At 39.8% G+C, this 132,182-nt stretch overlaps 6 protein-coding genes across 12 annotated transcripts; 3 read left to right on the forward strand and 3 right to left on the reverse strand.

Annotated features, from left to right (window-relative positions):
• The first annotated feature begins 13,255 nt into the window (after positions 1 to 13,255).
• tbl1x (transducin beta like 1 X-linked) lies at positions 13,256 to 45,358 on the forward strand. 2 transcript variants are annotated; one of them, XM_086091677.1, is made up of 15 exons: positions 13,256 to 13,570; positions 34,083 to 34,188; positions 35,785 to 35,930; positions 36,014 to 36,278; positions 37,083 to 37,215; positions 38,739 to 38,880; positions 38,976 to 39,039; positions 39,143 to 39,240; positions 41,040 to 41,100; positions 41,193 to 41,314; positions 41,389 to 41,463; positions 41,543 to 41,670; positions 41,936 to 42,101; positions 42,189 to 42,290; positions 43,740 to 45,358. In XM_086091677.1, exons 2-15 carry the CDS (start codon positions 34,131 to 34,133, stop codon positions 43,764 to 43,766), a joined length of 1,587 nt encoding a protein of 528 aa, XP_085947803.1. In that variant the 5' UTR covers positions 13,256 to 13,570; positions 34,083 to 34,130; the 3' UTR covers positions 43,767 to 45,358. The 2 variants fall into 2 exon arrangements, with proteins under 2 accessions (XP_085947803.1, XP_085947804.1); XM_086091678.1 differs by having other exon boundaries at positions 13,258 to 13,570; positions 36,014 to 36,233.
• On the reverse strand, positions 44,356 to 55,417 carry gpr143 (G protein-coupled receptor 143). Of its 2 annotated transcripts, XM_086091680.1 has the most exons (10): positions 54,997 to 55,417; positions 54,277 to 54,386; positions 54,102 to 54,196; positions 51,804 to 51,896; positions 51,409 to 51,518; positions 51,213 to 51,321; positions 51,001 to 51,118; positions 49,748 to 50,003; positions 46,466 to 46,602; positions 44,356 to 45,291 (listed from the first exon to the last, which is right to left on the reverse strand). In XM_086091680.1, the coding sequence occupies exons 1-9, from the start codon at positions 55,250 to 55,252 to the stop codon at positions 46,499 to 46,501; spliced, it is 1,251 nt and encodes a 416-aa protein (XP_085947806.1). In that variant the 5' UTR covers positions 55,253 to 55,417; the 3' UTR covers positions 44,356 to 45,291; positions 46,466 to 46,498. The 2 variants fall into 2 exon arrangements, with proteins under 2 accessions (XP_085947806.1, XP_085947805.1); XM_086091679.1 differs by lacking the exon at positions 44,356 to 45,291 and having other exon boundaries at positions 46,192 to 46,602; positions 54,997 to 55,416.
• LOC147164581 (ankyrin repeat and SOCS box protein 9-like) lies at positions 54,992 to 62,143 on the forward strand. 3 transcript variants are annotated; one of them, XM_086091682.1, is made up of 8 exons: positions 54,993 to 55,467; positions 57,476 to 57,868; positions 57,935 to 58,014; positions 59,544 to 59,651; positions 59,842 to 59,992; positions 60,052 to 60,186; positions 61,190 to 61,359; positions 61,454 to 61,599. In XM_086091682.1, exons 2-7 carry the CDS (start codon positions 57,706 to 57,708, stop codon positions 61,345 to 61,347), a joined length of 795 nt encoding a protein of 264 aa, XP_085947808.1. In that variant the 5' UTR covers positions 54,993 to 55,467; positions 57,476 to 57,705; the 3' UTR covers positions 61,348 to 61,359; positions 61,454 to 61,599. The 3 variants fall into 3 exon arrangements, with proteins under 3 accessions (XP_085947810.1, XP_085947808.1, XP_085947807.1); XM_086091681.1 differs by having other exon boundaries at positions 54,995 to 55,467; positions 61,168 to 61,359; positions 61,454 to 62,143; XM_086091684.1 differs by having other exon boundaries at positions 54,992 to 55,467; positions 61,190 to 62,143.
• Positions 62,144 to 66,080: 3,937 nt separating this feature from the next.
• mospd2 (motile sperm domain containing 2) lies at positions 66,081 to 81,580 on the reverse strand. Of its 2 annotated transcripts, XM_086091675.1 has the most exons (16): positions 81,191 to 81,580; positions 81,038 to 81,095; positions 80,256 to 80,411; positions 79,469 to 79,555; positions 79,192 to 79,346; positions 78,104 to 78,164; positions 77,972 to 78,010; positions 77,757 to 77,881; positions 77,430 to 77,618; positions 72,751 to 72,845; positions 69,577 to 69,670; positions 69,015 to 69,111; positions 68,653 to 68,773; positions 68,477 to 68,570; positions 67,196 to 67,237; positions 66,081 to 66,478 (listed from the first exon to the last, which is right to left on the reverse strand). In XM_086091675.1, exons 1-16 carry the CDS (start codon positions 81,221 to 81,223, stop codon positions 66,326 to 66,328), a joined length of 1,599 nt encoding a protein of 532 aa, XP_085947801.1. In that variant the 5' UTR covers positions 81,224 to 81,580; the 3' UTR covers positions 66,081 to 66,325. The 2 variants fall into 2 exon arrangements, with proteins under 2 accessions (XP_085947801.1, XP_085947802.1); XM_086091676.1 differs by lacking the exon at positions 67,196 to 67,237 and having other exon boundaries at positions 81,191 to 81,579.
• fancb (FA complementation group B) lies at positions 81,324 to 88,675 on the forward strand. Its single transcript, XM_086091674.1, has 8 exons — positions 81,324 to 82,609; positions 82,859 to 83,014; positions 83,129 to 83,218; positions 83,326 to 83,454; positions 84,973 to 85,145; positions 85,668 to 86,104; positions 87,511 to 87,751; positions 88,051 to 88,675. Exons 1-8 carry the CDS (start codon positions 81,728 to 81,730, stop codon positions 88,448 to 88,450), a joined length of 2,508 nt encoding a protein of 835 aa, XP_085947800.1. The 5' UTR covers positions 81,324 to 81,727; the 3' UTR covers positions 88,451 to 88,675.
• Positions 88,676 to 91,413: 2,738 nt separating this feature from the next.
• On the reverse strand, positions 91,414 to 112,233 carry glra2 (glycine receptor, alpha 2). Of its 2 annotated transcripts, none has more exons than XM_086091495.1 (9): positions 111,965 to 112,233; positions 111,620 to 111,741; positions 105,661 to 105,728; positions 101,902 to 102,095; positions 100,278 to 100,360; positions 100,001 to 100,138; positions 99,702 to 99,916; positions 95,818 to 95,967; positions 91,414 to 94,636 (listed from the first exon to the last, which is right to left on the reverse strand). In XM_086091495.1, the coding sequence occupies exons 1-9, from the start codon at positions 112,042 to 112,044 to the stop codon at positions 94,355 to 94,357; spliced, it is 1,332 nt and encodes a 443-aa protein (XP_085947621.1). In that variant the 5' UTR covers positions 112,045 to 112,233; the 3' UTR covers positions 91,414 to 94,354. The 2 variants fall into 2 exon arrangements, with proteins under 2 accessions (XP_085947621.1, XP_085947620.1); XM_086091494.1 differs by having other exon boundaries at positions 101,902 to 102,125.
• Positions 112,234 to 132,182: the final 19,949 nt, after the last annotated feature.

The following is a 132,182-nucleotide window of genomic DNA, read 5'->3' on the forward strand; positions in this document are numbered from 1 at the left end:
TTACCCTGCTTGAAACCGAGTTGGCCAAACTCTCGCTATAGATGGCCTTGAGTTTATTTGACTTTATTTTGTACCACATTGACGCGTGTGGGGCAAATATCTCAGAATGACGCCATGCAAGTGCAAACTACAACCACACTAATGAACATATAAATAAATTATTACCTCACTGGCAATGTCAATCCTAAATCAGCAATAGTATCTATCATCATGAAATTCAAGGATGAAGCCTCAAGGTAGTCGCATAAAATAAGTCAAACAACCTTCATAAAATAATACTGTAGCTGTTGAGCATGTGCGACTTGACTACACCCGCTTATCTAATCTCCCATCATGCACTTGCAGCGACGCAACAGGCCACCGCTTGCTTGCACACGACTTCAGAGACTTCCACGTCAGTGGTGGGCCAATGCACTCGATACCATCAAGATGATTACGTCTAAAGAGGCTTTTGGCTTCCAATCTTGTGAGTGATAGTAATTGTGAGAAAGACGCTCGGGGACAATCAGCCGTCGATACTAAATTAAAAAGATGTATTTCTGACGTTAATGCCGCCGATAACATCTGCAGCGGCGGAAGATTTCAACTACAAGTTGGCAGTCATGAAGCTTTCATCGCCCGCCAAGTTGAGAAATTTCACATGCAAAACATTGCCGTACGTCTTTGGATTGACTGGTTATTCCCCTATGTGTCAAATTATAAAATAATTACTGTACAACCGCCCTCTTGGCCTCATAAATCGGAATCTGGCCAAACATTTGGGGAAACACACAAAATGCTTAGTGTGCATGTTTGGCCACGCCATGGCATCACTGCAAAGAGTTGAACCTCTAAAGTCAAATGCCGCTTAGCACAACAAATACCTTTCGACGCCACAGCTTGTACCAGTACAGATTATTTCTGCTTCTATTATTTCTTATAAGAAAAAATTTTAACTACACAGTAAATTCTGTAGAGTAAATTGTACTCTAAACTAAGGCTGTGCAATTATCCATCCATCCATCCATCCATTTTCTGTACCGCTTGTCCTCACAAGGGTTGCGGGAATTGCTGGAGCCTATCCCAGCTGGCTTCGGGCAGTAGGCGGGGTACACCCTGTACTGGTTGCCAGCCAATCGCAGGGCACACAGAGACGAACAACCATACTCACAATCACACCTATGGACAATTTGGAGTGTCCAATTCACCTGCCATGCATGTTTTTGGAATGTGGGAGGAAACCGGAGTACCCGGAGAAAACCCACACAAGCACGGGGAGAACATGCAAACTCCACCCAGGAAGGCCGAAGCCCGGACTTGATCTCACAACCTTTGCACTGGGAGGCTGACGTGCTAACCAGTCAGCCACCGTGCCGCGGCTGTGCAATTAATCGAAATTAAATTACAATTTCAATTATTAAACTCCACAATTGCAAAATCTGCATAACCGTAGCAAAACAATTAATACAAATTTTGAGTTGTTTGAGTTTAAATTCATACATTTGCAACTTTTTATTTTATTTTAAAATAACACATTTAATCAAATTTGAACTTGAATACTTTATATTTTATTTGTCTTAATATTTTTTATGCTTAAACATTTTCTTGTTTTGAACCAAAATAATAAATGATCGTCCTAATCGTGATTTTAATTATTACCAGTATAATTGTGATTAATATTTTCTTAATAATCGAGCAGCCATACTTTAACTTTATACTTTAAAATGTATACTTCAGAGTAAAATTTTACTCAAAGTATTTTTACTGTGTACGAGAGAATTGGCCTATCTATCCCATAAGTTTTTTCTCTCAAAAATTCTAAGTAAATTTAAAAAGGGTTTTTTTTGTACATTTTACTTGTTTATTTTAAAAAAAAAGTTACAAAAGGGTTGAGGAAGAAACTCGTGACTTGAGCTATGCCACTCCTACTGTTTGCTAATATCCAAAAGAGGACCAAAAACTAGTCAAATTTAGTCACAATATTTACTCAATTTACTCAGTGAAAAATCTTTAATAGTTTTTTTTCTTTTGTACACACTTTGAGAAAAAAATTACTCTGAATATTCCAAGTGTAAATTGTACTCTTTAGAGTGTGACCAAATAGACTCTGTTTTGAGTGCAATTTACTCCACTGAATTGACTGTGTACGAACAAATCAGGCAGACCTACCATCCTGTCGAAGATCGGGTTTGACCTTAGAAATTCTGCTGTAGAAATGGCACAAGTGTGCGAGCGATCCCTCATTATTATTTATAACATGACTTCAACTGAGAGAATCGCATCATTGAGCAAGCGTCAGACTTGCAAATAGAGCTCCATTCTAAACACATAACTGCTGATTTAGTCCATTTGCTCTCCCTCTTTAGGGCAATTCATGTTTCTGAAGCTGAGCTCTGCTATTCTTTCAGGTGAACCGTGAGTGGCGGGATGTGTCCTGGAATTATCCAAATATTGTGTCTCCTTTTCACAGCTTTAGATAGGCTGTCTGCCCGGACAGCTGCTCTTTTGTCCATTTACCTTCTTTTCTTTTTTTTTTGTCTTGCACACGAGGCTGGAAAAACACACTTGTCATGGAAGAACTCCAGTTGAGGTCTATATCATTTTCTTTCCTTCTTTTTCCATGCAGCATAACAATGCGGCGGCGTGAACCCGTGTGGTCTTCATTAGCTGCTTTTCACATACAAAGAAAAACATCCGCACACGTTAGTGTTAAAGCGACGTTGGGCCTTCGGTTGACACAGTGGCGGTCTACTGGCAGTTCACTATCCCTGAGCGGTTATTATCGAGTCAAACGTTTTGACATACGTTATTTATGATATGAAATATTGACGCTCACATTCACATCTAAGGACAATTTAGAGTCGTCAGTGAACCAAACATGCGTGCTTTCGGATTACAGGAGGAAACCAGAGGACCCCAAAGAAAAGCCATGCAAGCGTGAGGAGTATGTGCAAACTTCACACTGGATGGCCCTCTCAGGGATTCAAACCCATAACCTCAGAACTGTGAGACAGTCGTTGTCCATTACTGCACCGGGCGGTCCATTGCACAATCTATGTTTAGGCAAATCAAGAAGAAAAATAAAAATGAATATAAGGCTTGATGATTTTGTTTTCCGACACAGTTTGTATGATTGCACCTTTTTTTTCACATTTGCTCATGATTACTAAAATGATCAACAATAACTTAAGGTAGGCAACAAACAATACTTTATTCCTAAATCTCTGTTAAAAATCACTTTTTAAAATATTCCTAGGAAAACATAATGCCCCACCACTAGAGAGCTGGCCCGTGGGCTACTCCGGTGGTCCTTGGGGGCTAACTGGTGCCCACGCCATGGTCACCATAATGGTTGACCCCCTGACTTCACATAAAAAAATATACTCCACACATGGGGATTGAGAGGCTTTAAAAAATAGATGCAGTGCAGTAGTACGCCACCAGATGGCACTGTGACCACAGGAAAATAACATTCATGAATCACTCACTCTTGAGCTCTCACGCACGTAAACACACATTTTCCAGGGGATGATCCAGCATTAAAACTCAACAATGGAAATGTAGCAGTGTTTTTTTTCCCTCCCTTCTTCTTTTTAAAGCAAACAATGCATATGGAAAACAGAACATATTTGAATATGGGTATAATCCGGTGTTTTTTAAATTTCCTGTTTTAACACTTTTTTTTTGTTTAACGTATTGTAATCCCTACAGCGTTACCATATTTTTTGAAAGTCCATCAAACCATTTTCTATAGCACTTGTCCTCTATTGCGACACAGGTTCGATGGAACCTACGCCACATGACTTTGCGGGGCACACCCAAGACTGGTTGTCAGCCAAGTGCACATCAAGACAAAACAACCACTCACACTCCCATTCACACCTAAGGACAATTTAAAGCACGGGTGTCAAACTCAAGGCACAAGGGCCCAGATGTGGCCCACCAGATAATTTTATGTGGCCCACTCAATCAAATAAAAGCACGCTTGTTCTTTGTTGTTGTTGTTGTTGCTAAATTAGTTGGCTTTTAATTTTGGCAGAAAATCTATATGTAAATTTCAGTTTATCATGTCTAGCATTCAATTATCGACCAAATCCCTTTTTAATATAAATTGGATATTTGTTGTTAAATATAATGTGTGTAGGTGATTATATATCTATTTTGTTTTAACAGAACGACCCACTAAGGAAAACCATAACTGTGGTGTGGACTGTAAAAATGATATGATGACCCCGATTTAGAGTCTTCAATGAATCTACATGCATGATTTTGGAATGTGGGAGGAGGCCAGCGTAGCCTTCAATGAGTCATAGTGGAGTAATTCTTATGAGACTCATTTTTGTGTATGTGGGTGCCATTTTAAAAATGTAAACATATGTGCTTCATGTCTGTGACAGTACAGTCTAAGAACCAAGCATGGCAGCCATGCTGGCCGGGTTATTGGCGTGACCTTGAGGTCAGTGTTGGGCGAATATGTTTGAGTGACGTGTCACAATGCTGTGCTTGTTGTCTGGCTAAGTGGAGGCCCATTACACAGCATTATGGCGCCCTGACAAAGCAAGGAGGCAGCACTCATACCCATCCCCCAACTATTATTGCCTCCTCTATGTACAGTGTAAAAAAAAAAAAAAGTGGGGGCGGGGTTTTTGGGTGATTCATGTAACATAACCTAGTTTCTGTAGAACCAACTTAGAGCCATTAACAGCCGCACAAAAGAATGATTTGATGTATCAAGATGTCATCATCGGATTCAATTATTCAATGAATACACAGTGAAAGCGTTGCCTTGCCGGAACATGTCGAGGTTATGACTCACACAATGGTCTCCATGGAAACGCGTCTGTGATGATCGATGTAACATGGACCCTTGGGGGAGAGGAATGAGAGATTCTGGCAGGGAATAAATGCCCAAAAACAAACGCGCTGTGAATGAATACCAGTTTTACATTTTAAAAGAAGACCACACGGTATTTAAGCGTAGTTGTCATCAGTGTTCATTAGTGAGCTTAAAAGGTGATACAAGGTGACATTTAAGTCGACGTATCCCGTGTTTTTTTTCATTAAGCCATGCCATGGAGCTCCTGTTCTGTATTTACCTTATGTGTGCTAAATTGGCAGTAATCCTCTCTGGAAGACACGAAGGACATTGCCCGGACATTTTCCCATGATTATGTATTCATCATTTCCTGTAATAATGAACACATAATTATTCCGTTCCGGCTTCAAATTGTTGCCGTCTTAACACATTTAGTAGCCTTACAGCCAGTGTTTGAAGTGCCAGATAGATAGAGAGATAGATAGATAGATAGATAGATAGATAGATAGATAGATAGATAGATAGATAGATAGATAGATAGATAGATAGATAGATAGATAGATAGATAGATAGATAGATAGATAGATAGATAGATAGATAGATAGATAGATAGATAGATAGATAGATAGATAGATAGATAGATAGATAGATAGATAGATGGATGGATAGAACCATCACGCAAATAAGTCAAGTGCAGTGTCATAAAAAATAATAATAATAAAAAGCTACTCACCCATGTCATGTGATGGCGAGGTAAAGTTGAAGGAAATAGAGAAGCGAGCCTTGCCTAACCATCCTGCAAGTATTAAAAAAAACAATCTAAATAAATGCAATTGTTTACTAACCATTAACTCTGACAATGCGTGACAAATGTACCAAAGGATCTATACAGTGTGGGATAATGCGGTGCACATTCTTGTTTTTTTGTTTATTGCTGTTTTCACATTATTGTACTGAGCAGCTAGAACAGGAGCATGTTTGTCGTTTTCACCACTCTACTACCGCTATGTCACAATAAGTTCCATTTCTGGTTCCAGCACACGCAGCACTTTTTTTTCTTTCTTTTTTTCCTTTCTTTTTTTTTTATCACTGGCAACCCTTGTACCCATGGTGTAGCATTGGTCGCCAGTGAAGTTCCTCCACATTACTCATGTAGGCCTATCTTATCCTGACCCACTTTCGTCCATTGATATGTGTTCCACATAGTGTTGTGTTTCATTCTAGATTTAGCATACATTAAATGCTAATTTTGTCAAACCATCTGATGTGTACGATTCACCTGAGGAATCTTCTAATTAATGTTTGAAGTTCTTTGGTAGATATTATAGTAGTTCTCCGTGTGTCACAAAGAAACACAGAAGGACTGATTTTATGTTTGTGTTAAAAATGCAGATTTTGATTGCCTGTTAATCGCAAATTGGTCTCAAGGTTTCTTCTTCCTCTTGTGAACTGTACATGGTTCCATTAAAGCATTTAGTTTTGGCAGTAAGGCCAAGCCAAACGTAAATAAGGACAAGACTGAGGATGAAAATAGCCGCCGCCTCGGGGGGAATTCCGACAGAGCGATTTAAAAGTCACTGTAAGAAGAAAACGTTGTAAAGTCATTGGCTGCCATTGTAGCGCAGGGGGGGAGCAGGGAGGCCCTCGTTTGGCCAGGTCACCAACCCTTGACCTCTGTCCTCGACCCTGGAATCTGTGACATCTGTCAGTTTTTTCCCGCCTTCTTCCACACCCCTCCCCCCTGCGCTGTCAAAGGAATTTGATTACGGCAGGGTTGAGGGGCGGGGGAAGAATGTGACTTCCTAAAGTAACAGAAAAAAAGCAGGGGTGGGGAGCCTTTTTTAAGTCCTCTGAGGGCTGTACTACTACATTTTGTTAAGTTAATAACAGAATTGCCAAGGTCGTTTTTGACTTATTGTTCCGAAATCAATAAAAAAAAAAAATTTGCAATATTTTTTTTCATGTTTTCCAGAAACATTCAAATTTGACGTTGCTATTGGGCCAATGATTTATGATTTTTTTTTTTTTTGCAGGTATGTTCATCCCAAATGTAATGTGTCTGTTAATAAGCTCCATAAGCCGCACTTCCACTCTTATGTAACAGTAGGGCAAATTTACCAAATAACCGCCCCCAAACTGAGCTAGGCTAGATGAAAATCTTGAACATTATAACGCAAAGGCACCATCATCCAGAAACACCCACGTCAATATCATGTCAAAGCCAAAAAGTAAACAGAGCTGCACTGAATTATGTTGGATGCATAGATTAGTGTTGGCTGACAGCATTAGCTTCTGATAAGCGGCATATACTCGATCGCTCACGGAACGGTGGCAGTAGAGGGGGAAATATTTATTTGGTCCATGCGCTACACAAACACATGATATGAAGTGCTTGAAAATGCTTTTATTGTCTTCACGGGCGCTGGCGTTTTGTCCACTCTGGGGTCTGCTCTATAAGTAGAAGCCTCTGTTGTTAAAAGTAGTAGCGGCAGTTGTAGTCTACCCCTGGTTGTCATGGTAACAAAAACCATACTCGCCATTGGCTCGGTAGTACATGAGGTGGGGAGGGGGGGGGGGTGAAGAGATGCTCACTTGTATTAGGCAGGGCCAGCCCCTTCAAACAAAATATTATATATTTGACCAAGCAGCAAATGTGCTAACTTATAAATAGCATGCAGTTGAAAGCATAATGCTATATCACATGGTAGCAACATCATGTGCTTTGTTTTAATCCCTTTGCAGCAGCACAATATACAGCACACCCACTGGAACCCACGAGACATTTCAAAAGGTACGCTTGTACAATTTCATCAGGTCTAATACACCAAATGACTGCTTTTCTATAATAATGCTCATAGAGGTAGTCATTTCTCATATTAATATGGGTTGTTATCTATTATTATTAGTAGTAGTAGTATTAGTAGCAGCAGCTGCAGAGTTGTGCGAAAGTCCTCCGAAAATGACTTTTGCTCCTTTGTCGTTATTATTCTTTGAGCTTTCCCATAGTCAGGTTTTCCACACGTCTGCAAAATTTGGTGAATATTTACAATATGTGCGATACGCCTTGGTAGCACCCACTGGGATTTTTTTCCCAAGCTCCTGAATCCAGTTTCACGTAATAACATGAAATCTGATAGACATGGTTATCATGTGTTAACCCACAAAAACAAAAAACAAAAAGCCTCAAGAATTCATGCCTAGAAGAACAGAACAGGAAATCTGCCATTTTGGTTTGACAGGGCCATTATCGGCTTATTTTGACATATTTTGTGTGCTGTCCAAAAAATGAATTTGGGCACAAGATTTTCTCAGGTCAGTTTACAATGGTGGTCTGTTTCTACAGTGGTGACATAACTTTAACTTTTATGGAATAGTGCTGTTACTAACCTATGCTATTTGTGGGGTATTATGAACAGGGATGTGATTTGACCAAAGTGAAATTATCTGAAAATTTAGCCGGGGGTCTGGGGGCCGCGGGCACTCAGCTAGGTCCAGAGCTCATGGGTTTTCCGTGTTTTTAAGTACTTTCAATGCACTCAGATGACAAAGAAATAGACAAAACAACAGCATAAATTTTCAATGTATATTGAACTATCCCATATAAAATTGCAGTTTTAGTCAACTCAAAATCAGTCACATTCAAAAACATTGGACTGCCTTTCTTTGCTTTTAAAAACTATCACTGAGAATATCATCATATATATTTACCATGCAATAAATCATTTAATCAATCATTCTTAATTTAATACATAATGCACGACAAAAACATAAAATACCTCATGCAGCAAGCTCTGGTAAAAACACAATCATGCATTCGTCGAATGCATGATTGACTAAGATCATCTCTGTAACTGCATACATCAAGACAGTCAACATATTGAAACCTGAAAAGTGCAAACATGCAGCATTCATTTGAGTTTGTGTCAATGATTAACCATGTTAAATATTTATGGCCATTTTTATTACGTTATAATATTTTCGAAAATTTGATTTCGATTAATTTGAAAAGTTTACCACCGACCTCAAAATTCACGACTCTGTCAGCAACTTGTACAGGTTGTTGGGGTGGATCACGTCTCTCTATTACCGCTTCCGATTGTGATGTCAATAAGGGATGGAGGCCGTAAAGTTTTGGAGTTTTCGTTTGGGCACCGAAACTTCCAGCGATGGAATAATTTGTTGTTCTTGACTGGAGTTCTTTCACGTGTTTTTTGCTCTTTGCGTGACTTTCAAGAGCTTTGAAACCTCTCCCACCATAGTCAATGGTATCATGGCACCAAATGCAAAGCGCTTTCCCGGCACGATCGATCTTCCGAATAGAGTCACTGAACAAATTCGTCACAGTCTTCTTTCCAACATTTGTAGATATATCCTTCTCTAACCAGTCCCATCGAAACTTGTTTTTTACGATCTTGTCAATTTCCTTAACTCGCGGAGCATCTTTGAGTTCGATCACGGACATCTTTCTTTAAACACCCGGCAAAAACGTCTGAGAAATGAACAATGGCATACTCCTATGCCTTTATAACAAGCGCGTTTATTGGTCAACAAACAATGGCATACGCCTATGCCTTTATAACAAGCGCGTTTATTGGTCAACACGGAGACTTCAGCCAATCGCAAGATCAGTTTCATTTCAGTTACGGAAACACTAAAATGGAATGCTGTCGAGAGACGAAATCGGATTTTTTTACCACTTAAAAAATTGTAACATTTTATTTTTGGAGATAAAAAAAGCGGAATTCCGCGAATTAGCGGAAAAATCACATCCCTGTATGAATATATGCTTCCAATAGCAAAACAAAACAAAACAACACCAACAATTATAATGACCTATATGTATTCTAATTTTCACTAACAACCAAAAATAAACTCAGCTCTTAAAATGATAGTTTCTCTACTCTATCACCTTTTGCGTGCCAATAGATGGGCACAGAGGCTTAGTTCATTTGAATTTACAACGTCCATCAAGCGCTCCCTTTCGGGCCACATAAGGCCCACGAGCCGTACGATCCTTACTCTTGAACAAAACAATGCGAATGAGCTCCCTTCAAAACAGCTCGTTATGTAAGAGGTACGATTGTTTGCCACAAACCTTTCCTCTTCCTTTGCTATTGTAAAATCATCTGGCTATTTTTTCCCGCACTCGGCTTGGCTTTGTGTGGAAAACGAGCGCGTGTGCGCTATGACATAACAGTGCGCCACAGAAACCATGTCTAGCCGCTGGAGATGGGAGCAGCGGGGGGAGGGGAGCTGTCGTACATTGTGTACACAAAGCTCACTCTCTGCTCACTCTCCAATGACTGTCGTACACGCACACACATGCGCACGCACGCGCGCACACAAACACACTGAATGTCGTACAGGCCCACTCTCATTGCACTCGAAATAGAGGCAACCCAACCCAATGTCAATGGACGCAATGAGGAACAGATATCCCCACACTGGATTTTCCCCATCTCCCCCCACGCCTTCCTGGCCTAATAGCTCCATAACTGCCAAGCGCCTCCCTTCCCCCACCCTTACATATCACCATTGCTCCTCAGCGCTGTCTAGAGAGGTCATGTGACCTTCATCAGCTTCCCCTCGGTGGGGGAGGGGAGGCACATTGAACCTGTTCTTTGTTAAGAGGTCAGCCCAGACTCTGGCAGGAAGTGCTCCAACCGTAAACCACCTAATAGAGGCGCACGCCACATGTTTGTCGGCTGGGGGAGGTGCGTCTCGGCTGATTCTCCAGCAAATGTGTCGATTTGGAGCAGTCATGCATGCAAGTTAAGTCATAAAAGTTTGATCGTTTCATAAAGCGAGTGTCAAAACAAAATTATGATGTAAAATGTCAAGCAAATGATTCATTTACTTTTGGAAAATTGGCATTTTCCAGAGGTCAAAGCACAGCAGAATGTGAATATTTAAATAATGATAATAATAATAAAATTGTCACATCAAGTGCAGCGCGGTGCTAAGAGGATGTCTGCTATGGTTTATGTAAGTGCTGAGCAAGAAATTGAAATAACTATGACTTATTTATTGTAATGAGAATGAAACAAAAAAATATTGTCGACCCCCCCCCCCCCCCCCCCCCAAGAAAATTCCCTTCAGGGAATAAAAAAAAAAGTATCAATTTAATTTAAAAAAAAATATTACATTTAATAAACAAATTAATGGACTGGACCTTTCAGAAAATCATTTCATAGAGCCTATAAATGTACCTAATGAAGTGGCTGTTTTTTATTTATGTTTCCCCCATTGCTGGTGGCCACCAAACTCATCTATTTACTATATTTAGTGAATATTTTTGCTCCACCTAATGGAAAAATACAGGGTGTAACTTTTCAGCAGACATCAGTAAGCTTGTATTCTGGAAACAGGAGGTCACAGAGTGCTGAAACGTGTGTGTGCATTTCCGTTTTAAGCGTGTGTGACACCAAAAGGCTCTTGAGTGAATGCCAGGCGGAATTATTGTAGGTCTTAGGTGGCATTGTCACCATGGTTGCCATCTCGTATTTTGTATAGTGCTGTTGGCCGCAGAACTGCCTGTGGCTTAGTGCAAACAATAGAGAAGAGCTGTAATGTGTTCCACTCCCACTCAAGTTGACATAATGCACCCCCCCCCCCAGTTTTGTCATGTGACAACATTTCAGACTAAAATGACAATCCCCGTAGGATTAAGAAACTGAAGTTGATCTCTGCTTTTTGAGAAGATAGAAGAACGTGTCCTCCAAAGCACACTGCCAGGCCCCTTGCAGTTTGGAGAGTGGACAAGAAGCAACTTTATTGCCAAAGTACTACAATTAACCAGAGAATCAGTAAGCACAAGACAATCTGCATTTAATTAAATACATCGCTGGATAGGATTCATCGACAAACGACATCATTACATAAGATGTAAGACAAGTGTTTTGTCTGTACTCACAGCAGCCATTTTGAAGTTGAAATATCCAATGTCATACACATTAACCACAAAGTAGGAGAAACCATTGAGAACTGGTGGTCAAAATATCATGTCTGACAACCCCCATTCATTCCATTCGAGCTGCTCATCCTTCGAGGGAATTACAATTATGTCATGTGGTATTAAAACATTAGCATTGAGCATTTGTTGTAGAATGACTATAAATAGATCTGTGGATAAAAAAAAATCCATGTTATTGGACTGAAGCATGGGCTAGGAAAATTAACTCCTCATCTGCCTCAAAACTGGCGTGTATTTTGTCCTTAGAATGAGTTGTAATATGTTATGAAATAGCAATGCCATCACACTTTATTAGCATTTGTTGTTGTTGTAAAATGAGTGTGGGGCCTTCAAAAACAGGACCATAATTCAAATTGAGAAATTAATGATGATTCAGATTCTGTTATATGTCAGAAAACAGACAAACTGTTAATAATTGTTTTCCAAAGTAAAAGCAGACATCTGCTAATGTTATTTTTTCATTCAAAACGAAAATAATCAATGTGCTTTTTAATGGACGACAACAGAAATCGGGCAATAGCTACTGATGAAAGGACAATTTAAAATTTTAGTATTAAGTTAACACTTTGTTTTACGTTTAGTTTGGAAGTGTTATTCACTATCTGCCAAACTGCGTTTGTCTCAAATTATCGCTGGACCAAGCAAAACATTAAAATCGTCCTAACAGTGGTTCATATCTTGAAAAACGTATAAGGTTCTCTTGTCTTTCAAGGCACCACTGTATTTACAGCTTATATTTATACAGCAGCCATTTTGATATGATATGGGCAATGTCAAGAAAAACAAGACTTCTCGATGCGACATACAGCGCAAATGGGGCTATCGTGTTGCGCCCGTATTGTCGTAGTTACGGTAACCAAAGGAATGTGTCACACTAGTGTAGAGCCGTAATGATGTCAACTTGTTATTTACTTTCCAAATCTGAATGACTGGGCAAGGCGAAAGGAGAATTAATCAAGCGCCGGGTTGACCAGGCAGGCGAAAAAGAGGAGCCGCGCGCATGGGGGGAGGGGAACTTCGCCTCGCGGCCTGCTAACATGCGCGCTTGTACTGTATAGCCCGTGACACTGTATCATTACAATACACTCAACCCCAAATATAAACGGCAACATTTAACACTTTGGTCTATTTTACGTGTGTGGAGCAGCAAATGCGAATGTCGTTTCGAGCTCACGTACGCACGAGTGTCTTTGTGGCGAAGTAAGCAGCCGCATTGAAATCTTGAGGCTTGTTTCATACAAAACACACAAGACTGCTAAAAATGGCCGCTGTGAGAGATACGAGGTGTAAAATGGCAGACAGACGTAATTAATTAGCCTATTGGCTCCGTATATGCGCGTTCAATATTCAGGTTTAAGGTCAGTTAGAAGCAAGCTCCCATCCCCCAACATCTCTCGCTCTCGCTCCCTCTCTTGTTGTATTCGAAGGTCTCTCTACCACTGGCGTTGAGCGCCTGCTTGCTGCTGTCTCTTTTCGCGCCCCCCCTCCCCCCTGTCCTCAGTGAACGGCGAACTCCTCCGTAGTAGCCCGCAGTGGCGACACGCTAACTCGGCTTTTATTATTATTTTTTCTTTACGCCCCCCTCCCCCCCCACCACCGGGGACGTAGCCGATTTGCCCCCCATCCCCCCCACCCCGAAAAAAAAAAATTACACCAGCGGTCGGAATTTGAAATATGACGCTGAGTAAAATGGGAGGAAAGTCGTCGCTAGCTTGTTGAAGTTGGAGAATCTCCTTGTGGAAGAGGAAGAGGCGGCGGCGGCGGCGGTGGACATCACGAGTTCACTCCCGTAATATCGAAAGGTAGGCTTTCAAGTTGCTATTTAAAATTAAATACAAACTATAACGTGGGGTCACGTTTATTGTTGTTGTGAGGAAGAAACGAGTGCTTATGGCGCTAAACGTGTATGTGTGTGAGAAGGGGGGGGGGGGGCTACCGGCTCATATCCCCATTGACTCCACACGTGTGTTGAAATTCCTGCCTGTCCCCCTTTAATTCCCCTATTTTTCCATCTTCATTAGCCCCGTGTTTCCCCATGTTTATAACTGTTTGCCCGTGGGGATGTTTACACATATTTCTGATCCTCCCTTAAAGCACAAAAACAAGTTTAAAACACTTTTTGGTCAGCTGACAAGAATAAGTACTTATCTTAAAATTAACAACTCTACACCTTCTTTTTACTAGCCAACTGCTACTTTCTTTGTTGTCCTATAATTTTGAAGTATAGTAAATATTTATATTGCGATGCAGACTTGGGAGACAGTTGAGTGGGGGAGGGGAATGCCATTCAACTGTACTATAGGTTGCTTCTCGGTTTTCAAGAAACTGTTCATGTTACTGTACATACATCTAATGTTACTCCTCCCAAATGACTGGGTGTAAAGGCACCAGTGGTTCCAGTTAAAATAAATAAATAAACACATTCTACGTATGAACCCTTAATCGTCTCACTGGAGCCATACAAATCCTCTTATTTAACGTAAAACTGAGTTTATTATAATCTGCATTTCATATTTTTGAGATCAAGTATGTGCAGAAGCAGTCAGTACATTCTGAGGCTCAGTCAATACAGGGTAAGCAATATCACACAATGAAGGCAAATGATTTAAATGTAATGGATAAGTCTGATTGGGCCTTGCAACTATGTTAGCAGTAAAATAGTCACAAACAGTTGCAATAGTCCATCCAACCCAAGCCTTCTACTACCAATCTCACCCAACCCCCACAAAAAACATCGAATCAATTCGAAGGGAAATCGTGTTTACATGCAGTCAATAATCGGGTAAAGGTCAAAATTCCGGTTTCTGAAACAACACCCGTCTAAATGCTTGAGCGGACAGAATAACTCCCGTATACATGGTCATTGTGCACAATTGGAATACCTCGTTCAAAAGCGCGACACACGGACGTCATTGCGCAAAGAGATGTCACTTCCGCAAATATACGTCATTTCCGCTTTTAACTCTCTATGTCCAATAAAAGACATATTTATGTCACTCATCACGCCAAATGAAGTAGCCTTTCCTCCTCGCTCCAAAAGTGTGGTTCTTTGCTGCATCATCTGTGGCATTTTTGCCATAAAAGACAGAAATTAAAATGAAAATGCTCCAGAGAAAGCAATATATTCAAATGATGCTCGTTTAGCGGGTGGGATGGCGCTGCACATACAAGTCGTTCCTGTACTCCGAAGACCAAGATTTCTTGCAAATAGAGCATGTGCAGATGCCCGTTCAATCGAGTTACTCCGAATGTGTTTGTATGAACAAATGCTCCGGTTACAAAAGGGGTTTAAAAAAAACAGAATAAGAGCATAATTGGGGTTTTGCGCGTTTGAAAATTATCGGCTGCATGTAAACGTACTCCGTGTGAATTCAGTATAATCAAACCACTGTCCTACTTTGCCATCTTGTTCACCAGCTTTCTCACCAAAGTAGAGCATTTGCCATGAACCCTCAATTGCGGTCATTTTAAGAAACTGTTTTAGTGCCAGCCGTTAAAAGAACAATAGTGTTTTACGACCAACTTGCCACTACTCTAATGTTCCCATTCACCAATTTTGTTAGTGTGTACATTGAATGTCATTAATGCCTCTCATTGAGGGGTAGATGGGTTGTACATGTTAATGTTGGCGTAGTGTCTTCAGCTTGTGTAATTTCCCCCAAATCTTAGATTTAGAACTGCTTTGTTTGGATGTTTTTTTCCCCCCTGTGGACCCTTACATTTTGTACAGTTACATCAAAGTCTGAGCTGTGTGACGATGATACCGCATATTACAATATACTTTAGTGTAGAAACAAACTGAAGACATCTTCTGATGGAATATAGACGCTTGTCATTTGGCCAAGCCATTCAAATCTAATGGGGGACTATGAGCCAATTCACCTAAGAGACAGAAGCAAATCCATTGGTTCATTTTATAGGACTCCATGTTGAAAACGGCAATATATCCTGTGCAAAAGTAGGGCAAGGAAGTCCCGAGAAAGCCAGTGATGACCCTCTGCTGCTGCAATGCCTGTATCAAGCTGTCCAAATATTTTTGTTGCAATATTTACTTATGATAGGCCATTGGGGGGGGAAGGCGGCGATTCTCTCCCTCCAAAAGGGACATGCAGTGCGCATGGGCCTCCCGCCAACTGGCAGACTCAGCGGTTACTCTGAAATAACGTCCTTACAAGTACTGGTCAGTGGAAGGCTATAATGATTATTTATTTACGCTTAATTTAGATTTAGTGTGGCTGTGTTTATAGTCTTTGACCCGTCTTTTACCTGGAGTAGGTACTGTGTCGATGAAATGCAAATAATAATTTGCCGTATGGAGTAGTTGAGGTTGGTGGAAGAGAGTGAGTGATCCAGGCTTTGCTGTGGAATATCCAGAAGGTTGGAAGCTGGCTTCTGTTTTTGATCTAATGTGCCTCAAAAGTTTGACATTTCCTCAACAGGTTTTAGTTGGTGATCATGTAGATATTGAGCTGTCGAGTGAGAGAAACCTCTTAAGTCCAAATATGGTAATTTTCACATTTTTACACAAATCAATACTAATGGTCCGTCAGTCCCCACAGGCCAATTATTGTTTAAAATTATTTATCAAACTAGAATGTTGAAAACGGCTTGAAGACAAATTTGTTACTTTCTTGAACATTTCAACTGTCAAAGAAATGTTGTATCTTGTAACTGCACATTTCTTTGAGTTCATGGGATTCTTGCAGCATTAAAGCAGCACTAAGGAACTTTCAGTTTATGTTGATTATGGCGGCACCATATGGACAAACGCCATAATGTTATGCCTGAGGGAAGACCACATTTTCCCATGATAAGCATGATCTGTGGGTTGTTGGCGTTAACACTTTGGAGAACAGTTTGGGCATGACTTTTACTCTTTGGCATGTCCTTTGACAGCTTAAGTGTAATATGTAAATGAGGTGATTTGGTAATTTATGTATCGCTGCTGGACATGTTTTAGCGTTAGTTAATGTAAACTTTGCTGGTGAAGCATTACACCACAAACACTCGACTACAGTGGTTAATCAATTAACTTGATTACAAAACAAGTTCAAAAGCAAAGTCTCTACCTCAAAGTTTCGTAGGGGTCGTTTTTCCATGTGGAATAATCTTACCCCAGTCTTACGCACCACCCCATTTAAAAATAAGTTGGTGCAGTTGTGGTGAGTCAGGAGGAAAGAGTCTGTTAAAGACAGAATGTCCAAAGTTTTGACATCCTTTCACACTTAACAAGGAACATAAGTGCAATATGTACCACAACAGTATGTCTACGATTGCCAACAGAATGTAACAATGATCAAATTTAATATAGCTAGTTAAAACATACAGTAATGCCCCTGAAAGAGGCCAAGTATAGACACAGCCACTAGTGCACTGGCAATCACTTTATTGAAGCAACAGCAAGAAAACAAACATAACAAGAACATTCCTGAGCTTCTATGGCCACAACTCACATCTAGTAAGTCAACATGCAGACGAGCCAGTTAACAGCTATCCGACTCACACTCATTTGCTGATGCCCACGTCGCTCACCAGCACATGTGCCGCCTTTTAAAGCCATATACAATCAAAGTCACAGCTACGAGAGAAGAATGTGAGAATGATGACTCCAAGAGGACAAAAATAATACCTGCACCTTGCATGCATATTATTATTTAATAATGCAAAATCAGTTTTTATTGGACTACTTGATTTAGTTATTGGTTTAATTGGTAGAATATTCAAGTCTAAAACTTCAATAGCTGCAGCCAGTTGCCGCCATTATTTTATCTGTGACATACTGGCACATACTCAGACGAACATTCATGCGCAAGGCTCTTTGTTTTCACAGAGCACCGTTTTCAGCTTTTACATGCACACACTCATACTACTACCGTCCAAAACCTTTCACTTTGTGACGCATTTTGAAATGTTTCCATTTGCTGTCTCCTGAAATATGTTCAGTTGTCATGTAACCGCTAAAGCAATGCCAAAACCGACACTGTGGTTAATTTGTTTTCAAATTAAAACAGTGCCAAGAAATCGATAAAAGTAGTAGATTGTAAATAATACAGATTGTTGAGACGTTAACAATGAAGGTCTGGGCACAGTTTGCTTTTAAGACAGCAGTGGAATGATAAAAGAAAGCGATGTGCAGGATATGGAAAAATTGTGGGTTAGGAACAAATTGAGTGATCTGAAGTGTACAGTAACTAGGGCAAAGCTTTGGCATGTGTTTTTTCCCCCCCCAACATGTAATCAACAGGATCTCGTAGTGTATTCTGAGTCTTGTAGAAAAGCCACCGGATGTATTTCTGGGACCTGCATTTCTAACCAACTCTATGACGCTGCCCTAACTTAGCCGTTCGAGGTTGGTTGATGGTTGATGCTGGGATTTAGACCTTGAGAGTAACACTGGCCAATAATCCTACGACATCAATTCTCAGTGTTATGTTTGAATTGTACCTACAGGCAAAACTCCAGTTTCGTTTGTCACTGTCTAAAGAAATTTATGGTAAAGGATAAATAGATATCCAATTTTTGGTTGTGGCTTTACAACCATGGGAGACAAACAAGGCAATACACTTTGCAAAATGGTTATGAAAAGACTTCACTAACTTTCTCAAAATACAAAATCAGATAATTTATTTTAAATGTGTGTGTGTCTGTGTTGTAAAAAGTTGTTCTTGCACGCCACAAATATATATATTTTTAAACGTTATATCACTGGGGGGAACAGCTGCATGACGATGACTGAACTAAAGTCCCAGAGAGAACTGGCCCAAGGGCAGGACCCGTGAAGGACTCCACGGTGGAGAGCTGACTCATGATTACTGAAACAATCACTTAAATATGTATTAGCAAAGTAAGAATTGAACCAGTTATGAGCTGAAGCAGAGATGCCAAGACAGTTATGCAAGCTATTAAGTAAATTGGCATGGTTGATGGCTTGAGAGAGGCAGCAGTTAAATGGAGTGGTAGAATGTAGGGGAGTTGCTGCTAATGGAGAGAAGGCTTGAATGCTGGATGAGGAAATATTTGTGAGTACAGTAATCCCCACTCCACTCCAGGGGTTACGGTCCAGACAAGCCCCCACACCCCACAACCAAAAAGAAGTGAAAATCCGCCAAATATGCATACCCTGTTTAAATACACCCTGGGCATGTTTTTGTAACATTTACAGGGTTGAGTGTCTCTACCATCTTCTTAAAACCCTGGTTTTCAACGACACTGTACATCCGAAAGCCCTTACACATGAACGCGGTCAGAGACTCCAATATGCTCGGCGCGTGAACAGAGCTTGGCGGCAGTTTGCAGGCAAATTTACAGGAGAATCCAAAATGACCCCAAACCGATTTAAAAGTAAAAGGGCGGCACTCGTTTCATTCAAGCTGTTGCTGCTTGCTTTTGTTGTCATGTTGTTGTTTGGTTGAATGTAAATTCTGTCCGTACAACGCGAATTATAAGCAAAGCGTCCCTCACTGGCCAGGAGGCGAATTGATCGAATCGATTCAGAGGTTTTGCTGAATTGTGGGGGGAATTTGCTGAATCAATATTGATTTGTAAGGGTGATGTTCCACAGCCTAGCGTGTTTGAAGATGGGACATCGTAGTCAGGCTCTGGGAAATTAAGCCTTTCTTTGTTTTATTGTTCCCATTTCATTTGTGCTTTTATCGTATTTGTAGATGGACTTGCATGTTTTGCAAGTGACTGTGCTGCTCTTTTGTGTGTGTAAAATATTCCCACACATTTGTAACATACTACAGCCATAGCCCTTCCTAAGTTCATACACAGGTGTTATGACGCCATGCCTGTGTTTATTCTCAGTTATCTAGGCAAAATATCTTGTAAGACAACCAACAGTCCCGTTGCAATCGATTCAGTGGCCTGAGAAAGTTAGCAACACACATCATTGGTTCGTGCATGTTGTGATATGGAAAAACTTGCCATTATTACAAACCTGTTGCTCACGTATTATTGGACATAACATTTTGGCAACGACGATAGAGCTTTAATCGACACCACTACCCCCGTTCCTCACCGCCAATGACGTGGTCCCGCTGGTATGAATATTTTAAGACTAGTGGCAACTGGCAATAGAAAAAAATAGCTGAAACCAGCTATTCTTCTCATCCACAACCATCTTATTTTCGTCGTACTTTTGGACCCGAACAGATGTAGGAAGATTGTGTGGCCTTTTTGGCTGGCTATTTCGCTGCTCCACAGACTTTTGTAGTTCAGCAATGGCAGCTGATTGGCGAGTCGTAATTCTTTTGTAAATTGGCCAATTGGAAGTTGAGATGCCAAAAGCGTGATGAAATAAATCCTGTGCAAAATGTTAAGACAACAATAATATATACTGATTTTAAATAAGTTTTAACGTAAACGTTACATTTATATGCACCTTGATTTCACAATTTAGCTCATTCTCAATGATTAATTTTTTTTTTAATGATGAGTTCATTGAATTAATTTGTTTTATTGTCCAGTCCTACTGTGCAGTTATCAGTCTTTGTCTTGTGGTTCGCGTGGTTGAGTTGATGCTAGTAGCGTGGATTGCTACTCAACGACCTGGTAACAAACAATCCAGGGTGTCATCATCTACAATTCGCTCAAAGACATATTGAACATTATAAAAAAGTATCTAAAATAGATGGCTCTGTTATCAGTTCAAAAATGTACAGTATGACTCGATATTTTCTCTTATGCCTTATTGAAAAATGCTAACTAATTTAAATAAATTATTGTAGTTCCTTTACATGACTGTTTTGTGCTTTTGTTTTTTCATAAGATCCCAAATAAGATGTGATTTTGCAAGGATATTTTAACTGAGACAAGAGTACAGAACATTTTCAGCAGATAACCTCTACATGGAGTTTGACACGTCTTAGATCTTGGATGATCATTCCGTGTGCGATATTTGGTAACTGCTGCTCTAGAGGGAGAGAAGACAGACTGCTGTTAAAAAGTGACATGGAGGATTAATGTTGGTTGATTCCATTTTAGACTCAATTACAGTTCAGTCTTTACCATATGCGATTGTGCCTCAATAATCTCTTCGTATGAATTGTAACATTCACAGGTTTTTCAGTAGCACATAGTCTGTGATTCTTATCTCGCAAACCTTTTCATACCAAAAATGTTCTTGCCGCATGAAGAGGTGACAGAACGTTACTGCTGTTACAATACTGGATCAACAGAGTCCCAGAATAGACTAGAATGGAAGAGGGTAGCTCAAACACAACCTAGGCGGAGCTAACAAAGTTCTTTACAGCATGTTGTAGTAATTAATATACTGGATGACATTATGTTGCCATTGGTACTTTCTGTATAAACAAGCATAACAATGGTAGATATTGCAATATTACACCAAAGTCTCTGAGGCTGAAAATGTCACCCCTTTTTTAAGCCAAAGCTAATTTTCATTTTTGTCCTTGGCTGTCCTAAAAGTATATTTTCTAGATATTTTTTCCCCCTCACACATCCAATCATCGATTGCATTCAAATGAATAGAATGACCATGAGCATATCTCAAAAGAATTGCTTTTTCGCTTATTTTCAAATGAAACCATAGTTCAAAAAGAAATGAAGGCATAACTGTGGAAAATAGTTTTGTGATTTTAGAAAGTTGAACATTTTATTTTTGGGAACAGCTTCTAGTAGTGACTTTTTTTTACTGAATGGGATTACATATCAATGGAAACACCAATTAAAATACCAATACATGATCACTATATAGCACATCATTATCTTTATAGCGATGCACTAAAAATGTGGTCACCGAAGCACCACAGCCGAAAATGCACCTTTCGAAAATTTGTTGACTGAATTTTTTTGTCAAAAGACTTTGTCAGTGACTACGTTCACTTACAGGCAATAACCATTTTAAAACCCGAATATTGGCAATATTCTGGTTTTGTAAGGCCATGTAAACACCCGCAAAACCCCGAATATGCTCTTACTCGAGTTTTTAATAACCCAAATAAGAGCCCTGGGTTACTCCTTTTCATAACCGGAATTCTTGCTCATATAAACGCATTCGGAATGTCTCGAACGATTGGGACAATGTTTTTCCCTATGCGCATGCTCGCTATTTTCTTCTTCGTGTTCTTTTCTTCTTCTTTGCTGATTTGATTCACAAGGAATCTTGGTCTATGTAGTCACAACTTGTATGCACCGCTCCGTCCTACTTGCTAAAGGATACATTGATTTCTTCACTGCGTTTTCACATTATTTTGTGTCTCTACGGCGAAAATGGCACAGTTTGTGTCTGTATACACACGCAGTAAATACAAGTATATAAATCCGTGCTTCTGGCGTGTAACCCACCGGAAATACTCAATCTTCCTTGATATGACTACATAGTGAATATGACCACAAAGGTGGCTATCATAGTGAGACTCTGTAGACAAGGTCGATTAGTCTTTGTCAGAAAACAAATCTGATCAAGCTTACCTCGATGTGTAACAGAATTTCAGATGCAACAGAGGTGAAGTTTTAGTCTAATAGTGGGAAGAGTACAAAGAAGGAAAAGCAAATGTTCTAAAGCACTGGTTCTCAGCCCCGGTCCTCAAGTACTGTACCCCTATCCAGCCTGTTGTCCATGACTCTCCAGCCAACACAGTTGAGGATCGTTATCAGGCTTCATGCAGCGCGTTTGCTGATTAGCTGATCGTTTGAAACACCTGTGTTGCTTGTAGGAGACATGGAAAACAGGCTGGATAGGGGTACTCAAGAACTGAGGTTGAGAACCACTGTTCTAAAGTATACCACAACAGCTGTCAGACATGGTAAACGTTGTGTTGTGAGATGGGTATGTCGAGCTGCCAACAGGCGGACTTGCTCGCCTTATAGTAACGACGTGACAACCGATAAAAGTGCTAAAATGGATTCTGAAGTGTCCTGGGTTTGCTATCTCCTCTGGTTAAGCAAAAGTAGGCAGCGTAGTGCTTCATTGTATGGATGAACAATGTCAAAATCTCAAAATGTACAGGCTAAGCAACCCAAGACCTCCTCGAGAAACAAATTAAATAAATCTTGCTTTTCCTTTTCTGGAGACAAGATCTCAGTTTGCGCCTAGCAGTGCAGTTTGCCAAGCATGTTTTTATAAGATGCCAAAAACCCCCACATCTATACTGCTTTTTGGCACCTGTTCATTGGCGTACAAAGCGCTTTTGATACCGAGCTGCAGTCTGATGATTGGTTGATGGAGAATAACCTCTGTGCGACAATCGAAATGGAATAGGAAGAGAACAACTAACAGAGCTTGCCTTATTCATGTTATAAATAGCCTCTTGCCAAGAGGAAATAACCAAAAATGTTGGATGTCTTCCATTGTTGTCCTCTGTTTACTGTGTCTCTTTTTTTTGGTTGAATTTGTTGGCGGGTTCCACTGTGTTGAGCTGCTGTGATGTCACAATATTTTTGTGTCTTACCCACCCCGCAATGGAAACGCAAGACACATTGGGGTGTACCCTCTAAAGCAGAGGTGGGCAATCTCGGTCCTCGAGGGCCGGAGTCCTGCAGGTTTTGGAGGTTTCTCGCTTCCAACACAAGCTGATTCCAATCAACAGGATCGTTATCAGGCTTATGCAGAGCTTCCTGATGAGCTGATCATATATCAGATGTGTTGGAGAAGGGCAACATGCAAAACCTGCAGGACTGCGGCCCTCGATGCCCACCTCTGCTCTAAAGTGTGCAGTGGCTCGTTGAACTGCAGCACTAAGTGAAAACATGGCTAAAGGAGTCCCTTAATCATCAGCTTCTCAAGGAAGGAAAATACAGCAGTACCTTCACTTACAAGTTTTTGGAGGTACGAGACATAAAAAGTTGAGTTAAGAGAGCCAGATTGTGGCAGGTAACTATACAAAAACAACAGATGGTGAAGTTTTTTTTAAAGGCCAAGTACTTCACACTCTCTATTGCCACTACCAGATGAAGTTTATTGTAAATCTAAACAAAACTTAACTTTGCCTCATAAAAGTCAGCTAGGTTCATGCTAAAACACAATGCAAAATGCCATAGAGGCTATTACAATTGGCATTAATGTTGCAGTAGTTATAAGCCTTTAAGCAATGGGTATTTGAACACAAACAGGGCAGTGTCGCATGTAGACAGACACTATGGCAATACTCACAGGCATATCATCGCCGTCCTGTGAAAAACACTTATGTCCATAAAAAAAAGTTTCATCCCATAAATGTAAATATATAAATATATATTTAAAAAAAGACAAAAACAAAACAAGTGTTTTTCACAGGACAGCGATATGTTCTTTATTCACCACGTACATTATTTTTTGTTGTTGATCTGATCTGAGCCTGTGAGTGGAACAGATGATTAGCATTTCCTTTCATTTCAATTGCTAAAGATGATTTGAGATGAGTTTTGAGTTATGAGCAACCGCTTAAACTCCTAAGTCGAGACGTACTTGTGTGAATTCCTTCTTTTTTTTATCAGCGAATTTACTTTTTTTTTTAATGCATGTTTGTTCATTTACATTTGAGCTTATGAAACTGAGGGCTGTATCTCAAAATGTCTTTGACTTTGAAACAGTGAGCTGTTCTTTTAAGCCTCCTTGACTTTGGCAGAAACACTTATCCCCTATACCCTGGTTTTGTTTGAATTTCATTGAATGCGGAAGATGGAGAAAAGTAGCCCAAATTGTAAAACTGTCCAAATACTTAGTGACCTGACAATATTCCTGTCTGTAGCTTGTAGCAGGCTATATTAAAGTGATAAAATGTATTCTGAGTGGGTAAAACTCAAACGCTCAACCCAAGGAGTAAATAAAGTTTTACAATAGGGCTGCACGATATCGGAAAATCATGTGATATAGTTGCCCAATATAGAGATAACGATATTATTGGGATATTTAACATGTACCAAAAGAAATTACATTTTTAATATCTAATGAAAGAATTACATTATTGTATGCAGCAAAATAAGCAAACTCAATATATTCTTAGTTAATTAATTGTAATAACCTCTCGATAATGTTCAACTATTGGATGGCGGTGCACATTTTAGTTAGCGTCTGACTGGTCAAATTCAGATAGAAACATCAAATTCCATATGAAACTTATTGCATGTCTTTGCGATATGCATATTTTGTGGGCCAATATCGCGATATCGTTATTTTTCGATATATTATGCAGCTCTATTTTACAATGCTTTCATGTTTTGAAAAACTTTGCAAGTCACAGGCGTAGACCGACTTTTTTAGCAGATGTGCTGCTTTTAATGTGACATGATGACGGACGATATATTGTTTTAATATCGCAATATCACGATATTGCCGTTATCGTTACATCCCTAATAACCTGTACAACTCATTTAAAAAATAAACCACTGAGATAACGTGGTTGCACAAGCGTACTCTTGCAACTAGATGTGGTTGCGTTCAGAATTAACCAAATGCATTATAAATGGCACACGCCACGGGGAAGTACAAGGCTTCCTCAGCATCAGAGGGATCTCATTGTTCAAGGTGACAGTGAACAGAAGGGGGTAGTAAAGAATTTACAAATAATTACATATAGCATGGAACACAGTGAAGACGGTCATCAATCATCAAGTGGAGAAAACATGGCACACCAGTGAAATTTCTAAGAACTGGACTTCCGTCCAAAAATGTTGAAAAGACCAAAAAAACTGGTCAGTGAGGTAGGCCAACAGCAACATTGAAAGAGCTACAGGAATTTCTGGGAAATACTGTTTTTTTTTTTTACTACAGTAGTTCTCAACCTACAGCGTCACGACCCACTTTTATGTAAGTCAAGAACAATAAAGAAAGAAAATGTCTTGTTAGAGAATTCCCTTCGAAAATACGATATGTATATCATATTTTAAATTAACATGCTAATACAGTAGTAAAATCATAATTACAGTAAAAACAATCGTTAGGATAAGCGGTTTAGCTGATGGATGGATACTATTTGTATAGAAAAAAAGATGAATATTATAAGCATAGTATATCTTTTTCTCACTGGCATTTGAACATGGGTGCAAAGACTTTTATATCCAGTAACCACTGCAGATGTATTTGATCCCTCAGGAAACTGGTAATATGAGCAAAGATTTGCATAACAATCATAACAAGCACCATTAGTTTATCAACTTACTGGCATGTAGTGAATATTATGGAATGGACATTTACTCAAGACGGTTTTTAATCACAAAGAAGTGCACACCCATCGGTGTTTGTTTGTTTAACATGACAACAGCATTTTGGAGCATGAAAATGCATCTCAAAATCATCATTTTTGAAAACAATATTATTTTTGCTGCTTTTTTCGTTCACAAAGACGAGAAGGCCATTGTTGTATAAAAGTACTGAGATATAAATAATTCATTTTTTAAATGTGCCATCTTCATTAATGATCATATAACGTACTTATTTTCTTTGAAGATTCCATTGGAATCGGTGCATTCATGTGAGGATTCTTACCCCTCCCCACCCCCACCCCCGAGCAGTAATCGGAAAGTTCTGCTGCATTTGTTGCATGCACCAAATGTGAGATTATGTGGGTGTAGTATTAGCATCGCACTGTACGAATACCAGGAAAGGCATGATTGAATGAAGATGAGTATTTCAGTTTGACCTCGATGTCCGATGGAAGTGAAGCTCGAGGAGTGCGGGGGCTGCTTCGGGTGGCATGAGCAGCTGTTGACAGAGAAGCGAGATCTTCCGGTTGCCATAGTAACATTTGTATTGCCCACACGGCCGTGCGTGTCGCCGCGTTTATAGCTTATTTGTGCAGCCCTCGTGATGCCGAGAAAAATAATAATTTCCCGGCCCAAGCTTTTGTGTTGACGACTTGCCACCTCAAGGGCAGTGTTTCTTTCTTTTTGCTTTTTGGGAATATGTGTGTACTAAAAGACATGGCTGCAAGGAAAACCTTGCTTGCAACAGACCCATTTATAACATTTCCTTTTGAAAAAGTGATAGTTTCACTTCCTGTCAGTAGTGAGGTTTGCATCATCACTGTCGGTTCTCTACATACGCTTGCCGTATCACAGATGCGCATTCTTCTTTGGTACATTACACAACATAAAGAACCTGTCATATTGTCTTACGGCAGCCTAGATTTGATGCTTACCTTATGTTTCCTCTACTATCTTGTCCATGTACAAAAAGCAAGTGATGGCTACCGCGTTGAGCTAGAATCTGCTCTCTTCGGCTTGTATTGCGAGGAGTCATTAAGATGGAAGATTATGTATTGTATTATGTATTGCGTTGCACGGAGGCGCTGTCTGTGTCCCGCAATCTCCCCCACACACACCACACGCACAATATATTCATTGCCACCCACCCCCACGCTGTCGTACACACTTGCAGGGCCTCCCTTATCTTACTCCCAACAGCATCCATATCAGGCTGTTTGACTAATAGATAGGATAAGGTTGGGAATGGGGGAGCTGGACAACTCGTGCAATATATTGTTTAAGCTTAGTTTTGTACAGTGGTACCTTGAAGGTTGAACACCCTTAAGGTCGTTTTGAGTTGAACCCAAATTTTCTGGAAAATTACGCTCTTAACGTCATACAAATTTTGGACATTGAACACTCATAATGCGTGACCTCCGCGGATCTCAATCGACTTAATATCAGCCAGAATTAAACGATTAATTTTGCATGTGTTTTGAATTGTTTCAATTTGTGGCATTTTTTTCTTCAGAAAAGAATAGAACAGATCAGAAATGAGCAGAAAGTGATAATGAAAGAAGTTACCGGAGTTACCTTTTGTGTAAGCGGACTCATCTCGAGCAAAAAGACTCAGGCAGTACTTTAGAGATTGTTTCGATGCCATGCCAATCAGAGATTGTTGTGGGTGGTTGACCAAAAGTGTTGTATTTTGTTAAGCATTGTTTAGCGCTGTTACTTGCAGGGCTGGGCATTACCAACATCCTCACAATGCAATACATATCGTGATACAACGGTCGTGATATGATACATATCACGATACTCGTGTATCCCGAAACATGCCCTTCAAGGCGATACGCATCTTGATTTTTTTTCTTTTCTTACTTGACATACATTTTTATGAAAACAGTCATATAAATGATATTTTTATTATGCTGGATGGCAAAGATTTTGTCTTCTTTTATTGCTAGCAGCGTTCCCGGCTTACCACCAGCACCATGCCTGGTGGAAGTGTGTGCACACTGCATTGCAAGGAGCAGCTTTCAGAGACGTGCCGCAAAACTAATGAATAAATGTGCAATATTGATTCTGACACCTCCGTAGCAATACGAGTATTGTCAAAAGGCCCGCAACGACATATACCCCTATGAATATTTTGAGCACACCCGTAGCTACTTGTCTTAGTTTTTCTTTTCTACTTCCTGTTTTTGTTCTCCTTCCTTTTGGCTTTTTGAGAACAAAGGACCTTTGTTTTGCAATTCTTCAGCTACAACTTGGTTTGAATCCTATTTGTTTGACATTGCAAAAGAAGGCACACTTGAGTTGTAATGTAGACTGTAATGTTGGCTAGTGACTGCTCACACTAGCCTTGGAATGGTAAAATGTCATATGCTTGTTGCTTGTGGTTGATTTATTTTTATACCAGCATAACAATGTTTAAAAATGAGATGTGTAAGCACCTTACACATCTTTATTAACCCTCCTCATTTGTCATTAAAATTAATGTGTATAGTGTTCGACCTTTTTGAGGTACTACTGCACTACTACTACTGAGTCAGAGCACTATAACTGAGAACTTGCTGGCGATTAATCCCCCGGGGCCATTTGTTCAATGTCAAAACATTTTTAGGCACCCCCCCCCCCCACACACACACACATTTGAGTGAGAGAAATGGTGTAGGTGTCTGACATGGAAATGAGTCGTTATACTATGAATGTATGTATCTGTAACAGAAGTTTGTCTCTGAAGTCTGGTTTGTAAAAGGAAAAACAGCAATGTCGACATGAGTCAGATTGAAGGCAATTTAAAGTTAGGCACTCTGCAATACGACTGTTGAAATGAGGCAACCATAACGGCTCCTTGCTTGATAGCACTGCACCACACAAAACTAGTCTAGAGCTGCATTGTATGTTAATGTTTTTTTTTTAATTATTAGTATTTTTCAAACAGTGTTCTTTCATATAGACCAGCGTTTCCCACAGAATTGGATTCGCCCATTGGTGACGGCATGGGCTCTTTTTGTGTGACCATACCATATCCTCATTTACAGGCATATCAGTCATCAGAGAAAGCTATCTCATGTTCAAATCTGTCCTACTGTCGCTTCTTTGCAAGCTTGTTTCCGACCAGCGGCATAAGCGAATCACATGATCTTCTGCATTGCTAATCAGGCGTGAGATACTTGGCACATTTAGAGTCATCAATGTGGTCGTTTGGAACACAGATTCCAAGAGGGGTGCTGATTTGTGAATGTAGTCCATAGATCAGGATCCAAGTATGAAGTGAATTGATGAATAGCACCCATGTTTTCAACGCATCAACAATCTTTCTTTCTTTCTTTTTTTTTTGCTTTGAATGTGTCAACAGGCAATCAACTGAACTACCAACTTGTATCCTCTTTAAAATATTCTCGCATGTTAAAAAAAAATACTTCCTTTCCTGTTTCCATCAAGCGTTACAGTTCTGATCAGTACAGTCATGCAGTGAGTGCTCTATGCAATTTTTTTTTCAACATAAATAGTCCTAAGAATGTTCAATTTGTTTGTCGTACGGATGGCAACGCATGCCTGATCAGGGGTTACCTAAACGAACTATAATGTGGCAAACTGTACTGTACAGCTTTGTGTGGCTTTGTATGTTTGGGCTGTGTCTCACTGAATCAGGGAAATGAGAGAACTCATGAGGAGTCTTTGAACAGCACGAGGCTATTGATGTTTGGTTTCTGCAGTGATTATCAAGCAACTCCAGTAAGCAAAGTGGAAGTTTGCTACTCTGCTAAAATGCTCCCATGCGATCGAGCCTTCCGTGATGAATCCTTTCAGCGATCCTCGTTGTTTGTCACCATCCCCCATTAGTTGAGCAGTAAGTACACACATCCATACGCAACAATAGCATTTCCAGTTATTTGTTGAAAGAGAAAGTGTTTGCTTAAGCTTTGTTTTACAGAAGATCTACTGAAAATGGGGCTTTGGATCACTATAACCTGGGTGACAAGCAGCTTGTGATACCGGTGTTAGTGTGGTGATCTATTTCTTAAAGTAGCTCCAGGTTGGGGGCCACTGGGTGGCCTGGGTGGGCGGCCAGGGAAAGATCTGTAGTCTGTAGCTTTGCAACTGATCATCAGCAGGTAATATCATTATCCGTCATGACTTAAAGGAATGTTAACCATTGGGTAATTTGCTGACCTACATTGCTGGCGCTGAGTGACTCAGAGACAGACAGGCACACGTCAGATCAGGAAACACACCACAGAAATTGGCAGTGCCAGTTGTGACTGAAACCAGTTTTGTTTTTTGTTTTCAAATTCATGACCCTGAAATAGTGCAGTGTTTATCCTCCGGTCTTTGGATATAAATTGAGTGGTCCTCAGTGTTATCAGTTTCCACCTGTGTTTTCCTGCCGTATGTCAGATGGGGGAGAAACACACACTATGAAGTGCACAAATTGTTGTTATGATTACCTTTTTTAGGATCATTATTTATCACCCTGCCCCCATTCCACCATTCCTCTCTCGCTTCTGCTTCCCCTCCCCCACACTCCCTAGCCAAGCTTCCCCCTCCCCCGCTCAAGACTGCAGCCTAACCAGAAGCTTCAAAGGCGCGTTTTACTCAGCAGAGCAGTTCAAGAGAAAATGGCTGCTGTATCCAGGTCTCGTTTGCACATCTGTCAGGAGGTGACTGTTCAGGAGAAAATGGGGTCCCTGGTATGCTGGTTTTCAGCGGCATTCTTTTCACAGACCTGCATGTGCTGGAGATGGCTGCTTTTTGTTTTGTACATTTAAATCAACATCCCATTCGTGAAATGACTGATATTTTCCAGTGATTTTAAGTGACACTTGGAGCTGTTTTGTTTTATCTGAGGAGTCATGCGGTTATATACAAGCCTTCATTTTGACAAATGAGAATATGTGAATTAAAATGAATGCTTGACTCCACACAATGTACAGCAATGCATACATTTGGGCCTTAAGCTACCTAATAGCCTATTGTCTATTTTTACACTGCCATAAATGCAGTATTATTGAGGCTCAGTGGCTTTATTGCAAAAGATGTCTTGGCATACAGCTCATTTTCCATAAATGTTAACGTTGTACCATTTTTAACACCTCGCCTTTCCGTACATGATGCATATAATGCCAAAGGGGAAGTGGGGGGGATGGGAAATTGCAGTTATGCTCAAAACTGCACAGAGCGCATCCACATATCACACATTTGTCCAGAGATGTTTTTGGTGGTGGGCAGTTGCGTGCCATGTGTTTATTTTGGGTTGCATATGCAGGATATCCTGTCATTTACGCTATTATGTGTGCATATTGGACCACAAATACTAGACATGAGCATTTGACTAAATTGACGAAATCTCCTGTGTGGATGCTGTGTTTTACGCCCAGTTCACACTGACTGGAATGGAATGGATGCGGAGCGGCATCCGTACGGACGCCGCAAGGAATATGTTTGAATCTGTGTGTCAATTCACACCAGCTGCAGTGCGGTGCGTATGCGGTGCGGATCGGATGCGAAGCTGCGGAAAGTTTCCGCAAGCTTTCTATTTTTTACTGATTCCGCATGCGGATTTTCATGAAGCTGAAGAAATTACACGAGTCGAACAGGAAGTCAGGCGTCTGCATCAAGCTAGATCCGATATATTTCAAAATAAAACCGTTTGACGTTTTTGGGACGGGTGTTGTGCAATTTAAAAGTACGCACAATTCTTTGGTGCATAATATGCTGCAATAACGGTCCTGCGGGTCTTGACAATATAGCAAAAGTATTGGAATTAATTCAGACAAATTGTTATGGAAGTGAATTGCTGTAGGTCCAAGCTCTTTTTTTAGCCTGTCTGTCTGTTTATTCATTAATGTGTTATCTTTAACCACATTTGAAAAAGGCTAACACTTTTCATTGTGATCTAAGGATATCCGATTTCCTTGTATTGCTGCCGTGACCATATCGGAATCGGAAAGAAAAAATAGGAATTGTGTCACTTGAATGTTTTTGATTTGAATAAGTAAAGATCGACATTTAAAAATGGGAAGCATGAGTATGTGCGTGTATGTTGAAGTATAAAAAAAATATCCAGCAGAAGTATCCACATAGACACCGACAAAAGGAATCCAAAAGTGGATAATATGTGTGTACAGTATGTTTTTTTACGTTGTGACATCTACGTCAAACTCTTTCATTTTTTTAAAGGTCATTTTAAAAGGCGATAGTTTTGGTTTTCTAACATTATGTTTTTCTAAAGAAAAATTTCAATAGAATAAATAAAAAAATGTCCTTCCAAATTTTCATCTACACATGAAACAACAACTTCAAGTTGGCGTATTGGAAACGTAGCTGAATGACAGTGAAGATAATGCTTTTGCTTCCTATGTTTACTCATGACACTGATGTTGTTTGGTGTGACTGAGTTTGAATCCAGTATGGGCAGACATTAGCGGTCCCGTGACAACAAGGTTAACAAGTTCTACGCGAGTGAGGAGTTACTTGCATAAAGATAACGTTTATAGGCGGTGGCAGTTTCACGAGCAGTAGTTTGGGTGTACCGTTCACTTTTAAAACACTTTTTTTTTTACCACAAATGAGGTGATTACGGTTAACTAAAAGTCACATTTTGCCCACACCTGCAACACCTTACTCTTGGCCAATTTTAAAAATAGCAACGAGAGAGAGCCACACACAGGACAGTGAAAGAGCTTGATAATAGATTTATAAGCTTCTAACTATCGCTTGAAAGGATTGCTCTTAAACTGGTGGAAACAGATCTGTATCTCTTTTTATTTTTTGCCCCGTAGACTGTTTCCGTCCTTTCTTTTCCTCCTCAAGTTCAAGTGTTACCAGAACTGACAAGCTAAGCAGAGAGCCTTTCATAGTCTACTCATCACTTGAGTGTGGAGAAACCTTCAAGCTTTTTGTCAGATATGGAGGCCCAGGTAGTAATGTAACAGACCATAGCCGGTCTGATTGATGCTGATGCCCTTTCTCCATCTCCAGCGGGGACTAAACCCCTTCAGGCTTCCTGGGAATTAAGTGTGCAGTTTGGTTTGTTGTTGTTGCTGTTGTTGTGACTGCACTTTCATGAGGCTACCCCTCCAAGTGTAAGCTAATGGGTTGTATGGTCAAATCAGGACACAGTAGCTAAGGCTCATGAGTGTTTTTGTTTCCATGCAGTGGAGAGCAGAGACATTTTGGCTTTTTGAATTCATTTGTTCAAGCAAGTGATGAGTCTGTGAGAAGTGAAAGGTGTGGTGATAATACCGTCTTACAAATGCTGCAAGTCTCTTCTGCTTTTCTTCTTTTGTAATTTGCTGGACATTTTTAATCAGCTGCTTCCTTTTAGTAGCTCAGTTTGTCCCACTGGGAGATAGGGAGAACAAAACATTATGCCTGCATGAATTAAGAATGTTAGTTTAATTACAGAACCTCTGCTGTGGTACATTAAGGTGAAGTCCCATAACAAAGATTATAGCAAGGTGAAAGAGTTAATAATCCCCTTTTGAGGAACTCTCACACCCTCTGGCTGTGCGCTCTTTGGTAATTGGGACAACACTGTTGTCTGTATTTTGCTCCATCGCTCTTGTTGCTATGTTACCAAAGGGGAATTGGAGTGGCCAATTCAAGTTGGACAATCATACATGCCTCATACCTGATGCAACATTGATTCCTCTTTGTGAATCCGCTTTGATTTCTCTATTTTGAAGCAAAAATCTAAGCGGGTGTTCCTGACTCATTCCGGGTGCTATGGACTTTGTCTTCCTCACTCTTTAAAAACAAAACAAAAAAACACAACCTACTTGTGTGCTTATATAGTACAGTCAAATTTCACAGCCACTTGACCCACGTTGGTGTCAAGAAATCCAGCAGAAATTGTGTGTTGCTTCATATGAATATTTTAGTTCTTTTTTCGATCTTGTGTTAGTCCGGGCGTTTAGCGCCTTATCACGGCTCTTTTGCCCTCACTGTGTGGCTTGCCAGGCCACGAGGTGCATCACGTGGATTTCTGTGTGGAAAAGCAAACATGTTTATTCCAGCAATGGTAAGAAAATATGAACCGTGTCTGCACATGGTCATCTGGCAGATCGTTAACATTCTTGCTGTTTGTGCGGAAAAGATAAAGAGATGCGTTGCTGCAATAATGTGAGTGCTGAGACGTAATATTAATCCTGCGTCTATTTTTGTGTCTCTCTCCAGGAGTGAGCCGAGCCTTCCAGCAGACCTCCACTGTTTCTTTGGGCTAAAATGAGTATTACCAGTGACGAAGTGAACTTCTTGGTCTACAGATACCTCCAAGAATCAGGTTGGACTGGAAAAGCATGGATTGATACAATTACAAAATGCTGTCCTTACTGAACAGATTTTTTTTTAAATGGTGTAATTTTGTCTCTATCGTTACATTAAAATGGCTCGCCAAACTATAGTTTTGAACACATCACTATCATCTTCTCTTTCAAGTGTCGTCAGGCTGGGGCGCACCATAGCACGGTTGTAGCATGTGCGTTTACTACACCGCCACTGTGCACTGTGGAGTCGCATTCCTTAGATATGAGAAACTCTACACGCACGCTGCAAAGTGATATCGCCAACTACTGGCCCAGCATGTGCATTACAGCCTTTTCATTTATTACGAATCCATGGCAATACTGCTGCCTGCCTTTTTTTAAACAACACAAAAGGTAGTAGTTGTGTAAACCAAGGTAGTACGTAGTACAGGAGGAAAGAGTCCATTAAAGAATATCCAAAGTTTATGATCATTTCATAATGATTAAACAAGATAAGGCGTAATGTGGACCTCAACAGCTTTTCAATGATCAACAAACAATACAGGATAATGACCACAACACATGCTGAGTTGCTCACCACGCAGACTGACTAACGGTTTAGGCTAAACCGTTTAGCCAACCAACTCTGCAATCATTCACTGACACCCATGTCACTCACCTGGCCAGGCCCCACCTTTTAAAGCGATACACACCTACAATCTAGGTCCTACAGTAGAATGTGAGGACGCCAACCCTAAAGGGATGAAAATATCTGCAAATCACTTTCATATCCTAACACTCCACATAATATACTGTGTAGCTTTATGCTATGTGACTTGTGTTGGATCACATAATGACTTTGGAGTGGATTTTATTGAAAGAAAAAATCATTTTGAAATGTCAGTATATGTGTCAATCATGCATAGGATATAGGCATATTATTAAATATTTGTTTTGAAATGTCAGTACACATTTTACTCCTGCATACAATCTGGGCAGATGATTGAAATCTATGCTACTGTGTTTTATTATGAGCTTTTTCTGTAGATTCTGTGGGTAATTTTAGTTAAGTTTAGCAAATCAGTCCATTGGGGATGACATTTGCAGCAACAAAGGTGTCTTTAGACTGTTAACTAAGTTGTGTGGTGAGCATAGTGGGCTGATCCACAGCTGTCATAATAGGAATACTCTGCCGCATAAAATTTCATTCACTTCTGAATAAAATCCCTTTGTTTGTCTGTAATGTAAACAGTTTTATAATGAAAGCAAAAGAGGAAGTGAACATGTCAGCGAGATTTAGTTAGCCTTTAGAGTTTGGCCTCGCTCAGCAGGACATGACTGCAGTGCACTTTAGCACCTCTCCAAATAAGGTTCATCTCTGGTGTAACTTGGTGTGAGAAGTGCCTTTTCAAACTTGAATGCCGTACATAACACAAATTTGCGTGCTTTGGTGTCGTCAAACACAAATGTTAAGAAAAAGCCCTGTTAGCCTTCATGACCGCAGCGGAAAAGAAATCTGTAAATGCTTTAAATAGGTCCATAGAAATTCACATTCTCAATGACTGTGAGATGTCATATGTGTTATGTAACTAGGTCTGAAGGAGGACAGGACTGATATATGATTTTGTTTTCAGGTTTCTCCCACTCAGCATTCACCTTTGGCATCGAGAGCCACATCAGCCAGTCCAACATCAATGGAACGCTAGTGCCCCCTGCAGCTCTCATCTCCATCCTGCAGAAAGGGCTCCAGTATGTGGAGGCAGAGATTAGCATCAATGAGGTGAGGTGATATTTGCTGTAGCTTCCTACTGGAAAGTCATGCAATGAGTCTCGCTCACAACGCTTTGCGGTATTCACTCACAGGATGGAACGGTCTTTGACGGCCGGCCGATCGAGTCGCTTTCGCTCATTGACGCCGTGATGCCCGACGTGGTGCAGACGCGGCAGCAGGCCTTCCGCGACAAGCTGGCCCAGCAACAGGCCGCCTGTACCATGTCGGCATCCACCTCCGGCAACCAGTCCAACGCGCCAAAGAACGGTGATGCCACCGTCAACGGGGAGGAGAACGGCACCCACAACATGAGTATGTTGAAGACCCCCGAAAGCTGTGTTTCTACTCATCAGTTTGGTTGGTTGACAAAGAACGGCTATGACTGTGTCTCGATTGTGCAAAAAATATAATAAGTATGGTGATTTACAGAGATGAATGCACTTTCGTTTGTGTTGCTTATGTATAAATGATGTTGCGTTTTAAACTGTTGGCAAGCGACATGCGGTCATGCTATTTCTGTAGCTGACACAGCTATCAGCCATCTCGATTACACAGCAGAAATACAATCCTTATCAGGTGTACCGTGCAAATGCAACCATGCTGCCTGCTGGAAATATGTCTTTGTTTGCCTTTTAATTGTGCTTTCGTCCTTATTTTAATGGACCGTATACACAAACCTTCCATTCAATCGTGCGCTAAGATAAAAGGAGAATGAGGTTACTGTCCTTATCTATATTTTTGGATGGATGCTGCGTTATCTACCGGCTCACCAGCTCCTCTGCTTCAGAAATACAAGAGTGGCGAATAATAAGATCCTCGCAGAATGTGCTATAGTTGGCGCTTTGCAGCATGATGTGTTAGTGAAACCTGAGAGGTGTGGATCAGGTGCATCGCGAGGGGGAGAGAGGATGTTTGTGTCAACATGGACTCGGGGGATTTAATTTCAAGGTGCAAAGGAAGTTTAGATGTAAGTGAGGCTTTACTGTCTTTGTGTTTTAAGGTTAAATCCTTCATATCGACATGAAATGACAATTCCGTGCTGATGTACCGGTACAAATAATATATATATTTATTTAGTTTTAAAAAGCACGACCTCGCTCCTTTAACCAAAAAATAAATCAATTGTATTTTTACGTTCCATGTGTTGACGTGTGTTCTCAGATAACCATTGTGAGCCGATGGAGATGGATGTGGACGTTGAGATACCCGCCAGCAAAGCCACAGTGCTGCGAGGTCACGAGTCAGAAGTGTTCATCTGTGCCTGGAACCCTGTCAGTGATCTGCTGGCCTCAGGGTAAGCTGTAAGGCCCTTGTGTGACAATGCGTGTGTGTGTCTGTGTGTGACGAAGCTGACCTGAATTTGGCGGGGGGGGGGGGGGGGGGGGTAGCAGATGAATAACACGTATTCACTGTTTACACCAATAGTGTGGAACTTACAGCCTGTGGGCTGCGAGAACATTTGATGTGACTTGCCATGCGTTTCCAAAAACGGTTTAAAAAACACACACTATATATACGGGGTCTTTGGTGTAGAATGCAGTGACATAACCTGAATTTGAACTAAAACCTTGTTTTTTATTGCATCTTAATCTTCTGAATTCTGGAGGGCTTAAGCACGAGGATTCCACGGGTCATTAAAAAGCATTCAAAGTCATTAAATTGTTTTTTTTTAATGGCGTTAAAAGCATTACATACGATGTCCAGAGGCATTACAAGTTTAAGTATAATTGAAACATTGTTGTTTATGCTTTCTGGCCTGGAGTCCACATGTTTCTTTATGTTCCAAATACCAATTGCTCTGAATTTGACAAGAAAAACATACTGTTCCTGTCACCAACATCCAACATGAAACACTAATCCCACCTAGTGGCAAAAAAAAATACCTCAACACAAATGAATGGCTTAATGTTTTACACTCCTTTTAACTCTTTAGTATGATATTTTTAACTTCAAATGACTTAATGATTTACTTACTATAACATTACTGTATCAATGTTTGAACATATACAACCACATTTGTATTTGGTAACCATACTTGTCCACTTATATGTTGTTTAATAAGAGTATGAAAAACTTCAAAACAATACAGTTACAGTTACTCAAGTTATGGCGGAGTTCCGTTCCTACGCTGGCGATGTAACCCGAATTTTGAATTAAGTCGGATTTCCCGATATTTACATTAGAATACTTTGTACAGTAACTTAAAAAAAAAAATGCGCGACCCGGAAGACGCCGGAACCAATATTTCGTGTTTCTGCACGGACATTCATTGTTGACGGACGGCGAAGCGGAAAAAGCTTAAACACAGAAATGTGACGCTCCTGATGGCGAGCCGACCAGCTGATGGACGTCCGTTGCTGGAGATAACAACAGCAACACATTTTTAATAACTTTAAAATGGCGTGATTACTGTGGGAAATTAACGAAAAAGAAAGTACTACGGACGAGGCACGGGTGACGTAAAGTCGAAAAGACGTAGGTTGCGTGCGACGTAGCTTGAGGACGCCCTGTATTTTATTGTACATTTAGAACAGAATATAATGTGTGGTTAGTTTACGATTTATCGCAAATGTGATTCATTATGATTGCAATTTGTAATCAACTGACAACCCTAATATATATATATATATATATAATGTGTGTGTGTGTCTGACGTGGGCATTAAATTAGGTTTAATTTACATTAAAAACAGCATTAAAAGGCATTAAACTTGACTTGCAGGAATTTGCAGAAACCCTGTAGAAAAACAGAAACGCCCCTTGATAGGAAAATGCTGGTTTACATGATGAACCCTTACAGTTTTGTTATTCCGTTCAGTTCGGGGGACTCCACCGCCAGAATCTGGAACCTCAACGAGAACAACAACTCCAACTCCACCCAGCTGGTGCTGCGCCATTGTATCCGAGAAGGTGGGCAGGACGTCCCCAGCAACAAAGACGTCACCTCACTAGACTGGAATGTAGGTTCTTGCTCCTACACACACACACATCTGTCATCCTCTTCGTCTTTCTAAACAGATTTCTGTATTAACCACTTCATCTTTCCATCCGACAGAGCGACGGGACGCTCCTGGCGACGGGCTCGTATGATGGTTTTGCCAGGATATGGACGAAGGACGGTATGTGCGCTACTGCTGGGCCATTAACCCTGCTATTAATTTGCTGGTGGTGTTATTCGGAATGATGTTTCTGAAATAATACAACATTGCCGTCGTCCATTAGGAAATCTGGCGAGCACCTTGGGACAGCACAAGGGGCCCATATTTGCACTCAAGTGGAACAAGAAGGGGAACTCCATTCTCAGTGCTGGCGTAGATAAGGTATTGAATGATGATAATTGGGTTTCACTAGTTCTAAAGCATAAGCATGTTTTATGTAGGGATGCACCTGTACCTCTTTTTAAGTACAAATACTCAGATTAGAATATGCTGCTGATAGTTGATAACGGCATCACATTTTGCATCAGCAATGAAAATGTTTTATTTCAATGATCACCAGCAATTTTTTCTTGAACATGGCGTAGTCCAGTACATGTTTTACTTAAATGAAGCCTGCCTGTATAAGGTTTTTGCAGGTCCTTAAAAAGTCTCAAAAGTCATTGAATCTAAAAACAAGACCTTAATTGGCATTCAAATGTGTTAAATCAATATTTCAAAAATGTTTTTTTTTTAAATAATACATAAGTAGGATTTTATTATTGTAAATAGTTTCACATCTCAAAAATAATTGTAAATTCTTCTTATTATTATTATTTTTACGTTTACATGGTAAGGCTTTGAGGACCATACAGTAGTGTACTTTATAAGTGCACTCCATTTACCACTTAATTCCTCTTGTGGTAACATTGCGCAATCCCAACCGCGGAACCAACAAAACAGTGATGTGGTTTTAGTCAAGACTCTTAAGAGCAAATGCACATTATTTATGTACAGTAGCAACTTTGGATAACATCGGACAGTGGAAAGTTCTTCTTTATTATTATTATTATGTTGTTTTGTTTTTTTAGTCTTACAAAGTCTTAAATTTAACTTGCCTTAAGGTGTAGGAAACCTGCTGTAACACAAGGGCTATGTCCGAATGTCCACCCTCGTCCCCTAAACCCTCATTCACTATATAGCGGCCTACTATATAGTGCCCTCATTGTGTTTGGCGATTCCGACAGCCAGCTCACTGCTTTCTCCCCGTCGCATATCACGTGACCACCGTAACTGTTACGACGCACCGGCGCATAAATCCCCAATTATTTATTGTGAATGAAAATGTTTTAAAACTGTACTTTAGTTCCTTTGTTGTACATATTTTAAACTAAAACAAATCAATTATTTCCGTAGTATATAATGAATCGGTTTGAGTGTCGCGATTGCGCTGTCGCTCGCAAGTGCATTGTGGGTAATTTTGAGTGCCCTAAATTTCGTGACCCCTCAGTATAGGGACTAGGGTGCGCATTCCGACACAGCCAAGGTGTTTATGTGGTGTCAGTCTGACCACTAGGGGCACTATTTGAAGGACTACAGAGAAATTTTTGTGAAATATCAACTGAAGGGTTCGAGCATATTTACTAGGGATGTAACGATAACGGCAATATCGTGATATCGCGATATTAAAACTGTCACAATATATCGTCACGATATTAAAAGCAGCACATCTGTTAAAAAAGTCGGTTTGGATTCCATTTGTGCAATTCTAGCACCCTTTTGGTGGCAAAGTTAAATTTTCACAAGGCATGTTTTGGCCCTTCTATGTTTAAAATCCTCGCTAATTGTCAGATTAACGGGAACGTAATATGCTTGTGAACAGAGTCAATATGTGGAGGAACTCAATGTGTGCTTGCATTAGCAAGTAAGTGCCTCAATATATATATTATATGTATGTATTTTTTATATATATTTATAATATTTTTCATTACTTGTAATGTAGCCTACAAAAGCACAATATTGTGTGTTTTTTGTATGAGCTCTTTTTTTTTCTTTTTTTTTTTTACAATATTGTGATCTTTTTTTGTATCGCCAACTTCCCCACAATATTGTGATAATATCGAATAGTGATATCGTTACATCCCTAATATTTCCACACCGATTTCTGCTGCTTGATTTTGATATGCTTAACTTGCTGTTCCCAGACGACAATCATTTGGGACGCGCACACAGGAGAAGCCAAGCAGCAGTTCCCCTTCCATTCAGGTGACGTGTGTTCAGTCGCGCATGCGGCACAACACGAAAAGACACCAGCAGCACTTTTTAATGAGCATAATGTTGATTGTGACGTCCCGCAGCCCCGGCTCTGGATGTGGACTGGCAGAACAACACCACCTTTGCCTCGTGCAGCACCGACATGTGCATCCACGTGTGTCGCCTCGGCAGCGACCGGCCGCTCAAGACCTTCCAGGGTCACACTGTAAGACTGCTCATATAACATCCTAGGGGCGCCACCATAATGAACGCTGTGGTTTTTTTTGTTTGTTTTTTTAGAATGAAGTTAACGCCATTAAATGGGATCCATCGGGAATGCTGCTCGCCTCCTGCTCAGACGACATGACCTTAAAGGTGATTTGAAGACAAACCACACGCCCGACCGGGGGAGGGCACTTGGTGCTCACATCTCCTCCCTCTGTCCCCGTTCCAGATCTGGAGTATGAAACAGGAGTCGTGCGTCCACGACCTGCAGGCTCACAGTAAAGAGATCTACACCATCAAGTGGAGTCCGACCGGGCCCGGCACGAGCAATCCCAACTCCAACATCATGCTCGCCAGGTGGGAAAGAGCTCCAACACAAACTCGTCTTAACTGTCGATGACCCGCGATGGTGCACACCAAAGGAATGTACTGACAAGTTTATAACTCACACAGGAAATAAAACTGTCATTGTCAGCACTCTGATGCAACTTCCTCATCTCAAGTAAACCAGCCGCACGCGGGGTTAAACGCACCATATAGTTTCGAGTTTATTTGTTTCACTTTTGCTATACCTGGGATAAAAAAACAAAACATTTATGGTGTATTTATTGTTGGCCCGCAGCGCGTCGTTTGACTCGACGGTGCGGCTGTGGGACGTGGAGCGAGGGGTGTGCATCCACACGCTGACCAAGCACCAGGAGCCCGTGTACAGCGTGGCCTTCAGCCCGGACGGCAAGCACCTGGCCAGCGGCTCCTTTGATAAGTGCGTGCACATTTGGAACACCACGGTGAGTCTCGGCCTCGGCCGTAATCTCCTCAAGGCTGACCAGAAAGCATCGTCTCATTCCGAGTTGGCCCTCATTGTGTCCTTTCAGACCGGGGCCTTGGTGCACAGCTACAGAGGTACAGGTGGGATTTTTGAAGTGTGCTGGAATAGCACCGGGGACAAAGTTGGTGCCAGTGCATCAGATGGCTCAGTAAGTGCCCACACAGTCGGAATATCTAGAGTACTTGTTTACAAGTGATAGTGGAGTAACTTATGTAGTTCATTGACAAAAGTATTGGGCGTTCCATCAAGAGGAAGTGAAAATAACAGATGAGTTGCTTCACTCACTCCGTCGTTGCAGCTTGAAAAATTCAACTATTTGATGTTTTTGTGCTCAGTCCAAAACGATAACAGTGTTGCTTTGGCGCCATCTGGCGGCATCTTGGTGCCAAGGAAGTGTGTTGAAGTGAGTCGAGGAGTTTCACTCAATGTTTGCACCATCTTGTAACGCCTATAAGAAGGGCTGAACAATTTAATCACATTTATATTAACATCAAAATGGAGAAGAATGCTGCCGCAATTAATTCAATTCATGTTGGTTGTCTTATTTCATGTATATATTTACATTTTAATTACTTATTAATATAGTGTCTTAATAAGTTCAGTCCTTAACAAAATGCAGTCTACATATCATTAGTTTATGAAACATGAAAAATTTAAATAATAAAACCGCATATATCTTTGTATCATTGTTGTTATATGACTGCCGTTCACACCACACTTTAGTAGAAGACTAAGTTTCTAGTGCTTTAACAACCGTAATGGAAGTAGATAAATAAACTTTTCATATTAATTCATGGTGCATTATAAGACCAAAACATTTATGTATAATAAATCTAATAATGTCGATGATAAAACATATTAATTTATTGCCTTTGTTCGTTAAAAGAACGGTACATGGGAAACAATAATAGCAAATATTAAAGGGATACTTGTCTCATTGAGCCATTTTCAGCAGTAAAAAGTTAATATTTTGTCGAGAATGAATTGGATGACTTTATTATTTTCCATGCACAATTAATATCTTTAAAACTTATTTTTCCACTTGCGGTCAACTGTTGATGACATCACCAGTGCTGAGGAAGTAGGTAACGACCAATCATGGCTCACCTGTTTTCTGGGTTTGGTCAGCTTTAGTCGACAGCAAGTGGAAAAATTAGTTTTGAAAGTATTAATTGTACATGAAAAAATTTAAGTCAAATTAATTCTGGACAAAATATTAACTTTTTACTGCTGAAAATGGCTCATTGAGTCAAGTATCCCTTTAAATCGCAATCATGACATTGAGGGGGGAAATTACAATTCGTTTTTTTTTTTATTCTTTAGCCCTATCTGTAGGCAGTTACAAACCTTTTGGGGTGTCAATTATGTGTATATTTTTTATAATGGGGGGGGGATAGGGGTGTTACTTTACTAGTGTGTTTGTTTAGGTGAGTGATAGGCGTTCTGACTCCTCACCATAGAAACAGAAACCCATCCTAAACAGATGACTCGCTGTACTTCATCAATGTGTGCTTGCATATCAGGCACAAATTTTCAATACGGTTTAAGATGTGGAAGTTTTCATTACACGAGTCAACAATCTTTTTCCCCGCTGCAGGTATGTGTCCTGGACCTGCGGAAATAGCGGAGTTGGCCGGCGAATCGTTGGAATGTGCAGCAGACTGCCTTCTTTAGACATCAGCAAATGCTCCCGTTGCTCCTGGAGGGGGGGCGTGGCACGTCGGCGGAGTTAAATACAAAGCTCACAGCGGCAACAACACCTCAAAGACAAGACAAGGAAGGACCGACCTACCACCCGCGTGGGGGAGTCGGCGCACCTTCAAGCCGCCAGAGTCGGCGCGTGTTGACGGCCAGCCCAGATGGAGGCCAGCAAAGACAACATGGGAGCTACCGCCGACTCCCTGTGCCGTACGGGGTATCTCGTCAGGAAGCGCTGCCATTCGCCCCCCTCCTCCCTCCCTCCCTCCCGCTGCGGGAAGGACGACTTAACTGAGACGCACGCCACTGACGGAAAGAAGGCTTGTAGAATTCCTCCCAGCAACTCAGCGGAGACTCGACGAGGTTCGGCAACCACAGCCAAGCCTGGCTTCCGATGTGGGACGGCTCGTCTGAAGACCCCCGCCGAGATGGACTTGAAAGTTGAAAGTGCGAAAAAGGTGGAGTGTGCTGTTCCTGGATGACAGTCCACCAAGAAAAGAACCTCCCAAACCGGCCCAATTTGCTCAGTAATTGGAAAAAAAAAAAACACGGACAAAAAAAAAGTGTGATAGTGTGCTTTACAAAGAGAATTTTTGCCCTTTTTTGGATGTACATGTAAAGAATGTAAAGATATGTAAATTAGATTAATACACAGACCTATATACTGTGTATATATGTTTATATACAGTCCACCTTATTGACGTCACGTTAGGGGCTCACTAATGGCGAGAGCGGTCTTTGCTGACGGGCCGCGACGAGCGAGCCCGCTTTTTAATTCAAAACCTCTTTTTCCAGTCAAGGCACAAACGGCAACATTTATGGAATCATCATCATCATCGTCTTCATCTTGGGTCGCTCGGTTGCGTCTTTATGTTGTGTGTCGAATGGGCTAAACAAAGCCACACCCACCAAATTATAACTCAGTTACACAAGCGGGTTAGCATTTATACATTTTTTGTTTTGGGGCACTTTGTTTTCCTGAGCTAATTCTGCTGAACCATCCAAATCTGAATTCAGTCCAATATTTTTTTTTTGTGTGGTTCAAACAGCAAATGAAATATTTTCAACTAATCACACCCTGTCTGCCCTTTTGTTCTGTTTCCGTTCCCTTTCGTCAATTTGCACTCAAACAATGTGAAGTGCACTTTTTTTTCCCCCTTATAGTGGCTTCTGCAAATGTTTTGTTTTTTTCATTCCTGGAAGTGAAAGGCAGACAGACATTTTCTTTTTTTTCTTCTCTAAGACCCTCCCCCTTTTTTTCAACATTTTTCAGTCAGATGTCACAATAGGATGTCAACGGGTGGTGGTCCATCGTTTTTCTGACTTTTTCAGAGCCATTATTGTCTGTGTCAGACTGAGAAATTGGGCTGTGGGTTTGGTGGCCAATGTGGATGAAACATTGTGACAGCTACTATTACTCTCTGGCGCACCCTGGTCCAGGGTGTGGTCACCTGTTTCAAAACAAAACATTCAAGTCGTTTAGTGTCTCAAATAAATCACTCTATTTTGATATCAGAACACCTGTGCGTTCACTTGTCATTTTTTTGACTAGTTAAAAAAAAAATCTAATTTTAAAGTGTAAATGTGTCCATTAAGGGGAAAATTCCAGGTATGTTTTGTCTGACAACACTTGCGTGGTTTGTCTAGTTTAGAAGATACTGTACTTATTTTCTCTTAACGGGAACTTCACATCTCATGGATTATTTATTTTTTTACTTCTTACTATTGCAACTTTATATATTTATATTTGTTTGCAAGATTAACACTTCTGAACAACTTCTAAAAAAATAATAATAATAATTAAAGCTTACTAATATTTTATATACCATTCTTGTGACCATTGATGTAAAATACGTTTTTATTCTGGTATGTTTTCATTTTTGGTAAAGTATTTTTTCTTTTTCTTTGTTTTATTCTCACTATTCACATAGTTTTTGTTACTCTTTACATGATCAGGATTTTTCGGCCAATCACTATATATAATAATAATAATAATTATTATTATTAACAGTCGCCCACCACCTAATGTCTTATTTTGTGGAGCCAATCAATGACGTCATTGATTGATCAGGCAAATAAAGACATTACAGTCGATCTCCCATTTTGTATAGAATGCTAAATATCGCCCAATCCAGCCAATCAGATGGGTGTAATTTTGTAATACAGTATCACAGTTCATAGTTTAAGATGGCCTCATGACATTACAACTTTAATATCGTAAATATTATAGTTACTAGTTATGATTTCAAAATGGTGTTCTTGAAAAAATCTGAATATTCTTCATTCATACATATTAAATCGTGACCGTGCCTTTGCACAACATACTTCAGAGTCACCACTTGAACAAGTACTAAATGGGTTTGATATTTAATAAGAATAAAAGTGTAAAAACACCAGAATTAGCAGGAGGCAATACAGTCATGTACCTAAAAAAATAATAATTAAAAAAATACCCTACATAAGCATAAAAGCCCTCCAACTCTTAGCTGTGAGTCACCATGGAGAACAACATGTTTGTCATGTTCTCAAGGTTACGGTAAGTTGCCACACAAGGGAATTAGAAAACGAGTCGTGACACAGATACTAAAGAGATCTACTGATTCTTGTCATTATTATTTTTTTTACCAGCAAGAGTAGTTTAGAGCGATGTGACGTTGGCTAGTGCTTTCCTGACGTCCCCAAGGATTCCTCATCAGCATCTATGTCGCCATAGTCGGGTAGCTCGCTGGATATGTGGATTTCAATTGTGCTAGATTCTGAACCTAGCGAGACAAAACAGGGGAGGGGGGCACTGTATTACTTATTTGCTTTACATGTATTTATTCCTCTATTGCAAATGCATACTGGGAAATAGTGTGGGAGTTCGTGGCATTTTCTTTGAATGCATTGTCGATGCATCCGGCTCACAAAATGTCACGATATTTCCCGTCTACGCTACGAAAAGGGGAGAAAAACTAAACACAAATTTAACGCAAAATAGTAAAAATGGTTAATGCCACACATAACTTGAGACATTTGCATCACAAGGTCATATTAAGTGTCAAGTCTTTATTTGTGGTCATACATTTGAAATACATCATCATGTGCGGACAATTTGAAAGCTTACAGACATGAGTGAAGAAGACAGCAGATCGTGTCAGTAAAAGAACTGCAAGGTAAAGTGAGGCAAAAGGCGAGTTGAAAACACGAAATATTGCATACATGTAGTATGTTGTAAGAAACAAAAGAATAAGCAAAGCAAAAGTGCAGCGTTCAAGTCCAATGACAATTCCAAAGAGAAATTGCAAAGAATTACTGTCACTAAAGAAGAAATAAGGCAGTCATTTTTACTTCTTATAGCTGTTAAAAGGGGACGTTTGTAATGTTAATCAAAAAATAAATAAATAAATCACTTTTTTCCCTTCTTTTTTTTTGTTGCCACATTTACCATATATGTTTTGCATGACTTATTAGGTGTCAATCATTCGTTTTTGCAAAATCACTCACATTTCATACAAATACCATTTCACACTTAATGAGGCTTTTTCTGGACTAACAAGGTGTGCACAAAACAACAGACGTGTCTAGCTCACTTTTGGGGGTGATTCAGTGCCCCTAAAGTAAATCCAAGCACTCCCAACATTTGAGAGATTTTAAGATTTTATTTACTGTAGCCTACGTCCTTTAAAAAAAAAACAAGCTAGAGAAGTGTTAAACCCATACTGTACTTGACAGAAATGTAGTATTTTATCAACAAAAATACAGTACCCCTCTTTTGAGTGAGTGAATCTGCGGCACTCCCCTCTTGCAGATTCCTATTCGTGGATTCCCCCTGCCCAGCATGTGTATACAGTATATTCTTTTATTTTTTTGTAGAATACACAGTGTTTTCTTCTGTTTGTGTGTGTGTCTGTGTTTAAAATAAATAAATAAATACAAACACATATATTTTCCCCCATTGCATTTCAATGGCCATCAATCATATGTGGATTTCCGCTATTCGCTATCCCGCACGAATAGCTATAACAAATTATCACTAACGGGCATAATTTCTGCTACATTTGACTGTATATCACTTTTTACGTCATTGGGGAGGAGTTAGCTCACAGGAAATGTGACACGGTCAGACAGTATGCCATGCTAACGTGTTGCTATTAAAGCTAAAATGTTACTATACTAACTGACTGAGGTTCACAACAAGCATTCACGGTTCACATTCAAAACTATGGACAACTTAAAGTGCCAGGGGAAAATCCACACACTATAATTCAAACCTAAAACATCTCGTCTGTTGAGGCAGATGTGCTAACCGCTAGCGACAAGCTAACGTCTAGCTCACCATGCTGCCTTCCATGATTTCACATGGGGAAATAAATTGCTTGGAAACGGGATTTAATCAATCAGATGAATTAGTTCAACACGTGCTGGTGTCATTAAATTGGGCCCGCATAATTGCTTCAACATGTCATCCTCCGGAACTGAAGGACATTACGTTGGCTGCCCTAGTGACGACTTTGGCGACGAGGAAAACAACGGGGAAAGAGATGAATAAGAGGAGACATTGGGGTTGGGTGGGTTAGTAACAATCTGGAGAAAATCCTCCAGTGTCCGACTGTAGATCGACTTTGCATGCATCGCTGGACCGGAACGCAATGGAATCATCTGTGTTACATTGTTAATAATGATCTTGAGTTGCTGGGATAAGCGTCACATGTCTCTGCCCCCCCCCCCCCCCCCACAGCAAAACAGGAAATTAAAAGCTTGGGACAATGATCCAAAGGGTGATGCAAGAGTTATTGTTTTTATCAAACACTGTATTTTGGTTTCATTGCTACCTATGAAATGCGTCAGAAAGGTTCCAGGACAGGCATCACGGAAGGTTTATTTTAAATTCAAATTTTTTTTTAAAAATGCAAAAATTTTTTTTATGAAGCACTCTATAACTATCAAATTATTCAATAGAAAGTAAAGAATTTAACATTTTTGCCCACATTTTTTGCTTCATTTTTTGGACATTTCACTCATTCTGGTATTTGCTCCTTGACCACCTGGGGGCAGTATAATACAAAAACAGAGACACCCACAAAGAAGAGATTCACAACAAACTCAATGGATGCCTGTAAGTATTGTTGCATTATCTACGTATTGCGCCACTGTTCATGCAAAAATAATAATAATAATAATAAATGTATTGCTTAAGTTAAAGGGTTGTAATTAACACCACAACACCAATGCTATTTGCTAGCCCCTCTATGGCGTTTTGCATTGTTTGTTAGCGTTAAGCTAACTGGACTTTCCCAAGGTTGAGAATGGAATTTTTAGTTGTACAGCGCAGATGATTGCAGATGATTTGGCCTTGATGACATTTGAACCATGATGGGACCTTCAACCCCGCTCCAGAATAAAAAATGATCCAGTTCAGGGGTCATCAAAATGGTGCCTGTTTAAAAAATTAACTCACTAGTAAGATTCATATTATTTTTATGTTGATATTGTAAAAAAGTACAATAGAATAGCGCCACTTGTCAGTTAGCTGCAGCAATATTTTTTCTCATTTTTAAATCACACTTGCATCGGTGTAAATCGAGAAATTATAGTATTTTAATTAAAGAAAATGGCGTAGTTCAAAGGTCAGTATTGTAGCGGCCTTACTAATGGTGTTGGTGAATGAGAAGTGAACTGAACCGTGGATTAACAAACAATTCTACATGATATGACACGTACTCCAAGCTTTATTCTCATTATCTCCAGCAGGGGACAGCAACAGTACTGCTAAAAAAAAAACCGTGACCACAGTGTTCAGAGTGCTGCATAAATAAAAGCTCACATTTTAGGATCTTGCACCAAATAAAATAAGCAGTCCATTCATCCCTCATCACCAGCCCTCATACATGGGCGAGCTATTGGCGGCGCCGCGAGGCCAATTACCTTCTGAGAGGACGCTGATGGCGTCGGACTGCGGCTGGCCAGTGCCGTTCATGTTTTTCTTGGCCTCCTGCACGTGACTCTGGTAGAGCAGGGCCGTGCCCACCAGGGAGTTGTGCCCCCCCGCGTTGGCCACCGAGGTGGAGGCCGACTCCCAGGCCAGCTCCCTCCGCCCGCGCGGGCTCAGGTCCACGTCAAAGCCCGTCCAGCCGTGGAAGGCCAGCGTGTTGAGGAAGGCCTGCATGGGGTTCAAAATCCCCTGAGATGCAAACGACAACGCAGTGAGGACACTCGACTTCACGTTTGGTCGATGGACAGGATATTTCCTCAAATAATGGCCCCTGCGCTTCTATTTGAATAAATAAACGCCGCACCTCAAATAGACCATTTTGGTCAGTGTTCATATTGTTGTCATACAAGTCGATTGCGTATTTCTCAAATACTGGCCCCTTTCCAGATACATTTAAATAGATCGTTGTAAGCATTAAGGGACCAGAAAAAAAGTTATTTTATTCATTATGTATTTTTTTATTTAATCATTTAGTCATTTAATCTGTTATTTAAATTTTATTCTGGCAAAAATCAGAATTGGCCTCGGTCTAAAAAAATCCCAATCAGTCGGGATATTTGAAATTTGAAGAAGCAGTAAAGATGATGGATAGATATGTAGATGTGGAATAATTACTCATAAAAAAAATAAATACCACACCTTTAACTCATTCACTGCCATTGACGGCTATAAACGTCAAAAATTAATTTGAAATATTTCTATTAGTTTGACTTTTTTTTCCACTTTTGTTAACAAGAGTATGAAAACATCGATTTTTTTTTGTACATTTAGAACAGATATAAAATTTGTGATTAATCGTGAGTTAACTAGTAAAGTCATGTGATTAATTACGATTAAAAAATGTAATCACCTTACGCAACCAAATTTTTTATAATATTTTTTTAATCATTCATTGCGATTGACGGCTAGAAATGTCAAAAATTCATTTGAACTATTAGTTCAACATTTTTTTCCACTTTTGTTAACAAGAGTATGAAAACCTAGACTTTTTGTATTTAACATTTAGAACAGACATAAAGTTTGTGATTAACCGTGAGTTAACTAGTGAAGTCATGCGATTAATTACGATAAAAAAATGTAATCGCCTGTCACCCCTAAATTTTAATAATCTTTTTTTAAATTGAATTTATGGCAGTAAATGAGTTAATAGCCACTATTTGAGGAACTAGTGTGTTTTTAATGTTACCATGATAAACCATGTGATGAGGGCAGCGTTTCTGATATTTCTGAGGCTGCTGTCGTCGATGTTGCCCTGCATCTCCAGGTAGAAGAGGAGGCCCTCGTTTATGATGTTGGGAATCCAGCTGGCGCGTCACAGCAATATGATTATCACATAAACATACATGAACGCACCGTCACGATAACGGCATGCTGAAGTGAAGAAGGCTAAAAACCTACCAAATAAAGAACACCAACATAATTTTAAAGAAGCGTATTTTGATGGCGTTAGCCAGCCGCCGCTCGTTTTCCGTGTAGATCCCTTGACGCCCTTTTAGCAACGATGTCACTAAAAGAAGAAGAAGAAGAAGAAGATGTCTTTTTGTATATTTAAGTGAAACATTTCCGATTCCCCCCCCCCTCCAAATAATCTGACCTGCGGATGTGGTCCGGTTGAAGAAGATGGGATTGGCCACGAGGACCAACAACATGGGGGCGTACGTGGTGACGTAGTGAGGGATGGCGTGCTGGAAGCCTTGTTCACAGCTGAACAAATATCAACGACACACACGAAACATGTTCAACAAATATCACAGGACATTGTCAGAGTATTTGAATACATGCAGGCTGAAGCACGGCGGCCATCTTGGCAGGGGCGTCCGTCTCATCGAAGGCAACGCAAAGCACAAACAGCTAGCTTAGCATCGCCGTAAACACAAAAGCTCAAAAGAAGCTTGTTGTATATCTACCGCTTCATATCAACGAAAATGATTCCCTCTCAAATATTTTTTAAATGTCTTGAAAGAATGAAAAAGCTGATAAGGGTCTTACTTGGAAATGGAGGGGTAGTAGAGCATGGCCACGCCCTCGATACACAGCAGCAAGGCCAGACCCCATGTGATCATGTGGTACAGGATAATGGTGCTGGGGGAGAAAGGGAGCCAGTCATGAGACCGCGCTCACGTCCGCAGCTCTTTGTCCTCGGGCCCGGTTTGATCATAAATCTCCTCTTAACTACTTCAAGTATGACTCCCTACTACGCACTAAGCAAAGAATTACTTTCAGTCAATGCAACATTCAAAGCCAGGGGGGCTTCCATCCATTTCTGAAATTATTTTGAAATTCTGAGTTTATAGATCAATCATCAAGCAAATGGGCCGCAACTGGATGAAAAATTCGATATCGTACTGTATATGCAAGATGTAAATACGAATATACTGTACACCAGGGGTGCCGAAGTCCGGTCCTTGAGAGCCCCTATCCAGCCTGTTTTCCATGTTTCCCCTCCTGCAGCACAGCTGAATCTAATGATCAGCTAATCAGCAAGCTTTGCAGAAGCCTGATAACGATCCTGGTCGTGAATCAGGTGTGCGCAAAACAGGCTGGACAGGGGCTCTCGAGGACCCAACTTGAGCACCCCTGCTGTATACGCTATACTGCACTATAGATGTACAAATAGTCTTTTCAGAGAAAATAAATAAATAAAAATCACTCACAATCTCATGTTAAATGGGAGTCAACACAGTCACTGTTAAAGCGCCTCGGATTAACCCCAACTACATTTCTGATGTTCTAGTAGACTTTCTAGTGGAATCCTGAAAGTTTTGCGCCAACACTGACTTTTATTTGGAGCTGTTCATAATTCTCTCCACCTTGACTAAGGTCCCAGTTCCATGTGAAGAAAAGGAACCCCCGAAGCATGATGCTACCAGCACGATTCACTGTAAGGTATGCTTTTAAACTTTCTTTTTTTAAATTATTAAAACATACATATTAACTCATTCACTGCCATCGATGGCTATAGACGTCAAAAATGCATTTGAACTATTTCTATTAGTTAAAAAAAAATTGTTAACAAGAATATAAAAACCTAGAAAACATTTTTATTGTACATTGAACAGATATAAAATTTGTAGTTAATCATGACTTAACTGTTGAAGTCATGCGATTAATTACAATTAAAATTTTTAATCACCTGATGCAATAAAAAATAAAATAAAAGATGATTAAAAATTAGGGGCGTCAGGCGATTACATTTTTTTATTGTAATTAATTGCATGACTTCACTAGTTAACTCACGAATAATCAGAAATTCTATATCTGTTCTAAATGTACAATATTTTTTTTCCTAGGTTTTAACACTCTTAACAAAAGTTTTTTTTTTTAAACTAATAGAAATTAATTTTTGACGTCTATAGCCGTCAATGGCAGTGAATGAGTTAAAGTTCAACCTTGGTTTCACCGGCCCATAACATTTTTGCATTTGGGAAACTTGAAGTATGTTTTTGCAAAATGTAGCTAAATTTGAATGTTTTTCTCCACAAAACAAAAAGTCAAACAAGGGAGTTGGAAAAATTGAAATCCTAAACTAACAAAGTGATAAAAACAAGCGAGGCACAAAGTAACAAGCAACACAGCACGACAAGACACACCTGGACAAGACATAAGTGGCTGGAGGGAGCTGATTGGTTGACAGGAGAAAAAATGGAAACGAAAACCTAACAAGCGAGACGACATGAAACGAATGAAATGTCATCTAAACAACAAGCTCACACTTTGTACTTAACAATGCAACTATAAAATTGTCATAAAAAGCCTACCAGAACAACTGGAGCTGCACTTGGGGTTAATCAGAGGCACTCTCGTAAATAGTGGCAGTTGTGCGGTGACTCCCATTTAAGGTGAGCCTCCATGCGATTGCTTAATTCTGAACAAAATCTAGTTATGAGAGGGTGTGCACACTTGTGCAACCACATTATCTCAGCCTAATTAAGCGAATCCCACAAATATGTTAAGGATTGTTGGGCTACAAGTCGGCTTATCTGTGGCTTGTTTTGTTTGACCCGCAACTAACTTCATTTCACGACTAATTCAAACATCAAAACATTCTGCTTGACACGAGACAAGCCTGGTGCTGTTTTTTTTTTTACACATTCTAAACGTTTGAGTTTGAAAAATCAACCATTTTTTTCCCCACAACAACATCAAAGGACACAAACGCGACGATGTGGAAAAGATGACACGGCTGACCATCAAGCGCACAACTTCAAATCTACTACACACATTGCATAATTATTTATAGTTTAAAAAAACAAACAAAAAACAACAAAAACAAAGTTCATGCGTCACCTGATTCCTGCAGACGTCTTGACCACCAGGAAGACGTCGACGGCGTAACAAAACGTCCACCAGAACGAAGCGCTGTAGAACAACTGGATCCACATCTGGGAAAAAAAGAAAAGAAAAGAAGAACGTCAGCGAGCGTCTTTAACCAACTGCCATCTTGTTTGCGGACGGACTTAACTGCGCTGCCGAGACAGAAGACGTCCGGCCAAGTTTCGGTGCTGTTGGCCACGGAGATCTGTTCCACCGTGTTGGGGAGGCCCACCCACAGAGAAGACCTCAAAATGATGCCTGGGGGAGGTAATGTAACACGCAGGTAATGTAACTTCACCAACCAGCAAGAGATTATGAAGTAACCTCGAACTGAGCCAAATTCCCGTTAAGTCAGTCAATTAGTGAGTTCATAGAATTGGTGCATATTGTATTTCCTCTATTACTTTAATAGACGATGTGGAAACAGCACAGATTGAATCAATAAAAGCCACACCTCAAATACACGCCTTATTTGCCCTTAGCTAGGATCGATAATCTTATGTGCTGCAGTCGTCGTTTTAACACATTACGCTGCCTAAAACGCAGACATGGCATCTGTTAAAGCTGACATTTATGGCAGGCTAATGCTGTAAGAGTAAATTTACACAAATAAATGCCATACCTCAAACTTTCTGTATTTTTTTAAAACATTTTTTACCTTCAGTTAATTATAGCCAAAATATTCTAACACTTTTCTGTATGATGCAGGACAATTGTATGCAACTATCATTTCCAACTAAAATCTATTAGAAAATACCGAGAAAAGAAAAGTCACTTTAATTAAGGGTTTAAAAAAAAAAAAAAAAAAACGCCGAAAAGTGCGCGACGCGCATGCGTAATTTGTAGCCAGCAGCACTCAAATCGTCACCTGTGCATCCCAAAATGTCGCACAGGCTGATGATGAAGAGTATCCTCGACGAGGACGCGGGTCTGGGCAGCGGGTACTGGCCGAGCCTCCTGTAGCCTTTCCTCTTGGGCAGGATCTGCAGCACGGCGAAGAGCACACTCACGGCCGCGCTGGTCACCGTCAGAACTCCGAAGAGGAGCGGCTGGAAGGTGACCACCAGCTCGGTGGCGCCGTCCCGGTTCGAGCAGCAGAACGTCTCCAGCCGCGGGGACGCCATGACGGAGTGCGCATGCAAGCCACCCAGTCGGCCCGGCTCGCAGGAAAAAGGGGGAGGAAATAATGGGAGTCCGCTTAGCCCAATTCTTTGACTGATCACATGGTGGCGACATCATGTGCTTTCGTTTAATCCCCCCGCGGCTGCGCTTCAAGTATGATAGCAGCACGTGGGTGGATGATGTGAGGTGACTTTTACTTGAGAGGACACTTCATTAGGTACGCCTGCACAATTGAATGCAAGATTTGCCTTCCCTTATTTCATCTTTAGTCATTTTATTGAATCACTCACAAGTTCACAACTGACTCGTTTTTTGTTGTTGTTTTTTTTAAAGGGGGAAGCCACATATGGCCATGTTATTTGTTTTGTTTGAGGCTAAATTATGGGGTAGATGCCACGGCCGTTTCAGGCCACTGCTGGCCGCGTTCCAACACTCGCACCCCCACCCCTGCGCACACCAACCGCACGCTCCCGCTCATCGGCGGGAGAGCATCTCGTCTATCTGAAACGCTTCGGACACTGAGACAGACACTACGCACTCGCAGCCTCGCACCCGCCGGACGGGAACGCGCAACCCACACGGGCACAAAGGCGGAAGCGCAAGTCTTGGAACGCGGCCCACACGTCGCAAACCAGAAACGGAAACAAAGTTGATGGGTGAAACGCAGAAGTCAGAAGTCCCGCCTCCTCCGTGGAATATAGTCCATCAGTGTGTCTTTTTGGAGACAACGAAAGGACAGATAAAGCCTACTCCAAAAAATCTACCCTGCTACTCTGACTACCTCATTTTGAGAGTCATGCTGGGTGAACTTTTGCACTTGGCACAACACAGTCACATCAACACACACATATGATGGTAAACTAATGTGCATTTGTCATGTTACAAGTTGGAGAGCCAATGAGCAGTCAAGTCTAAATCCACGGTATTCGCGCACAATGGGCTGTCTGTGCAGCTCATTAGCGCCGGCGTCATGTGACCTCTTGATAAGAACAACGGTGGACCCCACCACAGTCTGTGTTTGGATAAGTTGAACTGTCTGCATGACTACAGTCAGGATATAAGCTACACACTACACACATTTCATGTGAAGTTCAACTTGTTCCAGACACTGGCCGTCTCTCTCTCTTTGCAAAAAAATATTAGGTTTCAGCCCATGGAGTCGTTGAAAGGGCAAAAATTGCAAATGACCAAACTGTATTTGTTTTCAGAGTTTTCAAATCATCAAAGCTATTCATGATTGGTTGAATGATTATGCATCCACAGTCCTCTATCCATATAAACTCATAAGGCACAAATCCTTTGAGTTGACAGTATCAAGAAATTCTGCTCTACTTTCAAGTCAAATTTCAGAATTTTACATAATTCCTTGCTAATAGAAAAAAAATCAATCAATTGAATTCCTTGCAATTATTTTTTTTTTTGTTAACTTGTTGACAATGGTTCCTAGGTTACATTCAGGACCCCCGTTTTTCCCCCTATTTTTGTAAAATTAAGCATTGTTTTGTATTGTAATTCTTCGTGTAAAATAGTTTTTAATTTGAAAAAATAAGAGTTTCGTATTTCTTTGTTTTCTTCATTTCTTGTACTGCATATTATTGCAGCAGTATTTTCATGAAATCACAAATTTCCTGTAACAGTGCAATTTTATTCTAGTTTTCTCACCATAATACAAAATCCTTACAAAATGTGGGATTTTTTTCAGCTTTTTTCCCCTGTAAAATCTGGAGGGTTTTTTTTAAATGTAAAATTGCTACTTTTTTCACTCTTACAATTTTATTCTCCAAATAAAATAGTGTTTTGTTTTTCTCTGTGAATATATATTTTTTATTGTCATAAATGTATACTTTTTTGTTGCATTGAATCTTAAGTCACTTTATTCTTTAACGTTTTGTCTTTTCTCATTCAATAACGACGGCATGAATGTAACAAAATTTCTCTTGGGACTATTTGGACTTTATTCTGTGGAAATTATCAATTTTGCATGTAATGTTAAATTGTAATGGTTGCTAAAGTGCGACTTTGTTTACATTGTTCTCATATTTTGACCAGCCTTTGTTCTAAAAAAAAACTAAAACAAAACTTTTCTCATCATAATAAAAGTTTTTGTTGGGCAGTTAACACTTCACCATTTTATTGTCTTTGATTTTGACCCCAACATATTTTTTCTTGTCAAAAAATGAGTCATGAGTCTTTTAACAATTTTGTATATTTTTTTGTACTTCCAGGTGTTTAAAAGGAAGAGGGGAAAAAAACACACCCACCAACATTCCAGTCAGGTCCACCAGACTCCTCCCATCTTTTTCTGCACATCTTGGGAGTCAAATATCAACACAAATATTCCAACTTGCCCAACAGGCCTCCTTCTCATTTGTGGCACCTCCATTGTGGCTGAGACACACCCACACCACTGAGGCCGCCCGCTTCCTGGAGTGCAAATAGCTGCTCTCAACAGGAAATGACATCACAGCGCTTTTGTATGCCCAAAACCCAACGAGCAGCAGATGTGTTTCCAACGTGTATTGAGAAGCAGGGCAAAGCGCAGCGAAGAAGAATGTCAGGAGGACACGAAGAGCGTCAAACCCGAGCTTGTGTTTTCTTCTCCAATCCTTTGATGAGCGGTGAGTGACACACGTGAGCCGCCTTTTGTTTATTGCAAGCATGTGATGTGAACGTTGTCTGCACAGATGTCGAAGCAGACTGGACTCCAATTCATGATGCTGCTTCCAATGGACGCACGCTGACATTGCAAAAGCTCATCGCTCAGGTGACCCAAACTTCAAATACGTCACTTTCAAACCTCCTGAGCTTTTTAAACATCAACAGGGGTCATCAAGTAATGCACAACTACATGTTGCATAACATGGAGTATTTTTTACTTTTTTTTGTAGATGATTGTTGGACCGGGGAGCACGTTTTACTGCTGAATTCCAAAAGTACCAAAACTACAAAAACATAAAAATAGCAAATGAGACAGACTTCACCCCCTTTTCTCTCAGTGCAGCCAACTGACTCCAGAAGTACCCTGATGAGTTGTGAATAGGTCTGATGTTGACCTAAATGGCTGCTGATGATAAATAGTCCACCTGTATGTAATCTAGTCTCAGCACACTGTATTAATGAAAAACAAAAACAAAAGTGTGGACAGCCGATAATATTGTGACATAGCTTTCAGCTGGATGTCAGAGATACATTATGAGAATAATGTTGTCATATAGCAAGAAATAAAGATTTAAGTTTTAAGACGAAAAAAAAATCTAATGCCATGAGAACTACGTCTTGATATTTTTGAAAAACTGATGCAATTTAATGGAGGGGAAAAAATACTGAGAATAAATGTGGAAATTTTTGTGTTGTAATATTGGAAAGGAAAAAAATGGGGATAGTTCTAGAAAAAGATGTAATGTTTTGAGAAAACAACATAATTTTTCAAGAAAATAGTTAATTATTTGATAAATCATTAAATGAAGCATTTTTTTTCTAATCATTTATTTTCCAACTTTTCAAAGTGTTGTCCTATTTTGAAAATAATATAGATGTAATATCAAAAAATAAGAAATAAAGTTATAATTTCATGAAAGAAAAATGAGTGATCTTAGTGCAACCCCCCCCCCCCCCGGAAATATAAAAAATAATCCTATATACAGCATAAGGAATGCTTTTTAAATCGGTAAATTTTGAGAAAAGCAGTCATTTTATGAGAAAAGGATGACTTTTACAAATTAAAAAAAAAGTTTCAAGAAATTATTATTTATTAATTTTATAAATAAATGTGTAATTTTATGATAGATTTTTTTGCAGTAATTTATTTTCATATACAAAATTAGCCAGACTATTGCATAATAATAATAAAATTGTATTTGTAATACACTTTACATTTCCAAAGAAACAGCTACAGTGTCAGGTAAACAAAATTAATAAACAAATAAATAAAAATAAAAAATACAAGTTATAACTCATTCACTGCCATTGACGGCTATAGACGTCAAAAATTCATTTGCACTATTTCTATTAGTTAAACATTTTTTTCCACTTTTGTTAACAAGAGTATGAAAACCTAGAATTTTATTTTATTTTATTACATTTAGAACAGATATAAAATTTGTGATTAATCGTGAGTTAACTAGTAAAGTCATGCAAGTAATTAAGATTATAAAATGTAATCGCCCGACGCCCCTAATTTTTAATAATCTTTTCTTTTATTTTTTATCGCGTCAGGCGATTACATCTTTTAATTGTAATTAATCGTATGACTTCAATGGTTAACTCACGATTAATCATACATTTGATTAACAGGGTGCGTGTGTGAACCTGAGCACGTTGGACCAGGTCTCCCCCCTCCATGGAGCATGTGCACGGGGCCATGCAGCCTGCGCCAAGTTGCTGCTACAACATGGCGCTAATGTCAGTATGACATCATTTTCCTGATTTTTACATAATTCAATTTTGTGTTTAGAGCAGAGTAAGCATACTCACTTGTAGAGCCAGGGGGGGAAAAAATCAGCTAATTTTACCATTAAAATGTCAATTTCTGTTAAACATCTTTTTAGCTATTAAAGTCTTAATGTGAGGGAATGTATTTTTGCGTAACCAGGTAAACAGTGTGACACTGGACGGACAAACGGCGCTGTCGGAAGCGTGCGGCCGGGGTCATGTGACCTGTGTGTCGCTGCTCCTTCGACATGGAGCGAGGCCTCTGGGGAGCAGCGCGTCCAGCTCGCCGATTCATGCGGCCGCAGCCAAAGGTGAGATGTCACCACATGTCCGAAGTGCTGCAAATGCTATTGTGACCATTTTCACACAGGTTACCCAGAATGCATTGAGTCCCTCGTGCAGCACGGCGCCGACTTGGACCATAACATGGATCAGTCTGGCACCCCGCTCCATGTGGCCTGCTCCAATCAGCAGCTGACTGCTGTGAAGAAACTGCTTCAACTCGGTAAACATCCTGATTGCTTAACTATGGCTGACATTGCATCAGTGCGCTAGCGCGGAATATAATGAAATTGTCTCAGCTATGGCCTTATATAATCTCTATTTATGTATGTATTTTAGCAATAATCTAGAAAAAAAGGGACCCGTGATGGCGCTGTGGGGAACACCTAAACTAGTGAGCAAAAATAGGCTTAAAAAATGAAAAAACAAATAATTTAAAAAAACGTATTTTTTTAAACATTAACTAGTGTTTTTTCTCACGATCAGTAAAAATAGGCTTTAAAATGAAAAAAACAAACACTAAAAAAAAAAATTAGGAAAAAATTAAACTGGTGTTTTTTTCTCAAGATCAGCAAAAATAGGCTTCAAAAACTTAAAAAAAAAACTTTTAAAAAAATGTCGATTTTTTTTTCTCATGATCTGCAAATATAGGCTTAAAAAATTAACCGCCCCCCAAAAAATAAAAAATAAATAAGCTAGTGGTTTCTTAAGATCAGTAAAAATAGGCTTCAAAAATGAAAAAAAAAAAAAAAAAACACTTTTGAAAATAAATAAATAATAATTTTTGATTTTTTTTTTAAACTAGTGGGGTTTCCTCAAGATCAGCAAAAATAGGCTTCAAAAATGGAAAAACTAACAAACACTTAAAACATTTTTTTTTAGAAAATAATTTAACAAGTTGGTTTTCTCAAGATCAGCAAAAATAGGTTTAAAATGAAAAAAAAACACATTTAAAATGTATTTGAGAAAAAAAAAATAAACTAGTGTTTTTTCTCAAGATCAGTAAAAATAAGCTTCAAAAATGAAAAACAAACATTAAAAAATAATAATTTTAGAAAAAAACCCAACTAGTGTTTTTTCTCAAGATCAGCAAAAATAGGCTTCAAAAATGAATAAAAAACTAACAAAAAAACACTTTTTTTTAAAATATAAAACAAAATAAAAACAAAAAACACAAGAATCAAATACCTCTCTCCTGTCAAAGGTGCAAGTGTAAACACTTTTAGGTCCGGCGAGTCTCCCCTGCACGTTGCCGCCCGTGCGTCCAGTCCAGAGCTGGTATCGGTTCTGCTGGAGCACGGGGCCGACGCCTCCCTGCGGAACCCGGAAGGCAAACGGCCCGTGGACCTGGCGGCCCCCGACAGTGCGGCGGAGAAGCTGCTAAGACAAAGCGCAGGTATTCCAAAACAAATTCCTCAGCGTGAGTAAGAGTTATTACTGTATAAGGCAAATTTATGCTCACTCTTGGGGGACCGCCCGCCCGACTTCAGGAGTCCCGCAGCTGATGCACCTGTGCCGCCTCCACATCAGGACCACTTTAGGCAAACACAGGCTGCGCTCCATCATTCACCTCCACCTGCCCACAGTACTCAAAAACTATCTTTTGTGGAAAACCTGAGCATTTAATTCACTATTCAGGAGATCCAGTTTAAGGTCCATGTACTAGTAATCGCTTTGTCACCACTAGTAAGACAATGTAATGCACTAGTAGTATGACTGTATTTACTAGTGCCACTTTTGGCCTACTAGTACACAATTAAACATTACTAGGATTAGAATACCATGCTCTGCTGCACTAGTGCAGCCAGCAGTTTACTAATATTGTTTAATTGTAGGCCTAAAGTAGCACTAGTACAAAAAATATCGCTGAATTGTCTTACTAGTGAGGACAGCAAGTGTACGAGTACAGACCCTCAGCAGGATAATAACGACAACTTTTTTTTTTTAATATATATATATATAAGCGCTGCTGCATTTCTCTACTTTGCCAACAGAGGGAGCGCTTGCATAATCATTGAGTGCAAATTTGACTTTGAAAGGATGTTCAACTGGAATCCAAAGTCACATGAAGGTCAACGTTGATTCTGTTCTCCAGCATGTTGTATTCATGAGCTGGCACACTTTTTTTTCCTTCTTCACTTTCATCTCCGCTTGTTGATGTTCCAAATATATATATATATATATATATATATATATATATATATATATATATATATATATATATATATATATATTTTTTTTTTTTTTTTGCCTCCCCAACTTGGGCTTGTGTGAGCCTTTCAAGCTGAATGGACGTATTTTAGGCAGCAACATTGAGGCCGTAAGTGCTGTACTTTCATCTAAAACGGATCACTCTGATATAAAATGTATAGAATTAGAGAGGTTGGTTGAATTATTTTTATTTTATACTATCTAAAACCTCTCAGATCCCCAAATGATCAAAAACTGGTTGCTATATTGTCTTCACACAGTAGATATGATTGCCTTGAGAATAAAGTCATAATAGCAGCATGGTGGTTCTGCCTTGAATCTTTGCCCTGGCCTTCCTGTGTGGGCTTTGCTTGCAATAAAGTCCGAATTTTACACCAAAAACATCAGTTCTTTATTTAAATATATAGCTGTAGTATGTCCGGAAGGTTGTGTTTTGAGAAAATGATGTGAATTTATCCCAAGTGTGGAATAAAGCCGTACAAAAAAAAAAAAAAAGCTGTAGCCTACTATTAGAAGAAAATATCAGACTTTAATGAGGACAAAGTAAATTAACTATATTGAACATTCTGAGATAGTAACTTTTTTTGTGAGAATACAGTGGTAACATTACAAGAATACTTTTATGACAAAGTTGTAATTTTTGAAAAATATTGTGGTTCGTGACGTTGTGAATTTATGAGAAAAAGTCTCCATTTTATTTTCAAATATTATAAAAACCTAATTAGTCTTATTGAAAAAAAGTTCTGTGAGGAAAACAAATTCTGAAATTTATGAAAGAGAATAAATCTTACTTAAATATTACAAAACTGACAGTTCGCTACAGTTGCCCCGTTAAGCTAAACAAGGTAGCCACAATATTGCAAACAGCTCTCATTTATGATGCAGTACAGTTGTAAACCACTGCAAAATACACATCCATTAAACCCCCCAGTTATTAGTTTTAGTTTTAAATATGATCTTCTGCATGATGCACACACGAACATTGAAGTAGACAGTTTTTCAGCGACCTATCAGACAGACAACATAGAAATAACAGGGGATTCCGGATGGTGCCTTGGGGAACACCAAAACTAATAGCTTGACAAAAAAGGTTCAGAAGCTGAATTGAATACAAACTGAGTAATATCTTGGGTCAATTAGTTTGTGTACTTCATAAATTGACACGTGGGAATATTCAGAATATTTAGTACACTAGTACTATGGCGCTCTTCACAGCACACATCCTAGGAATCTTTCTGTATTGCAATAATTTTGTCAGGAGGACTATCGGTAGTCCAAAATCCAATCTGAAACTATGGCACATTTGATTGCGGGAATTGCTGCCAAAGGACGCCATACCAGACAAGGGGTAACTCATTTTACCTCCATGTTCTGTTCTGTGCTATTTTCAATAAAAAATATGAAAAGTTTAAGCATTTGGTTTATTCTTGTGACTTTGTTGAAGATCGGACCACATTTAAATACCCATTTATTAAGAAATGCAAGAAATTCCAACGGCTTCACATACGATCCCATCCTCCCACATTTCACCAACTCCAGCCAGCGCATCCTTCTATTTAAATGCAGCACTCAATTCATTTTCTATTGATCCTTTCTCCCAATTTGGCTGAATGAGTACATGCTGAATGGCCGGAGGTCACGCTAACATTGAGGCAGCTTTGATTTGATGTAAAATCAATGTAATCGAGGGGCTTGCGGGTCCTAATTCTGCCAGCGGAGAGACGCAGCGTGGAATTAATGAGGGCGGAGTAATCACGGGGCCGCGAATGCGTGTATAGGAAAGTCCTCATCAAAACAGCTTCAGGGCTGTGACATCAGTTATGAGTACTAGAGTGAAATTAAATACAAATTCATGAGATTGGTAGTTATCTGCGATTTTTTACATTTTATTTTGAGAAAAATCTTGAAAAAATTAAATAATTTTCTGAGAGAAATATGTAATATGACAGATTTGCAACTATGAGATTGGAAATTTTCCGAGAATGCTTGTAATTACGGCAATTTCTTTTTTGCCCATGTAATTATGCCAATTTTATTTTTATTTTTTTAATGTGGGAGCAAAAACAATTAGTAATTGTATGAGAAAAGATGTGATGCGATGGGAACATGAATCATTTTGAGAAACAATTATGATTATTTTGTGGGGAAACAAAATCACAATCATTATGAGTTTTTAAAAAAATGAAAAATTAATTTTAGTAAGTGTATTTGTAAATAACAATTTTGTTAAGATTGTTTTTGTTAAATTTGATTTTTTATGATTTTTAGTAATCTACAACGATATTTGTAATTGGATAATTTTATGGGTAACATATTTCATTTCATGAGAAAATGTGTAATATCTTTTTTAATAATCTGGCTAAAAAAGAAGAAGTTGATCTTCATGAGGATTTTTGTTTTAAATTGTAGTCACAATGCTCCAAGTGTTACCATGTAACATCGTCAGTGACATTGTAATGAAAAAAGTAATCAATTTCAAGAAAAATGTCAATTTTACAAACGTCTATCATTACGTAACATTATTAGCATCAGCATTATCAGCGCAAAAAAAAGTCAAATTGACCAAATTGGTCCCTTTTTGAGTATAACTCAGTTATTGTTCAACCAAGTGTTTTTTTATGTTTAAAGCAATGACACATTCTTAAAACTGCTTAGTCAAAAATAACCCAATTTAAAAAAAAGAAAAGAAAAAAAGGACCAACTATCAAATTTTTGACCAAAATTGGGCTATTTTTAACCCAGCAGCGTTAAGAGTGCTCATTTCAGGTTATACATGTGCAAAAGTTGCCAACAATCTCAAGTGTTCAAACTCAAAAGTAGGTTAGAGCAGGCAGTCTCGCAGGCCCCCGCGAACCAGTTCGTAGTAATCAACAGCATTAGCGTGCTCATTATTGCCGGGAATCGTTCCACTCATCAGTGGAGCGTGTTTGGACAACACACGTTGATAACTAAACTGGGATGGTTGCTGGTCACGTGGCGTCCTGATTGCTTGGCGCGGATCTCGTTGCAGATAAGGTGGATTGTCAATAATCTACAAGGGGCCCGCGCACCCTCGCCTGTGAGCTCGCTACTAATTGCTTGTGTATTTTTAGTGGGCCGACGCTGGCTAATTAAAAGCAATGGAGACCCAGCTCTCCTGCGGCTCTGGCTCCACCGCATTTTCAATTAGACACATGCGTGAGTAAATACTGTTTTTTTTGGTAAGTTTATAAGATTGTGCTAAGGCAGGGGTGTCGTACATACGGCCCGCGGGCCGGATCGGGCCCGAGAGACAATTTTGGAAAGTAAAAAAAATTATTGTAATGTCGGACCAATTAATTAGCCGGCCACAATCAATCATAAATTCGTAATTTCACAAGCAGTCCTCAGATGAGCAATGCAATTAATTTGTACATGGAAACGTCCTGAATGTCATTATTTTACACACAACCTAAAATTTTTTAATCATAGACCGACGTGTTAAATACAACACAAATTCAATTACTGGTAACACAAATACATATGACAAGGATTAACGTCCTTATAACTTCATCAACTACGCCACACAATGCATCCTGGGAACAATATATATGCAAAACAGGTAGATTTAACACATCCAGAACTCATACAAAGTGTTGTCGCGTACCATTTGCATTCGTGTAATTTTTTGGGGGGAACGATACGATTATAGTTGAGCTCCATAATTTAGGACTGACCCAAAAATTGTGAAAATCTGCATATAATTTTTTATTGTTTTTTAAGTTATATACCATTATTTTACCGATCCGGCCCACTTGGTAATATATTTTCCTCCATGCGGCCCCTGAGCTAATATGAGTTTGACACCCCTGTGCTAAGGTATGGTAAATGGTATTTTATAGTCAAGTTAGTAGTGGTCATTTTTTTTTGCACAAGTATAAGAGCAAGTTTGACTTGCAAAAATTACTTGTTTATTTCATATCTGCCACAGAGTATCATATAAAATATTGTACAATATGATCACAAAAATAAATCTTTCCACCATATTTTTGCAATAAATATTATTTTCTAGCGTCAAAAAGATGCTGCAAATTTTTTAAAAGTGTCTTTGTTCTTTGTCGAGGGGCAGCGTAAAATGCGGCCCTCAATTTGGCGCTGAAAGGGGGGAGGGGTTCTTTGTCACCGTGCAGTGGTCAAGAGAGCTGCTGGGCCGTCGTCAGCAGGCGGATGCAGTACAGGTTGAGCACCAGCAGAATCAGGACCAAGCAGACCAGGATCTTCTGGACCCGCATACACATGTTCAAGCTCTGCTCCAGTCGGGAGTTGCAAGCCGTCAATCGCATCAGCTGGTGGGAGAGGAAAAAAAACGGGATTTACGGGATTTAGAAAAACCTGAACGGGATGCTGTTCCGGTGAGTGACGTGGGCGTCAGCGAATGAGCATGTAGCAGGGCGGGAAAAGTGTGAGTTTGTTAGTTATCTTTTACATTACCTCTAAAAGTGAAAAAGTGTTTCATGACTCTGGAAAAGATGATTTTCAGTCCCATTATTTTTAATTGGGGAAAAAAACTGCTAATAAATTCCCCCCCCCCCCCCCAACCTGTTTGACCTGAAAGGTTACACTGCATTTTGAGAGTATTCCTGCAGAAAGTTCAAATGTGGTCAATGTCTGACCCAAAGAGCCCAAAACTGTATAAAAAGAAGTCACACGCAGGTAGCGCGCAGAGTTGGCAAGCATTTAGATTAGCACGGACTGGAAAAGCAGCGGACTGGATGCCAGTTTGCATTTCAACTGCATTTCAAGAAGCAAAAAAGGCCAAATTGTGCCGAGGAACAAGACTCATGCCCTGCATAAAAAGTCAATTAGAAGTGAGTTTATCAGGGCCTCCACGTGCCCTGATAATTGATCTGTAAAATCAATTAAGGAGATCTTTGGAGGGAGTCCGTCACACTGTCTCGCTTGTCCACACGCTAAGCTAAAGGCTAAAGGTGAATAGGGTAAATCGGCAAACTGGAACTTGCAGCTTCTTCCCAGGAAAGCGACTTCAATCAGACAATACTTACTAAGTTGTCATTCGGAGCTCGGTAGCCTATCTGTGGAACATGCTATGAAAATACAAAAAAACAGTCACGTTTTGGTGCCTTTGACTTGTAAATGCCTGTCAGACTTGTTTTTTTTTTTAATTAAGTACACAAAAGCCATAACATTAGGTACACCCTCCCAATCTAATGCTGCTCAGTGTAAGAGATGGAACGTAAATAATGGCTTTGCAAAGATAATAAAGCTGAATTTTGATTGACAGTCAGTGATCACCTGTATTAACTCCACAACACTACAGATGGATTTTTTTCTTCTTTTCTTATGATAAGCACATATGCTCCATCCGTCATTTGCCATTTACAGTTAAGGATGAGTAAACACTAGCTTTTTTTTAAAAATACTATTAACAGTAGTGAATTCATGTTTACTCTTGTGTGAGCGTTACGAATGGTACTTCGCCCGCAAACAATTAATAATGGAAATGCAAATGAATTGATTGAATGGACCGTGTTCAAAATTTGTGATTTAACTGTATTTACTTGGTGAAATTATATGATTAAACAATTTTTTTCTATTCTATTATTTTTGTTTCTTTTTTAATTGTATTTATTTATTTGTCTGTATGATACACAATTATTGTACATTATTTTTTATTTATTGAATACATACCCCGACACCGTATTATTACATACATAGTGCAATGAGTATGAATTTTTTTATTTATTTAATTAATGTAATTTATTTTTCTTGAATTCATGAATTTGAATGTAATTACAATTTATTATATCGATCTTTAGGTATGAGCGAGTACCAATACCAGGTATCGTTGTGGCTGTTATGTACCTAAAGCTTTCTTTAAAATATTCTTCTTTTTTTGTTGTGGTATCAACAGCTGAGTACGGTACTTGGAGAAAAAAAATGGTATCGAATATCCCTACTGATTATAATCCCTCAAGGGAAAAATTCTAATTGTACTCCGCTCTATATTTATTGTTGCACATTACACTACACACCAAGTAAAAGGGGAGCACAAACAGTGCTTGAGGTGAGGTGTGGATGTTGCCTTGCTCAAGGGCACCTTGACGTTAGCCAGGAAGCAGACTAATATAACTAATATAACTAAAATAACTAATATAACTAAAATAACTAATATAACTAATAAACATATGTCTGCAGCAAGACTTGAACGGTGACCCTCTGGTTTCAAAGTCCAAGTCCTTACAAACGAGCTACTGTATTTTGCGACTTATTAGAAGTGCTCGTGTACCAATATAATATTTGTAATGTATATTAAAAGTAATTACCGCTGTGTTTATATCCTTGCTGCTTCCTAGATCTCCACCCTCCCTTTGAGGGATCACTGTTGGTTTGATGCTTTCTACAACATGGCAGCGCAACCTGCACAACCAAAAAAGAAAAAATGAACTTAAATGACACAACCGGGTAATACATGAACAAATAGGACCACAAACAGCAGCACCTGTGCTCCATGATTTTTGTTTTTTGCACTTCTTTCCAGAACTGCGCCAGTTCTTGAGCTCCTACATTGTCCATCTCAGCCGCCATCACCAAGAAGCGATCCTGGGGGGACGCCTGAGACCCTGGGCAAAAATGCAAGCAAACCTTTTAAAGTGCGAAAGTCTTAAGAGGCAGAGGATGTCTTTCCTGCCGCTGTGGGCCCGTCAATCAAAACAACACGAGGGTTTGTTGATGATGTCTGGCGTGATGGGAGTTGTCCGCACTTCAGCAGAAGTCTTGTTTCACGGAACAAAAATGTCAGGCACTTAAGAAGGGCAAGCGATGAAATCATTTGGAAGCATTCAATAGGCTCCAGAAGAGTACCTCCATGCAGAGACACAACTATTTCGATTGAGGCGCCGGGTTCACAGGTGCTGCTGCTCGGCTTCACCCGGTACTTTTCCGGTGCGGTGGTCCGAACCTGTACAGGAACATCCATTAGAACGAGAACCGTCTGAGAATGGTTAGCACGCCCGCTAGAAAGAAAAATAGCACTCTAGTATTGTACTGTATAAAAATAGACAGTAATGTTTTTACTATAAGTCAATGGACGTTGTGATACTCCTTCTGGTGTGTGCAACTTGGCCACCAGGAGGCAGTATAGCATAGACATAATGCACAGGAGTGGATTTTCACTCCCACAGAAAAAAAACATCCCAGTCCCACACTACAGTTTATTTACATAAAAAACAATTTTTTAATCCTGTTTTGTGTTAAAATATGTTTACAATGTGTTTTAAAGCCTGTACTAGAGGAAACATGTATAAAGAAATAGGTTGTACTGTATACAGTTAGATTTCCACTTATAGTGGAGCGGATGTGAAACCCATTCTCCATGATAAACCGGGGTTCCTAATGTAACCCGTTTTTGCACGGATGCGCTCACCTTAAAGGCCAATGGGTTTTTTGTCACATTGCTCAGGATAATGAGGCTTTTCTTCTCTGTATCTCCAAAACCAAAACTGAGCTCGTCTGCTGGGCTGCAAAATGAGGGGAGAAAAAAAAAAAGCATACAAATAAAGATGGGAAAGGCTGTTGGGCTGTGTTTGGACTCATTCAAGAGAGTTTAATCCAGGTCGTGCTGACATACAACAAAGGAGAGCCCATATTATCACCACCGTCCATTGTGATATCACAACAACACGCAGTCTCAGCCACCGCAATAGTCACGTTAGAAAAAGGTCACACAGCAAGTAGAGTCAGCAATATGAATTCATTCTGACTCAATTTAAATGGACGCACTGCACTAATGCATTTTTATAGACTGCATAGTGGTGTATGTAAGGAACCTCAAACAACACTTCTCAGGTCATACAATTTAGAGTTAGAACATGGATTTGTAGTTGCATAAAATATCAATAGATGAACTTTTTGCCTTTTCTTTGGCTCGTCATGGTCTTTTTTTTTTTCTCTCTCTCAAAGAAGTAACATCATTAAAGCATTTAATGTATTTTACCACTGAGCTCATACAATTAACAATTCAAGTATTTTTTTTTCCTTGCGAAAAATTTGTCCTGTTGCACAAAATTTAAACTGCCATTATGGATGGAATCATTTTTATGAGATGTCAGCGTACAACAACCAGTGTTCAGTTCAGCGATTATAACAAAGGATGAGCTTTTTCTTCATCTTTTTTGGGACACTTATCCCAAAAGAAGGTAAGTGAAAATAATACTTTGAAATTTTGGATTAAGACACTTTTTTGGGGGAGCTGTTTTTTAGTATGCACAAAGTGCGTCTGCAATTTTTTGGGGGGAGGGGGGCATGTGTTGGCGTCCCCCACCTAAAAAAAAAGAAAAAAAGCTAAGTGGAATGTTTTCCATTTGGTTTTCAAGCTAAGTAAGACACATGCGCGTGCATGACACAATGCATAACTCATGAGACCTCAGTTCAGACAGCACCAAAGATGAGTCAGTTTGGCTTTTTCTTTGGCTCTTTGTCACCATTACTCCAAAAGAAGTGCCTTGAAGCCTCATCAAGCCTCATCAAGTGAGAAGAGCAGGATGAACAGGGGAGTTGCGCAATGTAAGCCGACTCAAATTCAAAGCCGCAAGACTCCAGTGCCGCCGTTTGCTTTAAAAACAAAAAACAAAAAAAACTCTAAATTCAAAATGTGTGATGTGCAACTTTCATTCACCCTTATTCTCTGAGTTATTAAACTTCAGAATATTTTGTCCCACCTTACAGGTTCCGCTACGTTTAGTATTGTAGTTGCAAAACTGCATTGCGTATATAGTGAGAGTGCTTTGTAAAATGTTGCCCGTCTCAAATATCCCGTCACGTTACACGAGCTCATTCAAACAACAGCTCACTCGGTCCGGCTTTGACAGTCGACGCCCTTAACAGGAATTACACACCATTATCTGATGGAAACAGGAAAGAGCTCATTTGGGAAAATCTGTAACAAGACGCCCACACTGTCATTATCTTATAGACACACAAACAATGCTATAAAACACTTCACTGCACTCTGCAGGGAGGAAATAAATCAAAGACATTCTCTGACTTCTGTCGAGGCAGCTTTGGTGCATTTAGCGGAAGAGGAAGTGCTGCGTATTTTCTTCTTTTTCATGCCTGTGTGTTATTTGCCCAGAGTGCTAAAAAATGAATCTCAAAGTTGAGCGCGGCTTGGTCAAAACAGGCGATCAAAGCATCCCCGCCCTCCTCTCTCCGGGGAAGCCCCCCGGCCTTGAATTAAATAAGTAATACGGCTCAGAAACATTGTAGCATTTAAGGCTTATTGCAACGTGTTTATTGGCGGGATTCGCAGCCTTGAGCTGTCACAGTCATTACATCAAAGCGGCTGCGCGCTGGGAAACACACCTTGAACGGCAGACTCCGACAAATATATGCTCATCTCAAATGATGCACTAGTAATTTGAGGACACCTGGCCAATTGCATCTACAGGAAGTAGAAATGGGAGTGAGGAGTTCTGCGGGATTTTTTTTGGTGTAGATTTATCCTCGAATAACACGAGAGGAAATTCTTCCTGCTTTATGCACTTGGAACTATGTTGCAAGCACGTACGATTTAGTGGGCTATAAGTGGAATATTTCAGCAACTACCATTTTGCCGTCATAGTGTAAAGGGCTCAGTTGATGACCAATCACGGATCACCTGTTTTCTGAAGCTGAGCAAGTGATTGGCTACTGGCTGAGTCCTAAGCATCTGTGATGTAATTTTCAGTCCATAGCAAGATGGACAAAAATGGGTGGATTTTACTGATTAACTTGTATTTTAATTTTTATTTTTATGAGTATACTGTGTGTGTGTCAGCTGGATAATTAAATTTCCCATTGGGATTATTAAAATACATATCTACCTACCTACCTATCTAACACAGTATTAAATCAGAATGTCGTGTTTAGACTAGTGGGGCTGCATAGAACTTTCAGATTGAATTTCCCTTTAAGGCATAGCCCCTTTTGCTTTGAACCTTTTGTGTACTTTTTTTTTATTTTTTTGGCCAGCCCGTTGCACCTTTTGAGGTTGCATCAGAGCTGTAACATAATCTGGACGGCGCCTCCTCCACATTTGTCTCGCACTGTTCTGTTGAAATTGTGGCTGTCTTACAACTATATAATACGTCATCCCAGACTGCATTGAATGTTCTGATTGCGAGATGCGGTGCCAGTGTGAAAGTTCACTGTTGCGACAATATCCTGCTCCATTGCGTTCAGTATAACAGCAACATATGTTATGATCTTTTATGGCTCAATGCAGCAGTAAATCAACTTAATAGCTTTCTGCACAAGTCGTCAGTCACTCATGATATTTCTTCCAATCCCAAATTCTTTTTGGGTCTGTGTTGAAATGGAATAGTTTCACACATGCCGTTTCAGCTCTTCTGGCAGTGTTGTGGTCAAAATGTCTTCCGGGACATACGGTGGTGGTGTTCTCATAGTGAAGGTCATACCAGCCACATATTGAAGTGTATGACAAACCTGGCAATTAGTTATGGCATCTGTTAAGTGGGGAGGCCACTAATTGTGAAATAACACAAGGATGCAATTCTAGGGGAGAAGTAATTCCGTTTGTATAACTGAGGGCAGTGAGTACCTGATGTCCAATAAGGTGCCTTTGAATGTTGTCAGAGGCTTCCTGGCTCCTTTGATACGGCTCTCTCCCTTTTCGTTATCTTCCAGGAAATTCACCTGCAAAGAAAATAGACTCGTAATGAAAAAGGAAACGCAGAGCAGCAACAACCTTGTAGCAATGTTTAACCCCTGGCCTCCACATGTGGTTGACCCATCGGATAATGAAAAGGCAATCATTGCGTTAGTGATACTTTCTTGGAAGCCCCCACCACCCTGGAAGGCCCCTGACCCTTGTTCTCATTTAAGGGAATCATAATCAACAAACATCACATCCATTGAAGAATGCAGAACTAAGATAAACCTCAGGCTTGTGACCAAAAACCACACACATTGACCTAGATCGTCCACAACATCATGACAGGATGTTAATTTTGAAGATGTTTGCATAAAGCAGCTGCAAGAGAAAGCTGATGATGGGAGGTGGGGTTGGTAGGTCACGGGGGGTCAGGGAGTGTTTATTGCGTTCACGTGGTTAGAATGGGTAAGCAAAGGTGAGAGACTCTGCATGTGATGGGAAAGTGAGTGACTCACAGGGGAAGTGTGTGTGTGTGTGTGTGATTCAAACAACTTGAAATTATTGTTTACACAAGAATGAAGACATCGAGATGCTAAGAAAAAACTCAATTTATTCATCATTATCATTTTAAAGTGCAAACTTGACAAATTGCAACAGGAATTAAAAAAAGAGTAGATTCAATGTAGCACATTCCTGTGTTAGTGAAATGTACAGACGATAATTAAAATACATTAGTATTAGGATTATATAGTTGCTACTATATTTGTAAAACAAATACAAATTCTGATTACCTTTCATAAAAAAGAAAATAAATCAAAATCGTAATAATAAAAACGATTACAAATGTAGAGGATGATTTGCACATGTTGATCGCTGGAAATGCTTGAAGGTTGTAGAAAATATCAGGCGGGGTGAAATGCTGCTCATGTGCCTCTACAGTACATTTGGATCAGGAACAAGGCAGGAACCACAACTCGTTTCGTGCTTATCAGCGTTGGGGACGAGGCACAGAGGGCGTTTGTTTTGAGGCTTTGCCTCTGAGGCATTTGGGTTTAATTTAGTGCTTTCACACTTTTGACTTGGTCTACTGTTTTAAAACAGTAACTCATTTAGTACTTTTATGGGACATTTGAGGGAGAAATATTGTGGAATGTTTGATTGGAGTGATGGTTGGTGTTGACATGAGTGCCTTTTGGTGATAGTGCAAAAAAAATAACAGGCTAAAAGTCCTGTAGCCTTCATCTCTTCATGAAAAAAGGTCAGAAATGTCACTTTGCTGAATTGGCGAAACTCTGAAATGTAAAGGGTCATATAGAAATGTCGTATCCAAGATGGAGTCAAAAGGGCTGACAGTGATGCAGCCCACACGAGCACACCTGCCTTGGCAGCCTGCAGAAATCTTCCACAGTGTGAACGCCGTATGTGGGTGCAGTGATCCTTTGCTGCATCACCACCTCCAGCCCTTGTTTCGAAAAAGAGAGAGAGGCAATTAGCTTCCAAGACATCAAGTACCATGCCACCGGGATCCCACGCGATCTCGTCTTGAAGAAGAACAGATGGTAGGCGAGAGCCCTTTCAGACTGGCTGGTATATGAGAGCATAGGACAGCCACGGCAAGTGTTTTTTCCTTCTTACTTTTCCACCAACAGGAAACAGGATATTGTAAAACTTCCTCTGTGCTACAATGAATTATTTGAATGGGAAGGGAAAAAGCACCGCGGGCAAATTACAAACGGTCTTGCCTGTATGCTCCGTGACGTCACACTATTTACAGAGATGAGACCTCAACTCCAGTGTGATCAGGTTTTACCTGATCTACACCATACAATGAAGAACGGAACTGAACATAATCACATGGTGGAAATTAGAAATTAGTTCTTTGGTAGGAGACCACGTTCAGAGTAGGGCTCAGCTTGGACCTGGCTCCATTTAAACCTGGACTTTGCATTTATTTTTGAGACTTTACAAGCTTTCATCGGGTCTTGGTCCGGACCTGGTCGAAAACTGCCTTCGTCTTATTCTTGACTGTCTTAACCAGTCAAAGTCTTGGTCTCTTCAGATCAAAGGCTTGCTCTTGACTTAGTCTTAACTTCTCAAAGTGCTGGTAACGCCTGAAAGTAGTACTCTTGACTTGGTCAATATTCCCCAAAGTCTTGGTTTAAATTTCAAGCCCTCAAAACCTTGGCCTTGCCAAGTATTGGTCTTGACGTGGTCTTAGGCCCTCAAGGTCTTGGTCTTAACCCTCTCTCCGTCTGTGTCAGGCCCTCAAAACCTTGGTCTAGAGTTGGTCTTGGCACCTCAGAGTCTTGGTCTTAACTCCGTCTCAATGCCTCAAAATGTTGTCTTTAACTCCATCAGAAGCCCTTTAAGTCAATCAAAGTGTTGGTCTTAACACATTAAGATTTCTCTTAACTTTTCCTCAAGACCTGTAAACCTTGGTCCGGACTTGGCATCGCAAAGTCTTGGTCTTGACTTGGTCTCAAGCCCCTCAAAGTGATGGTCTTAATTGTGTCTCAATGTCTCAAGGTATTTGTCCTAACCTTGATGTTGACTTGGTCATCTCCCCTCAGTCTTCCACAACCACTTTTGACACTGAGAATGAGCTATGGGTTATATGCCACGGAGGAGGCGGGACTTGTGACTTCCGTGTGTCCCACACTTGCGCTGTTTGCGGTTGCTGTTTGCGGTTCTGCCCTTGTGTCCCTCAGTTGCGCGTTCCCGTCGATATGGTGCGAGTGTATAGTGTGTCTGTCACAGTTCTTCGAAGCATTTCAGAGAGCTGAGACGCCATGTGCGCTTGCGCCCCCATTAGAGGAAGCGTGCGGTCGGGGGGCGTAGGCGCGAGTGTTGGGACGCGTCCTGTGTGTCGCAACAGTGGCCGGAAACGGCGTCAGTGTATGACTTATGGAAATCGGAAGTCCGTGGCATCTACCCCATTGAACTGAAATTTACTGCTTGGTTGAAACAGGGGTTCACTCGCTGTACTTTCATGCAAATGTAACCCAGTCTAATGGAAATTGTCTGATCGCGAAATCCATCTCTTTCTGGTGCAAGGAAGAAGGCCAACTTAAAAGTTCAGTTTTCACAGCACATATAAAGCACACTTTTCAATGAGGCTAATGACTACTGATTTACATCTCTCTTTGCTAAACTCAATCTGTTGTGCATGATCAACATGGTATTACTCTACAATGCTTTCACTTGTTTATCTAGAATTCAAAGGTTGTGGGATTTTATGTTTCCAGCGGCTACGGTTTCAGTTAGTTGAGGTGCTTGTAGGCTCGTACAAATGTGGGTCAAGCCCAAGTTGACGTGGCCCTCAACACTGAGCCGCATTAAATAACCCCAGAGCAAATGGAACATCAAATGGCTGTGTGATAGTGATGAACTTTCTGCCGGCCATCGATTTCATGCAGGCTTATTTTGCAAGACAAACCAAATCGACGCTGAGAGTGGTGGTTGGTGATTTGCAGTCCAAACTGCAACATGGGTGAAGTACAGTGAGGTCACAATGTGGAGGAGGTGGACAGAGGATGTACATGTATTCCCTCTAAAACCATTTAAGTTTAGTGGACATCCAGTTATGCGAGTGGCCAAACAGTATTACATCAGGCTTGACTGGCCCGTACAAGTACGGATGTGAGATAGTGAGAGAAGCTTTGACATCGATACAATCAAAGATGTTGAAAGTGACCTTCATGAGTGGGAGCTTCCAAATCTGAATATTACAGTCATCTCCGCAGAGAGTCTGATTACATGCTGTAATCCCGGACTCACCCTTTGAATATGTTAGAGAAGAAAGATTATCCAGCATCTTTGGAATCATTAACAGTGAGAACAACCACATACTACACTGTATTTCCTCAAATGGTGACCACCTCTCTCACCTACAAGATGCCCCAATTAGTCAATCATATCACTTAAAACCAACACGCGCTTCTTTCAAATAGAAACCTCCTTTTATCATCAGAAACAAAAATGTTGCGTTACTATAAAATTAAGTCAGTCCACAGACACAATTGTGTATATTTAAACTCTATTGCTAACCAAAACAGCATCACCCAAGGCACATACAAGTTTTCTCATACTGTATAAATTAAAGTGTGGAGAGTAACTGCGTGGTGTAAGTTCCTCACACAGTACTGATATAACTTGTGTGGAGATGAGTTAACTCATTCACTGCCATTGACGGCTATAAACGTAAAAAAAACATTTGAACTATTTCTATTAGTTAATTAATTGTGAGTTAACTAGTAAAGTCATGAGATTAATTATAATTACAAATTTTAATCGCCTGACTAGATGATTGTTAAAAATTAGGGATGTCACGCGATACATTTTTTTTATCGTAATTAATCGCATGACTTCAATAGTTAACTCACGATTAATCACAAATGTTATATCTGTTCTAAATGTACAATAAAAAAATCTATGTTTTCATACTCTTGTTAACGAAAGTAGAAAAAAATGTTAAACTAATAGAAATAGTTCAAATGATTTTTTGACGTTTATAACTGTCAATGGCAGTAAATGAGTTAATGACAATTAGTGCTCCAGTAGACTATTGTCATTATATATCAGCCATGATTTGTGCTAAGATGGCAGGTGAAGGGGAGAAGAAATACCTTTTTGGGTTTGGTAGCAACCTCTGAATTGAAGCTGGACTCGAGGCCATCTTTGCTATCCAGCACGCTCTCTTTGCTCTCAATCTCTTTGCTCTCGCTCTCGTCCTCGCTGACGATGGGTCCATTGTCGCTGATGGGCGTCTGGAAGTCGTCGTCGGGGAGGGGAGGGTAGCTGTACTTGAACGGGTCCTGCAATGGGCCCAGAGAGCTCGTGTCAACAGCTGAAGTCGTTTTGAAGACACACGGTCAATGGAGTATTTAATGCATTATGATATATACATCTAAACAAAAGAATAAATCTAATACAAGGGGGGAAATACAACGTACCATTCCACCCATGTGCGGCGGTAGGTACTCCGGGTCGATGTACGACTGGAGTTCAGATCTAGATGCAAATTTAAGCTTGCTGATGGCCTGCGGACCCAACCACGTTTTCACAATCTTCCATGCGGCTAGATGAGGGAGAGTGAGAGTGACAGGTAGGTTTCAAGATGAGAAAGTCGAGTTTACAATGCCACCGAGACGCCGGGGCTGACTCTCACCATTCATGATCCACGGCATCTCCACAATAATCATCTTGGCTGAAATCACACAATAATTCAATTTTAGTTCAATACAAAAAAAGGGGATGGGACGAATTAAAAAAAAAGTTTTGGGGTCATGGTTTTACTTACAGAGCAATTTGGGATAATATACTTTGAAGCAATTTATAACATACTTCACAAAGTCCATGTCCTGCAACAAAGTCAGACTTTAATCATCTTTGTATTTCTGTATGGCATCATAAAAGCTTCTTTTGAATTAGCACATGTATGCACACTCACACCTTTATATTGGGTATCTAATGAATGTAAAAATAAATACATTGACTTGGGAAAAATAATTGTAGTAAAGTTGTCTTCATGAATGTAATATAATGTAGAAGTCTTCATTTTTATGAGAAACATATTTGTTGTTTCTTTTAATTTTTGTGTGGGAATTTTGCCATTGACTTTATCTTGTGATGTTTAAAGAAAAATATAATTTTGTGTTTTCAGTGTGGATCTAACACTTAAAATAAATAATATAAATTTGTTGTAATTTTGGGTAGACATTTTTGCAGAAACAATTTCACATTTTAGCTCATCTTCCGACACTGTAAAGACCACACGCACGCTATCGATTAATTACAAAAATAAATGGCGGAATAATCGACTTGGCTGCGAGTCTGAAGGAGCCTATGATGGATATTCAGCGTAGCGTTTCGCGTTGACTGCAATCATCACAGCAACAGATTTATCAATAGAAGCAAGCCCTGCGCCCTGACTGGGCTCCATAATTGGCAGGAGTCCTCATTGCTATGCAGGCGACGCGCTCCTCGGCCTTAACAAGATCATACTGAACTGCGACGCTCCAGCTCCCGCTGAGGCTCTGCTTTCCGATCGGATTTTCTAAACTCCTCATTTTATATGCACGTTATATAGCCGTTTCTTCTGTTTCTCTTTCTATGCATCTTGCTGGTTTAGGCCTGAAACTCGTCTGTTCGCTGGAGAGCTGCGTGAAGGAGCTCACGTCTGTGACACGGCGCGTCCATGGATTAGAAAGCCCTTTTGAATTGACCAACGGGATTTAAAGGTTATTTTAATCTCCAAAGAGTAAAACCACTGAAGAAAGTCAGTCCTGGCGAGTACAGAGCAGGCAATGAAATGATGACTTTACAGCATTTTAGATTGAACCCGTTTCCTGCAATCTGAATGAAACTTCTATGACAAAGAAAACTTACAATATTGGCCAGGCCAGACTCTGACATGTCAAAAATGACTGTCAGGGGCATCCCGGGTTCTTTCTTGACATTTCGCTCCAGCCAGAAAGCCACATACTTTTTCTTGTCAATGATTGATTTTGCATCCTTCACATGCAGTTTTACCTTAAACCAGACTGGGGAAGAGAAAGCAGAGGTCAACATTATTGTCAATGATTTGCATCTAAGAGGATATCTTTTTGCTATTCCAACAAAAGGGTGAAAGGGCAAAGGGAAACATCTCAGGTCTCATACATACAGAGCTTGTTGCCCTCTTTGTCAAATCCATGGAGGAACACCGCCCCGGTCTCAAACATCCATCTGGGAATGGAGCTCTCCGAGACGTCTGAGGCAGAAAACAAGCCTGTTAGACAACTACTGTACAAATGTGGATCACGTAAGGAAAGCGCATTGCCTCAACTGCTTGAATGCACTGGTCGCCACCCTGATTTTTTTTTTAAAGGAGTGTGTACCTTCAAGGTGTAGAGAAAAATAATTAAAACTAGTCTGACAAGTTGCCTTCATTGTAATGAGAACAAGTGTTTGATTTCAAGCGAAAGTAACACTCATTTACAGAGGACAAAAGGAAGAATGACATCCAACCTCTGTGACACTGATCTCTATATCGGATTACCTTAAAACCACTGTCTGACAAATTTAATTTGCTGGGACTTCCCGAGAGCAAAGAAAAATGTCAGGATATTTGAACAGCGAGTTTTGTTGTTAAGGGGTGGCCCATTCATGATGTTTAACGCACAATGGCACTCCTGTGTGTATGGGCTCAGCCCCGAGAAGCAGCGAGAAAGGCGCTGATCTGACAACCACAGAACCCGGTGACATCAACAGCTCCATTGACCGGGACGGTTGATCTTGAGCACTTGTTGATATCAGCTGCTGACGAATAAAGTTCAAACCACTGTGACATGGCATTTATGCTGTAATTAACCCCTAAACATTATATGCTATGTTAATCCAGAGGGTTCGTGAGGACAGGTATTAAGCACACATACGGAAATACAGCAATGATGTGACCTATTAGTACTCACCGTTTACACCATACTCTTTTCTCCATTGTAAACTCTCATCAATCATTTTCAAGGCGTCGTCCACCACGTAGATTCGCCACATCAAGTAGCCTTCCACCATGGAGTTGTCCTTCTGCAGTCTGTCCACATCTCTTTGGTCATATTTGTCTGATGAATCTGACATTTAAATGGACATTTTTAACTACACAAGCTGTGTCAGTGATCTGGCAGATAATGCACAAAGGTAATTATGAACAAAGCATACATTAGTCTAGTGACTCCCAGTGCATTGTAAGGAGGTAAGAAAATTACGGAATGCACTTTGCGTACAACGTTGTTAATCTATTTATGCACTCGCACTGGATGGCAAAAGGCACAAAAACATTTTTTTTTGCTCAATAAAAGTGCGGAAAACGTGTAAAGCCAAGCGGCATATTCCTATCAAAGGGGCCATTTCAGTTTTAATACATTCACACTTAATTTATTAAGAGCATGTGGTGGTTATATGATTTTAAGCGCTTTGTTCTGGCCCTGAAAGGTTCTGTGTGTTTAGAGTTACAGTAAATGCATTGCAGCTAGTATGAAATGTGGATGGAATGAAGTAAGGGCGTGTGGCCACTTTTAGCTGTTTATCTGAAGCTTATCTGGACCCTTCGGTAAGTCATGATGTTATCACTATGGCTTTTTGTCATGGTTACATCGTAGGCACTTAAGTACGGATATTTCACATGTAATAGCTGGTTTGTGTATAAAACAAGTGTAACATCATGGTGAAACTTCAAACATCATCACTCCCTTCTTACCTTTGAGGAATTCATTCTTGAATCTCTCTCTCGTCTGCTCAATTTTGTCTTCAATGCCCTGCCACATGAGTTTAGGGAAGTTTACACACACGTTTAAGAAGCAAAACAACATCGGTGACTGCGCTACATTTGTACATTTCAGCATTAGAATACCTGATCCCCTTGGTGTTGTTCAACTTCAGCCATGTTCAACTGTCACCGGCTTCTCTCCTTTCCTTATGCTAGTTCCTCGTTAGCTCGTCCGCTACCTAGCTCCAGTTTGGGTGAATCAACGTAAAGTGGGAAACTGACGCCCAGTCGAAGCCATTTTGGCTCAGCTCGTTGGCCACTCCTCTCTGCTTTGTTGTTGTTTTGTGACAGGGTAAAGGAAGGGTGGAGTGTGTAGTCGTAGTGTGTAGTCGTGTTCGATGTTTTTTTTAATTTTTTTAGGCGTGAAATAAATCGCTTACGCGGCGCATATGTTTTAGCCAGGTCACGGACGCTAAACAGTTAGCTTAAGACTGTGAACGCACCGCTGTTGACAAAACGCGACTCCCACAATGCACTTCGACTGACGTAACGTGCTACTTCCGGGTTGGCGCGCGTTTTCGAGCGACAAAAACCCTATAAAAAGTCGTAAACACGCGAATTACATTTTAAATGTAGTAATCATTGCACCACAAATGCACCTTGTTGTCGTTTAAAAGCATAATGAAGGGTGTCACTTCGACTTCAAACCAACTCTCGTTCCGTGGTAAGATAATCACGTTTCATCACTGCTTAAATGACAACCGATTAACAAGCGAGTTGACGTTCCGTGGCTTTTCCTTCCAACCGGAGCAAGAAGCTTTCCTCCAGGCAGCAGAAGGAGCGGCTGTCATTAGCCACAAAAGCGCAGCACGCGTGGACACCTTCATAAAGTCGAAAAGCGTCTTGTGCGTTCAGAGGAGGACCATCGCTCCGTTTGTCCTTGTGGCAAAAAAGAACAAGAAGGCGGATTTCTTTCTGTATAAACTTTTCACTCTGACTGGTGCAAACCAGCTGGAAACCTGCATTGAGTTCTCCCTTCCTCATAAGCCAAGTGGGGACATTTGCATCCTCCAGGGGCCCATAGTGTTGTGGACACATGCTGATGCTGTGTTTCATGCATCAAGGGAGTCAGGAGGGGTCAAACAGGTGCCCCTCCAGCTGTCCCACTGTCTTATCGGCGAGCTCCCCCTCCAAAAGAGACAAGTGTTCATACTGGGACAACAACAACATTGCTCCACTCAAACAACAGTGGCCTATTTGCTTGGGACGGGTCACACCTTCGACGGTGCTGTGATTTTACCTCACCCTTATATTTGCATCACTAAGTGCATCTCTGTGCTGTCAGCCCACCAAGCAGGTGATGTGGTGCGGTGCACTGTGGTTGCAGCCACTTCCAATCAGCAACTGGTTTATCTGGAGAACGGCGCGGTGAAGGACACATGCACACTCCCGTTCGAAAGACCTGAAAATATACAGGTGGTCGACACGGGAAGAAATGGAGTCATCTTTGTTGTATCTTTCGACCAAGGCCATGTGTGTGCTGTGTGGAAGGATACATTTCAAGTATGTATGAGCAGAATTGTATTCCTTCAAGATATCTAGTGTAGGGCGGCCAAAACTGGCTTCAGCTCACTCATGACACTAATGAGGACAATTAGAAAAAAAGATTGATGGCTAATGATCCCATTACCCATCTTGTACTTAACACTGATGGTGCTGGCTTTTTTATTTTAGTGTGTCATTGCAAGATTGTTTTAAATTTCCCACTACTCTCAGCATTAACACACTGCTTGTCTGAATTTTGTTTTGCAGATGGACGCCCAGTGGTCAAATGTGACCTCTGTGCATGTGGATGACTATCTTGGATGCGGTACAGAGCAGTTATTGTTGGTATTTAAGGATGGCTGTCTATCGGGGCAGCCGCTGGAACATTTCATTATCACTGACCTCTGCGGGATCTCCTATTCTGTAAGGAAAAAGTACTCGCTGCTTAAAGAGATACATGCATTTTTATTTCCTGCAATTTATAAGAGCTGTCACTTAACTTTATGTATAAGTAATGTCAAAATGTTGCAATTTCAGCGTGGCGAGCACAGTGGCGCAATAGTGAAGACGTCCCCTCCACCAGAGAACCACCTCCTCACAATTCAAGCTTTAGAGTCCAGACTGCAGGTGACATCTGAAAACAGTGCTGAAGTTGCATCACAACATCACGCTTTCCTAAAACTGACCCATGTCTTTTGACTTCCTCTGTCATGTGACTGTCATCTGTCTCTCAGAGCGGACTGAGTGCGCTGCAAGAGCTTCAAGGAGAAGTGAGAGTGAAGGACAGAGTTGTGCAGCAGTCGGTGCGAGCGCTCACTGATGTGGTCCACCACCGACAGCCAAATCTCACACAGCCTGAGCAGGTACTAAACAGGTGTGCGTAGGATCATCTTGTAGGGCTGTCACTATGGAATGCTTTTAGAGTCGATTATTATATGAATTATAAAAATGTTCGATACCAATTTCTTTTTTTCAGACCGACACAAGGACGAGCACTCAACTTTTTTTTAGTAGTCACCAGTATCTAGTGATTTGGTACATGGGGGGAAAAAAAAGATAACAATGGCAGATCATTTAAAAAATACATGCACTGTATATCCCAACCATTTTTCCTTAGAGCCGCATAAAATTAATGACAATTTCCTATTCTTCTCATTTCTAGTTATCGCAAGTACCGATAATGTGAAATAAGACAATGTATCAGCCTGATCCGATACTTGGTAGTCGCCTATCCCTAATCATTTATTTCATTTCCTGTCAAAAATACGGCCCGCGGGCCCGATTAGGCCCACAAAGGGGGTTTAATCCGGCTGGCGAGATATGCACTTGTAAAGAAAAATTATAATAAAGCGTAATGTTGGACCAATTAATCTGACGGCTAAAATCAAAACATAAATTCGTAATTTCACAAGCAATCCTCAGATGATCAATGCAACTTGTACACGAAATTGACCTGAATGTCATTATTTTACACACAACCTTAACGCCCAATTCACACCGACTACGGAATGGACGTGGAACGTTTTCCGTATGTCCGCCGCAAGGAATAGAAAGCATTTGAGTCTGCGTGTCAATTCACACCAGCTGCAGTGCGGTGCGTTATGCGGTGCGGAACGGAATGCTTCGCTGCAGAAGGTTTCCGCAAGCTTTCTATTAACAAATCAACAACAATTAAGCAATATCACACAAGAGGGAGCAATGTACAGTACTTGCCAATTTTATCTTTTATTTTTTTTTAACTGTGAGCGTCTTCTTGTGTACTGATTAATGTGAAGGGCTACTAGTTGATTACACTTGAGGCTACTTCAAGTTTAGCTTAAAAACTACACGCCAGTTACAGGTTATTCATATTATGACTGTAAATAACACTGATTTTTATAATAGATTAAATTATAATTTTGTTCCATAAATTATGATTTAGTTACTGGTTTGACCTGTATGTTGTAATATGCTTAAAAAAATGTTGATCATTGTTTTCCAAGGTCAAAGCGGAGGATTGCAAATGATCATCAGTCTGCTTTCATGAAGGACTTTCAGAAATATTACTGTTAAGAGGCTGAAATCAGAGGATTTTCATTATTTTAAGTTAAACGGTGGCTCTAGACCAGTGCTGCGCAACCACCATTCTGCAGCCTGGTACTGGTATGGCCCATTTGGTACGGAGCCCCAGTGAGATTGTGGTCCCTCCCGTCTTCCCCCCCTAAGTCATCCCACTAAGTCTTGTTTAAAGCAACATTGGAGAAAATATTGATTCTTACTTACACACAAGGGTCACCACTTGTGTACCTTAATAATCTTTTGTTGACATCCAAACTCCAAAGCGCCATTGCCGTCAAGCTTGTCACACACTTGTCGTCGGTCATTATCGTCTTTCTTTCCAGGAAGGACTCGTCTCTCTTTGGGAGAGTGATGACGAGTCAAAGGACGAGGCCGCCGATGACAAGACCCGAGTCATGCCAGCGGTGCCCTGCAGACCTCACGTTGACAAGCTGTGGCATCGCGTCGTCGACGGGCGAATGGTGGTGGGAGTGGTACTTGCTGCCGACAGCTCAGTGTAATTTAATTTCATCGTCAAATATGATCATATCGGAGATATATTGAGTTCATATTGATTATGGTTGTAGGTTGCTGTACTGTGTCATATTGACTGTTTTGAATATTTTTAGGGACGTTTGATACTGAGTATCAAAATCTGTAGTACTTTTTATATACATTATTTTGACCAGTTTACCCTATATAATGCTAGCTGAAGTTGTAAAATAAACATAGCATAAGTCTTACTTGTTAATTGCCCTCAGTCTAATGTGAATATGAGCCAAATGCAGGTGGTTGCCATGGCAACCCCCCTGAAATAACCTGACATTCTCCTTTTGTGGGAGCGATCTGATATCTCCCACCACCTGTTCCAGCGCATGTAGAGAAAAACTATTGCCTCAGGAGTCGTTGCAATTTCTGATGTATTCTCACCATCTGGAATGTTGTTGTTAATCACATACTTGTATTTCTACACACACATCTGTGCTACTGTCCCTATGATGTCACAGGTCCTTTAAGCGTTGCGCTATTTTTGTTTCAGACCAGCGGTCGGTACGAGCTTATCCATCTTGACAGAGGCGGGCCACGGCTCCACGCCCGCAGTCATCCAAACCCAAAGCCAAGTGTTGTGGCTCCCCGCACTCGGTCCCTCCGCCTCCTCCTCCTCCTCCTCCTCCTCCTCCTTCTCGGCCGCCACCTTCCCAGAGCCGGCAGCCAAAAGAAGCAAGCGGCACGACGCAGGCGGCCCGAATGATCTCAACACGGCCAGACTCGCCGTGACTGCCGTAACCAGGCTGGCACCTCTACTGAACTCTGGCCGTGTCAAATGCAATGTCATGCTCCATTACGCCGCGAGACGAGACGCTTCAGTCCTCGCCAGCGTACCGACACCGACTGTCCTGCATTGTGGTCAAGTCACTGTGGACATCCATGCAGACTTCAAAGCCCAACTGTTGAACAACCCTGAGATTAAAACAGGTAAATTGCAGTGAGACTTCAGTTTACACTGAAAAGCAAACAAAATAACACCGTTCTAATTTATTTGCCATTTATTTAGAATTTATAAAGTTTAAATTCAGTGCGGATAGTAATACAAGTGGAACCTTGACCTACAGTTTGTTCATCTCAAATTAATTTGCCCCAATGAAATAAATAAAAATCGACGTTAAAACACTTCCGGTTAGATGACTGAACAAAGCCATTAAAGGTGGTGATTTCATTGTGTAGTTCAAACGTTTTTTTTGTTTGTATCTGTACTAGAATAACGTGTAATTGCACATCCACACAGTAGGTGGCAATGGCGCTCAGTGTCAGAGTGTGGAAGGAGTATTAGCTCATCTGCAGAAGTGTACTTACAACATTTTGTAGACAAATGATACTATTTGTAGTCACGACAGAGAATTGGGGAGGGGCTAAATGTTTTATTCTTGCTTTGGGAGGGTTGGGGGACATAAAAAATAATTGAGAAGCACTGCATTGAGGATATACTGATTGTTGTAAAATTAAGACTTAATTCTTGCAAAATTAGAGCTTGTAATTGGCTTACAATTATTACTATTTTTTGTAATATTGTGACTATTCTCATAAATTACTTTAAAAAAATACATATTTTGGATTTATTATTGTCGAATTACAGTTTATATTATGACTTAATTCTCATGAAATAACTTCTTGCAAAATTTTGACCATTCTTGTTTCTGATTATTTTATACATCTATAAAAAGATAATTACAATTTAGAAGCTATATATACTCAGTTATAAGATTTCAACTTTTCACAGAAATAAGTCATGGTCATAAAATGACTTACTTTGTGGACATTGTAGACTTCATTCTTTTGAAATTACAGGTACTCTACTTGCATTATCCTTTTATTCTTGTGCAATTATACGTTTTGTACAGTGCCATTGCAAGTTTGTTTTCATCTCATAGTATTGTGACTTTATTCTTGTAAAATTAAAGGAGACCATGCGTTGAATTTAGTTCCATCCAGTGGTGAACTAATAGAATGTTCGCGCACTACGGCGCCTCAGAGAGACCACACTTCGCAAGCCTCCTACCTCCATTTACTAGTTTTCTCCTCCGGGTAGTAGAAAGATGGCGGCAAAACATGTCAGCCTCCTGTAAAGTGCGGCACGACCTATGTAATATAATTAGCCTATTAGTGATATAAAAAGCTAAAATTCAATAAAAACATGTATGCTGATGTGATAGAACTTTTTTTTTCTCTTTATTGTCATAAAATGTCAACTTATAACTACTTCATTGCTAAAATTGTGTGTTTTGTTCTTGTGAAAGGGCACATTTAAATCAAACTTTATTATAGTTCAGTACTGTATATGTTCCGTAAATTTCATGTTGACCATGACCTCTCCCCCCCCCTAGACGAGGCTATGGAGGACTTTCTGTGTCTGTTGGCGTTGCTCGATCACTGGGTCTTCCGCATAGACTCTCCTCATCATACCTTGAGCGATATTGACGGCTGGCTGCAGAGGCGAGTGGGCTGTAAGAGGGTAGAAGTGAGCCCTCAGCATCGACTGTTCGCTTCTCAAGGACTCTCTGCTCTCTCGCTGCTGTGCTGGCGTCGCATCAGTCCTTTCCAGGGGGAACTGGCGGTCCACTCGAGGTGAGAAGGATGCATTTGTAGTGCCAAAAGCAGAGCACTCAGCCAAGCAAGGAGTTTGTATCAATTTAGGAGAAGTGCAACTTCGGAACACTTGTGTGTTGTCCGTGTTTTATTGTTTTGTAAAATAAATGGGAAAAAGTGACCAAATAACTAATTTTAGAAGTAGATATATGGGCTGTCATCCATCTTTTCCCTCCATATACCCATTTTTTTGTTTTCAAAGTCTCATAGACCACATAAAATACAAACTTAATGTTTTGTATCTACGAGTTTAACATCAATTCTTATTTTTTTTGCAGCCACTTGCAGATGCTTCGGCATCTGGATGCCCTGCTAGGTTACCTCCCAGCATCCTGCTCCATCCAGCCCATCCGTGGCCTAAGAGGAGAGGGGTCATCTGAGATACTGGCTTTGGCTTTGGAGAAGGAAGTGACGTCCCTACGGGAGTTTGCGTGGCCGCTTTTGCGTGGGGAGCAGGAAGGCGAGGAGAAGGGGACAGGGCCCAAAGAGACCCCCGCGCCGGGCACGCCGGGGGGGCTGCAGAGGTGTCGGCTCGCCTGGCAACGGGACGTGGAGAGAAGTGTACGGAATTTAAACCCACGGGTGGATGTGAGTAGCTACCGTAAATTCATTCAAAAGCTGACTGATGCGCAGCTTGATGTGGATTTAGCAGCTCTCATGGAGTCTCAGATGAAATAATACTATTACACCTGAAAAATAATCACATTTGGCCTCCAAGAGCAAACTGATGCTGACTTGGTTACATTCTGTTGTCGCATCCTGTCTCCGCTTGAGCATATTTCCACTTGATCGCCTCCGAGGTGCCATCGCTTCAATCTGCTGCGCTGTGCTCGTCTTAATCCTCCAGACTTTGTGTCCTCACACTATTTGTTGAAGCTCTCTAGTTTCACCCCGAAGTGAGAAATGTCGGGGGAGGGAGGGGGGGGGGGGGTGGATCACGCAAGGGAAAGCTTTTACTGGTTCTTTCACCTCACGGTTCACTCGCTTTCTTCCTGGGACATGATGCAGTTTCTCATACGACGCTGCTGTGAAACTGTCACAAGTGCACAAGATGTCTTCCATGTTGACCTGACCATAGAGGAGTCATTCGAAAACTGTACAGTATATGTCTGTTTTTTTTCTCTACCTAAGCCTCATGTTACACAATTTTTTCTACATGGCCGAAAATTTGATTCGGTACCTTCGCAATTGAATGATGTCTAATACAAGAGCTGCATCAATAAAGTAATATTTTGCCAATTGATTTGTCATAAGAAATTGAGGAAAATAGTAGAGACACTGTTTCTTTTTCAACTAGTTGCTGACCTGAAGAAGTAGAAAATGCTGTGACTGGCACGGAAACAGGAGTTCAGAACATTCACAAATGTTTTATTCAGAAAAATTAAATAGAAATGTAATTATTTATGGTCCATTCTCCTGTCATGTGTGGGACATTCTCACAACAATTCTGTTGTTCTTCAAGCTTAGGCAATAATTGAGACCTTACAATTATAGGATATTTAGTGTGTCTAAGGCTAGCTTTTTCTTTTCCCTTCTCAGATATACTGAAGCAAATGCGCTACATCACCCCTGTGACACGTTACACAATAAATATTGTATCATTGATAAAGTCTCATTTATTACCTAAGCTTGAAGCCCGGAAGAACAACAAAAAACAGCACTCCCTACGATGCCATGCAGTTTCACTGCAAACCGCAACGACGTAAAAACTCAAACGCAAGAATAATGACCCTAGGATATTTTCCATTAAATAAATAATGTGCATCGGAGCACATAGTTATTTAAGATTAATAATGGGTCAATGCATGGCCTCTTGTACCCAGGCTGATGTGCTAATAATAGCAGCTTTTCATCTCTACAGGCACAGCATGTCTGTAGTTTATATTTATTGGAAGAGTGATGGTAAAAAAATCAAATAAGGCGCTTATTTCAATAGCGCCACCATGATAATATTTCCGATCTGAGCACGCCGTGAACTTGAAGCATCTTTTGATACCCGATTTGTAGGTTTACATTAAATTCAATGTGAGCCAGACTGTCAACCAACACGTCTACAAAAATATTTGATTCGTTAAGTGCACGAGAAGAGGCGAGAGTTGTGTCAGGACAACCCGCCGCTGCTTCATAACAACACACCTGCTCACAGTCGCCTGAGCATCTGACAGTTCCTGGCAAAGAAGATCATCACCATGCTGGAGCAATCCCCCAACTCACACAGCTGGATCTGTGTGATTTGTATTTATTTTTCCTCCTCGTTCCCAAGCTCAAGGGGGCTTCATCAAGGGGGTCTGTTTTAAAGTGAGATGACGATGAAGGATGTTAAAAGAATGGAGTGTTGTAGAGGAGGCTGGGAAAGTGTGTTTGACTCCAGGGGGAAACCTTGTAGTTGAGACTTGAAGTACATCACTTGTGTAATCAGCCCCGGAACCTTCTGTCTATTCTTTTCTCATCTTAGCACACTTTCCTTGCAGGTACAAAAACAGTTGATGCTATAACAATGACTGTTGTAATTTGGAATTTGCATTATGATATAAGAGTAGTGCAAGTCTGATCTTCACAGTAATGGAGCCTTGGTGTTTATTATGGGTGTGCTAGGAAATAGGGCATAGAGAAGTTTAATGTAATTTTTTTCTGTAATTAAGTAATCGAAATTAACACGTTTATAATGTTTGCATATTCTTATAGAAGAAATAAATGTTCAACTGGATGTAATCATTTTCCGACGGTAGTTTATTTTTAATTTACTGCAATTTTCATGTCTAGCCATAATAGCGTTCTGCTTAAATAATGTACCAGCGCTATAAACAATTTGCTCTCACTCTCGGCTTGGCCTTCCTGATTGGGTGCAGTTGCCATGGCGACTCTCATTTCTCGCCTCTCAGTGCTCACAAAGCCCTCCCTACACCTCAATAAACGAGCGAAGTTGTTTCGATCCCGAACGCAATTAGAAGCGGCAACTAATATTTCTTTCATGTGCTGTCGTACGGCGTAATGGCTCCCCGCTTTACATAATTCAAACATTATTAATGGGCTGTTATGTAAGGTTGGAATTGATGGGATTTCTACACGAGGATTAGTGTTATTGATTAGTGTACAATTCCTGTGATTTGGGCTGGATGACTCATGCAGACTTGCATATGTATCTACTAAACAAGCTCGTATTTACTGTTTGGTTCTAGGAAGTTAATCTTCTAAAGAGCTGCACTCACCTGTCTCATTATTCGTTGTATATGCTGTATAATCATGGCTTTTGGCTAAACACATAACATATTTATGAGCCTTTTACATCAAATGGGCTTTCTGCTGTTTATGCAACCATACGCAGGGATTTTCCATTCAGTTAGTACTTGAGCCAGCAAAATGGTGAAGCGCCATTATCATGCATTGGAGGAAATCCACTGTCAGATAATATCCACACTACCCCAGGCCACGCAGTCATCCATGGCCAGTGTCATCACCTCGCTGAGATGAGACTTTTTATCTGACCTGCGATCGGGCCAAAGCAGCATTTGTCTGTTATTTTCTTCATGGAGGAGAATAGATCTCATATGACAGAAAACCAATATAAAGTGCAGATTTATTTTGTCATAAATGTGTACGGTTGAGCTGACCTTCTAGGAAGCAAGAGAAAATGAAGCAAATGTGGTGCAGTTATGTTTATTGATGTTCAGGCTGATAAATAAATAGTTTCAATAGTAGCAGTCAAAGAAAGTTCCTTAGGTCCATTAGCAGTTCTATAGAATGCGCGTTAGGCAGTTTCAGCGTCGTCCTTCCGCCCACTGCCGCGGCTGTCTGCAGTACTGTACTCTGTCTCCATCCGATATGTCAAAAGGTACACAGCCGTTGCGAGACAATTATACAGATACGTCATTTCTTTTTCAATTAACCCTTCAGTTATAGTTCATTGGACTAACGCTACGGGAAAAAAAGAAGATATCTGATGTATCTACTTGGAATATGTTACACTCAAAATGTTCACTGTCTATGAAACTGTAAAGTAGTTTGTCAGAGTTACGAAAACCTTTTCAGTTTAAGATTCAAAGTAGAAACTTGGTTCCTCCCTGGGATCCAAACTTAAAAAAAATACACTGTACAGCATTGACCCAACGTTGACATGTACACATGAATCAACAACAAATGGTGTGCCTGCTTAGTGATCAGCGAATGAGTAGTTTACACTTACTGACAAGAGCACAATAAAAACTGTCCCAGGAGCCAACACAGGGCTAAAATTTGGGAAACCCTGCTTTTATACATTTTGTCCCAAAAGTCACTCGAGCACAGGGGTCAGCAACCTTTACTGTCAAAAGAGCCGTTTTAGGCCAAATAAATAACAAAAAATCTGTCTGGAGCTGCAAAATATTTCAACATTGTGATGAACAAAACAGTGTGTTAGTGTTAGTTTAATGTAATGAGGGCCCAGGAGCAAATTAGAGCTGCACCATAACATGATAATCCAATACATACAGATTTATTTTCTTCTACCTTTCGTCTTCTGTTTTTTTTCTTTCGTCTTCTGTTTATGGATTTTTGTTTTGTTGTTGTTCTCATTTTTCGTACTTCATATTCACACATTTTGAGACTTTTCTGCCTTTTTGTCGAATTTCTGACATTTTTGGCAATTTTCTGGACATTGTGTTAATTTTCTGCCTCTGTTCCTTTTTTTGTGACATTTTATGGTAATTTTCAAGATTTCTTCTTTTGTTTTTAGACATTTTATAATTACTTCTTGAACCTTTTCTTTTCTGCGTTACTAAAAAAACAAACATTTTCGGACTTTTTTTTGTGTGTGTACATTTTAGGGTAATTTTCTGCCTTCTTTTGCTTTTGAATATTTTATGGTTACTTTTTGAAAATGTTATTTTCTGACTTTTTTAAAAATTTAATTCTCTGACATTTTTGGCAATTTATGGACATTTTATGGCAATTTTCTGCTTTTCCACTTTTTGGACATTATGTGGTCACTTTTTGGAATGTTTGTGTGTGCAATTTTTAATACATTTAATCTCAGTTTTTTTTAACAACTTTAAAATATGTTTAATAATTTAATATTATTATTTAATAATTAATTCATTTAAATAATATTTTATCTTAAGACCCGTTAAAACATTAATTTTTACAATTTTTTATAGAGGTCCACAGGAGAGAGACTAAAGAGCCACATGTGAATCCAGAGCCGCAGGTTGCAGACCCCTGCTCTAGCGCTTCCTATTTTCTAATAACTTTTGGGTGTCAATCGGATAATGTGAGGTCATCAGCATTTGATAGCTTATTGCGTTGCAGTTTTTGTAACCGTATCATTCCTTTGCCTGTGTCAAGTTTTTCTATCCTCAACTGAAGTTCAGCACCGGTCTGAGAAGTTTAATGGCCATCACACTGCTCTAACACAATTTATGCTAGCCACGGCAAGTTCCTCAAAACAGGATCTGTTCTTGATAAACTGCGCAGCAGAAGGCTTACTACTACTTCCACCACTAATGAAAACTCCTCGAGCAGGCATTCGCGCAAAGCCAGGGAAAGTCTATCTGGAGGACTGCATAGCACTGAACTGCAGTTGAGGACAGAAAAACATCTTGCCGGGTGGCAATTTTGCGATGCACTTCAATGTCAATTGGCGAGCCATGGCCAAGGGAAAGCTTACAATAACTACAAAACCTAAAATCACGCATGCTGATGGCCTCAAATAAGACAAAAAAACTAAACAGCGTGTACTTGTATAGTGACTTTTGGTGGCACCCTGTATTGTGAAAAAAAACCCCACATGGTTATCTGTTGGCTGTTCAAAACTTACTGCACTTTGAGGTTGGCTGATGAAAAGGAAGGGACAAAAATCCCATTCTCACCAAGCATAAAGTTCGCTCTTTTTTTTTTTTTAAAGCCCGCCAATCTTTTTGTAATTTTTTTTTAAGCATACATTGTTGTGTTTCTCTCAATGATGACGTCACACTATTATGTAACCACAACTTACATCCTGAGCTGCAGACACAAGACAAATCAGGATAGACCATATAGTTCCACGATGAATAGAACTCATACTGCTTAATAGGGAAGTATCTTAGAAATATTTTTTTTTTTACCAGGTAAGACCCCTTTTCAATCAAGAGATCCTTAAATTATTAGAAATGCACACCCCGAATATCCGAATTCTGCATGTGCTTTTTGCTTCTTCCATATCATACATCTTTATCGCTTTACAGTATATTGTCTTTAAAGGAAGTGTTGTGATCGTAGTACAATATAAAACAAATCCCTTTGATAAGAAGTTCCTCCCGTGGCAAGTTGGAGAAGTCTGAGGCTCAAACTAAGCTATCGCACGATTACAAATAGTATCTTGGCTTCCGTAATTGAACAGACCTCAAGGCAAAGATGGGCTAGAAAAAGATTTGGTCCACCGTAACCGGAATGCTACTTAACCTTGAGTTTTCCCTCCCGTATTCCTAATTCAGTATTTGCAGCCGTACAACCTGAACATTCCCGTAAAATTCACAAACATTGAACATTATCCCTGAAAGAACATCACTTGGCATTGCTCCTCAACGACCTTATCCCAGTCTGATGAGAAACAAGCAGGATAGCGAGCCGTTACTTTTTGTCGATGTCCTCGTGCCTGATGATCTTGTAGGTGATCCAGTAAAAGACGTTGAAGATGAGGAACGCTAATGGGAAGGCAGCTCGAGAGATGGTGTCTATCCTCTTGGCTCGGTCCACAAACTTCTTCTTCATGTTGTCAATGTCTTTGGGGACGGACGGCTGAGGGTTAGCGGCCGGAGCGGCGTTCTTAACAGCTGAGCCGTCCTTAGTTGGCAGACATTGGTTTATGTTGTAGCCAGCGAAATTAAAGCGTCCGTCACGCATGTCTTCATCCTGAAAAAACACATGTGGACATATTAAGCCATGGATGGCATAAAAGAGGGATGTTAGGACAAGTTTAAATGGAATATTTTCCTTGCTGCGTGAATGTTGACCTTGTTTAGGCAACAAACTACAGTACTTGAAACTAAACCTAAGCGGCTCACCGTCTTGCCTTAAATGCTCCAAGATGCGAAAGGTCAATCAGTTACACTCAATGGACCAAATTATAAATTGTTTTTACATATCAAATTGGTCACTTCAATCAATATAATTTCAACATTTTTGCAGCTTCTTTGTACGAATATTCTAGCGACTCATCGGAACCAACTTACACACGTGGACAGTTGCAGTTTATGGGTTTTCCAATTCAAAAATAATGTTTAATTTTGATTGTTTAATTTTGAATACATTTTTATTTAGTATTACTTTTGTAAGTTTTAAGTGATTTCAGTGACCATTGTGTGTTTTTTTTTCATTATAAGGAACCCCGACTGTAATGACAAATTTGCTCCATATGATTTATTTGGTTGTTACGAACATAACTATGACATTCATTTTTTCAAAGATCATTTCCAGTTTAATAAATTTTGTAGAAACATTATATTTACGTATACCGCCATTGTTGTTTACGGGCCAAATGCATTCTGCTAGTGACGTAGAATGGCGGCTTTCTCTCTGCCGAGCAATTCGAAACGGATATAAAGGAAGTGAGGTAAGCCTTGTAGCGTTCCTAAAGAAACAACATGCGATCGAGAGGGCTCTCGAGAGCACGGCGTGGGGGAGGGTGACTCTCACGATACCATGTTGTTTCTTTAGGAAGGAATTACCTTGCTTTCTTTATATCCGTTTTGCATTGCTCAGCAGACAGACAGCCGCCATTTTACAGTGCAGAATGTGTTTGGCATGTAAACAACAATGCCTGCATAGGCTACGTACGTACAAATAAAGTTTCTACAAAACATATTCAAATGGAAATTATTTTTGAAAAATGAATCTCATAGTTATGTAAATAATTTCATGAAATGATGAGACTATACTGTTTGAAATTTCCAACAAATTTTGTCACTACTTCTTCAGGCTTCATTGGATTAAATCCACAAATACCAAAAGTAAACATAACAGAAATCCAAATGTTGACAATACTTTGTGCCTCCTCAAACTTCATGCAAACAGAGAGGTTGAGAAAAGTCTACCTTGTGATTCTTCTTTTGTCTTCGCCTCAAGCGGAGGAACTCTTTCTGTTGCCTGGAGACGAAATTAACCCCGGCATATTCGAGTAATGCCGCAAATACAAAGAGCAGGCACACCGCCATCCAGATATCAATGGCTTTCACATAGGAGACCTGCAAGCAGCGGGAAACATTTTTCTATTAGATCTTCTCCAGTCAGCCAGTGGATCAATTGCGTTTTGCACTTTGGCATAAAAAAGAATTCCACCAAGCATGCTTTCCTAACTAAATCAGATGATAGTCTTTACATTTTCCTGTTTATATACACTAACTAGATATGTGGCTCAGTGGCACTGTTGTTTGTATGACAATAAACATGTTGGGGAGATAACAACCGCCTCGGCTACAAACACTCGCTAGATATTGATACCATCTTGTCATCTTCGCGCGGAAGATGAAAGCTTTTATGTCAGCGTCACCTCGCTCCTTCCTTGACTGGCGATTTTAGCATGTGGAACACAACGGCTCTGCTTTATGAGGCCACTCGAGCGTGCCGAGTTACTGTTTTCATGAGTGGCGGCTCTCTAGGGCCTCGTTTTAAATATTTATCAGCACACGTGTCTTTCATGTTGGAGACTGTGACGTGTTTGATGAGCTGTCCCCGCTTATATAAAGACTAATCACTTCATGTATCCTCAATATGCGCTGCCTCCCTTACGCATTTACTGTGAGCAGCATTGAACGCTTTGCAGGTGTTCTTAGAAGTGAGATATGCGTTAGTCATCAGAAGAATAGTTTTTAAAAGCTTGCCTTCAGTCAAGTTGGAGAACATTGTGATCTCTCAACACACTCAGCTTGAAAAGGTACAAAGTGAAGAGTGTGTTGAGAGGCAGTTGATAGAAACTGCGCAGGTAACTGCGAGTGCATTGGCGATTAAGGTGACTTTCTCATTAGCTGCACTTTTTCTAAAGTTGCACTAACTTTCATTGTGATTTCCATTCGGGGTGGAATCACTCGATGTTCGTGCGCTCAACTCATGCTGGCTCAGACTGAAGTGAACGGCCATGCCAGCCTAAAAGCCTCATTAAGGCAAATCCACATTACCGCGGGTGTATTCAGTCATTTGGAGGCCCAAGGCAAATCCAGGCCCTCCACAGCCATACTAGAATATGTTTATCAAAAACAAAAACAAAACTGTAACCTGAGTAAATCATCTAATTAGATGTAACTTGTAATTGATAAGAACTAGGGGTGTCAAAATGAGTGTGTTCATTTTGAGTTAATTTAAAGTTCCTTTAATACGCACGCTTAATGACCGCCGCTTACTTGGAAAGCCTGTACTAGGGGGAATTCCAGTCGCAACGCAGCAGACACGTCCACGTCACAATTAAGCAGTAATAAATTAATAATAATGTGTATATTTGTGGTGACTGGGGTCAAGTTGTATTTTGCAATTCTAAAAATCAGCAGAATTTCACACGTTACTTTATGTTAAAGATTAGACAGCTCTGAATGTGAAAAGAAAAATTCACTGTCGCCAACGTCTTACAAATGCAATTATGCCATCTAGTGGCAGAAAAATTACCTCAACACAAATCAATATCACACTTGTTTTTTTTCTACAGTTCTGTACATCTTTTTGATTTTAACTCTATTTTATGAATTATTATGAAATTACTGTATCAATGATTAAAACATGCAGCCATATTTCTGTTAGTTTAACATCCCCCCCCACGTTTATGTTAACAAGAGTATGAAAACTTTTATTTGTCATTGTACATTTAGATTAGATATAAAATTAGCGATTAATTGTGAGTTAACTATTGAAGAAATGTGATTAATTGCAAAAATAATAATAATCGCCTGACACCTAATAAGAACATTAATCAACATTTAGTACAGTGATGAAAAGCATCGCTCATGTCACTTGCCATCGCTACTGCATCTACCTCAGCTGACACAGACAGCAGACGGCAAGAGCGTCTGGTTCTTTAAACACATTGTGTATCATTGCCTTCTCTTTTCTGCTTTATTTACTTCACAGCTTTTCAACAAGTTTGTTTTCCCAGTTAGAAAATGGAAAAGTCCATTGCATGAGAAGCAGAGGGGAGCACTTGAAACCATCATGATATATTAAGCATTTTTATATGTTTTTAAGCATGTGATGCTGTAAATCTGACAAAAGTACAAGTGGATTTTTCGTCAAATCGTATAAAAAAAAAACGTACTTGAGAGTGTGGGTTGTGAGGTAATTTGTGTACGTACATTCCCATTAATGCGTGTTATGATAATCCACCAAAGTTGAATTGAAAGCAACATGACTTCTTATTAGGGATGTAACAATAACGGCAATGTTGAGATATTAAAATATTTTATATTTTCGGCGTCATTTCACAATATTAAAAGCAGCACAGCAGTTAAAAAGGCCACTTTGATTTTCATTTGTGTAGTTTAAGCACCCTCTGGTGGTTAGTTCATTAGTGCTGTTTAATTTTCGTTAGGCATGTTTTGGCACTTACATTTAAGACTCACGCTAATAACCAAATGAAGGGAAACATAACACAATGAGTTCCTCAACAAGTTGATTTGATTCACAATGTGTACGTGCCTCAATATTAAGTGTGATTGTAGTTCATTTATGTGCATTGAAGTTAATGAAGTTAACCCATTTGCTCCCAACAACACATAGACGTTCTATTTTAAATGTTTTAAGTGTCCCAAAGACGTATTTATATGTTTTATGTTTTTTTTAAGGCTAGAGCATACAGAAGGATTTGATGCAGTTGCTGTACTGCAGAGAACGGGTGAAGCAATGGTAGTAATTACAAAAAAAGAGTATAAGAGATCAACCAGGGCCATGTTGCAAGCAAGCTGATTTCCCCACAGTTCTTAACAGATTTGTGAATAATGATGAAAGATAGCTATATTCTAATGCTAATTGCTGCAAATCGGAAACAGATAGAAATATACTTATTTTTTCCTGATGGAAGAAGAGACTCTAATCTTTCTTTTGGTAGGTTCCATGTTTGTTTGTTTTTATAGCAATAGAACACAATATTCTGTGGGCCTTGCAAAATCTGTCAAAATCCAGTAAAACACCCGGGAGCGAAAGGGGTTGCTTCAGTAAAAATGGCTGGAAGTGAATGAGTTAATGTACAGTATGTATAATTATGACCTCAGTTAATTAGCATTGTATAGACGAGACATTATCTCAGTATCATAAGCTTTTATTATTATTATTATTTTTTTTTTTTATACATATCACCAATAATGTGATAATTCTCGTACCGTGAGGTTCATTTCGTGATAATAGCCTATTGTGACGTTTGGATATCATTATATCCCTACTTCTTATTGTAAAACATTTCATCCTCATTTCAACTTTCATCCAACTTGGTGGGGAATTGGAGCACGAGCCTTTGGAGAACTCGTTACATCCTGGAGAAGATCCCAATCAGATGTGGATAAAGCTGCTTCCCCCTATTGGTTAAGACCGACAGCATGTTTGGAAGCTCCTTTGAGAGGCATCACAGATACAGTGAGAGAAGGTGTGAAACTTCAAGTATTATTATTATTTTTTTTTTACTCCTCACACCTGCACACTTTCCCAGAATAAAGTGTGTTCTCTTTCATTTTCTAAGAAAAGAAGACTTGTCCCGATGCTACTACATTCTACTTATTTATAGCGAAAAAGTTGGACAAAACCGCACAAAAAGTGCAGCAAGTGCCAGATAATGGCGAGACACAGTTCAAGTTATTATTGTTCATTATATATATGTTTGAAAGGAGATTCCGTGTTAGAAGACCTCATATACCGCATTTTTTCCTCGAAGAACTACTCTTGGCGGTTCTCCACGTTTAATACAGACTTTTTTTTTCTTTTTTTTACCACTGCTACTACCTCTTACCTTTGGAAGAGAAGCTCTGGAGCCGGAGCTTTGCGTGGTCATGGTGAGCACAGTGGTGATACCAAGTGCCACTCGGGCAGGGGCGGCATCCATGTTGATCCAAAAGGACACCCATGAGAGGATGACAATGAGGAGGGACGGGATGTACATCTGGATCAGGTAGTAGCCCATCTGACGCTCCAGATGGAATTTCACCTCAATGCAGGTGAATTTGCCTGTTCGGAAATGATCAAACTCGGTTCTGATGCCACATCGCTGGGTCGAGCCGTTTCGTATAGAGCACAGTAGCATCCACTGACCCGTGTTGTAGTGCTTGGTGCAGTAGCCCAGCTCCTTCTCTTCCCTCATGATGAACTGAGGCAGCGTCAGACCGTCCGACACCTGCACGGCGCCGTTCTCCAGCCACTCGAAGATCAGGTCGTTCATGGTGTAGCCGACTGCAAGGAAGGATTTACAGACGAGCATCAGCATTTGCTTATTGTCAATCACATTAATTTTGGATGATCGAAATATCATTCTTGAATCACACAACTTGGGAAACTCAAAAGTTAATCCGTAAACCAAGTGGATGCTTACAACTCTCCAGCTGCATTGTGCACGTTTGGACATCCATGGGGAAGTTCTTCAGATCCATCGGGCAGGACAGGATCAGAGTCAGCCTGCGATGTCAATGAGACACGTCACAACAAATGAAGAGACACGGGCATTACGTGGAGGTAAAGCGCGGCGCAGTGATAGCCGTATTCTCGTCTCCTGTGCGCTCCACTGGGATACATCAGCAAGGATTCACTCCAGCGGCTTCCAATCACACTTTCATTACGGCAACTTATTGTCTCGCCGATGCATTCGGGCGCCCACTGGGCCCCCCGCCATCTTTCCCCGCCGCGAACAGCGATGGAGGCTAACCAACTTTCATCTCTGCCGTCGACCCGCTCTGCCACTACACCTGAGCACCACTCAGCCCCGAGCAGCCTTCGTAATAGACTTTCAGTTCTGTGTCGAGAAGATTGAATTCGGCTCATGTTGGACGTTATATTGAAATGGAATGGAATATTTTCATACATGTGCTGGGTTTTGCTCGACTATTTGGTCTTAATTAAACTTCCCAATTTGGCTTCCAACTCTTTCGGAGTCCTCAGATCCATGCGAACCCGGCATGAAGTCCCAATTTTTTCCTTTAATCTTTTGATCCCTAACAAACCCCTTCGAGATTACCGTGCGCTCTTTCCATCAGAAGTCTTTTATTAAAAATCTACATGCAGTGAATTATGGAATGTCAAAGGGGGCTATCACAATGGGATCAAATCTAATTTAAACTGTGTCCCTGCAACCTTTGATGTTAAAGAAGAGGAAATGAGCTAATATTCACTTTTTATAGTTAGATTCAGAAGACGGCTTACTATATAAAAATAAAACCGTACTTTTAATTTGTTTTATGGAAAAAAAGGAAGGGCACCTGCCACCAACTGCTATAGGCTACTATACTGTACCGCTAACAATTTACTTCCAAGCCTTAACAACAACAATAATAATAATACAGATTTACAACAGTGTGTTCTCTGCAGCCCGACTAGTCTAAATACGGTATTCTGGTTAATATTGCTTTGGTGGAATATGAGTTAAACAGCAAAATCCAGCCGTATTTATCCATCTCAGGGGGCGGCCATATTGCCACTTGCTGTCGACTGAAGATGACATCACAGTTGCTCAGGGCAACGGCCAATCACATGACACCCGTTTTCTGAAGATAAGCTGTGACTTGGTTGTTACCTGAGACCTGGGCAACTGTGATGTCATTTTCACTCGACAGCAAGTGGTAAAATGGCCGCCTTCTGATATTGATAAAAAAATTAATAAAATGGCTGCCCCCTGAGATGGATAAAAACGGCTGGATTTTGCTGCGTAACCCGTATTCCAAAAATGAGATCTTAATCAGAAGGTCATGTTTAGACTATGAGGTCACACATAACATATTATTGTCAAGATATGTTTAAGGTTGACAGTTCTGCCGGGCTTTGTGTGTTAAGTGGAGCTGGACATGCTAATGCCTGTTAATTTGTTGACAGAACTGCTACAGCTGTTTTAAGAATGCAATAGGTTACGATTTCTGTGTTGAAGGGTTATCACTCCATTTTGGGAGGTCATTTAGCGATCTTCTGTTATTCCACCATCTTTATTATATCGAGTGATCATCTTTCACCTGATGCTGTAGAGGACGTTCCCATTTTTGAAGATCCTCAGCAGCTTGTTGTCTGTGGTGACATCATGGAAGTTGGCGCCCTTCTCATTGGCGAAGAAGAGGTCGGGCTTCCAGATGGAGTCCAGCATGGACGGGTCCAGGTCCAGGGAGGAGTCCGGGTATTTGCTGTACGCCAGTCGGGGGTCATTCCACTTCTGCCGCAGGAAGATATTCACTCTGTAATCCTGCAGACACGACAAGCGGCTTTGCATATTTTTGTGGTGCAGCTCGTGGGCTTATGGGAGCGGGAGCACGATGGTGACACAAAGTCAGTCATCTGCATTGTTTTTTTTAAATACAATATCTCCTCTTTTTTTTGTGTTTTGAGAAATTGCAATAAAAAACATTGCTGGGAAATATCACAGACAACAGTAGCCTCCGCAAAGTGATCATTGGTGAGGAAAATTGGATCCGAGTTGACATTACTTTTGGCAGTCTGACTGATTTGACTTTGGCAAGGATATTATGCCAAATCAATAATATTCTTGTTATGATAAAGATGAATCAATCGTGCATTTTCACAAGATCCATTTGACGTCAGTCGTTGGATAAAGCGAAACGTGCCTACCGATACTTCTTACATCTTGTATCATGCATGCTTAATCAATAGGTATGTAGTTTGGATGAAAATGAGTTATCCATTCAATTTGGATGATCAATTTGAATTGATTAGTTGCCAAATAAAGTGCTTGAACAAGGAACATCCTGACCTGACCTCAAACTAACCTCAACATTAGGGATGGTTCAAATCAATATGATAAGACTTGAACATTTCAAGCTTGATTTAATTGCGCCTTCAGATCCATGCCGATCTATAGGGTTCTTTCTTTGTTGCAATTTAGAGATGAATTTAAATTCTGGCATTGGACCGCTACCCTTGTGATCTAAAAAATCAATAGGGTTCTTGCTTTGACATGAAAAATAATAGTTCAAGTAAATGTTTTCAAGATCAACATCAACCTGTGCCCTTACCGAGAAAGTAATTTACTCTGACATTTAATATTAGCCTCCACCCCCGATATTATATCGTCTATCCTTTAACATCTGTTCTTTTTCTTGCAGCGGTATTGACATATTTTGCCTGAAGGTTTAAAGTTCAGTTTAAATTCTGCTCAGTAGAGCAGAGAAAACAACTGGTAGCTTTTGATCAGATTCAATTCAAACTACCTCTGCACTTCTTGGGTCATCGATCCTTCAAAATCAATAGCTTTATTGTTTTTGCTACATTGGGAAACACGGCGAAAAGTTCAATTCTGTCCTGCAGAGCACTGCTCGATGTATTTATCTATCTTGACATTTAACCTCAGCTACCGAGGCTAAACTGAGATATATGGTATGTGGGCTACTGTTTATGATCACCTGTGGGCTTGTTTTGACGCAGAAGAAAGAAAATGCCTTGAAGTTAATTACAGTTAAAGTAATTTAATCTTGAGGCTATGACCTGGTCGATTTCTAAAAAAAGAAAAGAAAAAAAAAGAGCAAATACTGACTGACTCCTGAATATAGTCAATTTGTGTGTCGTGTCATTCCAAATCAATTTTGCTGTAAATCCTCTGTGAATTGCCACCTGTCGTATATCTGTCGCTTCGCGGGAGGCTACAACAATTTGTTGCAATCAATTGACATGAAGACAGCAAACGATCCCACATGCTAACGACACCAATCAAACGAAAAACGGCAACCCAATGATTAAACGACAACATATGATAGACTGTAAATGAATGAGGAGTGAAAATGAATCCAGTTGTCTTTGCCAAATATTTTTTAATATGTTGCCTATTATAAAGTGGTGGCGTTCCAATTTGTGAACAACTTTTCTCATTAAGTGCAATCATGAAGGAGCCATAATAGAAAGCAAATGATGTGTTTATTAGATACGGCGCGCCGAGAGCAGCAACGCTCGGAGCAATGGGAAACATGTGTCACCGCAATGACACGCTCTTATGTTGTTTGACATTTCATCAGCGTGTTGGCGCCTTTGCGAGCGTTCGCGCCCGTGTCGGAATGCATGTAATTGCCAGCCCGTGTGCAAATGAACGTCCTCCATTCACGATCTAAGTGGTGATTAGCGGCCATTATCGAGCCTTTGGTGGTGTGTTGCCGTGCGGCCTCGCAGGTTTTTGTTATTTTTATCCCGTTATTTTAGCATATCAGCGCTTTTGGAAGCTCCAGCCGCCACCCGCTGTTTTTGGCTGGCCTTATAGAAATATACCAGCTGGGGTTTACTGTATGAATTATTAACTTGGATTAATGAGGGGGAAAAAAAGGGGGGAATTATGGTAGCTCAAAGCAAAATGTGTCATTTATATTCGCTGCATGATCCGCCAACAGACTCTTTTCATGGCAAAAAAACAAAGTACAGTGTAACCTTAAAGATCTGACACAATCTGTAACTGATTTTATTTTTTTTTAATGCAAAATTATGGAAATAGAAAGTTATGTTCGAGCATTAAATTGTCTTCTAGTAATATTGTCATATTCAGCCGTCGATTTTGTGTGCTGCTTATCCTCACTGGGGTCCTGGCTCAACTGAAACGTATTCCTACTGACTTGATGCTAGAGGTGGTCGTCAGCAGGCCAATGATTCCAATTTTATAAAATTTACAATAACAGTAGTGACTTAGCTTTCTTAGCAAAGGCTCCATGTACGTTCTTCTACTTTTCTTCTCTTAAGACGCCTTGTTGCATCTGTGCCATGCTGCCTGGCGAAAATACCAAAACTTAGTCTAGCCTGCCCCTGCGCAAAAGCCAAAGAAAAAACTAAACATGCAAGTTCATGTTTTGATGTTTTTGTGTGTTGTAATGGTTTGCTGACATAAATGTTGTAAAAAGTCAAAGAAAAAGCAAAAATGCATTTATTTAATTGATGCTCATTGAACTGTCGTCTGCTGTTACTTCTTGTTTAGACTGGATATCTTTTTGGATAAAGTTGGCAAAAAAGCCAAAGAAAAAAGTAAACCATGCAAGCTAATCCTGGGCTTAATTGCTCGTGTTTCCACACGTCTCTCGTGATCATTTTTATATCATTTGGAGTGAGAGGAAGTACAGTACATGCCTTGAGATACGAGTGACTAGGCTTACAAGTTTTTCGAGATACAAGCCGTTGTTCAGACGTTTATTTTCCATCGACGTGCGAAGAAAAGTTTGGGATATAAACACTGTCAGGCTAAACATAAAGAGTACCAACAAACAATCACACAACTTTGCCTAAGCAATAGAATCTGTGTTGCGGTAGTTACAACCCTTCAAGCAACGGTCATTTAAACACAAAGAATTGAGCAAAACACGTTGACAGACAATATAACAATACTTGTTGGCATGTTATTATTATAAACTTGATTCCTTAAAATGATTAATATTACTGAAGTTTATGAGTAGTTGTGAAACTCTTCTTCATGTGTGTCTTTGTCTGTATTATACTGCCCCCCAGTGGCCAAGATGTGCACATCAGAAGCAGCAGCACAATGTCCAGTGCATTGAAGCAGAAATATTTTCAAATTTAAATGATGTTTTTATAAAGTGCATTATTAAATAGTAGTGTTTTACACTGGAACAAATTAATGCCATTTCCATTCAATTTTAATGGTGAAAGATGTTTTGAGTTGCGTTAGTATATTTTAGTATTTCAAGGCACCACTGTATTATAATTTGTGAGAGGATGAAACGAATATAAGCAAAAAGGCGATGACTTCACTCAGTGTTTCCGAGCCCTCCACTCACCATGGTAGTTTCCGCTATAGAACCGAAGCTGTTGATAAATATGTTGCAGGAAACGTTAACGGGCGGACCTGCAGGTTGAGGGACAGATAACACATTCACTCACACTTGTGCACAATACAGCAGCCGCAATGCCGGAGAACTCACCATGGTCGTCTCCGTGACCTAGCCGAAGCTGTTGATAAAAATATTGCATGTAACGTTTAGGGGGGGGGGGGGGGGGGGTTGGGGGGGCATGGAATGGAATGGAACGACAATGACACGCCTTAAACACATTGTTTAGGAAGTGGTGACGAAAAAATGAACGTGGTTGTTTTCAGTTTCCTGGACACTTCATTAGGGACACCATCTAATGAAGTCCAATGAGAGCTGGATCAACTTTTTTTTTTGTAGCTAAGTAACACATGGTTGACTTCCATGAGGTTATGCGTTCGATCCTCTTCCCTGGTGGCCATGCAGTCCGTGTGTTTCTAAATACATTACAAAGGCGGGATGAATAATATCTGAATTGTGATTGGGTTATTTTAGTCAATATTGTGATTACAATTTAATATGTGATGATTTTTTTTCAAGGTATATACTTCTCATGTATTTGCACAAACACAAGCAATCTGTATTACTATAAACAATATCAAGTTTATGATACTGTTTTGATTTTATAGGTTAGCCTTATGCTATAATAAAGGCAAACAAACCATGAATTAATATGAAAGAAAGTTCTTTATTTACTTAAGTAAAACAGTTGGGTTAAAAATAACCCAATTATGGTTACAACGAAATAAAAATTGTACCGATCTTGCTACTTGGGTTACTTACTTTGGGTTAAGACAAGCCCATTTTGGGTTGGTTTATACCTTCTTCTTTTTTTTTTTACCCCAACAAACGCAGACATTTTGGTCAAATTGACCCAAGTATAGTGGTTCGGTCCAATTTTTGACCAAAATAGGGTTATTTTTGACTGAGCAGTTTTAAGAGTATGCCACTGACTTGCAGTTTTTGAAATGTGGGTCAAATTGACCCATGAGTAACTGGTTGTTCTAATATTTGGCCAATATTGGGTTATCTTTACCCCATCAGTTAAAAGAGTGTACACACCCCAAAAAATGCATTTTGCCATCTTTCCCTTAGAACGCCTCGTTGTCAGCCATGAGTGCATGCACTTCACGCAGGGAAAGGCGGAAAAGCGAGGAAGGTTTTTTTTCAGTCTGACTTAACAGGGGCTTTTCATTGGTGTAGCGGCTTCAGAGCGCCTTGCTGTCGTGGCGTGCTAAAGCCCTGTGACGGCGGTAAGATATATTCCCGCGGCTGCAGGCTTTAACGTATGGACATACATTTTATCAAGACATATTTTTGGGGCTCAAACATTTAGGCATTCGCAGGCTAAAGGGTGATACTTGACAAAGCAGCATCCATTTTTCAAAACAGCTCTTATATTGGACCTCATTAGATTGTGTCCCGGTGTACCTAATGTTGTGGCCAGCGAGGGTAATGCTTTGATGGACATTTTTTAATGGGCAAAAGTGCTCATAAAAAATGCAAAGACTCTGAATGTCCTAATTTCTTTCACAACTCCCAAATTAAGCATGCAGTCGTTTGACAAGACTTTGCCCTCAATCTTGTCTGAGCGCCAAAACGCTTCCCTTGCAGTCTTCAATCAGATCACTTTCTAGCATGGCTCCGATGAGTCTCCTCGCCAGGCATTCGAGCGTTTGCCATTTCAAGTCCCGGCAAACCTTCCGCCAGGCGCAAAGTGAAGTTGTCAGCCTTCGCGGCTGCCCTTTTCCCCCACGCTTCCCTCATCAATATTGCATCAGACGCTGTATTAATATTTGCCCCGCTTTGTTGTCAGCTGACTAAGACTTAACGGGCCGAGCAGGAAAATAAAAGCAGCTCACAACAATGTCAGCAAAAGGAAATCTAGGCCATCCTTCAGCAATCCAACGCGCTCGTCAAGGTGTGACAAGCACTGAGCGGAAATTGCTTCATACGGAAAAGGTGGGTTTTGGATTTTTTATTTTTATTTTTTAAATCTACAAATAGTTGTATTTTATTTTATTTTTGCAAGAATAATTACTTGTTTTCAAAAGATGTTAAATGTTATGAAATTAAATCAGAAAATTAGGAGAAAAAACAATTCGATTTTTTAATTTTATTTTTTTAAGGAAAATGTCAGATATTGCTAAATTGAAATTGTTGAGTTTCCAAATAATGGAAGTTTGCTAGAGTGAAGTTGCAATATAATATGAAAAAAAAGTCGCCATACTATGTCAATAAAAACGTAAATAGTAGTATTGTTTATAAAATAGAATATAACGTCCTCATACAAGATATCTTTATTTTTTTTAAGGGAACAATCTTTTTCAGGATATCATTTTATAAGAATAAAGTTATTTTGAGAAAAAAAATATGAGCAAAAAGAAAGTTTTCAAAATGTCAATCTTACAAAAAAAATAATTCTAGAAAATAATTAAATGTATGCTATCAAATTAATTAATTATGGAAAATAATCTAAATTTCTATTCTAACATAATATTCTGAGAATAATTGTTTGAATATCAGAAAAAAGACAAAAACAACGTCTTAAGATGATGATTATTTTGGTTTACTAAGTGTTTTTTTTCTCACTGTAATGTATTGCCAATTCTCATAAAATTATGAGCTTTTCATGTTTTTGTCTTTAAATATGATCAAATTTGAACTTTATCTTCATACGAGTCCAACTTTATTCTGGTAAAGATTCACCATGTAATATTATATATTTATTATAAAATTGCTTTATTTTCCTCGTAATATTGCAGCTTGTATTTAAATCAACCATTTTCTTTGTAATATTTTGACTTTATTGTAAAATTGAGTTGTTCATGTAATGACTTTTATGTCTATAAAAATGTGTCTTAATAATATTTCAACTTTTTTCCTTAACTTTATTCAAATTATTCTATTGTCATCAAGTAGAACCTCACCACCCACCCCACCCATTTTCGGCGGTGGTGACGGTACACCTTCATACTGACTAATGATAATTGGAAACAAAAAAAAACTTGTATATTCAATCTCTTGCAGTTCCATTTGACTCCAATTAAAAACTAGAGGAAGACCCTCCCCCCAAAAACAGCTGGACTCATCCCTGCCCACCAGAGGCGTCTTGTAGCGAGTCGGCCTCTCCTTATGTTTCCAGTGACAGATGCTGTTTGTGTCTCCGCAGCATCCCAAAACCACAAGACGGCAGGCCTGCAGCCTTGCCACGGGGGCACCATCCATCACTTGGACCTGTCAGGTTGACACCCCCCTGCCTGCCGCTCATCAAGACCTCCCTGCGGACTGTGGTATTTACACGCCTCCTCTCATTTGTTTGTATTGCATTGGTGCACATGTGAGGATGAGATGATGGGGGGGGGGGGGGGGGGACTTGCAGCGGTGGGGTGAGAGGTTATAGACACTTCATTAGGGTACATCTGACAATAATACGAATCATTAATAATTTGATTGACACTGTCACTCTTTTTATTGTGGTTGGATTTGTACTCTCTCACTGAGCACTCACTGGGCGTTTACAGATACCAGGTATCTGTACTGGGCCGATACTGGCCTTATTTCAAGGTATCGGCTGCAGGGTGGGTTGAAAGTAGTTGCACAACCACATCTTTTGATTAGGACTTTTTCATGCCACTGGATTTGTTTCTTATTTATTTATTTATTTATTTAAATGCATTTTATTTCGATATGTGTAATATGTTTGTGTTATAGTTCTACATCATTTGACTACCACCACTCTAACATTTTGAAGTTGAAAAAAGGGCCACGCCTACTTGAAGACTTCTCATCATGATGTCTTTCTATGTTGTATTTCCTAACGCTGCCAAACCAAGCAACTATAATGGAAAAACTAACAATGAATATTTTATTTCCGAAACCGAAATGTGCCTTTTCACCTTTTCCTGCAGTTACCGTCACCTGAATTGAAGCCAATCACGAGCCCGTACGGATTTACGTCATCACAAACTTGTCACCTACGTCCTCAAACATGTCTGCCCCCACCCATCATCTCTGGTCACAGATTTATATATGAAAGGATGGTCAATAGGCCCCTTATGGCTGAAGCCAGAGGGCAGCCATCTTACGTTGCCAGTTGCCACTTGTTACTGACAACTTCTGTAATTATTATTATTTTTTACATTTTTTTTACTAAAAACACTTATCTGTGCATGTTTTATGCTACGATCCCTGTATGGAGTAATTCGAATCTCTCAAAAAGCATCAACCATTCAAATTATATTATCAGAATATTGTGAATTGTGACTCACAGAGGTTTGTTTATATTTTTCGTAGCAATTTTTTTTCCTGATGGGCTTTACTTTCATTTGGTTCTGACAACATGATGCAGACAAATCTTTAAGTAGCACCCAGAGATACACCTTATAAGAGAAATTTTTAAATTATTGTTCTTAGCAATGAAATGTACACAGTAAATTCTGTAGAATAAATTTGACTCCATTTAGAGTAAATTTAACTCTATTTCGATAGGGACCAAATAGACTGTTTTAGAGTAGGCTAAGATTTAAACTAGGAAAAGAGTGAAATAAATAATTGGAACAAATAAAAAGTCACTCAAGGGTTGAGGAACGAACTCACACGACCTTCAGCTTGCCACACTATCACCTGAGCTATGCCCCTCCTACTGTTAACTTATCTCCAATAAAACAAATGCATACTTTTTGGTCTCTTGGAGTTAGGAAGAGTCCAGCTGACATGAGTGATATACAAACACACAGCAGGAGCTGCGTGGCTCAGGGAGTAGATCGGCGGTTTCCCAAACTGAAAGTTGTGAGTTCATTCCTCCACCCTTGAGTGACTTTTATTTACTTTCCCAATTCTTTACTCTCTTCCAAGTGTAAATATTACTCTAAAAATTAGTCTATTTTGCCTCACTCTAAATTGAGTCAATTTTACCCTTGGAAGAGAGTAAAATAATAATATTTTTTTTTTTATTAAAGTCACTCAAGGGTTGAGGAACAAACCCACAACTTCAGTTTGGGAGACAGCCAATTTCGTGTCAGCTGGAATCTTCGGAAGACCAAGAGATCCTCTTAGATATTATCAAACAGTAAGTCTTCCAAGATAAAGGTCATGAGTTTCAATTTGTTCCTCACGTGAAAACGCCGCCGAGAAATCAATGTCTTCAAGTTTGGCGGGCTTAGTCAGTGGCAACGTAAAATGGCCACCGGTGGCTTCAATTCTCCCAACTTCGAGTAAGCGGCATTGTTAGCGTGAGTCCATTCATATTAATCTGCGTTTCTGGTTAACTTGCTGCTATATAGCTTCGACTATGATGATAATTGCATGAAACAGTCCAAGAGAGATAATGTCAGAAAACTCGTTGGTGAGATTGGTGTTAGTGATCAGTTTTGCACATTATACAAAGAAGCCTCACTGATGTTAGCGCACATGTGGGTCGATAGGATATTGACAAAGAAGATACGACTATGGGCAAACATGACTTGTCCCAGAACTAGGACTAAGGATTCATTCATTCGCCTCTTAAATAGTTAAATTGTACTATTTTAGAATATCCTAATCCCAATCTATAGTTTTAACATGGAACCAGAAGTAAAAAAATAAATAATAAAATTAAAAAGTCATATTACTCAATACACATAAAAGTGAGATGTCTGCTTTTGCATTTGAACTTTTCATATTGTTACTACACAACCACCATTCTAAACATAGCCTACTGTACGTTACATTAATTCATATCTGACAGTGTCAATGAAACAGAAAAATATGTTGAATGGCGTGAGATGCATGTGTACCCAATGAAGTGGCCAGTGAGGGTCACAAGTCTATGGCTATTTCCTGATAGTATTTAATTAATCAATTAATGATCAATTAGCCTATAAGCGGCGCTTACTAGTTTCTTATGGGCGCGTGTAAATAATTAAATGAAGTTAAGATGAAGACAAACCTTTAAAATTGGGTCGTATTCGCGCGTCGTAGCCTGACGTTCTGCCCATGAGCGAGTCCAGAAAGTCTGACGGAGACATGTTGGACGAGGACCGGGGGTCGTGTTCCTTGGCGTCCACGAGCCTGGACAACAATAAGTCAAAAACACGGCGGGTATCGCGCACTGTCAAGGTGGGTGGGACCGTGCGTTAAAGCGCATTACGCGCGGTGTGATATCCTTGGAAATGCGCGTGACACAACATGCCCCGCTTTGTGTCGTCAATGAAGTGAAATTATTGACAGATTAAAAAAATAAAAAAAAGGCTACAAGTGCGTGAAACTTGCGTCAAATCGCACAGCAGCCTACCTGAAGTTGAAGAGTAAAGCTCCCCAAATCATCACCAAGGAGGGACGCATTCCGGGTGCTGTCTTTTTCACTTCTTCCATCTGTCAGTGCTCACCCAAAAAGCGCTCTCCTCCCGCATGGCCAAGATCTCGCGTGGCGCATTCCGCGGCATATTTTAATTGCATTCAACTCTTTTTTTTCCCAGGAAAATAAAATAAAAGATGGATAAAGAGGGTCGCAAGAAGCAGGAGACACGTTGGAGGAGCGCTGACAGTGGAGGAATGGGTGGGTGTTTTTCTTCTTCTCCTTTTTTGACGCGCACGCGCACAAGTGGCTGACGTGCGTCGGGTCCCAATCTAGCACGCACGGGCACGTTATACTGTATTCTGTCAAATGTGTTATGTAACAAGATGTATCTATTTTGGATTGATGCGTTCTGATGCTTTGACTATTATGCACATTTTGAGACCATACTTTGCTGGATTTGGCAAAAACAATCTGTGAGTAAGTGCAAATGTTGAGCACCTGTATCCTCTCCTCTCCACAGTCCACACATATATAAACAAAAGGGTGCAGCGGTCGGTGAGAGGCTGCATGGAGAGTATTTGGTACCCCGGTTACCGTGGAAACAGATTCGCAGGCATATGATTGGAGACGCCGCAAAGGTTGGCCTCTCCGAGCGAGACGAGATGAGATGTGAGTGACAGACAGGGAGGAGGAGATCCTGCGCGAGCGAGAGGCGTCTCGTGTCGTCAACCCCGAGATCAACAGTTCCCATTGAGATCAATTACTATTCTAATCATCTGTTACCAGAGTGGCCGTCATAAAAGCTTTATTAGCCGTGCTTTGAGTGTAATATTTTGGCATGATTGGCTGTTGTGCAAGTGTAGGGAGAAGTTAACAGCTCGGAGCGGGCGCACACCTGTACACACTAGAGAATGTTGGGTTGGTTCTCGAACCCACTTTATGAGTAGCTGTGGAATTTGAGGAGATTGGGTTACTTTTATCCAAGGTTGGGTTCATTATTTTGACCCAGCAGATTGAGTTCAAGATCAGATTTTGGAGCTGGTCACCATTTTTGACACTTTTGTTGTGTGCTGATGTTGAAGTCAAATTAATACTTAGAAAATGGTGGCGGTGGGGGCCGAAATGCTGAATTGTTCAAATCCCAGTCAGACTTGGCGCTGTCGATCCCTTGCACTCTAAAAACATTTGGGTCAGAACCCAATTTGGGTTAAAAAGGAACCGATGAGCTACTTGCACTTTGACCCAATTTTCTGGTACAACCCAACCCAATTTTTGGGGCTGTTATGTACAAAACAACATCATTTTTGTGGTTACTTACACAAAGTACAAAACAACTTAATATTTGTGTTGGGGTTAGAAAGTTGGGTAAAATTGACCCAAGTAGTGGACTGTTCCATTTCTGACCCATATTGATTTTGCTTAACTGTTTTTAGAGTGAGTAGGGGAAAGTTGCTTCTTCTTCTTGGAAAATGTTCCGTGTTGTTTTTAACCACAGCTGTACTAAGAGTCATAACCCATTTTTTGGCTAGCTTTAACTCACCAATATGAGTTAAAAAAAAATTATTTAATACCCCTTTTTAGCTCAAAATCTTGACCTAATGTATTGGGTCAAATCTTCAACCCAATGCCGGGTTCAAATAACCCAGCCAGGCTAAATCTCTTTTGGACCCAGCACTGAGTTATCTATTTCACGCAATTTGGGTTATTTTGACCCAACAGTTTTACGAGTGCAATTTCGGATAACGTTTTACACTTCCTACTGAAACAGATATATTTTTTTTTTTACTCATAGACCATATGCTTCTACTCATGCTACAATAACAGTTGGGCCAAATATAACCCAAATTATGTCAAAAAGGGACATACCCAACATTTTGGGTTAAATAACCCAATATAGTAACCCATAAAGTTAGGTCAAATGAATAACCCTCACAACAAAGCTCAAAATGGAGTTGGTTTTGTACAAAATTATCAATTTTGGGTTTTCTACCACCAATTCTTTGGTTAAAAAATTTTAACCTAACTTTTTGGACCAAATAAATACCAAATACCAAATAAATACTACTTTTTCACCCCATTTGGGTTATTTTTGACCCAAACGGTTATTAGCATGTATACTGAAAAATACACAAATGAAATGCACCATCCTAAAGTGTATCCATCTATGAAGAAAAAAATCTGTGTATGAGAGCATTTCTGTGAAGTATTAAAGCATTTTAGTATTAAATATGACTGTAATTAATCCTGAATCATGTTAACCAGGAATCTCATTTCTCAAAACAAATGCAAATAACCACTATTTCACTATAACGGGAGAAATGATTGTTCATAAGTTTGCACACTTAGAAAGAATCGAGCAGTGTCTAATTTTAGGTTGTTTAACGACGTCAGAAGCTGAGAGTCGGGTTGGCCGGTTTGTTTGTGAGCATCTGGCTGCGAGTTGTGGGCTACAGCAGCTGCCTCTTGTCTTCTGTAGAGGACAAAAAATGGTCACACACCAAATATTACAAGCTACAGTAGAAACCAATTGTGAGTTTTTTCGCAATCTATAATAGATGCTGTGACTTGGGCCCGCCGGTGTGGGAGTGGGCTGTGAAGTGACTCACTTGTGCCGTGGAAGGATATAGCTGAAAAAAAAGTGTTGCAGTCGCTCCCTATGCGCTCGCTCTCATGTGTATAATGCGTGTGTAGCCGGGTGCTTCACACCGTGACACGCTCGGGGCCATATTGGCGCGTTGCTCGGTTACTGACCGGCTTCCTGATCATCGTGTCCTTTAGAAGCCCGCGGAAAAGCCTCCTCTTTTAATGCTGAGGTCACCAGTGTCACATTGCATCGCATGGCGGCGGATATGCCGCATGCTTATATGTTTTATTTGTGTGTCGGCTCATATATTTTGGGGTGTCATCAGAAACCTGAAGCATGTTTTAACTCTTTCAACACTGAATGCCTGCTATGTAATATTCATTCTGCATCTACTGCACTGTGAGAAAGTCATCACAGTTTTTTTTTTTTTTTTGACAACCAGACGATCGACAAACGAGTTGGCTGATCAACCGATCATAATAACAAACCGAATGACTAACGTGCAGACGGACATAAGAATAATCCACAAGACTTGTTCTACCAACTGAGCCACAGCCACCCAGAAATAGAAGACTAACACGCTGTTGTTGCCCTGCTGGTAGCTGGTGACAACCAGCAAGACTCCAGCTGGTCACCAGTTGGTCATCGGCTCCTAGCGGGACCCCAGCAACATGCTAGCCCTGCTGGGTGGCTGTGGCGCAGTTCGTAAGAGCAGGTTGCACAGTCACTGACATTTTACGTTTCGCTGCTGGTCTTGCTGGTTCACAGCAACAAGACCAGGATGAAAAAAAGAAGAAGAAAAAAAGCCTCAGCGTAGACCAGCATGGTTTTCTTGTATTTTCATGCTGGTCTATGCAGATATATATATATTTTTTTTTTGTTTTTTTGTTTTTTTGACTGACCAGGTGACTTATTTACTCAGCATGATATGTCTAACTAGTGGCCAGATGACAAACATTTGTGTAGCTCAGGGATGGCCAATTAGCTGCCATCAACCACACTCTAGGTGACCACTTAATTAATAAAAAAAAATTGTATTGAAAAACAAAACAAAACTGTTGGCATATTTTTTTTAACCTGATAAATTCTTCCAAAAACACAAATGAGTATTCACTATAGGATTTTCTATGGAAAAAAAATGGTCAGAAATACAAACTCAACAGCAAGTATGCAGGGGTTGACTGGAGTTTTAAGCTGTAATATCATCTTTCACCACTAGATGGCAGCCATGACAAGATCTAGAATTATATGCAGGAAAAACATAGGACCTCAATAATATAAAGAAAAAATGCACCAAATGAGTTGAGAATGGTCATTTTGATGCTGGAGGGAGAAAAAAATACAGTATGTGGTTATTCAAAACTTCTGTTGTTGAATTGTTATACATACATTGAGAAATGCACTATGAAAAATGAAATATATTAAAAGCACGTATTTTGCACGTATGTATTTTGTCCATATTTCAAACAGCCTTTTTGTCATACATCTGGTTAAGAAGTTCCATTCAGTACCTCTGATGAAAAACTGTGCCCCCCCCCCCCCCCTCCAGCATTTAAGTTGCACATTGCTGGTGTAGATTGACTGACTGACCAGCCAACCAATCAACAGTGACCAAAACAATACATGACCATACAGTAGGAAGAAGCCTAAATAATGTTGCTAACAACCAGTATAGAGTACGTCTTTTTTTCTATATGTCATAATCTCTGACTTTAAGAAAATAAAAAAATAGGAAGTCAAGCAAACTTGGCTGGCATAATGTGTCCTGATTTATGCGACTGATCTGTGGCAAAAATAACCGCCGTGTCTTTTCTGCTTTCCACAGCTGCAGCAGCTCTATAATGACGTCCGAGCAGGGCTTCTGGTGTCATTTTAATGGCACCGATGGCCATTAGTTTAATAAAGGGGAAACTTTAGGCCAGGTGGGTCATGCAATTAAAGGAGGAAAAAGTCAAATCCGCGCATCATTAAGAGGAGAAGTATTGTCTCTTGTCTGGGAAAGGGGAGCCTTAAAGTGTCATTTATCCACACAGTCGTTAAAATTACTGCCTCTTAACAAGCAGAGCAATTTTAAAGCTTCCCACGCGTACACACAAAATGAGTGTTGTTATTCTGTGGGGGATTTTAAGGTGCATTGTTTTCTAAGAAGGATGTTACGCTCAATTAATAACTCAAAATGATGCCTCCAAATCATTTCCATCATTCAGTGAATAAAAAATAAATCACAGCCTTGCTTTTGGTGCTCACAGATGGAAGTCGCTGACAAGTTCATGTTGCCTGGCTTGGCGGCTGTCATTGATCTCGTCGTGCCGGAAGAGCTCACCTGGAAGCTAACGCGCACCCGATGCATCTGACGTTCCGATGCAGTGGATCCGAGACGACGGAATATCCGCCCCCCCCCCCCCCCCCCCCATCGATTCCTTATGTCTTTATTCTGCTCCCTCCACACTAATTCCTCACACGAGGGCTGATCTCGGGCCTTGCACCGATTGCAGCGGAATAACTGGGAGCGCTTTCGATTGGCTGCCAACATGCCCGCTACAAGAATGCCAAGGCTTTAATGAGTGGATTCTTGAAGAGAAGGGAGGATTTTTTTGGGGGGGTAATTCTCTTGTGCCACAACACAATTATCATAATCCCTTCGTCGTCGCAAAACCGAGCTCTTGGGTTGCTCGTATGTTTCGGCACGTGCTCTCGGCATTGAGCGCTTCAATTTGGACTGGCGCACGCTCTAAATGCTAACCGGCATGCTTCTCCTTGAGCCTGCTCATCCCCAGCCTGAAGCTCTGTGCTCAAACTCGCCTGTCAGTCACAGCCCTTATGTCTCAGGGGGTGGGGGGACTGATGCCCAGTCTACAACCCTCAACATGCGGCTGGAAATGTTCTGGAGCGATCATCCATCCATCCTCTATTGTGGATGATCTAGCATTTCTTTCGATAATATATGCGAAGCTTACCTCTTCATTCTCCAAGGTAGTAACAGTGGGAAGTTTAAAAGATAATTTCTTGAAGTTCATGGAGAACTTTGTTGTTTTGGTAACATCCACCTTTTATGGGGGCGGCATGGCTCAGTGGTAGAGTGCTTGACTCCCAAAGCAGAGGTTGTGGGTTCGATCCCATGCCATTGCGACCATGTGAGTAGTTGAATTTAAAGCGCTGTGAGGGTCTGGTTACATGGAAAAGTGCTGTTAATGTAACATTTGCCATTTTGGTTTTGGCCAAACAAGATTTGTGTAGTGTTTGATTACTGTGCAAAATTTTAAAGAGTGAGAGGGACCCATACACGTTTACATATTTTTAGATGTCTTATGAAACAGTATGGACTGACAAAATATAAATAAATAGATACATTTGCCAAATTGTGACTTATGAGGTTTCGGCCTGACGTCAGCGATAGCCATGTCACAATGACCAAGAACTTCATGGATTTGGAATTACGTGCCGAAAACTTTCCGGGCTGGGTCACGGCACTGGCAAATTGTGAAGAAGTCTAAAAGTTTTTGCCGTGTTTTTTTTTTTTTCGCGTCCCTCTCACTTTCATGATTGTTTCACAGCTATTACACTCCACTGGGCTAGACAAAGTTTAGGTATTCTTGTCGATGCACGCAGCTTGGAGCAGTTGAAAAGCCGAGATTTGCGCCGTTGTGGGTGTGAACGCAGCTGACTTGATTCACCCCCCAATCGATTGGGCTCTTCTCATTCCCTTTAAAGTCAGGGCGGTGAGCGAATGATGTAAAGTTGGCTAGAGAAATCACAGCTCTGTGAAATGGGCACTTGGAGACCACCTTCCACACCGATTATTCGTATCCCTTGTGTGACAAAGGGATGGGAGAAAGGCGCAGGTACCGAAAATGTCACTCGCCCCTCTCCTTGTTTCAAACAAAGTTTATTAATTGTGTTCTAACTTAACATGGTTTCATATAGTTAGCATAGTATAGTATAGTGGTTTTCAACCGTTTTTTAGTGACGTACCCCCTGTGAATTTTTTTTGTTTGCCAAGTACCCCCTATCCAGCGCAAACCATTTCGGATTGAAAAAAAAAAGACTTAAAACTGAGTGCTGCATCGTCTGATTTATTAAACTTTGGAATTCTATTTGTATTTATGTGGTCTCTTGGAACTATTTGGAAATAAAACAATATAACAAAAAAAAAAAAAGATGTGTGCACATAAAAAAATATTAACAACAGTAAGTGTCCTCCTTTGGGATCATAGTAAAGCTCTGTTCTGAAAAAATTATAAATAATTAACTGAATTTTAAATAAAGTTTTCAAGTGATTGACGGGTGATTCTGGGTGGCATCTGACAAGTTGGGTCGAACCATTCGGGTATGGGGGAGATGCTGGCTTTTTAGGATACTGAAATTGAATAGCCTACTGAATATAACATTTATTTTATGAACTAATATTTTTCAGAAATATTGACATAATATAATATAATATAATATAAATATTGACTTTTAAAATATATTTTAAAATCTCACGTACCCCCTGTAGTACCTTCATGTACCCCCAGGGGTACACATACCTCCATTTGAGAACCACTGGTATAGTATACAGTCATAGTGCATTGCGTGGTCACTTGTTGCTATGCAGAATTCGCAGGGCTTTATTATAACCACCTTATTGGCCAAATAAAAGAATTGGCACATGCCAACCGGGGACAGGAACAAGTCACACTAATCTTTATAGCCTACTTCATTCATATCCATTCATTTCACAATCACTGCTCTGTATTATATGTAAAATCCATTAAGAAAATCAAACTCTGCTGTAATGATGATTCATTTTGACATCCAATAGGAAGTCTGGTGCGCCATCCCGTGTTTCTCATGCAATGGCCTGCATATTAAATCCATGTTTCCGGTTTCCGGCACGAGGGCTCATCTCACCGAGTGTCGTCTCTGGTGTTCCACGGCCGTCAGAATGATGCAAGATGTATGATTTGTCTTTCTTGGCGAGTTTACATCAGCTCATCCTTTGAGAGGCGCTTACAGGAAGTATGCGAAGCCGCCATTTACACAGTGGAACAGCTTAGTGATTCCCTTTTCCCCTTTACATATGTATGGGGAACTTAATCTCCCGCACACAGAGGCATGCATTGAATATGAACGTGTGACAATGTGACAATGTGTTTGGATAGCTGGGGAGCGTCGTTCTCAGGCGTGCCTTTATCCTCCCATCACAAGGTGAAGAAGAAGAAAGATATGTTGTGCTTGCACAAACATGGCTTCACAAAAGTGATTAGCGCGCAGCCTGTCAGAAAGTGAAGAGCACGTGAAGACGACGGCCTGTCACGCTCGCATGAAGAATCCTCTTCTATAGGAGGCACACTATTCTGGTCCGACGGTGAGGTGCTTTTAAAAATAGTTACCACCTACATGCGAAGGATGAGTAATCTCAGATCTTGGGTTTTGAAGGACTTTTGGTTGGACGTGCCATTAACTCGTTCATTGCCATTGACGGCTATAGACGTCAAAAATTCATCTGATCTATTTCTATTAGTTTAACATTTTTCCCACTTTTGTTAGCAAGATTTATGAAAACCTAGATTTTTTTAATTGTATTAGAACAGATATAAAACTTGTGATTGATCGTGAGTTAACTAGTGAAGTCATGCGATTAATTATGCCTGATGCCCTTAATTTTTTAAATAATCTTTTCTTAAAAAAAAAAAGATTATAAAAAAAAAATTAATCACATGACTTCACTAGTTAACTCACAATTAATCACACATTTTATATCTGTTCTAAATGTACAAAAAAATTCTAGGTTTTCATACTCTTGTCAACAAAAGTGGGGAAATTTTTTTTAACTAATAGAAATTGTTCAAATTAATTTATGACGTCTATAACCGTCAATGGCAGTGAATGAGTTAAAGGGGAAGTCAAGCCCCCAAAAATTATTGACAATAGTATGTTGTATGTGACCTCACTAGTCTAAACATGAAATTCGGATTAATATTACATTTGTGGAATATGAGTCGTGAAGCAAAATCCAGCCATTTTCATCCATCTCAGGGGGCGGACATTTTGCCACTTGCTGTCGACTGAAGATGACAGCTCGGCTTCCTAACACAGGTGAGCTGTGATTGAGCCCTGAGCAAAATTGATGTCATCTTCAGTCGACAGCAAGTGGCAAAATGGCCGCCTCCTGAGATGGATAAAAATGGCTGGATTTTGCTTCACAACTCATATTCCACAAATGTAATATTAATCAGAATTTCATGTTTAGACTAATGAGGTCACATATAACATTTAGTGTCAATAAACGTGTAAGGTTGACTTCCACTTTAAGTTGCCACAAGCATGACATGAGTTATTCAGATTCAGTTTGGTTCGATGAACTAGTAAATGATTTAAATATAAAATATCCCCTAAAATTGGATTTCATTTTTAAATATTTCTTGCCACAACTCCAACTTTGTCTTTTACATCTCATTTACAATCTGTTACCCTCAACAGATGCACCACTCCAGAGCTGCTTCCAAGAAGTGTGCGGACTAAGAAACCCTCAATTGAGAACATATTGGCACCCATTAACCAAAACTATCATCTTTCCCTTAATGAGAAGAACACACACACACACACACATGCAATTTTTCACTTTCTCTTGCTAGAGTGTCAATCATTCCCCGCCGGCGGTCTCGCCGTAGCGCCGCTTCCCCCTGCGCCGTTATCACCGTGGAACCATTTTTAGAAATCTGTGGGGCAGTAAACACAGTTGCCATGGAAACGCGGCCCAGACACACATTGATAAGCGGATTGGAGCAGCTGTATTTCTCTGATGACTAATGAAAGCTCAAAAAAGCGGTGAGGGGTTTCATCTGGCAAGTACAATTAAACGCAGCCAATAGAAATCGGTTTGATTCCTCATTACGGAGCAGATAACAAACCACTCTTATCTGGCTCGTACCACAACGCCCAAGCATTTCCTATTAGATTTTGACTTTCTAAATGGACATATTGAACTTTTGCTAGCTGTTCTCATAGGAGGGGGGGTGGGGGGGGGGGGGAGGGGGGGGGGCACTCAGAGACACTTTCATTTGGCAGCCATCAATCATTTTGAGCAGATGCATACTGCTACTATTAAAGCTTGTTTAAAAACTATGGAGGACCAAAACTGCCAAAATTCAAAAATTAATAAATGACTAAATAAATAAATAAATGACTAAAAGTGAAAATAAAAACGGATAGAAAAAAATGCCCCAAAAATACATATAAATGGAAATAAAATTATAAATATATATATATGTACACACATAAATACATTTGTATTTAATTTTTGAATATTTTTTTTTATTTTCGCTTTTAGTCTTTTACTTATTTATTTTGTCATTTATTTATTTTGAATTTTTGGCAACTTTGGTCCTCCATAAAAAAAAAAAAAGAATCAAGGTCAGTACACCATCATGTGTGTGTTTATGACCAACATCATTTGGGATTAGAAGATGCTTCAGCCCAACACCCCTCGGTGGCCTTTGGGGCCTCTGTGGGATGCACACAACATGTTTGACATCCAAAACAGTGCACAGCTTGTCAACCACACCACACAGTGAAGAAGCACATGTGGAATTTTTTTGTCGTTTTTTTCCAGAAAATAAATGTCAGAGGAAAGAGTGATTCGCATAAAAGGGAACTAAAGTAATAAAATGTGTTTACAATAACATATTCGATGTGCCCCCACTAGTCTTAATCCATCTCAGGGGGTGGCCATTTTGCCACTTGCTAAGGACCATTCTCGGCTCACCTGTTGTCTGAGTTTTGTCATGTGACATTCGTAAGTTGAGCCGTGATTGGCCGTTACGTGAGCCTTGAGCAACTGTGGTGTCATTTTCAGTCGACAGCAAGTGGCAAAATGGCCGCCCCCTGACGTGGGGAAAAAACGGGTGGATTTTGCTTTTCCACAAACACAATATTAATCAGAATGCTGTGTTTAGACTAGTAAGGGCGCATAGAACATATTGTAAAGAATTTTTTTAACTTGACTTCCCTATTCAATCAGCTGGGATCGGCTCTAGCGATTGTACAAACGGAGCCACTGCTCTGTATTAAATATAAAATACATCCTGGACTGAAATGGTCATCTTCTTCCCACCACAGTGCCATCTGCTGTATCTTGTGATGAACTGCCCTACCTACCTTTAATGACCATACATTAATTCTGCAAATGAATTTATATTGGAACAAAAAGGAAAATAACACAATACTTTCCCACCCCATGACAGAACATTTGTTGGCTCAGTGAGAAACTGTCCCACTTGCCCTGAATTCCAAAACATTAATTTCGCAAATGTATTCTCTATTCAATATAAAATCCATTTTGGAACAAAAAGCAAAGTAACCATATTTGAATGTCCAAATGCAGGCCGCCTGTATTATGTCCTAACTGACTACTTGGATGTCTAATTTGTGGATCAATGTGCGTGATGAAGTGTCCCTGGCTGAAGGGGAAACAGCGCACCGAGTGTATCACATCCAAACAGAGCATCGTTTATTAATAACGCACAGCCAAATACAGCACTACTTAATGATACATCAGACATCCAGTCATGTTTTACAGAGCAATAACGGGATGCAGTGGGAGAAATTTGGGCTAAAATAGTCCATTGTGGCTGATCCCAAATGAGCCCGTAAAAGCGTCATCGGGCTATTGCTTAAACAATTGCGTGTAGTAATGAATGGCACCATTACCGAGCCAGCGGTAGGACAATCGGCCATTTTGTCACAATACAGCAGCGCAATTTCCCGTGAGGCCGAGCGGCTACAGGCGAGAGAGCATAAATAGTGGCGTCAACATAAAAAGCATATTGTTTCCAGAGTGGCGAATAAGGCTTTTCCCGTGACATTTCTTTGATGTAATGGACAAATAAAGTGAATAGAATGTTATCTTATTTACACTAAAATTGTGTTTATTTTCTAAAATAATGTCACATGTGCAGATTCTTCATGAACGACCCCAGCTAATGCCTTGTGATTTTTTTTTTTAAACAATGATAAGCACTTTCCCATTGGAAGGTCAGCAAGCCTTTAAATTAATAAAGTATGAGAGAGTCTCTCATTAGTATCGACAAAGTGTGTGTGAGGCAGACACAGCGGGGACATCGTGTCATTGGGGAGTTTTTAAAATAGATTTAAAACAGCCATTTCAATTTGAACTATATTAAATTAACTTACTCAATATTTTGATGACTGGACACATACTGTATTCTGCACAGTAAAATAAGGTCCAACGCAAGAGATGTATATCAAGATTTTTGTTTATTACAAAGATAATAATGTTCAGATTTGATTGACACTGTCAGAAACGTATTATTTAATATTAAATAGTTATTGTGGCTGTTTGCGTGGTCGGCTATATATGTAATTTTACGTCCTCTGAAATTACAAATACAATTACAAAACATTACAAAATAAAGTGGGATAATAGTACTCAGTAAATGCTGTAGAGTAAATGTGACCAAATGGGACCAAATAGACTCCGTTTTAGAGTAATATTTACACTTGGAAGAGAGTAAAATAAAGAATTGGAAAAAATAAGTCACTCTGTTTTGATATTCGAACAGCGTTATAAATCAGTAAGCTCGCCGCTGTTGAAACGACCTGCGGAGAGTAACGTTGCTCACAAAGACGACGTCACGCAAATAGACGAATTTGATTGGCCGGCCCGTTTTCGGCCGGTCCGAATCGCTTTCTATGGACGCCTGTCCAAACCCACTTTCTGTGTGGCTTGCCAGGCTACGCAGGTTCTGCGTTCTGCTAGTATATTGCTCATGTCAAAAATTATGTCTTTGGTATCTTGGAGAAAAGCGAACAGTAGGGGGGGCATAGCTCAAGTTGTGAGTTCATACCTCAACCCTTGAGTTAGTTTTATTTTATTTATTTGTTTTCCAATTTTTATTCTACTCTCTTCCTAGTAGTGTAAATCTAAGTTTACTCTAAAAGTGAGTCGATTTGGTCCCTATCTAAATAAAATCAAATTTACTCTAAATAGAGTCAAATTTACACTACAGAATTTACTGTATAGTATCCAATGACAATATTGAAAAGTACATCTAAAAATGTAGATAATTTTTTTCTAAATTTGGAAAAAAAGTTCTCTCAAGAAAGAGGAATTTAACAAAAATAACTCAACAAAAATACATTTTAAAAAAGTAAAAAAAATATCAATAAAAATGAATTTAAAGATCATTTCTGAAAGGTACATTTTCTGTAAAATGTAGACTAAACTATTAAGAAGAAATTCTAAATAAAAATATATTGAAAGAGTGTTTCCTGTAAAATGCAGAAACAACTTCTAAAAAATAACATCAAATGTTTGGAAAGTAAGGTGATTAAAGCTTCAAAAAAACTGAATAGATCTAGAAAGAACTTTAGATAGGATATTTTCTGTAAAGTGTACAGTGTTAAAGTATATAAAATAATCATTTGTTGTATAAACTACTTTTAAAATAATGAAAAAATATTCCCCCCTTTTCTAAGTTACAAAATTAAAATAAAATAAACATTTTTGCAAGAGTATATTATTTCAATGTAGAACAAAATACTGAATCTAAAAATAAGTAATTATATAATAAGTTATATACAATATTTGCTGAGTAAAAAAACAAATCAAAACTAAACAAAAAATTATTTGGAAATGGTTAAGGGTAAAAATACACATTCTGAAAAATGTCTAAAAATCTCTAGGAAATTGCTAAATACACAAATAAAAAAGTAATTTGAAGCTAAATTGTACGGTAAGTATAGGTACCACTAGTGGTATGTGAGCTCCCTCTAGTGGTAAATAAAATAATTACTGAATTAAATATTCAAACGGAGGGGGGTGGGGGGGGGGGTCAGTTGTATTTATATTTCAAGCACAATAATTTAGCATGTAATCTTTTAAAATGGTTTGTTTATAATTATTTAAGTATTTTTTTTCCTCCTATACTTAAGCATAGTGTTAATATTCAATGTTACAGTGATTTACCATAACAGTAAAAATACTTTTTAGGAATAAAACCTCTGCCTTGTCCTTCAGGATCACTTAGGCCTACTGACTACGATGCCACTTTATTTGATTGTGCCTGTTTTACTTTCATTGACCTCATACAAAAGTATTCTTTTTTTTTTTAATAGTTTTTTTCTGTGCCGTCAAAACATCCTAATGCTCGTTTGTAGAAATATCAAGGCATGACGTGTACTTCATTTCAAACAATTCTCCACCGCCCAACAATCAGCCGCGCGCGCAGATGTAGTAGCTATGTCAAAAGTTGAACAAGCACAGTGAAGCATTGCAAAGCGGCCACGGTGTATCCTTTTTAAGTCGCAGGAGCCAACATCTGCTGACGGTCGATACCATTCAAACAACATGAGTCGCCTGTCAACCAATGACTTGATAATTTCCCTCAGGTAAACTCAAGCGCACTACTCCTTTAATCTGTCAGGGAACATAACAGGAGTCCTCAGGAGAAATTTACTTCCACGCAGCAGGGGGGGGAAAAAACACATCTCAGTGCCGCTTGTTAATTGAAAATGCTGATTTATGTCGACGTGTGTGTGTGTGCGTATGTGTGTGCGTGTGTGTCATTCCTGCTTGACTCACAATATTACAAAAAAATTACAGGCGGTGAACGTTGAATTTGGGGGAAAATGTTAGCTGTTCATGTAACACCACTTTTCCACTGATCCACTTTTACAATAAAGAACTTCACATACAGATCTGGAACCCTCAAAATGCATTGAAGTAAAATACTATAACTAATTCTATTTATCTCACTTTTTTTTGGTGTCATTTGTAGACATATAACAGTATTTGTGATGTCAACTTAGTCCAAAAATGATTTGGGTCAAGGGGGATGTGGAGCCGATCCCAGATAACTTACTAACTGAGAAAGATGGCGAGGTGCACCTGATTCATGGTCGCCAGACAATCACAGGACACATATGGATGAACAATCATCAACATTAAAAGCCAGAACCTCAGAACACATTATTAATACAGAAATAAAAAAATATTGCAAAATTTGATCTTTTGTTTGGCGATTATTACAACACACAGCAATGAAAAGACTGGATGAGACAGCTTTGTGTGACCATGCAAACTCCAAAATTGAAACTCCAGTTTCAAACCCAGAACCTCAGAACTGTAAGGCGAACATGCTAACCACTAAACACCATACTGCCCTGGCCAAAAGTAATCATTTCCCTTTTCAAAGAGGGGAAGAATATGTAAAACTGTCATTGAGCAACAAAATCAATTAGCAACTGTAGATGCATTTAAAAAAAAAAAGTTTTTTAATTAGCAACGATGGATATGATAATTGAGTCCGCCATGTATGTAATGTATTTTTAATTGTATGCGTGATAAACTTTTCACTTGTTCAAGTTACACTAAAACTTTAAAATATTGGTTTGTCCTTGTTTTTTTAAATTGTATTATTTGCTTGCATTCCTGATCAGATTTTTTTTAATGGTATGCTTGATCAATTATTTAACTTTTTGAAGTTGCAATAAAACCTTAAAACTTTGGGTTCTCTTATTTTAGAACAACAATAATAATTATACTATTATTATTATTATTATTATATTGTATTGTATCATTTTATAATAAAACAATACTATTGCAGTACAAAATATACATATGATTAATATACATATAACAAAAGCTACAAATAATTTAATTAATGCTTGCATTCGTGGTATGCTTGATATTTTCCCCCACACCTATTTAAGTTAACCTAAAAGTTGGTTTATTAATAACAAAGTAATTTATTTGCATTCCAGAGCAACATTTTGTAACTGTTTGCTTGATTAATTTCTCCTTTTTGCACTAAAACTAAAATAAGTACGCTTTCTCCAAAAGAAGTGTCAAGTTTCCTCCCTCGTTTTTTTTTATCTCAGTTCAGTAAGTGCTGATTTAAACCACTAGATGGCAGCATAATACAAAGCACTGGTGCTGTGGTCAATTCTAGTGCTGCCGTGTTTCTTTTTTATGGGGTCATTTGAAGGAAGAGTCAACGCCATCAACTCATACTACTCAGACATTAGTTAAAAAAAAAAAAAAGGTAAAACGAGGCCAGTTTTGTACCATGTCATCAATTGTGTTTTCCGTCTCCAGTTTCACTGCTGCGTGTTTTTTTAATTATTTTTTTTTTACAGTGGAAAACATGGCTCACGCCGCTCATGATGCATCCTGTGTGCTGACACACGAGTGGCGGTGACCCACTTGTGCGCTGGCCTCACGAGGACGCGCATACTTGCTCTTTTGTTTTTGTGATGACTCGTCCAAATGTGACCCCTCCCAAAAAAGTGCCTTCTCTTTCTATTAGCGCCACTGGTAGGTTGAGTGCACCGCAAATAAGGTTTGCGGTACAACTACCACTGAAATGTGTTTTCTCCCCCAGTTTAACACCCCGGCTTAAGGATGTTTATCCACGGGGATGCTGCGGAAATCATAAGATCCAAGATGTGACTTCCTGTGCGGCCTGCAGGGCGCAGAGCCCCCCCCCCCCCCCCCCAAAGATAAATAAAAGCATTATTTTTTTTGCTATTGAACACAAGTTATTTTATTTTTAAACAAAATATACAATATTTGGCACAGAAGAAACATGTTCAGTACCAAGTTAAGGTTAAATAATAAATGAATAAATAAATAAATCCTTTTTGATGTCTACCACAAGTAATTTTATTTTATTTTATTTTTTAGAATAGACCCATGACAACCCATTATCGTCCTTAGAGCTAACTAGTATTTACTGGCATTATTAATTGTATTATTTTTTTAAACATTGTACATTAATCAATACAGCAAAAAGGACGTGTCTCTTTCCTTGTGTTCCCTTCCTCCTCCCCCAGTGTGTAACTGCTTAACCCTCCCCAATCTGCTCGCCAAGAAGGAGGATTATTTTTTTTTAAATTGGAGTCAATTAGTTTGAAAGAGGTGACTCGTTTACTCAACTTTGCAAGCAGTCACTCGTACTGTGCCCTGTATTAGACATCCTCGCACCTTACTAGTGACAGCCAGTATTTGCAGATATTGGAACCGTGACTTCTTAAAAACACGTAAACTGTCAAATTGGTAATCGACCTATAGTGTACACCACTTTAACTGTTAGAGGAAGACAAGAATGTAAGTCAGTCATGTAATGATATAAAGTCAACAAAGTAGTGCTTTTACTAAATTAGCCATGCACAACAATGTTGAAATGTTTTGCATTGCTTTTCGACCTCAAAACGTTTTTGTTAGCAAAAACAACAAAAACACATTCTGGACTAGTTTGTAAGACTTTAAATCTTTGAGAATCCCACCACTGGGTTGGATCACATTCAATATGTCTGCCACTTTCGCTGCGGTTTTCTAATCATAGTGTTTGTTGTATTTGGTCCAGTCGCCTAACCATAACTGTCTTTATTTGCATGTTGATGCGGCAGAAAATACTTTAGCTTTGCTTTTTGGCTGTTTAGAAACATTAGGGAAATACTTGACGACATCTGCTTACGTTGCCTTTCTTGCTGGAGTGCTGACTGTTGACTTCCAAGTTGTTCTAATTGAAATTTCTGTCACGGTCTGTTGTGTTGACTTTGTTTTAAGATTGAGATTGATGTCATGTTTTCCCTTTTTAGCCGTTGTATAATTAAACCAAAATGAATTCAACAGTCACCTGGCTAACACATAATTGAGGGGAACGGGAATGATACTGCCAACTACTGGCCTTTTCCAGGTATTGCTGGAAATAATCAGTGTAAAATGTTTTACACACACAAAATGCACTCATGCTGATTGACCTAAAGTTTCAAAATTTTGATTTGAATATTGGAAACATTTTGCTTGAACTCATTGTTCTACTTCAGCGGTTTTAGTGTCCACTAAAAACAAAACAAGTGTTGCTTGGCCGTCGAGCCGACGTCGTGATGAAACATCCCATGGATCTTTGCCAACTTGGCCCCCAGTGAAAAGGCTGGATCAGCCCGGGGGCCGCCGGACCCGGGACCTCCTTGGTTACCGGATGCCGTCGCACTGGAGTGATGGCGACCGGTTTCTGTGAGGCAAACAACACACAATCGTTCAGTCTGCTCCGAGCCATGTCCAACATGACAAATATTCTTTGGAGTCAGTACGAGTGGAAAAAAGAGGTCACTTGAGGACAGTTTGATGCTAAGTTGCTAAGTCTACTGTTTGTGCAGATTTTATTTTATTTTATAGAAAAATGTTCATCTCTATATGGTGCTGTATTCAGTTACCTTTAGCAGTTGACAATTATTTTTCCAATGCTCACACTATTTTGTCTCCACGCCAAACTGTTCTGAAGTTGCAGTTGTTGCCCGTTGCTATGCTATGCTAAGCTATGCTACCTGTCCGATGATAAACCGCATATTAGCAGGGGTTGTTTTATTTTTTATTTATGTTTGCTGTTTATTCTTTGACATCTCTGTCCCCTCTCAAGCAGAGTCTCAGAAGTTGTTTTTAGTGCTGATTTTGTCATTTTCTATGACTTTTTTGGACTACCTGTCTTCTCTTGAACTACATGCTAACAGACTGCTAGTAGCAGTCCTTGTCTTTCTTTGCTCTTTCTTTGACTGCCTGCTTTCAAACTAAGTACCAGAAGCTGTTATCATGATTGTTGTCTTTTGTTTTTGCTTTTTGTTGTCTTTCTTTGCTCTGTCTATGCCCTTTTAAACCAAATAACAACAGGTGTTGTGATTGCTGTTGTAGCCTCTAGGGCCTAGCCTATTAGGTGTTGTTGCCATAACTGTACTTTTTCTTTTGTTATTGCTATTTTGTTTCTCTTCTCACTATTAGCACTTACTGCTTCTGTTAAGAACTTTGTTTTTGGTTTGTTGTTGTCTCTTTTCTCTGTCTCTCTGAAATCAACAAATAATCCTGTTTATTAATCATGATTTCAATGTCAATCAGAAATATGTGTAGCTAATACTGTGGTTAGTGTACGCATATACCCATAAAATGCAGTTGACAAGTTTAAGGGACGTCCACTGGAGAAAAAGACAACTGGAAATTATTCCTCAACTTTTGTCGTTTGCTCTTTTTCTAGTCATGGGATGTCACGTCATTGTGGTCACCATCATAGTGATAACAAGCTCTGCTTTGACCTCACAAGGCTTTATGACTCATCATCCTGAGACCTTCTGTCGAACGTCATGTAAGCCACCCATCACCCTCAGGGGCGGACTTACCATTAGGCAAACAGGCAATTGCTTGGGCCTCAGACAATTCAAGTAACTCAGAAAAGTGATTAGTAAAGTTTTTTTAAAGCAATTATTTTTTTACTTTTATCAATCTTTTACTTTTAATTCACACTTTCAAAAACATCCAAATGGTCCAAATATCCTGATTGTTTTGAATGCTCTCTCCCTCCTTCCTTTTCTCCCTTTTTTTCTGCACAAATGCAGACCTGATACAGGAAGATGGTAGCAAAACACATATATTGGCGCAGTTGTCAGGAAAATGAAGCGGAGTTACTTCAATGGAGGAAGGAAAAGAGGGAAACTGCTAGACCTCGGACTCTCACTCGAAATCAGCATTCGCCTTTCGATTGCCGTTTAAGCAGCAAATCCTGAATCAACTTGAATGGGTTCGTAATTATACTTTAGCAGAAATATGTGATAGTCAAAAATAAATAAATATATATATAAATCGAATTTGATCAGATAGGTGAATGGAATGCACTCATATAGTGCTTTATGTACCTTACAAGTTGTCCAAAGCGCTTTACAGAGCCTCATATTTATTTATTTATTTTTGTTGAAAACGTATCAGTGTGTACAATATTTTGTCTTTCTTCAATGGAGGCTGAAAGACTGTATAGTTGCAGATTAAATATTGTGATTAATTATTTTTCATGATGTGTGTATTTGGATGTTGTCCACTCTATCGTAGGGAATTATTCATTGATAGAAAAACCTCTTATGAAATTTGACATCTGTTAAACAGGCAAAATTGCCAAATGAATTGTGTTGCTAAAGTGAAGGTCTATTTGTTTATAACAGTAGCCAATAATGTACCCCCCCCCCCCCCCACCATCGTCCTCCTTTTCAGATAAAATAGCTCACGTGTTTAACTCATTCACTGCCATAAATTCATTAAAAAAAAAGATTATTAAAAATTAGGGGCAAGAGGCGATTAAATGTTTTTAATTGTAATTAATCACATACTTCACTAGTTAACTCACGATTAATCAAAAAATATATATGTTCTAAATGTACAATACTCATTTACTCTTGTTAAGAAAAGTGGAAACAAATGTTAAATAGAAAAAGTTCAAATCATTTTTTGGATGTTTATAGCCGTCAACAGCAGTGAATGAATTAAAAAATATATATTATTAAAGTTTTTAATCGTAATTAATCACACAACTTCACTAGTTAACTCGCGATTAATCACAAATTTTATGTACAAAACTAAATGAACAATTAAAAAAAATCTAGATTTTCAACAAAAGTGGAATTTTTTTTAAACTAATAGAAATAGTTCAAATGAATTTTTTGACGTTTAGAGCCGTCAATGGCAGTTAATGAGTTAACTGTTTGCATGCATTGTACACTGTATGCTAACAGTTAATTTATTTTGTCTAAAAGCATCTACATAATATAATGAATATGAAGTTAAGATTTTTGGGGGGACTTTTTCTA

Source organism: Leptonotus elevatus, chromosome 12 (assembly GCF_054856555.1).
Source record: "Leptonotus elevatus isolate MCC_2025b chromosome 12, RoL_Lele_1.0, whole genome shotgun sequence".
NCBI classification, from domain to species: Eukaryota; Metazoa; Chordata; class Actinopteri; order Syngnathiformes; family Syngnathidae; genus Leptonotus; species Leptonotus elevatus.

Coding starts and splice junctions, on each gene's coding strand:
- tbl1x (XM_086091677.1), top strand. CDS start 34,131: ATGAGTATTACCAGTGACGAAGTGAACTTCTTGGTCTACAGATACCTC. Junction 35,931..36,013: donor CAGAGATTAGCATCAATGAG/GTGAGGTGATAT, acceptor ATTCACTCACAG/GATGGAACGGTCTTTGACGG. Junction 37,216..38,738: donor AGTGATCTGCTGGCCTCAGG/GTAAGCTGTAAG, acceptor TATTCCGTTCAG/TTCGGGGGACTCCACCGCCA.
- gpr143 (XM_086091680.1), bottom strand. CDS start 55,252: ATGGCGTCCCCGCGGCTGGAGACGTTCTGCTGCTCGAACCGGGACGGC. Junction 54,197..54,276: donor TCTTCTGTCTCGGCAGCGCA/GTTAAGTCCGTC, acceptor TTTTTTTCCCAG/ATGTGGATCCAGTTGTTCTA. Junction 51,119..51,212: donor ATGTTGGTGTTCTTTATTTG/GTAGGTTTTTAG, acceptor GTGACGCGCCAG/CTGGATTCCCAACATCATAA.
- LOC147164581 (XM_086091681.1), top strand. CDS start 57,706: ATGACATCACAGCGCTTTTGTATGCCCAAAACCCAACGAGCAGCAGAT. Junction 57,869..57,934: donor CTCCAATCCTTTGATGAGCG/GTGAGTGACACA, acceptor TTGTCTGCACAG/ATGTCGAAGCAGACTGGACT. Junction 59,993..60,051: donor TCATGCGGCCGCAGCCAAAG/GTGAGATGTCAC, acceptor ATTTTCACACAG/GTTACCCAGAATGCATTGAG.
- mospd2 (XM_086091675.1), bottom strand. CDS start 81,223: ATGGCTGAAGTTGAACAACACCAAGGGGATCAG. Junction 78,165..79,191: donor AGTCTGGCCTGGCCAATATT/GTAAGTTTTCTT, acceptor ACTTTGTTGCAG/GACATGGACTTTGTGAAGTA. Junction 77,882..77,971: donor GATGCCGTGGATCATGAATG/GTGAGAGTCAGC, acceptor TCCCTCATCTAG/CCGCATGGAAGATTGTGAAA.
- fancb (XM_086091674.1), top strand. CDS start 81,728: ATGAAGGGTGTCACTTCGACTTCAAACCAACTCTCGTTCCGTGGTAAG. Junction 82,610..82,858: donor TGTGGAAGGATACATTTCAA/GTATGTATGAGC, acceptor TTTGTTTTGCAG/ATGGACGCCCAGTGGTCAAA. Junction 83,455..84,972: donor ATCTCACACAGCCTGAGCAG/GTACTAAACAGG, acceptor CTTTCTTTCCAG/GAAGGACTCGTCTCTCTTTG.
- glra2 (XM_086091494.1), bottom strand. CDS start 112,044: ATGGAAGAAGTGAAAAAGACAGCACCCGGAATGCGTCCCTCCTTGGTG. Junction 99,917..100,000: donor CACCAAGCACTACAACACGG/GTCAGTGGATGC, acceptor ATTTCCGAACAG/GCAAATTCACCTGCATTGAG. Junction 95,968..99,701: donor CCAGAGCTTCTCTTCCAAAG/GTAAGAGGTAGT, acceptor CGCTGCTTGCAG/GTCTCCTATGTGAAAGCCAT.